Raw genomic sequence first — 102,686 nt, forward strand, 5'->3', positions numbered from 1 at the left:
TTGACACAACTAGACAGTCAGGAACAACAAGACAGAGACACCCCACTACGGGGGAGGGGGCGGGGGCGGGGTCTTAGCAGCATTTCTTCTTGAAAGAAAAGAAAAAAAAAAAACGCACCCTGAATGACACTGCTTTTTTTTTCTGAGCCTGTCTCCCGGGCTGTGGGGCCCTCAGAGGCCTGAGCGCCCTCTCCACGCTACTCCAAACCCTGGGGAGACACCAAAGAGTAGGGGTGCTGGTGCCCAGCAGGACCGTCGGCCCAGGGCGGGTCCGGCCTGAGTCCGAAGCACCAGGCCAAAAGCTCTGTCTGGGCCCCAGCCCGCACGTTAGCACTTTCTGGAAGTCATATGCTCTCGGTAAAAAAAATAAATATATATATATATGTCTGTCTCTCTATATATGTGCATATATATATATACAGGTATCTGCACGGGGAGGACCGCCAGCCGGCCGAGGGCGGGCCCTGCCTGGCCGCAGCCCACCCAGACTGGCTCCGGGGCGCCGGGTGGCCGGACACTGGGGGCCCCCTGCGGACGGAGTCCAGGCTGGGACCAGTACCGCTGTCTGCCCCTGGCCCCTGAGGTAACCGGTGAGACGGAGGGCTGGGCCCCGCGGCCCTCATCTCTTCCTCTTGCTGGCGGCGTCGGCGGGCTGCAGCTCCCCGGGGGGCCGGGCGGGGCCCCGGGGGTCCTTGCCGTGATCGGCGGCCCAGGAGGGGCTCCGGGCCAGGCCGCCGAGGGGCCCGGGGCCGCGGGGGCGGCCGGTGGGGCCGGCGGCCAGGCTGCTGGTGCTGCTGAACCTCCTGGCGGGCGGCAGCCCCGAGGGCGCGGGCGGCGGGCAGAAGAGCGAGGTGAGCGAGAGGCTGCTGAGCGTCTCCGAGTGCTCGCTGCCCCCGCCCCCGCCGCCCGCGCCCCGGCCCCCCGCGCCCTCCTCGTCCGAGGGGTCCATGGAGTCGTGGTGCGTGCAGCCCGGGCTGGTGGAGCCGCCGCTGCTGTGGCTGCGCTGGTGCAACCCCAGCCCGCGCCGGCCGGCCGGGCCGCGGCCCCGCAGGCTCCCGCGGCCGGAGGCGGGGGACAGGCCGGCCCGCGGGCCCGGGGCGGGGGCGGGCGGCCCCAGGGCGCGCCGGGGGCTGTCGCTCAGCGTCAGGCTGTCCTCCAGCGTGGTCTGCAGGCTGCCCGCCGAGCTGCTGCGGCTGGCCTCCAGCGACGTGTCGCTCCCGGTGGCCTGCGGGAGACGCAGGGGGTGGGGAACCGGCCGGTGTGCCCCCACCCTGCTCCTCCCTCACCTGCTCCTCCAGGCAGGAAGTGCCTTCCCACCCCGCACACCCAGCACCCCCTGCTGCTCCCCTCCCAGCCACTGCCCCCTGGAGCTTCTAGGTGGCTCTCCCCACCCGCTCTCTGGGCCCCAGAGGCTGCCCCATGGCCTGCCTGCTCAGACCCGGTCAGTCTCTGGCCTGAGGGTCCTGCCCGCCCCCCACCCCCCACTCCACTCACGTGCTGCCTGGAAAGCCCATCCAGAGACCCCCGTGCTCCCATCTCCCCACACCCCCCCTTGTGCTCCACCCCTCCACCCCCGCACCCTTGTGCCCCCACCTCAGGGCCCTCCCAGACCCCCACCTGACTCCCAGCCCCTGCTCCCACCACAGACCCCTCTCCTGTGCAACGTCCTCCTCAGTGTGTGTCGCTACCAAACAGACTACAGACGCTTTATCTACTGATCACGGCATTCCGTCTCCTCCCGCCCCTCCCGGCACACACACTGAGCCCCATGTGGGCCCGGGCAGGGACATGCACCGTGGAGCCGCCTCGCCGGCTCCTGAGGGAGCCGATGCCTGGAGGAGCCCCGGACCCAGCCCCGCCTCCACCACACTGCGAGCCCTGGGGGGGCCGCCTTACCTGCCGGAGGAGGGTGCAGTTGACGCTGGGTGACCGCAGGGACGCCCAGGAGCCCTGCAGGGCGATCTTGGGGAGGGCCCCGGCCCCAGCGCCCCTCTCCGGCCCCTTCTGGCCGGAGGACACGGCGGGATGGAAGAACTCGGAGGGCATGGGCAGCAGCGGGCTGGCGGCCTCCGGGGAGAAGGGGCTGGAAGGTGCCGCTGGGGAGGGAGGAGAGGGAGCTGGGGGGCCGGCTCAGGCTGGCGGGCCCCTGAGGGTGTGCGGCTCTGGGCCAATCTCCCTCTCTGAGCCTCAGTGTCCCCACAGTAAGCCTGCCCGTGTGCCTCCTGGGAGGACAGGCACAGGCACGGGCACAGGCACGGGGCCCAGTGGACTCGGCACAAGGACCCTGGATCCTGCCTGAGGGGTGGAGAGGAGGTTGTAAGATCAGAGGCAGCCCAGTCCCAGGGGCACAGCAGAGGTTCTGAGCGCCACCCCCAGGCCCGGCTGGACCCTCTGGGACAGCAGCAGGTGGGCACGGCACTGCACGGGCTGAGCAGACAGAAGCTGCTGGGCCCGCCTGGGCCGCTCCCCTGGAGCTGGAGAGGGGCCAGGCGGGGGGGCGGGAGCATGCGGGCGGGGCGGCGGGGCTGGCAGTGGCCTCTGCCCACAGCCCCCTCCGCCAGTGCCTTCTCGGGCGAGGGGGGTGGGGGTGTGAATGAACTGGGGAGTATGTAACCACGGTGGCCGGGCAGCTTGCACATCCCAGGTGCAGGGACTTCTACGCCATCTTATTATTGAAGGGAAAGACAGGCGAAGGGGTAACTAAAGGGAAGTGAGAATGGCCCTCGGGCACTGTGCCCTGGCTTGTGGTTCAGGAAGTCTGGGGTCTCAGCACCCACGCCGCCACGCCCAGCCCAGAAGCCACTGGTTTTAGGGTGAGACCTCGGGGAAAGCCACTGCTCCCCCAGCTCCTGGGAGACGCTCAGTGCCAGGCCTCCCGGAAGAGCGCTGAGGTGAGCTCGGGGTCTTAGGGGCCCCTCTTCTGCTGGGCGGGTCTCTCTGACCCCCTCCTCATCCCCCGCCGGGAGCCCAGGCTCCTGTCCCCCTCCGAGAGGACTCGAGGTGACAGTGGGCCCCCGTGAGGGACAGGCCAGCTCAGGGCTCTGTCCCGGTGCCCACAGCTGAGCCCGGAGCCCGCAGCACAAACACGGGATGCCAAGGGCAGGGCCGGTGGGTCCATGTCAGGACCTTTGACAAAAGTGCTGCCTCCCGCAGGGGCCTCAGCCAGGAACCGAACCCACAACCTCGCTAGGCACGTGCCCTGACCGGGATCGAACCCGCAACCTTTTGGCGTATGGGGTGACAACACTCCAAGCAACTGAGCCACCTGGCCGGGTCCTGGGTATAATTTCTAACTCATCTCTAAGTAGCAGTTGACCCTCGATCTTTTACTGTTGTCGTATCAGACCTGGGGTTCCTAGCTTTGATGGCCAGTTATTTATCTAGTTCTCTCTCGACTCTATAGAATAGCCTGGGGAGGGGGGGGGGGGACTGAGGGAGGAACTCAGCCAGCTGCCTCGGAGGTGGCCACTGAGACCAGGGCTGCAGGGAGCTGGTGCGGGCCGACCCGTCCCTCACCTTGGCCGCCCTCGTGCTTCAGCCAGGAGCGGACGGGGCCGAAGGGGACGGCCTCCATCTCGCACAGGAGGCTCTCCGGGCCCGCGGAGACGGCCGTGTTGGACAAGGGGAAGAAGCACTCGCCCAGGTCCCCCACGCGGATGGGCTCGGCCGGGTCCGGCTCGCCCTGCGGGGAACGGAGGCAGAGGGTCAGGACGGAGGCAGACGGTTAGGAGGGAGGCAGACGGTCAGGAGGGAGGCAGACGGGTTAGGACGGAGGCAGACGGGTTAGGACGGAGGCAGACGGGTTAGGACGGAGGCAGACGGGTCAGGACGGAGGCAGACGGTTAGGAGGAAGGCAGACCGTTAGGACGGAGGCAGATGGTTAGGACGGAGGCAGACGGGTTAGGAGGGAGGCAGAGGAGTTAGGAGGGAGGCAGAGGGGTTAGGACGGAGGCAGACCGTTAGGACGGAGGCAGATGGTTAGGACGGAGGCAGACGGGTCAGGACGGAGGCAGAGGGTCAGGACAGAGGCAGACAGTTAGGACGGAGGCAGATGGTTAGGAGGGAGGCAGAGGGGTTAGGACGGAGGCAGACGATTAGGACGGAGGCAGACGGTGAGGACGGAGGCAGAGGGTCAGGATGGAGGCAGAGGGGTTAGGAGGGAGGCAGACCCTTAGGACGGAGGCAGACGGTGAGGACGGAGGCAGACGGTGAGGACGGAGGCAGAGGGGTTAGGACGGAGGCAGACGGTTAGGATGGAGGCAGACGGTTAGGAGGGAGGCAGACGGTCAGGACAGAGGCAGAGGGTCAGGACAGAGGCAGACAGGACGGAGGCAGACGGTTAGGATGGAGGCAGATCATTAAGACGGAGGCAGACGGGTCAGGACGGAGGCAGATGGTGAGGACGGAGGCAGAGGGGTTAGGACGGAGCAGACGGTGAGGACGGAGGCAGACGATTAGGACGGAGGCAGACGGTGAGGACGGAGGCAGATGGTGAGGACGGAGGCAGAGGGGTTAGGAGGACGGTGGAGGAGGAGCTGGGCCAGGCCCACGGCACTGCCTTCCTGCCTCAGCCGCGGTGCTCTGCCGGGACCGCTCCCCATGCCTGGTACGGCCTTCTCCGCCCCCTGTCCACCCGGCCGGCCATCCGCACCTTCCAAACCCAGGGGGAAGGGCCCCACCTTTAGGAAGCCTCTCTGATGTCCCAGGCAGGTCACGGCTCGCTCCCCTCCTGACACTGAGGTCCCTAAGGGCAGCCGAGGGTCCCCGGATGCTGTGCGGGGGGCCCTGGCTGAACTTAGCTGCTGTGTGACTTCAGGTGAATCTCTCCACCTCTCTGAGCCCCGCCGCCCTCCTCTGACCAACAAGAGCTGAGAGCCTGGTGCACAAAAGCTGCCCAGGAGCCCACAGGGCTGCTCACCTTGCTGTCCGTAGGGCGGAGCGGGCAGGCTGGGGGGTCCTCGAGACTCAGGTCATCGCCCAGCAGGATGGACAAGGACTTGTCTGAGTTCAGGGAGAAGGCTTCCGTCTCGGCCAGCTGCACCTGCACGGAGAGGTGGCGGCCTCGGGTCACCCATGGGGCGGGGACTGGCATGGCCAGTCCCCCAGAGGGACACAGGATGGTGGTCAGAGAGGCGCAGAGGTCTGGTGAGCATGGATGGCATGCCAACCCAGGGATGGGGAAGGGGATGGCGATGGGGGCGGGGGTGGGAGACACAGTGGCATCACATTCAGTGAAGTGCCAGGCCCGGGCAGGGCCCAGGACGGGGGACTTGCCCGGAGCTGGGAGCTCCTAAGCTGGCCCACTGGCTGGCCCCAGACCAAGTGGCCCTGGAGGCTGGCCAGCGTGCGTCAGGGCAGGGTCCGTGCAGAGCTGCGCTCTCACCTCCTGCCTGTCGTGGCAGCCCCGGCAGCCGGCCGGGGAGGCGTAGTGGTGGAAGACGGACCCCGACAGGTTGTCGATGATGGTCAGCTCCCCCTCCACCGAGTCCTTGATGATTAAAGAGACGCTGTCCAGCCACAGGTTCTCCTAGGCGGACAGGGCGGGTGGGGACGGCGGGATTATCACGGGTGGAGCCTGCGGGGGGCGGGGCACAGCTGCCCTGGTCCCTCTGCGCCTGTGACACCTGAGGCCTGGACCCGGCCCCTCGTCACGGGGTCCCTCAGAGCGGAGCAGGGGGGCCCCAAAGGACGGGAGTCCCTGCCCACCTGGGCCGGAGAGTAGCAGTGCGGGCACAGGGGGCCCTCGGGGTCTCCCCCTCCGCCGGGCGGCCGCGGGCCGGGCCCCAGGCCTTGGGCCATCTCCAGCTCCAGCTCGGCGTCCATCTCGGCGTCCTCCTGGGCCTCCTTGTTGCTGTCGTCCAGGTGCTTCATGAGCACGGCCACCACCACGTTGATGAGCACGAACTGGGCGGTGAGCACGAAGCTGACGAAGTAGAGCGGCGACACGAACTGCAGGCTGCTCAGGCAGCTGCGCTCGTCGTGCGTGCAGTCCCGCAGCGTGTCCTGCGGGCGGGCGGGCGGGCGGCGGCCGTGAGGACCGGGGTCGCGGCTCAGCCCTCCCCTCTGTCTCCCGGAGCCCGCCCCGCCCACCCTGGGCCAGAGCCGGGGCCTCCGTGGGGTGACGGGCAGGGCAGGGAACGCCAGGGCCCGGCATACGGTGGAGCGGTGACCGTGGCCCCTGCCCCGGGCTCTGGGCCCCCGGTCCCCTCTGGCCCTCGGGGAGTCATGTCCCCTAGCATGTGAGCCCGGACCTGCACCTCCCTGTGCTTCTGGGCCCCAGGCAGGTCCCTGGCTGCTTGGGGCCTCGCCCTCACCCCCTCCCGAGAACGATGGGCGCTGGGCAGGCAGAGGGCCGGGAGGCCTGGCCGCCGGGACTGCCAGCAGCACCCTGGCTCTCGCACATGGCCCAGTCTGCCCCAGTACCTTCATGATGCCGTTCCAGTTGTCGCCAGTGGAGACCTGGAAGAGCGTGAGGAAGGCCATGCCGAAGTTCTCGAAGGTGGCGTGCCGGCTCATGCCCTCGCACGGGTTGTCCTCGTTGCAGACTGAAAGGAGAGGCGGTCAGCCGGCCCGCTGCAGAGCCTGCCAGCCTCCCCTCGGAATCCCCACTACAGCCCTGGGGCAGGGGGGTGCCCCTTGCCCTGCCCACATGGGGAGACCAGGGCTCAGGGAGGCGGCACCCAGGCTGGGCTCAGGCTCGGGTGAGCCTGGCTCCTCCCCCATCCCAAGTATCAGTGCCAGAGGGAGAGGATGGGGTGGGCCGGCCCCCGTGGGAGCCCTGCTTTCTGGAGCTGGCCCTGTGTGGCCCTGGCCCGGGATGGGCACTGGCCAGTGGGCTCGGAGGGGACAGCCCCCAAGGTCAGACAGCTTGGGGCTCAGATGGGCACCTGCAGCATAGGCCTGGGGTGTGCAGGAGGCCCCGGACTGGCTCTCCCCAAAGCTCCTCCTCACACGGGAAGGGGTGGGTGTGGATGGCGGAGGGCCTCCGATCCCCCCCCCCCCATGGCCTGCTGTTGGGGCTTCTCCCCAATACAAGACCCTGACGTGCCCGGCTGGCGTGGCTCGGGGGTTGAGTGTTGACCTGTCAACCAGGAGGTCATGGTTCGATTCCTGCTCAGGGCACAAGCTCAGGTTGCAGGCTCAACCCCCAGTGTGGGACGCGCAGGAGGCAGCCGATCCATGACTCTCTCTCATCACTGATGGTTCTCTCTCTCTCACCCTCTCCCTTCTCTATGAAATCAATAAAAATATGTATTTTTTAAAAGACTCTGATGTGACAGTCTCAGGGGCCTCTCAGGCCTCCCCCCAAAGGCCCTCCTCCCCCCTCCCAGGCTGCCCCGCTCACCCAGCTTCCCGAAGAGCTCCACGCCCAGGGCGGCGTAGATGAAGAAGAGCAGCATGAAGAGGAGGCCCAGGTTGCCCACCTGTGGAGACGGCAGGTGGGCTGGACTGGGCCCTGGTGCGGGGCGGGCGCGGGGGGCCGGCGGGGGCGTGGGGGGTTGGTGAGGGTCAGAGGAGGCTGCAAGGCCTGGGAAGGGTTGGGGTGCGGGCCAGCAGGCCCCAGTTAAAGGGCCAGTCTGAGGGTCAGGGCTCTGTGTCCATGGCTGCCACCCCACAGGACCTCCCGGAGGGCAGGCGCCCAGTGCAGGGCACAGACAATGATGATAAAATGCTTGGGCAGCCTCACTGTCAGCAGCCGGATCCAAGCATTTCATATTCATTAGTCCCCGCATCCACCCGCCTGTCCATAAACTCTCTTTTACCCCCATCCTTCAGGTTGAGAAAGAAACAAGCCGAGAGGCGGAATACCTTGCCCAGGGTCACGTCACTAACACAGAGTGGGCTGGAGATGCAAAGCCAGCCCCCGGGGCCCCAGGGTCCATGAACACAATGGCTACTCCCATATACCTGTGTGTGGGGCTAGGGCCATCCCCTGGGCGAATACAGAGAGGAGGAGAAGGGTGTCTCAGCAACAACACCTCCTCCTCCAGGAAGCCTGCCTGGATTTCCTGGGGTGCAGTCTAACAGTGTGAGTGTAACTGGTGTGTCCCTGCCACGGTCTGCCCCCCCGCTCCGGAAAGCTCCTGAGAGCAGGAACATGGCCACGGAGAGGAGTGGGCTTGGGAATCCTGCAGAGCGGTGGGCCCCAGGCGCATCCTGCATGCCCAGCCAGCCCTGTCCCACGGCTCCTGTGGGAGGAACGTGTCCCAGATTCCAAACCTGCTTCAGATCTGCCTGTGTGCTAGCGACCGCTTTTAACTACGGATAAGATGAGGCTCCTGCCTTAAGAATGAACTGACTCCCAGGCCCCTCCGAAGGCCTGCAGGAATAAGTCTGGAGACGTTTGCATTAATTGCTGAAAAGGAAACCGCGTTCATCACGGCCTCCTAATGCTTCTTTGCTCCAGAGGAGGGTTCCCTCCCGCGCTGCTCCACAATCGCCCCAACAGCGTCTGACTAATTAAGCGGCGCTCATTCATTAACCGAACGAGCACCCAGTGAGCACCTGGGAGGCAGCGTGCGCGGCCCTGGCAGCGGGGAGGGTGCGGGAGTGGCCGGGGCCCTGGGCTCAGCTCCCCGCCTCACCCTCTGTCAGTCCTCCCCTCCTCCCTCAGCATCTCCCAGAGCTTGTATGGCTGCAGCTGCCTCTGCACCCGCCTCCCTGCCTCCAGCCTCTCCCTCCATTCCATCTTACTCGGAGTCGCCAGAGCAACCTTCTAAAAGGGTAAGGCCATGCCTGGCCAGTGTGGCTCAGTGGTAGAGTGTCAGCCTATGAACCAGGAGGTCACGGTTCGATTCCCGATCAGGGCACGTGCCCCGCGCAGGGCGGGGGGGGGGGGGGGGGGGGGGGGGGGGGGGGCGAGTGAAGGAGGCACCTGATCGATGATTCGCTGTCATCATTGATGTTTCTCTACTTCTCCCCCTCCTCTCTGAAAGCCATAAAAAATATATATTATAAAAAAAAAAAATAGCGGAGACCGGTTTGGCTCAATGGATAGAGCGTCGGCTTGGGGACTGAAAGGTCCCGGGTTCGATTCCGGTCAAGGGCATGTACCTTGGTTGCAGGCATATCCCCAGTAGGGGGTGTGCAAGAGGCGGCTGATCGATGACTCTCTCTCATCGATGTTTCTAGTTCTCTAGCTCTCTCCCTTCCTCTCTGTACAAAATCAATAAAATATATTTAAAAAAATAATAAAAATAAAATAAAATAAAATAAAAAAATAGCCCTGTCTGGTTTGGCTCAGTGGATAGAGCATCAGCCTGATCAGCCTGGGGACTGAAAGGTCCCGGGTTCGATTCTGGTCAAGGGCATGTACCTTGGTTGCGGGCACATCCCCAGCAGGAGGCAGCTGATCGATGTTTCTCTCTCATTGATGTTTCTAACTCTCAATCCCTCTCCCTTCCTCTCTGTAAAAAATCAATAAAAAAAATTTTTTTTTAATAAAATAGGGGAGGGGAGGGAGGTATGGGGGAGATAAGAGATCAACCAAAGGACTTGTATGCATGCATAAAAGCATAACCAATGGATGCAAAACTCTGGGGAGGGAGGGCATGTATGGGGGTGGGGGGCAATGGTAAGATATGTACACATATAATACCTTAATTTTAAAATGAAAAAAATATATAAAATATATAAAAATAAACAAAAGGGCGAGACTTCCCTCGTCTAGAACCTCCTGTGGTACCCACTGCCCGAGTTTGCTGTCCTGGCATCCAAGGCCCTGCAGACGCCCTCCCAGCCTGACCATCCGCGGGAGACAGACCCGCCTGCACATTCTGTTCCTGCTGCAGGAGTGACCCTCTCTCTGTCGGAGACTGGCAAATGCTTCCTCCCCGCCCCTCAGAGCCCAGCTCACCAGTCACCTCCCCTGAGGAGCCTTCCCTGATGCCTCTTTCCCCTGCGCAGGAGGAAAGGGGCTAAAGTTTAATTCCTACAGCACTTTGCAGAGAACCGAGGCAATGTCCAGGGCCAGCTCACAGATCTGAAGGGTGAGCCGGTGGCCATGCCACGTGGTAGCTGGCACTTGCGTCTCTTAAAGTGCTGATATGACTGTAATTACTATTGAGCCAGGGACCACCTGGGCACCTTCCTGTGCCCTGCGCCAACTCAGGGTTGGTCTGGGGAAGCACCCAAGGTTACCCAGGGGTCAGAAAAGGGGGGAGGGGGAGGGAAGAAGGCCAGTCTAGCTGGGGGCACACACCACCCCTCCCCATTCCTAGCAGACTCTCGTACAGCATGTCTTAGGACCCTGGCCCCATTCCTTTCCCGTTGGCAAGGACACCAAGGCAGGAGACGTTGAGTCGCATGCCCAGGGCTTCACAGGGGACGAAGCTTTGATCTCAGGCGGGGTGATGAGTCTGGACTCCACCCACTTCCCGCCCACCCGCACACCCCGCAAGCCCAGCATGCACCCCGTCTTCCATGTGGCAAGTCTTTGGAAGAGGTTCAGTGTTGGGGAAACACACACATCTCTTTGCGCGAATGCCCCTGCTTTCAACCCAGACCTGGCGAGAGTCGTGCTGCTTTCCCTTTGCAACTGGGCCGCTGGGAAGCTCAGACCAAACTGGAGAACAGAACTCGCTAACGTGCTTAGCCCGGGTCACTGCGGGCATGAGCTGTGCTCCCACCTGCCCTGCGCTGCTCATCTCTCAGCCTCACTGCAGCGTGCTGTGTCTGTGCCTTTATCCACTGAGCTAAACCGGTCAGGACATGTGTCTGTGCCTTTTACTGTAAGATGCCTGGGGTTCCTTACGACTGGATGAGTCATAACGAATAAACGAGTGTGCACGAGGTGCACCTCAGAGCAGGGACCACCCGGCATCGGGCGTGGGGAAAGGGGAGGGAGAAGGGGAGCCATAAGTAGTCAGGGCAGCAGGGGAGGGGAAGACTGGAATCTCAGACTTCCCAGGACGATGAAAGATGACCCCTCTATGGCCCCGACCCCCATCTCCCTCCCACTGGCCAATGGGATCGTTCCCTAGGATCTGTACCCACATCAGGGTCTCATGCTGCCCCCTTCTAGAATCTTAAAAAAGAACCTTCTGTCCACATCACCACCTCTTTCTGCCGAGCCACCCTACAAGGTCAAGCCCAAAGTCCTCTGACCCCTTCCCCAATGTCCAGTCGGTGTCAGGCCCCTTCCTTCTCCCCAGCACAGTGCCAGCCCCTTATCACACCGCCTGCAGCATCCGTCTTCCCCGCCAGCCCGCTGACGCCTCCGGGCAGAATGTGGGTCCCCCAGGGCCAGCTCGGGGCCTGGTAAAGAGGGGGGTTGGCGAGTGCTTGGTGACGTCGGCAAAGAAGAGGCAAGACGCCTGCTCCGTCTCACAGTCCCCGCACACACTGCTTCTTTGGAGACAGGTTCTTGCTGGCTCCGGGCAGGTTCAGGGAGAAGGGGAGTCAGGGCCCGCCCCCCAGGGCCCAGCATGGCACCAGCCGCAGGCTGGAGGGGCCGCCGGAGGCCGAGGCTCTTACCTGGGGCAGAGCCTGCACCACCGTGTCCAGCAGCGCCCGCATGCCCGTGGCCATCTTCAGCAGCTTCAGCACTGTGGGCGAGACCAGCGGCCGCTCAGCCTGGGCCGTGGCCGGGCGTGTGCACGCGTGTAAACGCCACAGCACGTGGCTGAGTGGAGTGTGGCGCCAGGCGTAGACGAGGGCGTGAAAGAGCCCGAGAGGAGGGCCCGCCAGGGGGAGGCCAGGGATAGTGTGTGTGAGGGGAAAGCGTGAGCGGGACTCCCTAGTTCACCGCGATGAGGAGAAATGACCACCAGTGAGTGCCCGCTCTTCCTGAGCTAAAGAGGCCACCCCCTGGGGACCCGGAGCCACAGCGGGCGCAGGGGCGAGTGAGGCGCCGCGCACACGCGGAGGCGGCTCTGAAAGAGTGTGGGGACAGCCTGGGGCGGCCGGGGTCTGGGGAAGAAAGGGGCTTTAAGAAGCTGGTGTTGGAGAACCGGGCCGCATGGGTCGTGGTGCGGTGAGGAGGGGGCGCCGTGTGCTGTACGAAACAGCCCGTGGACGTGGGCACCTGAGTGCATGTTGGCTGTGAGCTCCTCCTGGCTTCTGCTCTCCCTGCTCAGCAGGAAGCCCATCGTGCCCAGTCTCCTCCCCCATCGCCCAGTCCCCTCCCCCATCGCCCAGTCCTCTCCCCTATTGCCCAGTCTTCTTCCCCATCGTGCCCAGTCCCCTCCCCCATCACACAGTCCCCTCCCCCATCGCCCAGTCCTCTCCCCTATTGCCCAGTCTTCTTCCCCATCGTGCCCAGTCCCCTCCCCCATCATGCCCAGTTCCCTCCCCCATCGCCCAGTCCCCTCCCCCATTGTGTCCAGTTCCCCCCCCATGGTGCCCAATCCCCTTCCCCATCGTGCCCAGTCCCCTCCCCCATCGTGCCTAGTTCCCTCCCCCATCGCCCAGTCCCCTCCCCCATTATGCCCAGTCCCCTCCTCCATGGTGCCCAGTCCCCTCCCCCATCACCCAGTCCCCTCCCCATCGTGCCCAGTCCCCTCCCCCATCGTGCTCAGTCTCCTCTCCCATGATGCCCAGTCCCCTCCCCCATGATGCCCAGTCCCCTCCCCCATCGCCCAGTCCCCTCCCCCATGATGCCCAGTCCCCTCCCCCATCATGCCCAGTGCCATCCCCCATGGTGCCCAGTCCCCTCCCCCGCGGCCCCCGCTCTCACCCCGGGCGATGCGCAGAACCCGCATGATGCGGATGATGGTGGGGTTGATGGGCAGGGCTGCGTTGATCTCAATCTCCTCCAGCGTGATGCCCATGACCGACAGCAGCACGATGGCCAGGTCCAGCTGGTTCCACCTGCTCGGGGCACAGGAGGGCAGGAGGGGGAAGCAACGTGAGACTCACTAGTTCAGACACCCTCAGTTCGCAGGAGGTCCCAGCTCTCCGCCCTCCTGCTGTGGCTGGCAGCCACCCTTCCACTTGCCCTCCAGACCCCGCCGGGTCCAGCTCCCTCTCTGCCCTCAGCCTCCAGATCCTCCAGCAAGAGGCTCACCAGGCGAAATAAATACCTTTGGCCTCCTGCAGGGGGGAAGAAATGGACTCTGACTTCTGCCGTAAATCCTGAGCCCCTGCTCCCTCGGTGTGGCCAAGGGCTAGTCTGGCAAGCCCTCCGAACCCTGTTTGCTCCCTGAGAGAGGAGCCCGGGGCTGTGCAGGACCATGGAGCTGTGATGAGGAGACTCGGCACAGGTGGTGCCCTATCGACTTCCTGTTCAGGGCTGCAGGCAGCACCCAGGGGCCCTGGTCATCAGTGCCCAGACACCTATTGGTTCCGCGCCTCTAGCTGCCCCAGGCTTCCCCAGGGATCAGGCCTGCTTCCCGATTCTGCAGCCCCTTCAGTGCTGCTACAGCCTGGCCCAGCTGCTCACCGGTCCTTGAAGAAGCGCCGCAGACCAAATGCCACCAGCTTCAGCACGGCCTCCAGCACAAAGACGGTGGTGAAAAAGTAGTTGCAGTACTTGAGGGCTATCTCCAGGGACTGTGGGGAGGGGGGAGGTCAAAGAGAAGCATGATCCACGCCCCAGAACCTGCCCCTCCCTCCATCTTCCTCTAGTCAGAAAGTCTCCGCCTTTTAAGAGGAGAATTTAATCCATTCACCTTTAGTGCAATGACCTATGTGTCTACTTTTACTCCTTCCATCTTACATAATGCGCACTATTTCTTTCACTGCTTATTTCCTTTTCTTTCTCTCTGCTGGTCTGGTCCAGGTACCCCTCTTTGGAAGCAGTGTTGGTTAATAGTTAGGGGTCATGTTTAAGAACCAGACAGCCTAGATTTGAATCCTGGCTCAGCACTTACTCCTTGTTCACTATGACTTTTGGGCAACTCACTTGACCTCTGGGAGTTAGATTTTCAATCTGTAAACTGGGGATGATAACAGTACCTTACCTCATAAAGTTGCTGTGAAAATTAAATGAGCTAATAGCCCTGTGCCAGGCAGGATTATAAATTTAAATACTTGGTAAATGTGAGCTATTATTACTCCATTTCTTCATGATAATGTGGAAGTTCCTTCCTGCCAATGGTTGCCTTCCTTTCCTCTGAGTGCATAACATTCCTCTGCTATCATCTATACTAATTAAAGGGTAATATGCTAATTAGACTGGGTCCATCGGCCATCTTTTGGACCTCCAACTTCTTTCTGGACAAAGCCATGGTGGTGAGGCCGAGGCAGAGGCAGTTATGGGAGATCAGATAGGCAGGGGAGAACAGTTAGGAGTGAGATCAGGTTGGCAGGGGGTTGGGGGCAATTGGGCTGACAGGGGAGGAGAGTTGGGGGCAATCTAGCCTGCAGGGGAGGGCAGTTGGGGGTGACCAGGCCAGCAGGGGAGGGCAGTTAGGAGCATTAGGCAGGCAGGCAGGTGAGTGGTTAAGATCCAGTGGTCTTGGATTGCGAGAGGGATGTAGAGATTGGGCCTAAACCGGCAGTTGGACATCCCCGAGGGGTTCCGGATTGGAGAGGGTGCATGCCGGGCTGAGGGCCAACATGCCCCACACTGTGTACACGAATTTTGCGCACTGGGCCTCTAGCTTAAAATAAGATACTAACCCCTCACCTGGAGACTGCTCCCCTCTTCTTCCTCCATCTCTGATAAGAAGCTTTTCGGATACACCTGCCCCTACAAGCCCCACACACGCCCCTCATGTACACTGCCTGCAACTAGCTAGGAGCTGGTCACCCTCCCCCACCTCTGTGCTTGCCCCCAACAGCCCTGCTACCTGAAATGCCCCCCTCCCCAGGCTCCATGTGCCCAGGCAGTAGTGGGGGCCACCTGGCCGTCATTGAACACAAATCAAAGTCCTGGCTCCACTGCTTCCTGCTGACTAATTGGGCAACATGTTTTCTCTCCCTGAGCCTCGGTTTGTCCGACTACAAAACCGGGAGGAAGTCCCCTCCCCCACTTTAAGGTTGCTACGAGGATGAGAGTTAAAACCGGCAGCATGCCTTGCAGGAAGTCCTAGGAAACACACCCTGGCCACTGCTACCTGTATTCAAGGTGGGGCCCAGTGTCCCCTTCCCCCCACCAGACATCAGAGACCCTCCCCTCTGGCCCTGCTCTCTCAGTCACCAGTCCTCCCAGGCCGAGAGCTCCCTGGGCACAGGGTCCAGCCTGGGCGACTCCAATCCTGCCCCACCCTGTCCCAGGGCAGGTCCTGCTGAGGGCCTCTCCCCATGAAACCTCAGGCCCCATCGGGGGGCAGGACTGGCACTCACCATCGGCTGGTTGTAGTGTTCCAGGGACATGGTGACCACGTTGAGGCAGATGACGAAGGTGATGAAGATGTCCAGGTAGTGGCTGGTGCACATGGAGTGGATGAGCAGCCGGGTGGGGCAGTAGGTGGCGTAGTAGGGCAGCCTCTGGGCCTCTGCCAGGGGTGGCACAGGGGTGTGGCACAGGCCACAGAGGGTGGCCAAGGCGGGCACAGAACAAGTGGAGGGAGAGGCAGAGGGGGGAGAGGAAGCAAGGAGGAGAGGTGTCAGTCCACCCAGGCCCTGGGAGTCAGGCCTAGGCCCCTCCCCCCAGCCACGGGGCCACAAGGGAAACGGGTCAGATGTGGGGGTACGTGGCAAAGAGAGCAGGACACGGGTCTCTCCGTCCTCCCCCAAAGTGCCCATGGCAGGGGCTCAGCGCCGGGCATCCAGGCTCTGCCTTTGCCCTCTGCCTGGACGGAGACACCTGGCTGGCATGGGTACCACCATCTGATTCCAGGTGGACACAGATGGGGCTCAGGTCACCTGGACAGGCAGACTCTGGGCAAGGGGCCGGGCCAGGGGCGCAGGGGCCGGACCCTCTGTCCCTTCCAGCTCCAAGGCCAGAGGCTGGTGTGGGACTCAGGCCTCAGCCCGCCCAGGAGGACCAGCGGCCGGCGGTGGGGGCAAAGGAGGCCCGGGCGGGGGTCCCCACCCCCGGGAGCCCCCGCTCACTCCGGCGCTTCTTCTCCAGGCGCCGCAGCCGCTTCTCCTCGCGGCGCCGCGCCTCCTCGGCCTCCTGGTGCTGCCGGCACTTGTGGAAGTTCTCCACCACCACGCCCACGAACATGTTGAGCACGAAGAAGCTGACGATGAGCAGGAAGGAGATGAAGTAGAGCAGCATCCAGGGGTTGTGGTTGGGCACGGGCTGCAGGGAGCCAGAGGGGCTGAGGCAGGCTGACCGGGCACCAGGGGCTGCGGTGGGGGAGGGGGCGCCCTACCATGCTGAGCCTCCGTGCAGCTGAGATACAACAGAGCCGGCCTCCCAGGGGGCCGTGCGGTCTGAAGGAGGATGCAGAGGAAGTGCCCACCCTGGCCTGGCACAAGTAAGGTGCTCAGCAAAGACAGCCCCTCCCCTTCCCTGCTCCAGCTGCTGCCTCCTGGACACATGTCCACCCGTCTCCTTCCTTTCACCCACCCACCATCCACCCACTTATTAATCTGTCCACCCACCATCCACCCACCTATTCATCTACCCATCCATCCACTTATTCATTCATCCATCCACACATCCATCTATTCACCCATCCACCCACCCATTCATTCATCCATCCATCCACCCACCCATCCATCCATCCACCCATCCACCCATCCATCCACCCACAACACATCCACCTATTCACCCATCCACCCACCCATCCATCCACCCATCTATTCATTCACCCATCCATCCACTTATTCATCCATCCATCCACACATCCATCTATTCACCCATCCACCCACCCATTCATTCATCCATCCATCCACCCACCCACCCATCCACCCACCCATCCACCCACCCATCCATCTACCCACCCATCCACCCACCCATTCACCCATCCATCCATCCATCCATCCACCCACCCATCCACCCACCCACCCATCCACCTATCCATCCACCTATCCATTTGTCCACCCACCCATCCATCCATCCATCCACCCAATATCCACCTATCCATCCACCCATCCATTTACCCACCCACCTACTCTTCCATCCATCTATTCACTTATTCATCCATCCGTCCACTTATTCATCTGTCTACCCATCATCCATCCACCTATCTATCCATCCAACCATCCATCCACCCACTTATTCATCCTTCCAGAAATAAGGCAGCCAGCAGGGGGGAAACATCCCTTGTGGAGTCCATGTGTGTAGCGGGGTTGGGAGGCGGGGGAGGGGAGTTAGGGTGGTGAATGAATGGAGAAGTACAGGAAGATGCCCCCAAGTGCTCTCATTCCCTACTCTGCCCCTAAAGGGGCCCCTACTCCCGGGGGAAACTCAAGAGCAAGAGCTCAGACTTCCCCTCGGGCCCAGCCTCCTCCCTGATCCCTTCCACCTTCTTCATTCTCAAATCCATCCCCCCAGCAGCCCACAAGAAGCCCCACAGGCAAGCCCGGCGCTGCCACTCCCTGGCTCTAATGCCTTCTCTGGCTCCCACTGCTCCCAGCTGAACGCCGGCCCTGCCATGCCGGACACCCAGTCCTGCTTGCCTCCTCCACACCTCCTGCCATTCTCCCCACACTTCCTACTCCGGAACCTCTTCTCAGGACTCCCTGAATGTGTCACTCTCTTGCCTCAGGCTGCACCTACTGTCCCCTCGGCTGGCTCAGCCCCTCTCCGCCCGCCAGGCCCTGCACCCCTCCAGGCCTGGCCAGCTTGGCGGGCTGTCCCTACAGAGCAAATGGAGCAATGACGTTCACTCCCCAAGGGGTGGCTCTGCTGGGGGAGGATTGAGGCCAGGATGGGGAGGGGTAGGCCTCGCTGACAGGGGGAGACGCTGGGGCTGTGGGTCTTGCTGACACCGATTTCAGATCACTGGGCCCCAAAACCGCCTCGCCCCTGCCCTGCTGCCCCGCTGCCCCGGCCCAGCCACCCCCACCTGCTGGTCCACGGCGACAGCATCCAGACCGTTGTACATGATGTTCACCCAGCCATCCTTGGAGGCCAGGACGAAGAGGGACATCAGGGCCTGGCAGACATGGGGAGGGGAGGGGACAGAGGTGATGGGTCGCAGAGGGTCGCGGACCAGCGGAGACTGCCCGGCAGTCACACACCTCCGGAGCCTCCTCTCCCCAACCCGCCTCCCCCCAACCTGCCTCCCCCCTGCTCCACCCGATGCTTCCGCCACACCGTTCATCTGTCGCAGCCCAGGGCCCGGGCCAAGAAATGAGGTTCTGGGATGGATGGGTCTCCTGCCGGCACCGGCCCTCCTGCTGTCGCTGTCCCTCCACCCCCCAGGGTGACAGGTGGGGGGAGGGGCTCACCTGGCCCAGGTTGTCGAAGTTGTACTTGTGATGGACCCAGCGGTAGTTGGCGGCCATGCAGTCGGAGCGGTTGGTGATGTTGCGGGTGTCCACGCCCAGACAGTGGTAGAACTTGCCCTTGAAGAGCTGCAGGGAGGGGCGCAGGGTGAGCGGCCTCCCATGGTGGGGGGGGGGGGGGTGCCACTCAGAACAGGGGCTGCTCCTCAGGAGACACCTCCTCTGTGCACAGCCCGGCCAAGCACTCAGCCACACCATTGCCCCAAGTCCCCCCCAGGAAGGGGCGCTCTCTCATCCCCTCTCGCAGAGGAGGAGACGGAGGCCCAGGGGCGGCAGGTAATGTCCTCAAAGTCACTGAGGTTTAGGAAGTGGCAGAGTCGAGGTTCACACCCTTGTTTGTCTGCTTCCTGGGCTCTGCACAGGCCCGACACCAGACCCCAGTGCCTGTGCCCAAGATCCAGGCGGGGACCCCACGGGAGAAGATGCCTGCATATCCCCAGGGGAGAGAGACACAAGCCTCCTCCGTGTCGGCGCCACTGTCCACTCCAGCCCCTCCTGCCCAGGTGGCTCCCCTGTGGCTCTCTCAGCAACCCCAAAGAATGCCTGTGCCCAGGCTCCTCGCCGGCTACAGCCCAAAGGCAGGGCCCGGTGAGGAGCGTTCGGGCCTCGGGGCTCAGACACGCAGGAAACAGGAAGGGTCTCAGCAGCCGCTCAGACCCCAGAGGGCCCGGGCCACTGGGGCCACCCCCATCACCCACCTTATGACCAAACCCATTCACGCCCCGAGGCCCATCTCATTCCTGGGCGGGGCTCCAGCCCAAAGCCCACACCAGCTCCAGGCCCTGCTGTGTCATGGCCCCCATGGCCCCGATCCCGGAGACACCAGCCCCGGCTCCTTCACTGCCCTCCCAAGTGCTTCCCGTCTGACCAGCCCACCATCGCTCATCTCTACTCCAGTCATAGCTCCCGGCTCACCTCCACGTGTGCCCATCCTCCCCTGAACCACCCCCAACACACCTGTCCCAATCACCCTTCTTCACGGCCCAGTGCAAAGGGCACCTCCTCAGGGTGCTTCTCCCTCTGTCCCCAGCCCAGCCCCCCGCTCCTGTGTAGCTCGGACCCTGTGATCCAATTTACCCAGCCTGCCTTGCATCAACCACGTCTGTCTCCCTCTGGGACGGGGAACTCACTGCTGACGAGGACGTGCTGCTCCACCAGGGCCCCAAGCCCCCGGGTCGGAGGAGCTGAGCGGGACTGAGGAGCCTGTATGCCCACCTGACAGCTGGCACCCCTCACCTGCACCCCCAGGATGCCGAAGATGATGAAGAAGGCGCAGCAGATGAGGACGATGTTGCCGATGGGCTTAAGGGAGGAGATGAGCGTCTCCACCACCAGCTTCAGGCCCGGGGCCCGGCTGATGACCCTGCAGGCGGGGAGGGACCGGGGCACGGTCAGCCTCAGCCAGGTGGGAGGCGGCCCGGGCCGCCCAGAGTCACCAGATCTGTGAGCACAGCAGGCACTGCGCGGGGGGGCCGCCTTCATCCCCAGTCTTCACACACATACACACACACACACACACACCCATACCCACACACACACACACACACACACACACACACATACACACACTTGCACACACACACACACACACACACATACCCACCCACCCCCCCACACACACATATACACACACTTGCACACGCACACACATATATACACACATGCACACACATATATACACACATACACATACACACACATAGACACACACACACACACACACACGTGCACTCCCTCAGCCTGATGCCTGGCCCTGCTCAGCTAGTGCTGGGCACAGGCCAGCCGAGGACTATGGGTAGGGAGGACTATGGGTAGGGAGGGCAAGAGACCCCAGGCCCGCCCCCGAACACGGGGGGCTCCTCACCGCAGGGGCCGCAGGGTGCGCAAGAGCCGCAGCACCCGGAGGACCCCCAGGATCTTGGCGCCGCCGGCCGAGGCCAGGGATACCACAATGTCGATGATGGACACGAAGACCAGGAAGCCGTCCAGCACGTTCCAGCTGCTGCGCAGGTACGCCTGCTCCCCGAAGTACAGGCCCAGCGAGACCACCTGGCGGGCGACGGGCAGGTCACCTGCCTCGGCCGGAGAGCCGGGCTGAGGGGAGTCAGGGGAGGAGCTGCAGGGGACACACGCTCAGCAGATGGGTGGTGGGCAGGCCCTGGCAGGTCTGGGCGCATGAAGCAGCCCCACAGTCTGTTCTGGTCCACTCCCCCCTCACATCTGCAAACCCAGTTCCAAGCCTCCAGCAGGCACCCCCCTTGCACTGCAGACATCTCCTTGCGTTCGCCTTTCCGGCAGTTGTGACGTCCTGGAGAGCAGGACGTGGCTGGCTCCCCTCTCCCCGCAACCCGGGTCACGCTAGCCCAGCGCTGGTACCAAGGGGGTGGTTCTCTGGGCCCCTAAGGGCTGCTGCTGGCCAGCAGGTGAGTGACCGCCAGGGGAGGGCGGGCCACGGGGTGGGAGGGTCCCAGGTGAGGACGGGGGCTACCTTGAGGGTCATCTCGCCCACGAAGATGGCCGTGAAGATGTAGTTGGACACGGTGAGGAATATGCGTTCCTGGAAGAGCAGGAGACACCATGGGCCTGGGCTCCAGGACTGCCCGGCCCCCCTGCCTCCGGCCAGCGGGCATTCGGGGAGGCCACGCCACAATCCCAGGAGAGGCCCCTCCCGGGGACAAGCTCCCTGCCACACCTTCCTCCGCAGTGTCCATAGCCACCGCGCTGAGGGCTCCTAGTCCCCCCTGGCCCTACCCCCCGCCCCACAGCAGGCCCACGGCCCGCCCCTCAGCCTGGCCCCGGCCCTGCCCGCAGACCCGGCCACTCACAGTGCTGCCGGCCTCGATCTGGGGCCGCTCCAGGGCAATGGTGATGCAGTTGAGAAAGATGAAGGCCAGGACGACGTAGTCGAAGAGCTTGTGGGCGATGATGGTCTGGCACAGGACCCGGAACCTGAGCAGAGAGGGCGGGGCCGTGAGGGTGGGTGCGCCCCTCACCCCCCACGGGAGGCGGGCAAAGGGCTGAGGCCCAGGGATGGCCTAGAGCCGTGGCCGGCAAACTCATCCGTCAACAGAGCCAAATAACAACAGTACAAGATTGACATTGCTTTTGAGAGCCGACGTCTGCGCACGGACCACAAAGTTTCAGTCGCACTGTATGTGCGCACCTGCATGTGGTATTTTGTGGAAGAGCCACACTCCAGGGGCCAAAGAGCTGTATGTGGCTCAAGAGCCGCAGTTTGCCGACCAGGGGCCTATATAGGACACTGACCCTTCTTTTCTCCACCCACCCCACAGGTGGCCATTCACATCTGCTCAGGGCGCCCACTGGGAGCCGCCTCCCAACCACACCCCCACGGCCTCCGGGTGAAGGGCACCCTCCTCGCCCTGCCCTCCGCCACGCGGACACACCTTGCCTGGTGCCCCAAGCTTCTGCCCAGACCTTCCCTTGGGCTGCTCCCTCCTGGTCCAGCCTCCACCTCCTCACAGCCCTGCCCCCTACAGATGCCCCTGCACATCCTCCCCTGCAGGAAGCCCTGATGCCCCTCCCGACGGCAGCGCCGGCTACGTGAGCATCTGCCCCCTCTGGTGCCAGCGCCGGGCTGGCCTGGACGGAAGTCCCCATCCAAACACAGGGCAGAGGCCCTCTGAGGAGCAGGCCCCGCCCTCCATGGCCCTCCCTGCTCTGTGGGACTCTCTCCCTCGACCTTTCACCCCGGCCCATCTCCTGGGCCCAGCGGCCCACCTGTTCTCCGGGGAGAAGAGGAAGACGGACCAGTCCTCCCGCAGCTCGCACCAGTCCGGCTTGTACGCGTCAATCATCTTGCGAACCCGGAAGCACAGGGTCTGGCCGGGAGAGGAGGGCGGGCTGGTCAGCGCTACCCAGAGCTGCCCGTCTCTGCCCTCTCAGCCATTCAGCAGACGGGTGTCTCCGGGCAACCTCTGAACTCTCCCAGGAAGATCAGAGCCCACACCTCGCCCATGGCAGCAGGAGGGCGTCTCTCCCAGGGCTGGGCCCACCTCAGCTTGGCCACCTCCCTGAAGCCCTGCCCCCTGGCCCTGCCCCTGAGGCCCTCCTCCTCCAGCCCTGCCCCCCCCCCCCCCCCCCCCCCCCCCCCCCCCCGTCTCCCCTCTTTCTGTCCCCTGGCCCTGCCCCTGAGGCCCTCCTCCTCCAGCCCTGCCCCCGCCCCCGTCCCCCCTCTTTCTGTCCCCTGGCCCTGCCCCTGAGGCCCTCCTCCTCCAGCCCTGCCCCCCCCCCCGTCCCCCCTCTTTCTGTCCCCTGGCCCTGCCCCTGAGGCCCTCCTCCTCCAGCCCTGCCCCCCCCCCCCGTCCCCCCTCTTTCTGTCCCCTGGCCCTGCCCCTGAGGCCCTCCTCCTCCAGCCCTGCCCCTCTCCCTGTCCCCCCTCTTTCTGTCCCCTGGCCTTGCCCGTGAGGCCCTCCTCCTCCAGCCCTGCCCCCTCCGGGTCCCCCCTCTTTCTGTCCCCTGGCCCTGCCCCTTAGGCCCTCCAGCCCGGGCCCCTACTTTTTCTGTCCGGGGACCTTCTCCCGGCCCCCGGCCCCGCCAACTCACGTAGTCCACCTCCTCTTCATCTTCCCCGTGGTCCCGGCGGCCCCCCATCTGCGTGAAGACCTCCTTGGCGAGGTGGGGCATCCTGCCATTGCAGTCCTCGTGCCCGGGGCCCAGGCCGGCCGCCCTCCAGGCCGCCCGGGGGCGGGGGCCCACCGGGGGCCCCAGCTCGGCCAGGTCCAGCGAGCCCCGGGTGTCCAGGGACAGCGTCCGGCGGTGGCGGCGGTGGTGGTGGTGCAGGTGGTGGCGGGGGGCCGGGCGGGGGCCGGGGTGGGCGTGGCAGACGTGCGGGGTGTGCGGGGGCGCGGGCCGCGGCGGCCCCTCGTCCCGGACGCCCTCGCCGGCCCGGGCCCCGCGCTCGGCAGCCAGCAGGGCTTCGTGCTCCGCGGACGGCGGCCTGTGCTTGAGGCTGTTCCAGCTGGAGCGGCGGCTGGCCCAGGCCCCACTGCGGCCCCAGGGCCCGTAGCAGGAGCTCCGGGAGCTGGACTGGGAGGAGCCGGGCGCCCGTCAGCCCCGCGGCCCTGGCGGGGGCCCTAAAGGGGCCGTGGGCCTGGCCAGGGGGTGGCAGAACCAGCGGGACTCCGGGGGCCCTCTCCCCGCCCGGCCTCGCACCCCCTGCACCCGTGGCCAGGCGGCCGTGCCCACAGTGTGCCCTCGTCTCCTCCTGCCAGCTCGTTCCTTTGAAAAGGGCCATTTTCCTCTTTACAGGCAAGGAAACTGAGGCCCAGAGAGGCTGTACCTTCCTGGTGGGGTCTGCCTGCCCCCGAGCTCAGCTCTTTACCCTACACATCCCATTCTCCACACCAGACCCACTGGCCCCACCCCATTCATTCATTCACTCATTCATTCGTTCCTTGCTGTCAGGTCCCACTCTGGCACCTGGAACCCACAAATGCAAGAGGGATCATCCCTGCCTAGTCTGGCTGACCACCCGGTGCCCCAGGCCTGGGCACCAGTTTGAAGGCCCTTCTCCCCAGGGCCCCTCGGCACACCCCGCGGGAGTAGCCATCATAGACACTCCCCCCCTCCCCGCCAGGACTCACCAGGGAGCGCTGGTCGTAGCTCACCCTGCCCAGCGACATGACGCTGCTCTTGCGGGAGCCCAGGGCCACCAGCATGGGGTCCGGCTGCAGCGACAGGCGGGCAGGGGCCGCGGGCCCGGCGGGGCCCAGGTGGCCACACAGAGGGAGGCTGAGGTCCAGGTGCCCGTTGGGTGTCAGAGGAATCGGGCACAGCTTGGGGTCTGGAGCGGGGAGAGGGACACAGAGGGAAGGGCAGACAGAAAGCCGGAACAGGAGCAGAAGAAGATATGAGACAAAGAAGCAGACATGGACGACAAACAGAAACAGGGAGCTGTTCTGGGGAGACCCACTCCACCAGGAAGCCACCACAGGTGCCTCCGCTCTGCCCAGCCTACAGGCTCTCAGCTTATGTTTGTTTGTGTTTATTTTCTCAGCTTATTTTTGGGTGCGTGAAACCCTTGCCTTCCGGGTTCAGGGAAACCACTGAGCTTCACCCAGCATGAGCCCGCCCTGCCATGCCCGCTGTGGAAAGCAAGGCAGAGGCCATCCAGCCCGTTAGTGACCCAGGACATGGCGTGGGCTGGCAGGATTGCCCAACAGGACCAAACCCCGGGCATCCCGAGCCCAAAGCTCTTCTCAACAGGCCACTGACTTTTTAAAAATATATATTTTTGCCAAAACCGGTTTGGCTCTGTGGATTGAGCATCAGCCTGCGGACTGAAAGGTCCCAGGTTCGATTCCGGTCAAGGGCATGTACCTTGGTTGCGGGCACGTCCCCGGTGGGGGTGTGCAAGATGGATGATTCTCTCTCAACGATGTTTCTAACTCTCTATCCCTCTCTCTTCCTCTCTGTGAAAAATCAATAAAACATATTAAATATATATACATATATATATATTATTGATTTCAGAGAGGAAGGGAGAGAGAGAGACAGAGAGAAACATCAATGATGAGAGAGAATCATTGATCGGCTGCCTCCTGCATGACCCCCACTGGGGATCAAACCCACAACCGGGGCATGGGCCCTCATCCATAATTGAACCCAGGACCCTTCAGTCCGCAGGCCGACACTCTATCCCCTGAGCCAAACCGGCTAGGGCTGGCCTCCGACTTTTTGAGACGTAGCATTTCTTTCCGTTATGAATGTAAACAACAAAAGGCAGAGATTGGCAGTCCCAGAGCCTGGGTTTGAGGGGAGACCTGGAGAGGCTGTGCCCCGGGCCCACCGGCGTCTCTGGGGAGGGTTCCCGGCCCCCCAGGGGACAGGAGAGGCCCGTGTACCTCCGAGGCTGTCCAGGCCCTCCTGCAGCTTGTCAAACTCGTCAGGGCTGGACGAACTCTGGTCCTCGTCCGAGTAGGAGCGATTGGCGTCACCCTGGGAGGCGGGCCCCCACATTAGATCACATGTCATCTCAACCCTCCCCTCCTGCAACCTTTTTAATGGGTGCCCCCCCCCCAGCCCAACCCCGTTTTACAAATGCAGAAACTGAGGCTCAGGAAAGGAGAGTGAGAACCAACGAGGGCCCAGCCCACAAACCCACGTCTGCCTGACTCTGAGTTCCCCAAAGCCTCGGAGGATGACGGAGGTGGGATCCAGAACCCGGGTCCTGGAGACTTTAATCTCAGAGATGGAGAGGGAGGCCTAGTCTTACCCCCGGGGGAGACGCGGGGACCCTAGATGCTGCCTCCATGTGCCTGCTTCCTGGGATGGGAGGCTCACTCCCTCACTGGCTTCCCCCTCTTCTGGAGACTCGCCTGCTAGGTGTCTGAATTGCAGCCCTCCCCCGTCCGGACCCCCTCTCCTCCCCCCGTCTCCCCAGGCCCCAGGAGGCGCTTCCTCCCCAGGGTCCCAGTCACCTCCGCCTGGAAGCCCTCCACCAGGATGGCCACCAGCAGGTTGAAGAGCACGTAGTTGCCGAAGGTCATGAGGGCCACGAAGTAGAGGGAGGCCCAGGGTGAGGTGGAGGCCATGCCGTTGTAGAGGACGACGTTCCAGTCCTCCTGGGTGAGGATCTGGGGGTGGGGGGGGCCGCGGCTCAGCCCCAGCCCAGCCCAGCCCAGCCTAAGGGCAGGGGGGCCTGTTGGGTGGGGTAGCTGCAGGCACCTGGCAGCCCGTGCCCCCTGCAGCCTCCTCTCACAGGAGCTGGGCACCCAGGGACCTGGACGATCACCGCGCTAGCTGGGGTGTGCCCACCTGGCAGAGCCTCAGACACCCCCCCACATACACACACCCCGCTTGCCTGTGCTCCCAGCGTGCCCACGCCCGAAAGCCTGTATCGCACACCCCTGCCCTGACACCCACTCCCCACTGAGCGGGGCTCCCTCCCAGCTGCTCCCACAGCCCCCTCCTCCATCCCGCTCAGGCGATCCGCCTGCCCGCCCCCCAGCACAAGGCCACCCCCATCTCCCTGCTCCTCCGCCCCTGAGCTGTGTACACACACGTCCATGCCACGTCTCCTGAGGGGAGACGCCTAACGGGCCCCACGTCTCAGGGTGGGAGCGGAGGGGGCAGGGAGGGCACTGGGCGGGCAGCCCGTCTGGCCACGCCCCCCATGCGGGCCCACGAAGCCGGAGTGGAGGGACCTCCCTGTCAGGCCCCCTCTCCTCTGGATTCCCCGAGGCTGGCTGGCGGCACCAACAGGAAGCGATCCCGATCCCGGTGAAGCCTCGCGCCCGCCCCCTCCCCATCACACAGGGGCACGAGCTCGCCTGGAACACCGTGACGATGGCCCACAGCAGGGAGTCGAAGTTCTTCCTGTCCGGGATGGTGTCTCCCGTGTCCGTGCGGAGGCTGAACTTGCAGCCAAAGATGTGCATCCCGAGAATGCTGGGGGAGGGGCAGAGGGAGGGAGGCGGCTCAGGGACACCCGGCTCCGGCCCATCCTCCTGTGTCTTCCCCTAACACAGCCCAGTAAGACGGGAGGGAGCCACGCGGGTCCCATTTCACAGACGTGAACACTGAGACCCCGAGGGGACATGCCGGCCCAGAGCCACGGGGGACTGAGGGGGGGTGGCAGGACTGACACCCGGGCCCGGGGTGTGGCCCGAGAGCTCCGCCAGCCCCCGCCTCCCTCAGCCCGGGCCGGGGCAGGGGCGGCCGGGGGCGGGCCCACCTGAAGATGAAGATGAAGAGCATGAGCAGCATGCAGAAGGTGGCCACGTTGTCCATGGTCTTCATGAGCACCACCAGCTGGCGCCGCAGCGCAGGCATGAAGCGCACCAGCTTCAGCACCCGCAGCAGCCGGAAGGTGCGCAGCACGGACAGCCCGCCGTCCGCCTGCCCCACGATCTCCCAGATGCTGCCCGGAGGCCGCACGCCGTCACGCCGTCACGCCATCACGCCGGGGCGGGGGTGGGGGGTGGCGGGGAGGGAGGGGGGAGGAGAGAGGGCAAAGGGAGAGACGGAGAGCTCCATTCATTCATTTGTTCGTCCAACCAACAGTAGGTCAAGGTCACTGCTGCTCCAGGCACCCTAAGGTGGGGGTCTGTTAACCTGGATTCCACCGACCCTCCTCCGAGGAGTCTAGGGACGGAATTCAGGGATTTCTGAATTCAGAATCCAGAATCCACAAAGGTCGCCGGGCTGTTTCTCAGATTTTACTTTCTTTCCAGTGCGAACGGAGGCAACGAAATACAGAGAATCGGCGGCTCCCGTGGCCTCGCGGTGAGTGGGAGTCGCCGTTGTGAAGTCCCACGGCGGTGGGTGCGGACATTTCCGAGCAGAGTGTATGCTGCTCCCTCCCCCGGGGCGGTGGGAGTCACAGACCCGCTGCTCGGCCTCACCACTCAGTGCATTAACCCAGGAGCACGTATGTGGCCGAATCACACATTTGTTAGGATCTGTGTCCAGTGCACTGCAGTGTCATCGGCTTCCTTCACCGGCTGGGCCACCCCCTCTTTCCCCCTGACCCCCCTCCCAAGGGCCCACCGCCGGGCGGAGGGGGCACCTGATGATGACGATGATGCTGTCGAAGATGTTGTAGGGGTTGCGCAGGTAGTCGAAGAGCCCGAAGGCCGCCAGCTTCAGCAGCATCTCCAGGGCGAACATGCTGGTGAAGACCACGTTGCAGATCTCCAGGACGTTGGTCAGCTCCTCGGGCTGTGGGCGTCGGGAGGGGAAAGGGGCCCTGTCAGGCAGAAGGCGGCCACGGGTCCCCTGTGGAAGCCCCCTGGCTCTCGGACTGCCCCCCCCGGCCCCCCAGGAGGGGGCAAGGCCTGGCTCTGCCACCCGGCTGCAAGGCCTGGAAGGGCAGTATCCTCGCTGGTGCTCCATCTCCCTTTACCCCGAGGCCTTGAGGACTTCGCAGTCCTGCTGCCTGGATCCCGAGAGGCCCACCGAGAGGCTGGGACCCCTCGGGGCTGACCTGCCACAGATTTGGAAATGGTGTTCTAGCCACACGCAGAGAGAGGCATCACGATGCCTGCTGCACAGAGGAAGGCACGGGCTCAGATGCCGGTCTGAGGCCGCACAGTGCAGAGCGGAAAGTGGAAGGCAGCTCGTTTGCAGAGAGGAAGCAGGCGGAGAGCAGGCCTGTGTCTGCTCCCACCTGAACCACAGACAAGGGGAGGACCTGCACCCCCAGCACAACCGCCGATGCCGATGCCCCAGGCGACCGGGAGGCCCCGGGAGGCAGCTCCATGGCACAGGGGAGGAGATGGAAGCTCGGAGAAGTGATGGGACTTGCTCAGCGTCACCCAGCAGGGATGTGGCCGAGCCGGGCACTGCACCCAGTTGGACTCCAAACTGCTCTCCTGCGACACACGGACCCCACCTCGCTCGTCCGTCCCCTCCTCCACGCATCCCTCCTGCACTGGCGCACGCACGCGCGCATTCCACAGTCCGCAGGCCGCCCCGCTGCCGGCCGGTGCCCCCGGCGGCCAGTGGGTGAGCCGGGACACGCTTCCTGCCCTGGGCAGTGCAGGTTCTGGTGGCAAAGCCCCGCCAGGCACGTTAACTAACCAGCCAGCCAGCAGGGGTAACTGGGAGCGTGAGGGTGGCTTGGGGAAGGGTGACCCTGGAATCAGGAGCAGCTTCCTGGAGGGAGGGACACTCAGCGGAGGCTCAGAGCTGAGAGGAGCAAGTGGCAGGGACAAGAGAAGGTGTCCAGGCCGAAGGACCAGCCAGGGTCAGGACGGTGTGTGTGTGTGTGTGTGTGTGTGTGTGTGCCCCTCCCTGGCAACCGGACACCTAAGAGGCCTGACTTTAATTCCGTTCGGGTTAAAGGGAGAAGGGACAGAAGAAAAACCAGCCTCCGCTTCCCGCCTGCTGCCTGGGAAATACAGTAAAACTGCCAGCTCCCTCCAGCCCCGATGGAAGGAGAGAGCCCCATCCCGTCTGTGATTACATGCGACTCGCAAAGCGGTCCCGGGAGGGGGGCCGAACCTGCGCTGGGCCCTCGGCGGGGAGGGCTGGGCCCGGCATCGGGGCTGAGTCGGGGCCCAGATGCTGCTCTGAGCCACCAATTCCCCCGCAGGCCACACGCCACTCGGCACTCGGAGATGAAAAATGTGGACGCTGACAGCCCGTAATTGCCCATCACCCGCTCCGAGCCCCTCGCGCTGCACGCCGCTCCGCCTGCAACTGATGGCAGAGACGCGGCTCCCCAAAAGGTCACCCCCTCGCTCCCCGGCTCCCTGGCAACAGCTGTTTCTCCAGGCAAGTGCACACCTGTTAATCTGTCCCCAATGGCCCATCCATCACTCCTGCAAACCCTCCTCCGGGGGAGACAGTGAGCGGGGGAGACAGGCAGAGCCAAATATCTACAGCACAACAATTGGAATTTCTTTTGAGAGCCGAAAACCGACTTCTGCGCATGGGCCACGAAGTCTCCATCGCACTGTACGTGCGCGCCCGCACGTCGTATTTTGTGGGGCCAAAAAGCCGCATGTGCTCGCGAGCCACAGTTTGCCGACCACTGGCCTATGGTGCCCCCATTTTACAGACAGGAAACCTGAGGCTCAGAGAGGAGAGGTGGTGGCTCAGGGCCAAGGCCAGGCAGGAGTGGGATCAGATCTCAAACCCGGGTCTCTCCCCTGGGCCCACACCCCTTCACCTGCCCCACGCTCCTGACTTGAGGGACCAGCTCAGCGCAGACTTGTCACTGCCCTGCTTACAAGCCTTCCACGCCCCCCACCACCTACGGGTACAGCCAGCCTCAAAGCCCTCCGGGCGGGCGGGCAGCTCCCCGCCTCCCAGGCTGCCTGCCTCTCCGTGTGGGCATCCTCCCGGGGACACTGGGCTCTTTGGGGGAGCCTGTGCCCGGTCCCTGCTCCTGCTCCTCTTCGGCCTCGCTGGTGGCCCCTTCTCACCCCCAGACTCCATCTCCAGCATCACTGGCCCCGAGAAGCCTGCCCTGACTGGGCCCTGCGGGTGCCGCCCTCTCCCAGCCACAGAGCCAGGCTGCTGGGCACTGAGCACCCCACCCTCACTTCCCAGGGTCACCCCGCACCTGGGTCGGCAGTGACGTGGGGGCTGCTGACGGGAGAATGAAACCTGCTTTGACCCTCCCGCTGAGCTGGAGGCCTCGCAGGCAATCCCCCAGGGGCTGGGGCCAGCGGACACCCCCAGGCTGGGTCACCCCTGCCCAGGAGGCTCCCCATACTCCTGTCGTGCTGCCCATTCAGCCTCACCCTCTGTGTCCTGTTTCCAGCTTGCCGACTGTCCTCCAGCCCCAGGACAGCCTAGCCCAGCTCCGGAGGGGTCCCCGGCCCAGACAGGTGACTGCCAGGGGAGGGAGAAGCAGGTGTCTCCCCATACCCGTCTGTCCCCTCAGTGGAATCTCCAATGCAAGCTGAGAACCCCACGCCAGCTCTCACAGCTGCTCACCGTCACCTGGGCAAGCATCCCCCCCTCTCTGAGCCTCAGTTTCCCCATCTGCCCAGTGGGGATAAGACGCCTCCTCTGCCTGCCACCCAGGCCTGCCGTGAGGGCCACCCGGGGGAGAGATATAACCAACCCTGACAGCGGGTGACGATGGAGGCTCTGGTGCCCACGCGGACCCCACACACATGCTGTCACCCAGCCTCCGCTATGGAGAGTCTGGGCCCACCCTCCTCCCAGGACGGAGGGGGAGGGAAGGGTAGACTTCGGGGTCACAAGGGCCCCCTGCCTGGCTGGCCCTCCCGTTCCCCGGTCCCTCTCCCAGGCTGGTCTGTGGCCAGGAGGAACCTGGGACGCGCCTGAAGGCCGTGGTACCTGTGGTCCCACCTCTCATTTCAGTGCTGTGACCAGATGGGGAGCAGCCCCCCACTTCACCGATGGGGCAGGGGAGGAGTGCCCAGGCCCTCCATGGTGGCCACACCAAGGTCCCTGCCAGCAGAGGGGGCGGCCGCAGTGTGGCCGCACCCCAAGGATGCTTCCCCTCAAGGTCACGCCCTGCAGGAGAGGGGCAGTGTTCACCGGCCTTCCCCCCTCCCCTCCCGCCCTGCCCCCTCAGCCCTGGGCCCCGCCCTCTGCAGGCGCTGCTCAGACGGGGCAGCTCAAAATAAACAGGGCAGACCGCTCCCCACCGAGCTGCGAGCTGCGTCTGGGAGTCAGGGAGGAGGGAGCAAAAATACGCACGCGCGGAGCTCTGCCGAACAATGGCTGCCACGCGGAGCGGCTTTAAAAAGAGGGTTTTAAAAATCTTCCCTCTCCCCCCCCCCCCCCCCCCCCCCCCCCACTTCTCCTTTCATTCATTTCTGAGGTTCCAGACAGCAGGTGGTAACGCCACTCCAAAAGTGGTGTGTGAGGCTCCAGGGAAAGATCCAGAAACCATTCCCAACTCGCGAGCACCTACTATGTGCCAGGCTTCCTACTATGTGCAGTTCTCCCTCCTGCCACTCTGTGCAGAGGCCGTGAGGACTGCACCGCGCAGGCTCCCACCTGCCACGTGCTAAGTGCTCAGTGAATGGGAGCTGATCCCCGTGAGGGGAAGGGGAGAAACCGAGGTAGACCCTTGGGAGGGGCAGTGTGAGAGCAGCTTTTCCAGGCCTGATGGGGGCCCACGGGGTGCCTTCAGGGCCAGGAAGAAGAGGCCCCACCGTATCCGAGGCTAGAAAGCTTGCCCAGGCAGAGATCCGGGCAGGGGCCCTGGCCCGGCCGGAGGCTGGCGCCTGACAGGTAGAGGGAGGGATTGAACCCAGAGCACAGAGCGGCCCCAGCTGCTGTGCCGCCCTGGAGGGGACCCCTGGGAAGACAGGGGCCAGCATTATCCTGGCAAGGAGGCCCCAGAGGAACAGCCCTGACGGTAGCAGACGCCAATGCAGACGCCAATCTCCGTGGTGTAAACACTTCCTCCGTGGCCAGTCTCAAGCAACCAGCTGTCTCTAACAGTGGCCTTGCAACATGCCTGCGGTAGGAAATTGCTCTTGCAAGTCAGTTCCAGCAAGCCACTGGGTGCCGGGCCCCTGGGTGCCGCCCCACCAGCACCAGCACCCTGTGCTCCTGTCCCCTGAGGGGCCTCCCCCAGAAATGCTGCCTCCCCCCCCCCCCTGCCCGGCAGGCCTGAGCCGGGCAAAGGCCACCAGGCTGGACCCCAGGCCCGGGGTCCGGCTGCCCTCTCCCCAGCTCTCCCCTGCAGAGCCTCCCCCGGCCTCCCGAGGCCTCTCTGACGGAGCCGGAGCGGCTGGCAGCCCAGCGGCTCTGCACTGCGTGTCCCGACAGCCCCGGCGGCCGCGTTTAAGCAAATGGAACGGGGCCTGCGCTGGGCAGACTAGTGCAGAGGGAAATGAGAGTGTGGCCCACCGCGCGGTGCAGCGGGCGGGTGGGCGGGGCCTCCGCAGAGGGAAGCTACGGAGGCATCCAGGCTCTAACCCTGCAGGACTGGCAGGGGGCCTGCAGCCAGCGGCATCCCTCCCTGGGCCCAGCTGTCAGATGCCCTCCCAGGGTGGAGTCACCTATGGGCTGGGGGTCACTGGGAGCCAGAAATAGACGCTTTTCCAAATGGAGCCGGGGCTGGAGCGGTCACCCACTGGCACTATGGACCAGGGACATATAGGCTAACCACTCCCACCCCATTCCTCCCTCCTGTGTCCCTACACGGTCTCCTCAAGCTCCCCGTGTCCCTGCCACCTCGTGGGGACCCCTCCTCTGAGCTCCTCTCTCAACCCCAGCTGTCCCCGATGGCCTGGGACACACCATGTGGCCGAGGAGGGAGAAGGGTGACAGCCGGCCCAGGGCAAGCACAGGCCACCCTCAGGGCTGGGGGCTGGGGGGCCGGTGAGTGGGGCACCAGGCACAGGAGGGCGCCGTCAGCTGCGCGTATGTGTGGGCGATGGTGACTGCCAGGGACAGGTCTGTGCTCGGTGCCAGGGCGATGGGAGCGGCAGACGGTGTGGGCAGGGGAGAGCCTGGCCTCCAAAACCTCACCCCAGCTGCCCCGGGAAGATGACAGGAGGGTGCGCATGGAGAAGTGGGAGTCAGGTTAGCAGGGACGAACAGGGGGTATGGCCCTATCTGTGGATAGAACGTCGGCCTGCAGACTGAAGGGTCCTGGGTTCAAGTCCAGTCAAGGGCACATGCCTGCGTTGTGGGCTCAATCCCCAGTAGGGGGCATGCAGGAGGCAGCCGATCAATGATTCCCTCTCATCATTGGTGTTTCTATCTCTCCCCGTCTCCCTTCCAATATGAAATCAATAAAAATGTTTTTTTAAAAAAAAACAGGGGGAGTGCTGAGGGTGTCTTGGCGTCCTGCTGAGCCGCTGAAGAGGAGGGGACCGGATCCCGCTTTCTCCTCCCAAGCAGGTGAGCCCCCAAACTGCTGCACTCGGGCGCTCATGCACCCACTCACACGCTGAGCTCCTGCCTCTGGGCTGGGCCCCCAGGCCACGTATCTGAACAGGACCCAGCCCTGGTCAGCGGGGAGACGGACACACGTGGGTGTTGGACACACCCAGCGGCACGGGGCTGGCCTGAGGGGCCCGCCCCTCACCCACACAGCACCCAGCCCGGCCCCGGCGCCCCCCACTGGCCTGCTCGTGGTGCTCGATGCCCATGCTGACGGTGTTGACCAGGATGGCCATCATGATGCCCCGGTTGAAGTACTTGCTGTCCACGATGCCTCGCAGCCTGGCGCGCATCTCCCGCCACACGGCCCCGCAGAGCCAGCCGGCCCCCTCGGCCCGCTCCTCCTCGTCCTCCTTCCCCAGCCCCGAGGAGGCCCCGTCCCCGTCGGCCTCGTCCTCTCCCCCGCCGGAGCCCCCCAGGCCCCAGCCCTCCTGGCCCGAGTCGGTGCTGCCCAGGCCCGGGGGCCGGTGACCCGCGCTGTGCTGGCAGCGGGGGCCTCCGGAGGGGTCGGAGGCCAGCATGGCAGAGATGGGCTGCATCAGCATGGGGGGCGCCGGGCGCGGGGGGCTGTGTCCCGGGCACGGCTCTGAAAAGCAAACAGAAGGCAGGGTGGGCGCCTGCGGCCACACTCCACGCTCTCAGAGGAGGCAGCACTGAGCTCACCAGCCCCCCGCCCCCCTGACCCCGGACATAGCGACCCCTGCGAGTGAGCTGAGGCTCCTGTGCCCGCGGGGTCTGCCTGGAGCGGGCCAGCCCCGGAGCCAGGCGGCCTGTGGCTCCTGAGGAAACGGTTTCGCCTTCTGGGCTTTGCGGGTCAAAAGCTTAAGCCGGAGCACCCACCGCCTGGGGCTGCGGGTTCTCGGCCGGCTAGTTTGCGTGGTGTGCCTAGAACAGTGCCTGGGGCACAGGGACGTGTGTGCTGTCCTGGGCGTCACTCCCTGGCCTGCGGCCGTGCGCCGAGCAGGCCCTCCCGCCACCCTGGCTGCTGGCACTGTGGTGTGGGAAACGGCCGGGGCTTCTCAGGGAGGCAGCGGGGGGCCGGGGCCGGCAGGGGTGGCCCTCGGAGGAAGCGGGCGGCCTCGGCATTCCTCGGGCTTCCTGTCTGCACAGGGGAGGGAAGGAGGCAGGGGCCCCGGGCGGGGGGGCAGGCCTTCAGGCCCCAGGACCTCCCTCCACACAAGCCAGGAGCCAGGCTGCCTCCTCGGAAGGAGGGAAGGAGGCGGGACAGGCAGCCGGTCCCGGGTGAGGGTGGGAGCTGCCCGGGCAGGGGCGGGCCCTGGGTCGTGTGATGATCTGTAAAGCGTCTCTAAGAGGAGCCCGGGAGCCTCTCTGGGTGGTTTGATTTCTTCCTCATGTTTGTCTATATTTTCCTAAAACAAACACGCTTTGCTTGTTTATTTTAGAAAAACATACAACATACAGGGAAAGAAAAACATGGAATGCCTACTTTCACTCCTACACTTGCCTCAAATATCTCCCCAGGCCCCAGACAAGGGTCTGCCCGGAAGCCGGGCCAGGTGTCCGAAGCCCAGGGCTCGTCCCCCCTCAGCGGGCGGACAGGGCAGAGCCCTCCCCTCCCCCATCTCCCTCCCCACACGGACTCTGGCTGGGCCCCTGACACTGTGCCCGGGGAGGGACGGGCAGAGGCCCAGGGCAGAGCGCCTCTCCCCAGAGTCCCCGGGACTCCCCTCTGCACAGTCTCCTGGAGAGGGGCATGGGCAGTAGCAGGAGCCCCCTGGCAGCAAACACCCTGCCCCAGGTCACCCGAGAATGCTGGTGCCAGCCTCGCCCAGACCCCAGCTCCTCCTCATCCGAGTGCTGGGCCCGCCCACAGCCCCCTGGAGCCCCCAAGGCCACACCTGGACGTGTGGGGGCCAGGCTGGTGGCTCCGAGCATGAATTCCCCGCCCACCTCCTAAGAATCGATGTCCGGAACGAGAGACCCAGTGCACATGGTCTCACCCTCCCTTTTGGGGGATGGGGGGAGGGAGGGGAAGGATACCTAGGCCCACAGAGGGGCCAGGGTGTCCCAGTCACACACCTGCGCCTGCTCTGGGCACGGTCCTGACACCTGCTGACTCCCATCTTGGCACCAGCTGGGGCGGGCCTGGGCCTGGGCCTAGGCCTGGGCCTGGGGAGGGCCCCCCTGCTGTGGCACCTTTGCCTCCTGCCGGGGCCCATCTCTCCACGGAGCCAAAACTCTGACATCCCTGGCCCTGAGTTCTGGTCACTGACATCCTGTGTGACCTGAAGGAGCCCCCTTCACCCTCGCTGGGCACAATGCCGCTCGCTCTGCCTGTGATGGTCAGGCCAGCAAAGAAATGGGCCTGAGGCAGACCCCGGAGCGGCCGGTGGTCCCACCTGCAGGGCGGCCCGGCCCCTTTACCCCTGGCGGCCAGGCGTCACTGCTCACATGTGCTCGTAAGCACGGTGGCAGCGGGAACCCACACAGTGGGCAGGTTTTAGGGTTTCACAGACTCGGGACAGAAAGTCATTCCCGCCTCTCTAGTGTGGACCCCAGGGGCGGAGCCTGAGTCCACATGCGGACCAGACCGGGGAGGGACTTCCTCCAGGGCGGGGCTGCGTCCCCTGAGCCCAGGGCCAGCGCCGGCCGGGCACTGGCAGGCAGTCAGGAAAGGGGGAGAGGGAATGAGGGTGGGGCTGGATCCCCGGGGGGAAACCTGGGTTCTCCACCTGCTGGTCTGGCCGGCTCTGCTTGTGCTGGGCCGATAGGGTGTTATAGGAATAGTAATAAGGATCATTACAATATTGAATGAGTTTTAAAGTGTGGGACTGAAGTGCGATATCTGAAAGTGTGGAATGGAATGTAAACAAACTGATAAGCAGCCTTGAGTGGCCTGTGTGTAGGAAATAGATAAAGTGACCTGTACCCCGTATGGAAGACCGGATCGCAGGACTCCTGGGACCCGCCGATAAGACACACTGAAGACACATAAAAAGAGGGAACTCCACAGAAGAGATGTCCTTCTGCTCCTCCACAGAGGGCCACTCTCCGCACCCCCTGCCTGCACCAGCCAAAAGCTCTGCCTGAGCCCTGAGCCCTGGACGCTGAGCCCCGGGCCGTCGTGAGGGGCCTCACTAAGCCGAGCTGCAGCTGCAAAGTCCTGCGTGACCGTGTGTGTGTGTGTGTGTGTGTGTGTGTGTATGTGTCTGTCAGTGCGGATCCCCGGGGGGCCTGCCTAGGATTCTGGAACCCACCAGGACTCTGGTAAACAAACCGTGAGTGATTCGTGCCTTGCATGCTTGTCTCCTGTGTGATTTGTGCTCGGTGGATTATTAATTAAGTACCTAGGGTCGTACGTGTCAGATTTCTGGCTGAGGCACCCCAGGCCACCTGTGCATACGTCCCTCATGGAATTATTGGGACACAGGGAGACACGTCTGTGAACTGTGCCGTGTGGGGGCGCCCGAGGGAGGCCCCCGGGGCCCATGGGGGGCCACAGAGGCCGCGGGAGGCAGGCCACTTACTGAGGTGCCTGGGCTCCGTGGCGTGGGGCGCGGGCGGGGCGGCGGGGCCCCCCGGGCCCGGGGCCCGCCGGCGCTGCAGGCCCTGGTAGAGGCCCAGGGCGCGGCGCTTGGCCTTGCGCAGGATGTGGCACACGTACTGGAAGATCTCCTCGTAGCAGTCGCCCGGCTCGGCGTAGCTGGCCACCGTGCTGGAGGACAGGTAACGCTGCCGCTGCTCCAGCATCAGCCGGTGCTCCCGCTGCTTGGTCTCCGAGAACTGGGTCGCTATGACAACGAGGCACAGGTTGATCATGAAGAAGGAGCCCACCTGTGACCAACGGGAGGAGAGGACGGGGACAGAGGGGACAGAGGGTGGGGAGAGGCAGAAGTGAGGGCGGGGCAGAGATGGAGGCAGAGATGGAGGCAGAGATGGAGACAGAGATGGAGGCAGAGATGGAGACAGAGATGGAGGCAGACAGGGACCCAGAGGTGGAGGCGAGTGAGGAGGCAGGACAAGAGCAGACAGGGAGACAGGAAGAGGGGCAGATACGGGACAGAACCGGGAAAGGACAGGGTGGGGGACAGCAGGTGCACAGAGAGCAAGAACAAGGAGAGATATCGAGAGGGAGGGAGAGACAGAGGGGGGTCGGGAGAGGACGGGGACAGACGGCACAGGAGACGCAGACGCAGTGGCGGCAGCGGAGCAGGGACACGGAGGGGGGGTGGAGGGCCCGGAGAGACGGAGAGGCACAGCACAGGCGGGGACAGGAAAAGAGCGCTGAGGCCTGGCTCCAAGGGGACATCCGGGCCGCAGGCGGCCGTGGCCAGGCAGCTCCCCAGGCTCCACTGGGACCCCAGCTCTGGCCTCGCTGCCCGCCCACCGGGCACTCAGCACTGAGGCCCCGCCCAGGCCTCTGGGCCCTGAGGCCCACGGCAGCCCTGCCCTCTCTGACCTTGCCTTTGCCCCCCGCTGGGCACCCGGACAAGAGCAGAGAAGCATTCCTGGGGTTCCGCTGGTGTGGCTTTCTCTGGGCTTGGAGGGGGGCGGGGGGAGCTGCCCAGGTGGCACTAGGAATCCTTGCCGCCTCGAGTTCCTGCACGCTGAACCCATCACCGATTCACCCTTCCCGCCTCTCCCCTCCAGCGTGGCTGGGGAGCTGGGGTTCTGGGGCCGAGGACTCTGGGAAATTCCCACTCGTTCACATTTCCTGGGGACCTGCTTCGTGCCAGCCCGTGGGCGGAGTTCAGATCCTGCCCTCTGGAGCTCACACCTGCCCGCCTTCTACCCAGTACCCAGCCTGCCCCTGCAGCTGCTGCTCCGGGACCTCCCTCTCCCCATCTGTGAAATGGGAGGCTCAGCAAGACCAGCTCGGAACCTTTTAATTAGAAGGAGCCCCGGGACCTGGGTCTGAGGACCCCTCACGGGCACGGCGGGCACCTCGCCTCTCGGGGTGCCGGCTCCTCCCTGCGGAGCAGGCAGGCGGCACTGCATGGCCAGGGTTGAGGGAATAAGTGACCACAGACCCTCAGGCTCTGCCTGGCCTGGCACTGCTCCCCATCTCACTGTGAGCTCTGGAGTGAGGGGGCCTGCTCGGGGTCACTCTGGAATTCGGGGCTGCTCTAGCAATCCCAGTGGGTCACTGTCCTTCCCACCCCCCACCCCCCCGCCCCGCAGGAGGGTCTGCCTGCCTCAGGGCCTCTGAACGCCCCCGCCCAGAAAGCTGTCCCTCTGGTCGTCATCTCACCCCCCATGTCCCAAGCGTTTAGGCTCAATTCTGGTATCACCTCCTCCCCCACCCTCCCCTGAGCTGGCTGGAAGGCTCCTCCATCATGGCTCCCTAGATGCTGTCTGCTGTGCCCACCTTCCCCCTGGCACAGGGAGCTCCTCCGGGCAGGGCCTGTCTGACCCCCAGCTCAGCCCCCCGCCCTCCGCCCGGGGCCGCGGGCAGTGCAGGCGTCCCCCAGTGTGCCGGGGAGAGACCGAACCAACCAGGGCAGTGGTCGGCAAACTCATCAGTCCACAGAGCCAAACATCAACAACACAACGATTGGCATTTCTCTGGAGGGCCACATGTTTCAAACGTAAACTTCTTCTAACGCCACTTCAACATAGACTCGCCCAGGCCGTGGTATTTTGTGTAGGAGCCACACTCACGGGGCCAAAGAGCCGCGTGTGGCTCTCGAGACGCAGTTTGCCGACCAAGGAACCAGGGGATGAACCGCGGCTCTGGACAATGCCGGCTCCTGCCTCCTTCCCCCCTGGGGGCCCCTATGATCCAAGGCCCTGACCTCCCCAGGTAGGCACGGAGCACAGCCAGCAGCAGGTGTGTCTCGGGTCACCTGTCAGCTTGTCCTGAACCCCCAGGTCGAGGTCCCAGCAGCCCAGGATGGGGTGCTGCCCCAGAGGGTCAGTGTGCCCTCTCTCTCCCACCCCAGGAGGCCAGAGAACCCAGCTCCCAGCAGAGGGAGCCGGCAGCCACTCCCCCAGCAGTGAGTCACCTTGACATTTGGGGTTGTGTGGGGACGGTGGCGGTGGCTGTGGCTGCAGTCAGACACGACACGAAGGATGAGCTTCTTTGGGGAGACTGGGGGCGGGGAGGGGCAGGCAGGGCTGGCCTGGAAGAGGGGGGAGGCGATGGGGTGCCTCCTCCGTCTCCAGGTCCCCCCATAAAGCAGGGCTGCCTGCGGGGGGAGGGGGGGGGAGGGCCCTCCCGGAGTCTCGGGGAGCTCCCCCAGGTCGCGCAGGCTCGGTCTCCTCTCCGGAGCCTGCCTGGGAAGCAGCCGGGACCGGAGGGATAAGCTGGAGCCAGAGAGCTCCATCCTGGGCCTCAGCCGGCTCAGGCCGACGGAAAGCACGCGATCCCGGGGATGAGGAGGAGGCAGAGAGCAGGAGCGGGAGCAGGGGGTGGACCCGGGTGCCAGAGTGAGCGATGAAGACAATCGGAGGTGACGCCCCTGACAGCTCCCTTCCATCACCCGGGGCTGAGCTGCCATTAACAGAGTGCTCCCCCTCCCCCGCTCCCGCCCGCCCGGCCGGCCTTTCCGGCTCCGAGGAGCTCCCTGGGGACCCGCAAAGCCCCCGGCCTGGCCCCTGGTGTGCGGGTCCTCAGGCTTGCCCGGAGAGCCCCGGCCCCTCCGACACTTACTATGATGAGCAGGATGAAATAGATGAAGTTGTAGAAGGAGTGGGCATCCATCACGTAGTACATGATCTCCACCCAGCCCTCCAGAGTGATCACCTGCAGCCGGGACAGGGCGGAGGGGAGGGCGGGCCTGAGCCAGGCTGGTTCTCAGGAAGAGCGGGCAGCAGAGGCAGCGCCCCGGACAGAGGCCCTACTGTGCGCCCCGGACAGAGGCCCCACTGTGCGCCCCGGACAGAGGCCCCACTGTGTGCCAGGATGCCTGACACACATTACCTCTCCTACAGGCTACTGTCAGCTTGTCCTGAACCCCCAGGACACTTTGTGCTACCCTTCCTAGCCTGGACAGAGGCCCTACTGTGTGCCAGGACGCCTGACACACGTTATCTGTCCTACAGGGCCGCCATTGTCATCCTCATGAGACAGGTGAGAAGCTGAGGTTCAGAGAGGTTAGGGCACTCGCTCAAGATCACACGGCCAAGAAGTAGAACAGACAGTTGGTCCTATCCCTGTGGCTCCAGACCCCACCCCTTTCCGGTCTACCACACCCTGGAAGTCAGGGTCTCTAGTCTCTGGCTCCCGCTCTCTCTAAACCTCAGCTTCTTCTCCCCAGTGTGTGAGGCTGACAGAGCCCACCCAGCAGGCGGCCTGCCGCTCCGCAGAGCCTTGGGGTGTGGCAGGGATGAGGCTGGTGCAAGTCTGTCCCCACACACTCCGTCCGTCTGTCCGTCCGGGAGAGGGGCGCGAGACACACCCAGGGTCCTCCTCCCCAGCTCTGTTGGCAAATGCCCCTGGGCAGCCCGCACGCCCTCTGCAGCTGGAGGGGCCCAGCGCCTGGCTGGGGTCCCATCACCCCTGGAAGCTCTGAGTTCTGAGGTCCTGCCACTCCCCAGAGCAAAGTGAGCAGAGCAGCCCCTCCCCCCAGGAAGACCCACCCCCTCCTCCGGGGCTTCATGACACCGCTCCTGCGCCTGCCCCTTCTTCCCTCTGAGGACAGCGGGAAGGTGACCTTGCCAAAACCGGTTTGGCTCAGTGGATAGAGGGTCAGCCTGGGACTGAAAGGTCCCAGGTTCGATTCCAGTCAAGGGCATGTACCTTGGTTGGGGGCACATCCCCAGTAGAGGGTGTGCAAGAGGCAGCTGATCAATGTTTCTCTCTCATCGATGTTTCTAACTCTATCCCTCTCTCTTCCCCTCTGTAAAAAATCAATAAAATATATTGGGGGGAAGGGGGGAAGAAGGTGGCTTACTGAGCACTCCCCACATGTGGGGCTGACCACTCTGCTCACATCCCCCTGGCCCATCTTTCTCAGCCACTCTAGGTGGAGGAGTTGTTACCCACTTTAGAGATGTGAATACTGAGGCAGAGACATCAAGCCATTGACCCAAGGTCCTACCGCCCTTTCTTTGAACCTCCGTTGCTCTGTCTGTAATGTGGGCAGGACAGAGCCTATTGTGCCAGCAAGCCGGGAGGATTTCAATGAAACGAGTGGCAAATGCCTAGTACAGAGACCTCGCTGCCAGGTGAAGCCGCTCAATCCACCCCATCTCCAGCCCCCAGCCCATCCCCACCCACCCAGCCCCACCCAGCCCCCACCCAGCCCCACCCCACCCAGGCCCACCCCACACAGCCCCCAGGCCCCAGCCCCCAGGCCCCAGCTCCCAGCCCCAGCCCCTAGCCCCCAGCCCCTAGGCACCAGCCCCCGGCCCCGGCCCCTGGCCCCCGGCCACCAGCCCCAGCCCCCAGCCCCCGGCCCCCGGCCCCCGGGCCCCAGCCCACAGCCCCCAGCCCCAGCCCCCGGGCCCCCGGGCCCAGGGCCCCGGGCCCCAGCCCCCAGCCCCGGCCCCGGCCCCCGGCCCCCGGGCCCCAGCCCCCAGCCCCAGCCCCAGCCCCCGGTCCCCGGCCCCCGGCCCCCGGCCCCCGGCCCCGGCCCCCGGCCCCCGGCCCCCGGCCCCCGGCCCCCAGCCCCCGCCCCCGGCCCCCAGCCCCAGCCCCAGCCCCCGGCCCCAGCCCCAGCCCCAGCCCCAGCCCCCAGCCCCCAGCCCCACCCCCAGCCCTCAGCCCCCAGCCCCCAGCCCCCAGCCCCACCCCCAGCCCCAGCCCCCAGCCCCCCGCCCCCACCCCCACCCCCAGCCCCCAGCCCCCGGCCCCAGCCCCAGCCCCACCCCCAGCCCCCAGCCCCCGGCCCCAGCCCCAGCCCCAGCCCCAGCCCCAGCCCCAGCCCCCAGCCCCAGCCCAGCCCCAGCCCCAGCCCCAGCCCCCAGCCCCAGCCCCAGCCCCAGCCCCGGCACCGGGCCGGCTCTCGCCTGGAAGATGACGATCCAGGCGTAGCCGATGTTGTCGAAGTTGATGGCGCCCTTGTGGGGGTTGGCGCTGCCCGTGCGGCACACGTTGTAGTAGCGGTTCCAGTTGACGCAGAGCCCGCTGGCGTTGAGGTCCGGGCGCGCGGCCCCGGGGTCGTAGACGTCGTCCTTGGACAGGCAGCACTCGCGGCCCCGCTCCCGCAGCGGCGGGATCTCGTGGCAGCCCACAATGCCGTTGTCCCCCGAGAGCGAGCAGATGAAGGGCATCTCGTCGTCCTCCTCCGGCTGGTAGTAGGGGGGCAGGGCCACGTCCCCTTGTCTGTCCACGGGCAATGGTGGGCCAGGGAGGAGGAGGGGAGGGGTCACGGCCATGTCCTCAGGCCTTCCACATGCTGGTCCGTCCGCCTGGGAAACCTCCCCACCTCTGCCGCGGCCACAAAGCACACACACACACACACACACACACACACACCCACCCCTTCGCAACCGCTGTGGTCAGTTCCAGGCACCCACCCCGAGGGAGCCTTCCCAGGATCAAGCAGGACTGGTCCTGGACCCCCTGTGGCCAGACTGTACCCTGCACACGCCTCCACCATTGCTCCTGGGCACATACCCTCAACTCCCCTGGGAGCCAAGACTGGGTCTCAGGACCCCTAGGCCCCACGCACGGTTTGCTCAGCACAGAGCAGGTGCTCCGTAAACAGATGCTGAGGTGTACTGACCCACCCACCCTCCCAGGGTATGGGCCTTGGCCTGGTCCCTTCCCCTCCCCGGATTCCCAGGTCCTTCTCTGTGAAACAGAGATAACCTGGGGACCGGAAGGACAGAACAATAAACGGCGTCAGGACAGTTGCTATCCATTAGGAAAATCATAAAGATAGATCCCTACCTCACACCATAGACACAATAAAGCAAACGGGAGAAATCCCGCCCTGGCTGGCGTGGCTCCGTTGGTAGGAGTGTCATCCCGTATACACCGCAGGTACATGGGTTCCATTCCCAGTCAGAGCACACACCCCAGCAGTCGTGGGTTCAATCCCAGGTCGGGGCAAATGCGGGAGGCAACCGATTAATGTTTCTCTCGCCCTTTGGCGTTTCTCTCTCTCTCCCTCTCCCTTCCTCTCTCTCTCTCAAATAGGTCTGGAAATTTCTTTTTCAAACAAAAGAAAATCCTACTGTTCATGTGCAAGATTTTTCATGTTGTCACAAATCTGCAAAGAATTTCCAATGTATTTCTCAAAAACCACCTGTGTGTAAGCAGTTCACACCCGTGTGGTTCAAGGGTCGACTACCATTTGCTGCTTCCACTCTGTTCTCCCTGATGCCCAATGACCAGGGGAAAACTGTGAAGTAAGCGTCACCAGGAGCTGAACGAGTCTCTCGGGGCCTAGTGTAGGCGGGGACTCGGAGCTCAGAGGCCTTCGCTGCTCACGTTAGCATCCAGCCCTTCCGAGGCAGCCCACCGCCGACTCACCGCTGCCTCTCTGCACCCCGGGAGTGAGGATGGGGAGCAGGCGCTCCGTGGGGGGACCTCCCTGGCCCTAAAACGCTCAGCCCCGCGGCGGGGGCCCCGGGGAAGCCGCACTCACACGGTGAAGTTCTCCTCCAGGAAGCAGCGGTTGCGCAGCAGGCCGGCCCACAGCTGCACGCCGATGATGCCGAAGATGAAGAAGACGAAGAAGCAGAGCAGCAGCACGTTCCCCAGCATGGGCAGCGTGTCCAGCAGCAGGTTCACCAGGATGCGCATGCCTGCAGGGCAGGAGGGGCGGTCAGACGGGGAGAGGGCAGCTCGGGACGCACTCCTGGAGGGCGGACACGCGCTGGCCCTCCACCAGGCTGGAGCTCGGGGCACAGGCACGGAGCGTGACCATCGGAGCACCCAGGTCGTGTGGGGAGGGGGGGGGTCTCAGGAGCGGGGGGCTCTGTGCCCGGTGACCGGTGGGGGAGGCCAGTCGGCAGATCTCGGAGCCCCGGATGGGCTCCAGGGTTAGACAAGAGGAGGCAATCCCAGAGGCCAGGAAGAGGCGGGAGGCGAGCGCAGAGGGCCGGGCAGCGGCTGCCAGGCGGGGCCGGATCAGAAACGCCTCTGGAAAGCAGCTCAGGACAATCCCTGCCCGGCGGCTCCCCCGGGCCCGGCCTTTTTGCTCAATTAATTACATTTGCCTCGTCCTCCAGGATATTAACATTCCGAACAGCTCCTGAAAACCTGGCCGGCTGCCTTCCCCGAACGGCATCCGGATCCCTCCTCCCCTCCCCACCTCCCTCGACGGTGCTGGGCCCCAGCTCACTGTCCTCCCGGGGGCCCGGGGAGTCCCAGGGCCGCGCAGCCAAGGCATAATTAGCTAATTAGGGACCCAGAACAAATCCATCATTTCCGTGTGAGGGACAGCGAGGAGGACCCGAGAGACCCCGGCTAATCCTCCTCTTCTGCCCACAGCCAAGGAATTAGCCAAGGCGCTGGGCACAGGAGAAGGAGGCAGAGAGAGGAGAAACACAAAGACAGAGAAAAATGAAGTGGAACAGAGACAGAGAAGCATGGAGACAGAACAGAGATAGAGAAAAAGAGACACAGGGCCAGAAACACAGAGGCTGCCTTCAAGACCTGCCACCATCTGCTCCAGACCACTCATGTCCCTCCACATCTTCCCCAGCCATGTTCTCCTCCTCCAGGCAGTCTTCCATGATTCCCTCCCCCAGTTAGCCATGATGCCCTCCTGGAGCTTATTGTTTCTGCTCTCCTAGTGACTTTCCTGGCCTTTAGCCTAGCATAGGAGCCGGGGGTGGGGGCGGGGGGTCCAGATTGGGGAGGAAGAGGAGAGGACAGTCTGCAGGCAACCCCATGAGTGTGGCTGAGGGCTCTGCTCCCTCTAGCCAAGAAGGGAGACAGTATGGAGTGTCATGTGAGTGGCACCAGGGTAAAGACCGTCTCTGGATGACATTTATTTTACTTTTAAATATTTTTTATTGATTTCAGAGAGGAAGGGAGAGGGAGAAAGGAATAGAAGCATCAGTGATGAGAGGGAATCATTGATCAGCTGCCTCCTGCCCACCCCCACACTGGGGATCGAGCCTGCATCCTGGGCATGTGCCCTGGTCGGGAATTGAACCGTGGCCTCCTCGTTCATAGGTTGACACTCAACCGCTGAGCCACGCCAGCCGGGCTGGATGGCATTTGAAGTCAGGAGCTAGGAGGATCCGGATGACAGATGGGCAGACTGCCTGAGCCGCTCAACCCCTTCACCCTTCCCACCCGGGACCCCGAGCCAGGCCCCTCTGTTCTAAGGGCAGCTGGGCAGCAGCCAGGCAGGGGGACCCTCTGGGGCAGATGGGGACCTGGGAGGAGATGGGGGGTGTGCTTCCTGCTGGCACGGCCCCTGGAGGTCCCGGTGCTCCCCGCAGGTCGGCACGGCCCCCCTGCCAGGCCCACTCATGCCGGAGCAGCTGGACTCGCAGCAGCCTTTCCGGCGGCACCGCCCGCAGCCAAGAGGGGGGCAGTCAGGCCGAGGGCAAGGCAGCCAAGCTTTCAGCCTGACCTCGGGGCTCCCCTCCCGCTCTGCAGCCAGCGTGGAAGGTGCTGAGTGACTAGAGAAGGCCGAATGTTGCTCCTGCCGCTGCCAGCGCCAACCAGTGGTGGGTGCCCAGGAGGTCAGGTCAGGCGGCATACAGCCCAGCCTGAGCTGCTGGCCCGGCCCAGTGGGGGCAACGATGAGCTGATGGGGGGGCCTCAGAGCCCACACCCCAGGCAGGACGTGTGCACCTTGCACCCTCCCCCCAGGAGAGGCCTTGGGCTCCTTCCCGAGTGATCACGCTCAGGCCCTGGGGTGTGGGTCTGGCCCCATCCCACTGAGGTCCTCACAGTCACTGCGGCACAAACATCTATTGGTTCTTCAAACGCCCTACCCCCATGGTCAGCAAACCGCAGCTCGCAAGCCACATGCGGCTCTTTGGCCCCTTGAGTGTGGCTCTTCCACAAAATACCACGGCCTGGGCGAGTCTGTTTCGAAGAAGTGGCGTTAGAAGAAGTTTAAGTTTAAAAAATTCGGCTCTCCAAAGAAATTTCAATCGTTGTGCTGTTTGGCTCTGTTGACTAATGAGTTTGCCGACCACTGCCCTACCCCACCCCAAGTACCTGTGGCCCTCCGCCTGCACCCCCGCTGCCTCCCTTAGAACACGTGTCCCGCTGGCCCCCAGCTCCTGCTCACACGTCTGCCCGCGGAGAAGGGCGGGGGCCGACATGCTAAAAGGAGAGAAAGGGGGTCATGAAGAGGAGCAGCACACTCCGGGTTATACAAGCACGGGCTCCAGGCCTGGTGCTGCTCCTGGCCAGCTGTGGGGCCTCAGTTTCCCCATCTGTAAAATGGGCCAATGTCCCAGGGCTGTCATGACGATGAAATAAGCTCACTTACATGAAGCCCCACAGCCGTTTCTTGTAAGCACCCGATACATTTCATTTTATTATATTTTTAAAATATATTTTATTGATTTTTTTTTTTTTTTTTTACAGAGAGGAAGGAAGAGGGATAGAGAGCTAGAAACGTCGATGAGAGAGAAACATCGACCAGCTGCCTTCTGCACAGTCCCTACAGGGGATGTGCCTGCAACCAATGTACATGCCCTTGACCGGAATCGAACCTGGGACCACTGAGCCAAACCGGTTTCGGCAGACCCGATACATGTTAGCCACGTGTCGTTAGCAGTACTTTTCCGGAAGATGCAGGAAGTCACTCCCGCTCTGCCCGCCTGCAGTCCCTCTGCCAGGGCCACGCAGCCCGCCAGCCGGCTCCTCCTCTGCCTGAGTTGTGGGGTGTCTGCCAGGAGCAGCTTCTACCCGCTGTGCCTGGGGAGCGTCCCCCAGAACCCGGTTCCACAGAGACGCCCCGAGTCCGTCCGCCGCCTCCCCCTCAATGCTCCCAGCTCTTCCTAACAACGGCCCTGGTGAACACTCACTGCAAGGCTCCCACTGCATGCAACTCCCCACTAGCTCTGTGCACACCTGTGGCCTCCCACCATTCCAAACCCACGTGGAGACTGGTGTCACCAACCCCATTGTATCATGGGAGACACGAGGGAGGCCCAGAGAGGAGCGTGGCTTGCCTGCAGCCAGTGGAGGGTCTGTCAGTGCCGAGCACACCTCCAGCTTCTGGGCCTGCAGCTGGGGCCAGACAGCAGCCTTCCCCCCACCCCTTTACTCCGGCTTGTCAGCTCCGCCGCCCTGCCCCAGGGCCTGCCCTGGGACTCACTCTCCACCCCTGCACCGCCCCAGGCTCATCCCCGAGGCCTCTGCATGGAGGTGAGTTGTTGCTGATCCAGGGATTGTGGCCGGATGGGAACCCTGGGGGGCAGTAATCCAGGCCAGGCTCAGCATCCCCCCAGCTGCCCCTGAGCTCCCCAGACCTCTGTACCCCGCAGCCTGGGCCGGGTGTGCTGGGCCAGGTGCACATGCGGGCCAGCAGCCCAGACTCAGCTGGCTCAGGCCTTCGTAGTGACTGCCCTACTTTCTCACGGGAGGAAAAAAAAGCCTTTCATTGTTAAATGGCGTGGCCGGGGGCTTTGGGAGGCACTGCACGGGCTTACGGGGTGTGTGGGCCAGGCAAGGCAGGAGTCACCGGTGCCAGAGGGGGCACTTTTATATATATATATAATTTCAGAGAGGAAGGGAGAGGGAAAGATAGAAACATCAATGATGAGAGAGAATCATTGATCGGCTGCCTTCTGCACACCCCACACTGGGCATGTGCCCAGATCGGGAATCAAACCGTGGCCTCCTGGTTCAGAGGTCGATGCTCAACCACTGGGCCACACCGGCCGGACAAAGGGGGCACTTTTAGAGACAATCCAGCCCCATCGTGCCAAGGCCCAGAGAGGGCGAGTGACTTATGAAAGGTCACACAGCAAGGAAACCAGAACCCAGCCTCTTGGCTCAGAGACTCGTGCTTCCTTCTCTCCTCCCGTCTCCTTTCCTTTGCCCACCCATGGGTGCGTGGCCGGGACAGAGGCCTCCAGGGTGGGTGGGAGGAACACACTTTGCAGGGTTCCATAAAGAGCACCGGGACTTCCAGCTCCCCGACCCCTCCTAGACAACGTTTAAAACCATGCACCGAGTCGAATCCTTCCCCCTGCTCTGTGCAAGGGGGGGAAACTGAGGCCCAGGGACGCTCGGGGGCTTCCCGGGCCACACAGCACGCTCCCGGCAGAGCTGAAAGCCACACCTTGCGTTCTTGACAGCCTTCCCGGTGGGTCTTGTTCTTCAGCCACTTTGCAAACGGCAGGCAGCCGCCCCTGCTCTCCGCAGCTCTGTAACTAATAACCTATCATTTGACTTTGCCTTTTCCCTGCTCTCCGGCCTGCCACCTAGTGGCGGACGTGAACGCTATGGGCTGTTGCTGGGAAGATGAGTCCCGAGGTGAATCAGGCCTCTCAGGAAGCACTGAGGGAGCCTGTGTCCCCGCCACACGTCCTCCGGTGACTGGCAGCGGGCACACAGCTGCCCTCCTGCACACGGGAGCTGGATCCTGGACCTGCTCCAGCCGCCTGAGGCTCCTGTCAGTTAAGTTCCTCAAGAATATGGCTTGACCTCAAGTCCCCTTTCCAGGGAGCCGCTGGGTCAGGGGAAGGAGTGCACTGGTTATACTGTGGGTCCCAGAGTGTCTGGGCTCCCAGCACGCCCCACACCAGTTCATTTGTGAATCGGCTGCAGCGGAGCCAGCTCAGGGCGGACACAGGCTCTCCCATCTCTCCGCCTGAGCCTCCAGGGCCCTGCTAGCAGGAGGGAGGCCCCTGAGGAAGGAGCGAGCCCTCTGCAGGCCTGGCCCCTGCAGCCTCCAGCACAGGAGCCTCCGGGGAGGTGCCCACCCTCCCTGCCCTTCTCGAGGGAACCAAGAAGGCGGGAGGGACTGGAAGGTGACCTCCCGCCTAAGCCAGTTTGGTCAGTGGATAGAGCGTCGGTCAGCCTGCAGACAGACGGGTCCCAGGTTTGATTCTGGCCAAGGGCACATGACCAGATGGTGGGCTTCATCCTCAGTAGGGGGCATGCAGGAGGCAGCTGATCAATGATTCTCTCTCATCATTGATGTTTCTATCTCTCTCTCCCGCTCCCTTCCTCTCTGAAATCAATAAAAATATATATATTTTTAAAAACGTGACCTCCACAGCCAGGAGCCATCTAATGAGCGCCCACACAGTGGGAGAGAGAGGGAGAGGAACACACGTGCCCATGTGCCCCATGTGTGCTCATGTACGTGTGCACACACCCCTATGAGCACATCCCTCACTTGTGCACACTCACATTTGCATACTCCACACACATGCACACACCTTTATCTCTACATACCCCTCACGTGTGCAAATATGCCTTTACATGTATTGCACACCCACGTGTGCACACTCCTCACGTGTGCGTGCACGCCCACATGTGTGCATAGCCTCACATCTATACACGCACCCACATGCGCAAACACACTCTCACACGTGCACACACCCCTCGCGTGTACACACACATGTGCACACCCTTCACAGGTGGGTGGGTGATAAAGCTTAAGTTCAAAGTCACTTAGCACACGTGCGGGAGCCTGGGTTCCTCTCCGTGGTGAGAAGCTGCAGAAGGCCCTCCCTCATACCACCAGCTCCTTCCACACGTGGCCCCCGTGGCCGCCCGCTCCCCGAGGAACCTGCTCCTGAAGCTAGGCTCCCCCACGGTCCACGTGGTCTTGGCTCAGGATCGAGGCCACCCCCCAGCGTCTTCAGGCCCAATCCTGGCCCCTGGGCCCCGCGGGAGCAGGACCGACCTCTGTCCGGCCCCGGAGGGGCCCGGCCCAGCACACGCCCAGCACACGCCTGGCACTGGAAGGGTGGCTGGGGCTCCGTGGGCCGGGCGGGGGAGGGCGCAGACTCACTGGGCACGCGGTTGATGGCTTTGAGGGGCCTCAGGACGCGCACGGTGCGGATGGCCGACAGGTTGATGTTCTGCAGGTCCAGCGAGTACTCCACCATCCTGCGGAGAGAGGGGAGGGTGAGGGCGGCGCAGGAGGCCAGGCAGGGCCACGGGCCAGACCACAGAGGCGCCTGGCCACCCCCGCCTGCCCACGTGTGCCCCCGCCTGCCCGGGAGGGTGTGCCCAGTCCAGTGGGTGGCCCCAAGCTGTCCCTCCTCTGAGAGGGGGCTGGGGCCAGTGACACCACCCTCCAGGCTGCCCTGGGATCAGGAGCTGTCGTTTGGGACAGAGGGATGGAAGGGCCGAGACCTGAGTCCCCGCTGGGGGCCGGTCAGTACACCCTCAGAGGGAGGACCGAGGCGCAGCGGCCCGGGGCTGGCCCGATGGCAGCTGGACGTCAGTCCTCATCTCCGTGCAGCGGCTCCGGCGTCCACGCTGAGCCCGGCCTGTGCAGGGGGCCGTGCCCCCAGAATGGCTCAGGCCCGGCCCTGCCCTCAGCAGCTCCCACTCGGCAGGGGAGGGACTCGAACCGGAGCCCTCCCTCGGCCCTGGTGTTCCTCCTCTGGGCCTCACCACACAGGCCGGCCGCCCGCAGCTCCGTGGCCGCAGACCTCGGCCCCTCTGTGGTTCCCTGCCTCCCACCAGCTCCTACCTGCCCCCCCCCCCCCCCCCCCGTGCTGCACCCCAGCCTGACCCGGAGGCCCCATGCACCAAAGCCTCCCCCGCCCCCGGGCTCTGGCACGGCTGCCGCTGCACCTGTCAGCACCGTCATCAGCAGGAAATGAAGGCTTTTCCACGCACCACGCAAACCTGTCCGCCTGTTGTACAGCCGCCTCCCCTCCCTCCCGCTGCTGGAGGAGTAACTGAGTGAAAGCTTCCTTTGCCTGGAATGCCTCATCCATCCCCGGCTTTCTAGGGCACAGGCTCCGGCTCGGCACGCGCTCGCTCGCTCTCTCGCTCGCTCTCTCTCTCTCCCCCCGCCTCGCTCCCTCCCTGCCTCCCTCCTTCTGTCTCCCCCATATGCACACACACACAATCACACACCTGCACACACCCGCTCGTGCACACACACCCTCACCCCTCACACACCCTCATTCGCACACATGCCTTCCAGAGCCCCAGTTCAGGGGGCGCGACCGCAACAAGGTGACAGCGGCCTGGAACTGGAGACAGGGACCTGAGGGAGCAGAGGAGAAGGGAGGCAGAGAGGGAGGGGTGCCAAGGGCAGCAGCCCTGCAAGAGGGGGAGGGGGAGGAGGAGGGGGAGGAGGAGGGGGAGGAGGAGAGGGAAAAGGAGGGGGAGGAGGAGAGGGAAAAGGAGGGGGAGGAGGAGGGGGAGGAGGAGGGGGAGGGGAGAGGGAGAGGGGAGGAAGGGGAGGAGGGAGGGGAGGGGGAGGGGGAGGGGAGAGGGAGGGGGAGGGGGAGGGGGAGGAGGAGGGAGAGGGGGAGGGGGAGGGGGAGGGAGAGGGGGAGGGAGAGGAGGAGGGGGAGGGACGGGGAGGGGCCCGGAACGAGGGCAGAGGATGAGCGGAGAGGGGGCCTGAGCGCGGAGCTGTGTGAGGATTCCGCGCGTGGGTGAGCCAAACTGTCGTCCTCACATTTTGAGGAGAGAGCTCTCCAGGCAGCCGGGGAGATGTGTGACGGAGGCGCTGCGGGGGTGGCACACACAGGCACACACACAGGCGCGCGCACACACACACACACACACACACACACATGCGCACACACACGCGCACAGGCTTAGGAGAGCCACCCCATCACCCATCGCAGGCTCAGCTCCTGCCAGCCCCTCCCCCTCCCCCCCAGGAATGCAGCTCTGCCTCCCTCCCAGGCTCTCCCCTGCTGCCCAGGGGGCAGTGCCAGGCCCTGGGAGTGGGGGAGGGGCCAGGTCGTGGGGGCCTCGCTGGGTGTGCAGAAGGTGGGGGTCCCCAGCCCCTGCCAGGTGGAAGCCACCTGGCTCTGTGTTCCAGGAGCCCGGAGCCCACCTGTGAGGTCCAGCGGGTGCCAGACCAGGATGGGTGCCATCCCGGGAAGTCTCACGGGGGAGTAGATAGCTGCCTCGCCGCGGACAGGGAGCAGGAAAAGCAAACGGCTCTGGAAGGCTGCTGCCTGCCAAGCCCCGCTCACATCCCGCCCCGCGGGCACCTGTGTGTGCTCACACCTCCTGGGTCCACTTCCACCCTCTGCTGCTCCCTGGACCCGGCGGGCCAGGGCCACAGCCACCGGGACCGGCTGAGGAGCCCTCGGGACAACGCTGCCCGGTCTGACTCCCCGTCCCTCCTCACAGAGCCCGGGCCCATGGCCACTCAAGAAGGACCCTCCCTCACCCCCACCTGACACCCCAGATTGTCCAGGTGGGAGCACACCTTCTGCAAAAGCCCCAGACCTCAGCAGGGTCCCCACAGAAAAGCTCCCAAGAGAAATTTCTTGTAGAATTTAGTGTCAAGATCTTAGCTCTGTTTGAGCTTCCTGGCTGTCAAGTCAAAAAGGGACATGTGGCCCTGACCGGTGTGGCTCAGTGGATAGAGCATCGGTCTGCGGACTCAAGGGCTACAGGTTCGATTCCGGTCAAGGGCATGTACCTTGGTTGCAGGCACATCCCCAGTAGGGGGTGTGCAAGAGGCAGCTGATTGATGTTTCTCTCTCATCCATGTTTCTAACTCTCCCTCTCCCTTCCTCTCTCTAAAATTCAATTATATATATATACATATATATATATATATATATATATTTTTTTTTTTAAGGTACATGTGATGAGTTACTGAGTTCTGAGCAGCACGAGAGATCTTATGGATTCATCCAGGGACTGACTCTATTAGCCTAAACATGTCTCCCAGGTCCTAATGCTCTCCTTTTGTGTGCTGCCGCTGCCTCCCCTGCCTGGGGAGATGAGACTAGGTGCACACGACTTCAGTGATAGAGGGCACATAGTAGGTGCACAATGGAAAGTCTCCTTCTCCGAGAGGAAGAGGACGGGGGGGAGTGGGGGGAAACGTGCAGCTGGGCGGTGAGGCTGTGGGTGTTACTCTCTGCCCGGGGAAGCACACTGTCCTGATGAGACTCCGCTCACCAACATGGCACAGGGTGCCCCCAGCTCCACCGCCCTGCCCGAGCTGGCAGCCCCCCTTTCCCGGCAGCCGCAGCGCCTCCCGGCTGCCTCCACCTCCTGCCTCCTCTCCACAGCCCGCCTTCCTTCCCCAGGAGAAACCCCCTAAAACTGAAACCCGGACGTGCCACTCCCCAAGTCAAACCTCCAACGTCTCCCCACTGCTCTCGGGCCAAAGACCCAGCCCGGCCTCCGCCTTCAAGGCCCTCTAGTCTGCTAGTCCCCTTCCCCAGGCCCGCTCCGGCCCCAGGCACCCAGGTGCCCTGCCAGGCCCGGGAGCTCCCAGACACACCCTCCCTCCCCAGTCCTCTGCACAGGGCCCTTTCTCCTCCCTCATCCGTCCTTTCAGGCCTCCTCCTCCTGTGTACGCCCTCCCTGCACCCAGGCTGAACCCGCCCCTCTCTGCTCCGGCTCCTTCCCACCCTGGCCAGTCTGGTCCCCAAGCAGACCGAGTCAAGGACTGGAGGGCAGCGGTTACCCGGGAGGGGAGCCAGGAAGCACAGTGAGGGAGGGGGAGGAGGGAAGCCAGATGGGAGCTGTTCACCAGCAGAGGACCGCTGAGGGCAGTGAGGGTGCCATCCCAGTGACACCCCTCCCCTCCGCGCCCCCCCCCTCCAGAGACCACGTGGTCTCGGGGCGGGGGGGTGGGGGGGGGCAGGGGCTGCAGGGTTATCCGAAAACTGGCTGAGTCCTGGCCGCGCCCTCTGTGCTCCTCAGACACAGCACCCACACCAGCCCCGCTGAGGACCGAGGAGCATGAGTCCCACCTGTGACAGGTGCTCTCCCACCCTCCCCTACCGCCGGCCTCCTCCCCCCACCCCGAGTGACAGCTGTGGGGGTGCCCAGCCCCAAAAGCAGCAGCGACAGCGAAGGGGCCGCGGTGGGTGCAGAAGCACCAGCACCGGGCCGGCTGCCCTCAGGCCCCAAGTTAAGACATCTCTTGCAGGAGAGAGAAATTAGTTCCTAATTGCACGGTTACATTATCACACAGCTTCGTGCTAAAAGTCTAAAAAAACAACAAACCCCCCTCCGCCAGTGCCGGCTCCCAGCGCCTAATTAGGTGAGTAATTTTGCTGTAAAGTGAGTCCTTCTGTCCTGACATCGCCCTGGGGGCGGGGGGGGGTGGCTCCAGGTGTCATCCGGGCAGAGGGACTCTGTGCAGCCAGGCTGGTGGGGCTGCAGGCGGACAGTGACTCCTGGGGCACAGTGAGCCCCACTTAGTCCCGCCCAGGAGCCTCCTTCTCCGACTCCCCGTCCCCCTGGGTCCCAGGAGAGGCCCAGAGACCCCGGCAGGCAAGCCAACCCGGACGCCATCCTCGGCCAGCAGGACTGACGTGGGATGGGCATGGGACCCCAGGCAGACCCAGCCCTGGAGCCAGCACCGAAGGGAGAGGTGCCCTCCCCTGCTAAGCCACCGCCCGGACGCCCAGGGGCGCTGATGGCCATCTTGCCTCTGCGGTGGCCGGAGGATCTGGCCAACACAAAGGAAGGCCAGGGCCAGCGCGGCCGAGCGGCCGGATGCTGGCCATATGGTCCGGCCACTCCCCACAGCTGTACCCGAACCCTGGCTCCGCCCTCGGTACTGCCCGTCTGTCCTGTGTGCCAGTCATTCCCCGGGGCCGTGGGGCCGTGTGCCCAGGCTTTCTGTCGCAGCGATCGGAGTCCTGGCTGGTTCCCAGGCCTCTGAACTCGCTCTGCGCCCGCTCCCCGTGGTGGGACCAGGAGCCCCTGTGATGAGGACGCCGAGGCTCGGAGAGCACCCAGGTCACACGCCAGGGAGTGGGGGCCCAGGGACTCGGTGTGACACCCCCCAGCACACACCTCCTCAGCCATCAGGCCAGGCCGCCTCTGGCTCCTGAGCACCCCTTCCCCCCAGATGGCCGGTAAGCACAGCACAGATGGCAGCACACGGGATGGGGCCAGCACGGGGCAGTGTGTCCCAGTGGTTAGAGCCTGGGTTCCCATCCCAGCTCCTGCTGCGAGTGCCCCGCATGACCTCAGGCAAGTCACCAAACTGGCCTCACGGGGGTGCGGGGAGGACCAGTGTTCCTTTATGGATTCAGCGCTCAGAACCGAGCCTGACACAAACCAGAGCCAAAGAGTGTCATCTAGTAGAAGCCACAGCCTCCTCTGCGGCCTTGGGTCCCGCCGGCCCACCAATCACAGGACGCCCGCCTCCACCCCTCCCTGGACCCCCCTCCTGCCAGAGAGAGCCAGAGCAGGAAGCAGGCCTCCGGAAGCTCCCTGGCACAATCCCGGCCCTGCCCACCCTAGCCCTGCCCTGCATCCAGGGACACCCAAGCATCTCCGACTCCCAGAGTTTCCAGTCTACACGCCTTGGCATCTACCTGGAGTGCCCTCCCCAGACTTCCAGACCCCATCCCATCTGGAAAAGGTTCCTTTCCAGCTCTCCCCGGGTGCCCCCCGTACCTCTATCCTGGACCCCTGGCTCTGAGGCCTGCTCTGTCACCGCCCCGTTCCACAGAGCCGGCCAGCTCCCTGTCCCCAGGGGTCCCCTCTCCCTGTCCCCGGGGTCCCCTCTCCCTGTCCCCGGGGATCCCCAGCTCCCTGTCCCCGGGGGTCCCCAGCTCCCTGTCCCTGCGGAGTCCCCAGCTCCCTGTCCCCGGGGGTCCCCTCTCCCTGTCCCCGGGGGTCCCCTCTCCCTGTCCCCGGGGGTCCCAGCTCCCTGTCCCCACGGGTTCCCCAGCTCCCTGTCCCCAGGGGTCCCCAGCTCCCTGTCCCCGGGGGCCCCAGCTCCCTGTCCCCGGGGGTCCCCTCTCCCTGTCCCCGGGGGTCCCCAGCTCCCTGTCCCGGGGGGCCCCCAGCTCCCTGTCCCCAGGGGTCCCCAGCTCCCTGTCCCCGGGGGCCCCAGCTCCCTGTCCCCGGGGGTCCCCTCTCCCTGTCCCCGGGGGTCCCCTCTCCCTGTCCCCGGGGTCCCCTCTCCCTGTCCCCGGGGGTCCCCAGCTCCCTGTCCCCGGGGGCCCCCAGATCCCTGTCCCCGGGGGTCCCCAGCCTCGCCCAGGGCCCCCCACGCCAGCTTGTCAAACAGACGACGTGAAGGCCTGGGTTGGGGAGAATGCTTGGCACTGACAAGAAACATCCATGACTGAGATTTAACGTCTTTCCAGGAAACACCCCTCCCGGGAGAGGATCCTGTGCGTTGCTGATAAAAATAGGGTGTTTCCTCAATCTTTCCAAGGGGCCCATGGGGGCTTTCTTAAAATGGAGCTTAAGATGTAGCCCGTGGAGGGGAAGCTGAGATGCTGGAAACGGCGGATCGTGTGTCCGGAGGCAGCTCGGTGCTGACTCAGGCCCGTAACCAGACCCCCAGCCCGCGCCCCCTCCCCGCCCCTTGCACTCAGGGGGTGATTCGTGGAGGGAAGGCATACGGAGAGTGAACGTCAGAGGGCAGCACCGTTCACGTTGGCCAGTACTTATTTATCGATCAATTTCACCCATCTATCCTCACACGAGAACAGGGGTTAGTGACTGATAAAGAAAATGGGGATAAAAGGGAGAGATCAGCCGAAACCGGTTTGGCTCAGTGGATAGAGCGTCGGCCTGCGGACTGAAGGGTCCCGGGTTCCATTCCGGTCAAGGACATGTACCTTGGTTGCGGGCACATCCCCAGTGCGGGGTGTGCAAGAGGCAGCTGATGCATGACTCTCTCTCATCGATGTTTCTAGCTCTCTATCCCTCTCCCTTCCTCTCTGTACAAAGTCAATAAAATATATTTAAAAAAAAAAGGGAGAGATCAACCAAAAAATTTATGTGCATACATATGAGCCTAACCAGTGGTCAAGGACAACAGGGGGTTGGGGGCATGAGTGGGGAGGGGTGGGGGATTGGAATGGCGGGGTTGAGGACAAATATGTGATACTATAAAGAATTTTTTTTTTAATGATGCTGAAACCACCTCAGGTCAGGTTCAGAGGAAAGGGGGAGTTGGGGGTTACAAGTGGAAGGAAGGGCTGCGAGCTGGCGGGGACCTCAGCAGCAGGAGACCCTGGACCCTCTGGGAAGGCTCCCCCCATCGCGCCCCCCCCCCCCCCCCCCCCGTGGCCGTGCTCCAGGGCCCGCACCTCTGGGCGGAGCTGCCAGATAAAACACGGCTGATCAGTTAGGTTTGAACTTCCGATAAGGACAAGCTATGATGTTTGAGACTGTAAGTCCCCGATACTGGTGTACCTCCTGTCCACCGCCCATACAGCTTAGCTTCGTTCGGTCGGAGGAGACTTGGCACCAGCACAGGACAGAGAGCCCCTGAGCTCTGTCTACCAAGCTGGGGAAATGCCCCTCTCCGGGACCCTGTCCTTCCTCCAGGGCAGATCGAGAGGACTAGTTTGGCCTCTGAACTAGCCAAACCCCTCCCGCTGTGAGGCAGCTTGGGCTCTGGGGCCGTCGTACCTGAGCACATGGGAGATCTGCCTCCTGCAGGCGCTGTGACCTGGGCAGGCTGCCCACCTCTCAGAGGCTCCGAGTCCTCTCCGCCAAATGGGCTCACCCACCCCACATCCTCAGCACGGGGAGGGTGTAAGAGGGCCCGCCCCGCCAGCAAACACCAGTGGTTTCCGCCTGCCGAGGCCCTTTCTCTGCTCTCAGGGTAAGAGCCCTGGACTTGCCAGGACGACCCTCCCCACGCCCAGGCCACGTGGAGTGGATGCGCCTGACCTCCGACCCACTGGCCCACTGACCCACAGGTGCTGCTGGGGGCCTGGATGTAGGTCTGGCCAACCAAAGTGCTGCCTCCGGCTGCGGTGATTGGCTCAGAGATGAGCAATGACCCACACCAGCCGCTCCAAGCCAAGCAGGGTCAATGCCGCACCCGCTGGGCATGGCTGGGGACGGAGAGGGGGTTTGGGGTTAAGCCTGAGGCAGTGGGCTGTGAACCCCACGGAGAAAGCTGCCGGCGGTGGAGGTGGGCGCAGAGGAATGAGCAGCCGTGGGAAGGGAGGACACTGTCCGGTGATGCATTTCAGGAGCCTGGGTCGAGCAGGCCCTGAAGTCAGAGACGCCTCGGCTTTCGGTGTGCCGGGTTCCCATCCGGTAGAACCGAGAGAGCCCTGCCTGATCGGTGAGTGACTGGCGGCTGGCATGTCAGCCTGTGGCCTGAGAATGTCTGGTGACTACGCCCCCTCCCTCATGGCATCTAGTATCCTGTTCCCATAGAAACGGACCTGAGCAGTGATCACCACTCTCTCTCCCACTCAACTTCATACGCAAATGAAGAATCCTCTACACCAAGGTCCACACCCACCCCCTGGCCAGCTCAGCTCCAAGACAACGGCCCCAGATACCCTCCCCCCAGCTCTGCGAGGCCTGGACACCACGGATATGAAGCACACACGTCATGGTGTTTCCTCCTTCTCCAGGCTGGCCAGGGCGAGGCTGTGGGGAGTCCAGGAGGGTGCCTCAGCCTCGGCCCTGCCCGCAGAGCACCCGGGCCTTGGAGCAGACAAGCCTGTAGAACCCAGGATAAGTGAGCGTGTGAAGTCAGGGTCGTGAACGGAAGGGCGCCTGGGCCTGCTGACACACGAATGCTCCCTGACCCACAGGGCAACACACAGAAGGGAGGCCGGCTGCAGCGGCTTCTGGAAACAGCCCCCGTGATGGCCCTATGATGCCCATCACCACAGCCAGGTCTGCCGGCAGACACAGCCCTCTGTGGAGCTGGCACCAGTCAGGATTTGACTTTAGATTTCTCCACAGATCACACACCCTGCTTGGTCAGAGCGCTGAAGGTTCGGACCAGAGAGCTCGGAGACAGGGGAGGGCCACAGCGTTGGTCTGAAGCAGACAAAGAAACGAAGGCCCAGGGAGAAGACTTAGCCGACTCAGAGTTGCCCACCCAACGTGCATTCTCTTCTTCTCCTCTGGCCTGGCCCCAGAGAACAACTCTTGGTTGATTTGGCCAAATTCAGTGATTTTTTCCCAGCTTCCCTTGCAGCTAAGGATGGCCACAAGAGCCAATTATGGACAAGTGTGTTGGGATGGGGGAAAGATCTAGGAAAGAAAACATCATTTTCCCGATCCAGCTGGACAGGTGCGGCTGGCAGATCCCTATCTCCCTGTCTCCCTGCCTCCGATGCGGACATGATGCCCACTGCTTCAGCAGCCACCTTGTGACCAGGAAGAAAGACCTAAAAAAATCACAGGAACATCCCAGAGCCATCGCCAGTAACCACTGACCTCCAAACTTCCTGTTCTATCAGAGAAAACACTCCAGAATTTGCTCGGGCCACTGTTGGTTGGACGTTGTGGTTACTTGCAGCCACATGCACCCTGGGAGTTTACCCAGAACCAGGACACGATGCCAGCCCGTGGAGCCAAGCTCTCTGCCTTCAGCTCCTGCTGTGCCCCTCACCAGCCCGTGACCTTGAGCAAGCCACTCCGTGTCCCCGTGCCTCTGTGAGATGGAACTTCCCCGAGTCCCTCCCACACAGAGGTAGCTGAGAGATTAGACAGATAATGCACAGCCTCGGTGCACAGTAAGTACTCGGCACTCCGCAGATGCCCTTCCTTTCATCACGCCCCTAAGAGGATTCAATTCCCTTTGCTTTTTAAAGTCCCACTGATGGGGCACTTCGGACCAAAGGAACTCCCAGCAAGCAACCGCGGCGGGGTCGTGCCCGCCGGTCTTTTTAGAAAGCTCTAGTGTGGGGCCGGGGAAGAAGGCTTATTGACGTTTTATTTCCCAAGGGCCTGGGAGAGTCAGGGTGGGAACCTGCACGCTTAGGAGGAGATGTTCGCAGACTGTGACAAAGCCCGACCCAGCCTTCCCCTCCCACTCCCCGGCCAGGTGCTGCGTGACTGACGTTACTGCTATCGGTGCCATTTTTTTTTTTTTTTAACCATCTGGGTCTCTTTTTCTTTCTTTATGATTTTTCTTTTCTTTTCTTTCTTTTATTTTTTAAATATATTTTATTGATTTTTTACAGAGAGGAAGAGAGAGGGATAAAGAGTTAGAAACATCAATGAAAGAGAATCATCGATCAGCTGCCTCTTGCACACCCCCTACTGGGGATGTGCCCGCAACCAAGGTACATGCCCTTGACCGGAATCGAACCTGGGACCTTTCAGTCCTCAGGCCGACGCTCTATCCACTGAGCCAAACCGGTCTCGGCTGTGCCAATTTTATTAATGATAGAAATCCTCACGAGGAATCCCGCTGTTCTGTTCACAAAGTGCATCTACTCGTCGGGAAGATTAATCTAGATCCTGGATGCTGATCAGGAAAGGAGCCCTCCACACGCCTCTCCTCCTCCCTGAGCGCCACCCACTGTGCTTCCGGGGAGGGGCTCTGGGTGGTCAGACGAGTTAGACCAGTGGTCAGCAAACTCATGAGCCAAATATCAACAGGACAACGATTGAAATTTCTTTGGAGAGCCACATTTTTTAAACGTAAACTTCTTCTAACGCCACTTCTTCAACATAGACTCGTCCAGCCGTGGTATTTTGTGGAAGAGCCACACTCAAGGGGCCAAAGAGCCGCAGGTGGCTAGAGAGCCGCAGTTTGCCGACCATGGAGCTGCCATGGTTCCCAGGTCCTGCTGTGTCTGCCGGGTCTGGACCCCTGGGTGAGGCCCAGGAATCTGTCTTTTAGCATGGGCCCCAGGATGTCTGTTGTCCCTTGAGTTTTGAGGAGCACTGAGTTGGGGTGTAAGGCTATGCACATGCTTGAGGATTGGGGTTGGGGTCACCCCATCCCAGGCCGCTTCCACGTGTCCCTCAGCTGCTCCACTCCGTGCTTTCACTGTCACAGTCGGACGCTCTAAAAGGCTCTTCCACACAGGGCAGCTCCTGGTCCCTCCCTCACCTAAGGTGGGGTTCTGCCTCGGCCTCATTCTGGAGAGGTCCCTGCAGCTGGCCCACCAGTCCTGGCTCACCCTACAACAGTGTTTCCCAAAGTGCGGTCCGCGTACCCCCAGGGGTCTGGGAAGAGTTTGGTGGGGGTACGCGTTGCACCGGAGTTTGGTGGGGATATGCACTGCGCCTAATTCTACGTTCTCATGAGTACGAGGGGTACTCAGCGTTACGGAAATTATAGAAGGGGTACACATATGTCAAAAGTTTGGGGAACATTGCTAGAGGCTCAGCAGTGGAATTCTCGGGGAAGTTTTTACTATGCAGGTGCCCAGGCCCCTCCCACCACTGGTGATGGCCATTTGCTGGTTCTGTCAGGGTAGGGGGTAGAATTGGCAGCAGGACGCACCAAAGGAGAGAGGCAGGTAAAGAATATCTCAAGTTCAGCCGAAACCGGTTTGGCTCAGTGGTAGAGCGTCGGTCTGCGGACTGAAAGGTCCCAGGTTCGATTCCGGTCAGGGGCATGTACGTTGGTTGTGGGCACATCCTCGGCAGGAGGTGTGCAAGAGGAAGCTGGTCGATGTTTCTCTCTCATTGACTTTTCTAGCTCTCTATCTCTCTCCCTTCCTCTCTGTAAAAAATCAATAAAATATATTTTAAAAAAAAAAAGAATATCTCAAGTTCAACAAGAAGGTCATTGAATATTTCATGGCCTCCTAATGGACAGAGACGGAAAGGCATAGCTCAGAGAAGGCCGTGAGGTGGGCTCAGCTGTTAACCGTTGCTCCATGGTTTCCGGGGCCTTGTCACACACAGGGAGGCCCCAGGCTGCTGTCCTGGGCCCACCATGCACAGGAAGTACAGGCAATGAGTCAGGTCTCCCAGTGATCGTTGTACGATGAGTTTAACAGCAATAAGGGCTCCGTCTGACATTTGGCTTTTTAAACCACCAGCTGTATTTCGTTAGCTCCAGGTGGGAGAGACCTGGCTTGGAGATTGGCCACCACCTGGTCCCCACACTCCCACCTGACCCTGGGGCAAAGTCACTGCCTTGGTCACTGGAACTGAGTCTGGCCGGTGAGGCTTCCCCCGTCCTGTGACCGGCAGGGGAGGTGCTGGGGACAGTTCACGTGGAGAAGGGGAGACTCAGGGAAGAAGGGAGCTGCCTTCCTAATGCTGAAGGACTGTCATCGGTCTGCCAGGGACACCCCTGCCCGCAGGCTGCAAGCCTCCCTGTAGGACCAGGCCCCTGCCCTCTTCTCTGGCTTCATTCCTCAGCACCCACCTACCCCTGGGACCCTGGGCTCCAACCCTGTGCCTCTGTTCTCCTTCCTCTTCCTCAACAGGCCCTCCGGCCCTCTGCATTGTCCCCTCTGCCCGAAAGGCCCGCCCTGCCCTCTGCCTGCCCAGCTCTCCTCACCCCAGGCCTCCCTTCCCCCTGAGAGAGGATGGCTCACACCCCTGCGTACATCAGGTCCCCGATCCAAGCCCTCACAGCCTCTGCACTCCCATGGGACGGCATTGATCCCGATTTAGAATTCATTTAGAGTTTTATTATCTGTTTTATATCCATTTTCTTTTTTAAAAATATTTTTTTATTGATTTTTAGAGAAAAAAAAGAAGGGAGAGGGAGGGAGGGTGGAGGAGAGAGAGAGAGACAGAACAGAGAGAGAGAGAGAGAGAGAGAGAGAGAGAAGCATCGATGTGATGGCCAGACATCGATCAGCTGCCTCCTGCATGCCACCTACCCGGGGATCGAGTCAGCAACCCAGATATATGCCCTGACCCGGGATGAAACAGGCAGCCTCTCGCTGCACGGGAGGTGCCCAGCCCAATGAGCCACACCAGCCAGGCTCCGAGCATTCTCTGAGCTCCAGGAGACCATGGCGGCCTCATCTTGTCCCCACTGCCCAACTCGAGGCCCGGTTCAATAAGCGCTGGCTTTGCCTTGAATGCACGAATGAATGGTTCCATCGGGCGGGAGCTACAGGAAGACAACGCTGAGCTCAGTGAAAAACCACTTTCTAACGCTCCCGCTGTCCCAGGCTGGCAGCGGCTGCGTTGAGGTAGTTCCCGCAGGGAAGCAGGGCCTTCTGGACGGGGGATGGAGGCCCTGTCCTCTAAGGGACCTTCTCGTGCGAAGGTTCTGTCTCCTCCACAAAGGAGCCAGTAATTTGGGGATGGGGCGGAGCAGGAAGGGAGAAAACAACCTCCGGGCGTCAGGCCTGTTACTCGGGGGAACATTTATAGCTCGGAGCTTGCCTGGGACTGCGGGGAGATGGAGGGTGGGTGGGCAGCTCCGGGGACAGGTCTGAGTGGGAGCAGAACTGGGGGGCTGGACTCTGGAGCCCGGGGTTGCTGGCTTCTCATCTCGCCCCTTCATCCACGCACAAAGGACGGGGAGGACCTTGAGGACAGGGCTAGGCCAGAGTCCTCTGAATCCCCAGCATCCCACACATGGGTCTTCGCTATTCCTGTCCCCAGCCAGGGCCCCCCACGTAATGTGTGGGGCCTGGTGCTAAGTAAAAATGCAGCCCCCTCTGCTCGAAATGCACAGAGAACCTTTACAGTAGGGGTGTCGAACTCAATCAGAGAAGGGGCCAAAATCTAAAATCCAGCCTAAATTGCGGGCCGAATGGTTTACTGAACAGTCATAAACTGTCATTGTGATGGAAACGCAGCGGAGTACAGTGATGACAGCGCGGTGCGGGCCACATTGCAAGGCCTGGCGGGACGGATTTGGCCCGCGGGCCTTGTGTTTGACACATGTGCTTTTCAGCATCGCACTACACCGAGCACAGCCCCCTCTGCAACCCCACATGCACCCGCTCTCCCTCGCCCCCAGGAGGATGCCGGGCTGGGGACCCCGCCCGAGGACCAAGAGAAGATACCAAACAGGGACCTCACCGCAGTGCTGAGGCCAGGCCGGCTCTCACGCTGCTCAGCCAGGTCTCCGTTTATAAATGTGGGCAGGCACGGGGTCACTAAGCAATCGAGAGGTCAGAAGGGCGGGCGTGGGAGGCAGGGCGTGGAGCCAGCGAGACAGATGACTTCCTTAGAGCCGGAGCTTAAAAAATCCCCCTAAACCTCAGGAATGAGGCGAAGGGAAGGCCGTATCTCCCGCACGCAACGCCGTTTCGGAGCATCAGCAGGCTCCTCCGAGGGTTCCGTTCGGGGAGCATACGTCTGATTCCCCGTTTGCTGTTAATTAAAGGTCTGGCTGCCGAGGATTTCCATACTAACGTGTGCGTGTTTAGCGGTGATTTCTTCCCAACAGAAGCGAGAACTCCGAAGGCCACGGTTTTACGACCCGGACCTGGTTATTAAGCAGCACATCCCCGCCTGCTCTCCCCGGTGCCCGTCTGTCTCCCGGACTCCGCTGCTTCCCACCCTGCTGGCTCCCCAGCCGTGAGCGGAATAAGCCCTGGATGCATCTTCCTTCGGAGACTGGAGTGGGGGTTGCTGCTCAAAACTGTTTGGAAATTCCGCCCTGACTTTCGGGACCAGGAAAGGATTTCCAAGGAGATTCGAGGGAACGTTGCATCCATAAAACAAGAGCAGGCCCGAGCTGCCCTGGATAGCAATGAGCGCAGGGCGGGAAGCGGTCTCGGGAATCAACAAGACGCAGAGGAGAGAACCGGGGACCGGGCGGGCGGTGGGGGAATGGGGGGAGGACATGGCCAGTGACGGGGAAGATCGAGCCCAGGAATCCCCTCCTCGCACAGAAGGAGTCTGTGAGGGGAAGGGGGGCCGATGTGGCCAACACACAGAGGAGGGAATTTCGTGAGAATTTCAGAGAGACCAGAAAGAAGAGAGAGGACCATAATGAAGGAGAAATCAGAGGGTTTCCCCTCCCCTGGAGTTCTGCAAGTTCCACAGGGAGCGTTCAGACTCCGAGTGAACGGTGTGAACTCCGAAGGGGAAGCAAGGCCCTTCGAGCCCCCAGCAAGACAGAGCCGCAGTCTGCCCGGAAAGAAGAGCCAGGCCCGGGGCGCCCCCCGCCCCCTGGGGCGTGAACAACGCAGTGTGCCGGGTTCTGAGGGACAGAGTGTGGCTCCAGAGCCACGCAGACAAAAGCTACCCTCACTCACCGAGGTCAAAGGAGAGCCGTTTGCAGAGGCAAGACTGAAAATGGCACTACTCACATGCCTTTCTTTAAGAAAAGAGGACACACACACACACACACACACACACAGACGGGCGCCCTCAGCCACACCAGAATGGGGATGAGAGAGGAACTCAGCAAACGGGGTGTGGCTCGCAGGGAACCCTGGGAACCCGTGTGAGCCGTGGCGAGGTCTGCATGGCTGCTGCCACGTGGCTGTGCACCGAGCCCGGGGAGGGAGCCCGAGGAGGGCGCCTCGAAGAGGGGTGACATTTCTCTGCACACCAGTGGACATGTCATTTCGCTCCAGAACTCTTCTGTGGAATTTCTCACAGACTGCGGCACCAACACCCCCCTGGCCACATGCCTGTCTCCCTCCCCGCCCCTTCTCACCAGCATCGCGCACACGCATGTACACACACACACACACACACACACACACACACGCTCTCACACGCGATGACACCCACGCAGGCCTCCAGCCTTTTCCCCTCCCCCTTGCCACGTCTGCCGCACGGCCCCCTTGCTGGGCATGGCTCCCGCCTGCCTGTCCTTCAGCTCCAGAGCCACTTCCCCGGGAAAGTCCTCGAGCCCCAGCCCCGAGCCTGGCTCGGAGGTGCCCTCGGAGACCGCAGCTCCTGCCCGGCCAGCGGCACCACCTACCCCGCCATGACGATGAAGAAGTCCAGGCGGTTCCACGTGTCCCCCAGGTAGCACTTCTTGCCGAAGATGCCCAGGGCCACCATCTTGAGCACCATCTCCATGGCGAAGAAGATGAAGATGAAGTCGTCGAAGACCTGCCGGGCGGAGGGAGGCGAGAAGCGGGGGGCAGAGTGAGGTCACTGCGAGACCAGGAGGAGGGAGAGAGGTGGGGCTGGACCTGGGCAAAGGCCCGGAGAGGAGGATGGTGACGGAGAACGGTGAAGCCAGCTGGGCGTGAGGAGGAGGAGGACAGGTGAGGGGGATGGCTTGGCTGTGCTTGGCTGTGCCTAGTGCTACTGGAGGGGGTGCGGGGGGAGGAGGGGGAAAGGCACAGGGCATTGTGGGCAAGTGGGTGGAGCATTGTGTGTAGGTAGGTGCTGGGTGGGGAGGGGGCATCATGGGTAGGTGGGCGCAGGATGGGGAGGGGTGGGGCATCATGGGTAGGTGGGTACAGGGTGGGGAAGGGTGGGGTATCATGGGTAGGTGGGTGCAGGTGGGGAGGAGTAGAGCATCATGGGTAGGTGGGTGCGGAGTGGGGAGGAGTAGAGCATCATGGGTAGGTGGGTGCGGGGTGGGGAGGAGTAGAGCATTGTGTGTAGGTGGGTGCGGGGTGGGGAGGAGTAGAGCATTGTGGGTAGGTGGGTGCGGGGTTGGGAGGAGTAGAGCATCATGGGTAGGTGGGTGCGGGGTGGGGAGGAGTAGAGCATTGTGGGTAGGTGGTGCAGGTGGGGAGGAGTAGAGCATTGTGGGTAGGTGGGTGCGGGGTGGGAGGAGTAGAGCATCATGGGTAGGTGGGTGCGGGGTGGGGAGGAGTAGAGCATTGTGGGTAGGTGGTGCAGGTGGGAGGGCACGGTGGTGGGCAGGGCGGGCCGGGCGCTCACCTGCAGGATCTTGCAGCGCTCCGACAGGCAGTCCATGTCGTCGCACGGCTGGTACATGCCGAGCGTCACGCAGTTGAGCAGGATGACCAGCATGCTGACGCATTCAAACCACGTGCTCAGAGTCAAGGACAAGTCAGTGGGACCGAGTGCACCCCGGAACGTAATCCCCCCATCGCCTCACAGGCACGCCCATTCCTGTTCTTCTGAGTTCTCAAAAGACCTTGGAGTCAGCCCACCCCCTCAGCACAGGCCTGGCCACACGTGCCAGAACTCCCCGAACCACGCCTGCCCTGCGGACCCCACCCACCTCCCGCCCAGCCCGAGCTCCCTTCGGACCCAGGAAGGAGGGGCCCCTCGGCCTGGCTGGCAGCCATCTCTGAGCTATGAGGGCATCCCCACCTCTGACCACCTCCCTCTGACTGCCACTGCCTCCCCCCGCCCCCCACCCCGCACCCTTCCACCCCTCCCCCACCTCTCCCCTCCCCTGACCCATGCCCCCTCCACCTCTGCCCAAGGCCTGATCTGGAGCCTGCAGAGGCCGGTCCGGTGTGCCTGGGACTGGCCGATACCCCAGTCCCCCTCTCCTCACCTGTGGTTGGATTACAGCTCATCTCCAGGCCCCGGGTATCCGTACCAGGCCTCCCGCCCCAGCCCCAAGCCCAGCAAGGTGGGCCAGCCCAGGCAGAAAGCCTCCTGCGGCCCAGGGGGCAGAGAGCATCCCCCTGGGCAGGCCGCCCCCGGGGCCAGGGGCTTGGCGTTCACGGCTGGCAGGGACGGGCACCTAGGAATGTCTGTTGCATAAGTAAGTCCATCTCCCTGGGCCCTGCCCACGCGGACCCTGGGAGCCGTCGGTGTGTCCAGACGAGAACCTTCACTCCTCAATCTCACAGCCTCGCTCTGAGCTCCAAGGCGGCCACACCAGCCTGACCCTCAGCCGGATCCCACCCGAGGGGCGCTGAGCACCTCCTGCCTGATGGGAAACTGGCTTGGTTTCCTTGGTAACAGCCTCCCTCCCATCCCGGGGGTCCCTGGCTCACCTTGGGATGCTGCCTGCCCTCCGCCTCCCGCTCAGACCCTCCTTGCCCCAGCCCTGCTCCTTCCTGCCCGCCCCACCCCGCTGCCACTCTCCCGCCACAGCCTGTAATTAATCTCCGTCGCTGCCAGGGCCCCCTTCTTGCCGGAGAAGCGCTCTGGCGGCAGCCTCATCATTAATTAACTTTTTTAAAGTTCAAACGTTCTAATTACCCATCCCCCCAGCTCTCCCCCCTGCCTGTCGTGCTCTCCCGCCTTCAGACTCCTCCTCGGCTACCTCTGCCCTTCCTGCCGGTTTCAAGTTCAAGGTGCACTTCACAGGGGTCTCTCCCAGGAGCCTGGTGCCCCCACTTCTCCCTTAGGACCCCTGAGCCCATTTTACAGATGAGAAAAACTGAGGCTCAGAGGACCCAGGGGCCTCTCCTGCGTCACACAGCTGGGCAGTATGAGAGCGGAGAGTCACACAGGCCTGCTGGGCTCCACGGCAGGGTCTTCTCCAGGACGCATGGCCTGTCCCTGCCTGAAGCCACCCTCTGTCCCCTGAGTCTTTGGCCCGTCCATCCTCGGCGGCTCTCACCGGGACCCCGCACAGCCTCCCTCTGCCCTCTGATCTCCCCACACGATAACCAGGCACACTGTGTGCCCACACTGTCAGAGCGCTGTGCAGTGCTGACTCCTTTAAGCCTGGCAGCACTATTTTTACAAACGAGGAAATGGAGACAAAAGGGGGTGTGATTTGCCCAAGGTCACCAGCTGGGAAAGGGCAGGGCTGGAACACCAACCGGAGCCTGCTTTTCTTGTCCCCGCGCGGTTCTGCCAGATTAATCTGCCTGAGCAACGCCGAGTGCCTCTCCCTGTTCAGAAACCTGCCATGTTCCCAGCACCCCCCTCAGCTTGACACCAAGGCCCCTAGACCGGTCTTAGTGAATTCCTGCGACCTCACCTCCCTCTGGCCTTGGCATGCACTGGACTATCTATTCTATACTAATAAAAGGGTGATGTGCAGATTGGTCACGACGCCCTCACAGTAACAACAGAACAGCAGGCTTCGTGGGGCAACCAGGACGGCAGGGGGGTTAGCCAGGGACAACCAAATGACTGGCCAGCAGACTGCGTGGGGTGACCAGGCCAGCAGGGGGGTCACTAAGGGGCAACCAGGCTGGCAGAGGGGGGCAGTTGGGGGTGACCAGGCTGGCAGGGGGGGAGGGGGCAGTTAGGGGTGATCAGGCTGGCAGGGGGGGGCAGTTAGGGGCGATCAGGCTGGTAGGCAGGTAAGAAGTTAGGAGCTAGCGGTCCCAGATTGTGAGGGGGGTGTCCGACTGCCAGGACCAAGCAGAAACCAGCAGTCAGACATCCCTCAAGGAGTCCAGGATTGGTGAGGTGCCAGGCTGGGCTGAGGGGGACCCCCCCCCCCGTGCACAAATTTCATGCACCAGGCCTCTAGTATATACACATACACACACATACATATACATATACACATGCATATACACATACATATACATATACACATACATATACACATACATATACACATACATATACACATACATATACGTGTGTGTGTGTGGTTTATTAATTTCAGAGAGAGGAAGGGAGAGGGAGAGAGAGATAGAAACATTGATGATCAAAGCAAATCATCGATTGGCTGCCTCCTGCACACCCCACAGTGGGGATCAAGCCCACAACTCAGGCATGTGCCCTAACTGGGAATCGAACCATGACCTCCTGTTTCATAGGTCTACACTCAACCACTGAGCCACACTGGCCAGGCGGCACGGAACTCCATGCTGTCCCCAAGCACAGCCTGCATGCACTTCCCCTTCCCTCTACCACGTCCCCAGGCAAACTCTGCCTCACCCTTCACAGCCAGGTCACTGCTCGCCTCTTCCCAAAGCTTCCCTGGAAGCTCCTCTCACCACTCCCAGGCCGCAGTCCCGCCTCCTCTCTGGGAATGCTCCCTGCTCGCCTGGTCTAGCTGGTATCACAGTCATGAACTTGGCAATAGCCCCTCGGGACACGGCCCCAGACGTCACCACCTCCCGCTGGGTGCAGACGAGGAAGCAGGCCTGGCCAGCTGGAGTGACTTGCCCAAGGTCACCCAGTCCGTGAGCAGCCCAAACGGTCTGACGAGGTGGTGCCCACAGCGGCTGCCTCCGTGGCGCTGCCTCCGTGGTTTGGGCAGCTCGCCCTCGACAGCGAGTCCCTCGAGGGGCCAGACGGATCGGCTTTCACCTCTAGATTGCTCAGCGGTGGACACGCGGGGATGGACAGCCTCAGCCCGGCCCCGAGGCGCTCGGGGAAATCCCAGATGGCAGAGCCCGGGCCCTTGCCAAGAGCCGGTGCGGCTCAGAAGTCAGGCCAGAGCTGGCATCGCTGCCCGAGGTTCCTGACACGCTCCCCACTGGCCCGGGGATCAAAGGCAGCAGCCCCGGGAGCCGGGCCAGATCACCGTGGGGAGGGAGGCTGGCAGGGGGCGAGGTCCCGGCCAGTGGGCTCCAGGCCTGGCCCGGCGCCTGACGGTCCATGAGTCACTGGAGAGGCAGCGGGCAGGCGCCGGTGCGCTGGGACCATGTGAGGGAGGACAGAGGCCCCAGGAGGGTGATGGGGAGGCAGGGCCTTGGGTGCCAGCTCCTCACTGCCTCACACAGTAAGGCCCCCGCCTGGCATGTGAGGCCGTGCAGGTGCCACCCTGTCACCGTGCCCACTCATCGCTCAGGCCTCACTCCTGTCGGGGTGACCTTGTCACAGAACAACCCCACCCAGTCCTCAGAGCCTCTGGTCCGGGCGCCCACTGTGCATGGGAGACGGAGGGCAGAGAGCCAGCAAGGAGACACGGTGAGCCGAAGCGAAGGGACCTTCAGACTCCTCACCCAGGGGTCCCCGAGCCAGGCTGGATTCCACACCCACTGACACCCCAGGTCTCCCCAGCGCCCAGGCTCCGTGCACGTGCCATCGGCTCAGCGCGGCCGCGTTTGGGCGTTTGAAGCCGATCAGATCCCTGGCGGGCAGGTGCTGTGAGGAACCCGGATGGGGAAACATCAATGGCGATCTAACGCGCAGCTCCCTTGGCAGGAAAGCCTTCCCAGCACCCTTCTGACTGGGGAGGGAACCACCACAGTGGCCCTGGGGCTGCTCTGAACCCCCAACCCACTCCCACCCACACCCACACCCACACCCACACCCCGGCTCAGCCCCACCTCCAGCCAGCCTCCACCTGTGGCCAAGGCCCTAACCCCCCACTTCATTCCCCCACCCCACCCCCACTCCCACCCACACCCACACCCTCAGCTCAGCCCCACCTCCAGCCAGCCCCCACCTGTGGCCAAGGCCCTAACCCCCCATCTCATTTCCCTGCCCTGCCTCCCTCTCCTGCCCAGGTCCTCAGGTCCTCGGAACTGGGGCCAAGGAGCCTGGCAGTGAATCAATGGGCAGGAATTGAGTGGCCCCTGTGTGCCAGGCACCGGATTAACAGCAGTGAAGATGGCAAACATTTCTCAAGTGTTCTTGAGCGTTTGTATGTCAAGGAGCTTTCTAACCACACTGCATGCATTATCTCATTTAACCTCGCCGCAAACAATGAGGCCGGGAGCCCAGAGGCCCGGACACAGGCCCTGGCAGAAACAGCCCCTCTCTCTGCCAGCCACGCCTGCAACCGGCCCGGGGTCTCTTATCCTTTGGCCTTTGGGGAAAATAACAAAACAAACTCGGCAGCAGAGGACTGGGAGCCCGTGCTGGGCCTGGCTGCCCGTTACGTAACACGGCCTTGGACAGCAATGAGACGCTAGGCCGGCCCCTCAGGTGGACATCCGCCTCGCAGCGAGCTCACTCTTCACGCACAGCCTTTCCAAATCCCGGTTCCCTCAGGCCTGGCAACGAGGAAAGTCGCCCCGGAACTTCGGCAAACTCCCCTAAAACTGGCAGGTACTACTGCTACCCCGCCCCCACCCCCATTTTACAGATAAGGAAACTGAGGCGCGGAGAGCTGGTCCCCGAGCTCCCGTCACACACGGCCGCCCCGGCTCACACCGCTGTCACGTGGCAGGGGCAGGATGGGAACCTGCCTCTTGCTGACTCCATATCCCACACTCTCAGCCACGTGCCCTGTGGACCCGGGCACGGGGCCTGGAGCGTGCGGGCCCCTGGATGGCACACGTTGGGTGAGCCACTCGCTCGCTTTTCCTTTCTCGCCCACGCTGGTGCCGCCCGAGCAGGCCTGAGTCCGCCGTGAGCTCAGCAGCAGCCCATCTGCCAGCGCCTCGTGGGGTCCAGAAGGGGCTATTCCACCCCTGCTTGGTGGGGAAGGAGGCCCTGTCTGCAGGAGACGGAGGGAGCGGTGCTGGACTCAGCTGAGCTGGACCAGAACCCTAACTCCAACCCGGGTCCTGGCTGCTGAGTCTTAGGAAGGCCGGGATGTGAGTTAGGGAGACAGAGTCACCGGGAAGGCACCACGCCAGGGGTCCCCTCAAAACTCCCACTCCCCGGGGAGAAGAGTGAGACCACACGGAGGGGCAGTGCCTGACACCCCAGCAGGCCCCTCGGGCCAGCCTCCTCTCCGGGAGCCCGAGCCAGAGACCTACACGGTCACCATGGCAACCACCCCCCTCCATCCTGTGGGCCCAGCTGACAGTCACGGTTTCTGTAATTGGGGGGTGGGGGTGAGAGGTGGGGGAGTGGACGGGTTTGGCTGGGGCGGCCACGTTTGTTATTATTTCTATCAAATCTGAAATCTAATCCATTTCCCAGGGTGGGCCTCCCTTGCCTAAATGAATCAAGTAGAGAATGGAGGCTGGGGGCTGCGTCCTGCTGGACCAGGGAGGCAGGGAAGCGGGGCCAGCCTCTGCAGGGGAGTCCCTCCCCGCCGGTCCCCAGGGCTCCGAGGATGGGAGCTCATCCTGGGCCTTCCCTGGCTGGGTCTGCGGCTGGTCTCCGGGTCTCGGCCCAGCTGCGTGCCCCTCGGGCCAGGGGCACAAGCACTGCGTCCGTGTTCCGAGAGCGTGTCCTGACCCAGGGCCCCGAGTGTGAGGCCGTACAGCCTCGTGGTGGTGACAGCGGCTACCATTTTGAATGTGCTCCAGACCCTGGGCTTTAAAGAGGATATCCACTTACTCACTCATTCATTCATTCATTCATTCAATCAATTTATCTTTATGAGCAATGACCACTGGACAGCTTCTTGGCAGCTCCTATTAAAGCAGAACAGAGGCCCTTGCTAGGACCCAGCGGTGCCACTCCTGGGTCCACACTCCAGCCAAATGCCCACGTAAGTCCGCCAAAAGGCATCCGTTATTCCTAAGGGGACAGCTCAAGGGCCCCCCAGCAGGAGAGTGAGTCAGGCAGCAGGTTTTAAAGAGGGGTGATTTTGACCTCAAGAACACGTGGCCATGTCTGGAGGCGTTTTGATTGTCACGCCCAGGGAGGTGGAGCACTAGCATGGAGTGAGCAGAAAACAGGGATGATCTCAACCCCCCAGCAATGCACAGAACAGTCCCCCACAAAGAAGTCCCCGGCCCCTAATGTCAGCAGTGCCAAGGCTGAGAGCCCATGGGGTCCACCCATTGAATGGAATACTACACAGCAAGGAAAAAGAACCAACTACCAGTACGTGCAACAGCATGGAGAGCGTCGGAGAGCAAACAGCGGTGAACCCCAGTACGTAAAGGGAAAGATCGGGCAGAGTTAACCTGCATCCGTGGTCGGCAAACTCATCAGTCCACAGAGCCAAATATCCCAAATATCAACAGTACAGCGACTGAAATTTCTCTGGAGAGCCACGTTTTTTAAACTTAAACTTCTTCTAACGCCACCTCTTCAACGTAGACTCGCCCAGGCCGTGGCATTTTGTGGAAGAGCCACATGCAAGGGGCCGAAGAGTTGTTGCATGTGGCTCGCGAGCCGCAGTTTGCCGACCACGCACCTAGATGAAGGAGGTCCTTACAACAGTGGTTTCCAGGGAGCGGCTATAAGGGGTGGGAGGGGGAGGGTGCTTCCCGGGCTGCAGACATCCTTCTTGGTCTGAGCGGAGTCAGGAGTGTGTGTGTGTGTGTGTGGAAGGACGCCTTGAGCTGGGCATTACGACTGGAGAGCTCTGCCGCATGCAGGCTTGACCTCAATAAAAAGTGCAACGAAAAACAACGAAGCGCAGCTGCCGTGAGGAACAATAAAAACGCAACGATTAAAGGAAGCACAAGCACCTGCTGGGGCGCCGGCTGCCGCAGCCCCCCCCCCGGCGCCTTCACCGCCACCCGCGAGGGAGGAGTGTCACCCCCGTTCCACCAGCTTGTCCGAGGCCCCCTGAGGGACAGAGCCGGGATGTGCCCGCACCGTCTCCCCTGCGTGTAAGGACTTGTTCTGCCCATGCCCTCGGCGGCCTGGGGGACAGGCCTGGCAGCCCATCGCACCCACTTTGCAGATGAGAAAATGAAGGCCCGGGATGGTGGGACTTGCCCACGGCGACACAGCAGCCGAGCTGGACAGAAAGCAGCCTCTCAGAGTGGGCAGACCTGCTGGGCAGGTGGTCCTCAGCCTCTGTCCCATGCCATGTCTCCAGCGACCAGGAGCCCCCCACAGGCCACGCAGCCCTGCCCAGGCTGGCCGGCTCCACTTATAAGCCACGGGCCCCCTCGGTGGGCTGAGATCCCTTAGGGGGAGGGGACAGGGAGTGTGCTCTCCCTTCCCCGTCCCTGCGCCTCCCCCGCACCCGCACCCCGTGTCTTTAATCGCCCATAATTTGAAAACTCGTTGAATCTGGCCAGAGTGTCTGGTTCCCAGATGTCCGCAGGCCGCAGTGCCCAGCGCGACAGCCGGCGTGGGGGAGTGGATGACGCGGGACCAGGGCTGCCAGCAGCGGAGGAAGCCGGGGCGGATGGTCCGGGGAGGAAGCTCCAGCCAGGAGCCGCTCCAGACGCCACCGCGTCGGCCTCTGTGAGAACGGCGGCCCCGTCCCACCAGAGTCCCGGGCGGGGGTGGCAGGCGCCTCCCGGGACCCACAGCCCGTGGGCGAGCCGGTCTCAGGAGCCGCCACCCACAGGAAGAGGTGCCCGCAGGCAGGCCCCCAGAGTCCTGGGCAGGAGGGGGGAGGTAGGCGCCTCCCCGGGGCCCACAGCACCTTGGACGCCCCCCTTACAGCAGCTCTGAGCTGAGTGTGGTCTGTCCTGGCCTCTCGCTCCCCCCTCCCCCCCCAGGCTGAGCTCCCGTGGGCAGCTTGGCCACCCTCCTCTGGGCACATGCTCAGGCTGCAGCCTCAGAGGAGAGACCTGTCCCGCGGAGGCACCAGGGAGGCTGAGGTGGGACTTCTGCGCTGGAGGGCTGTGCAGCCTCCTCCCACCCTGCACGCCCCCCCCTCCCCTCTTTAACGTGGGCTCTGCATGCATTTAGTCAGCACCCCCACTGGGCGAGGCCTGCACCGGCTCTGGGGACCCCAAAGAAGAAGACAAGGCCCCTGCCCCCCAGAAACCATGAGCACACACTCAGCAGGGACACAGAGAGGTCCCGGGCTGGATGCAGGGTAATAACAGCCTCCCTCGGCCTCCTGGGTGCCTGTCCCTGCCACATGTCTCCCCTGCCTGCCCCGACCACATACATGTACGCATGCACACGGCCATCCCTTCCTGCACCTACACACCACCACACGTGACACCCACCTGGACCTCGGGGCCAGCAGCAGTGGGCACGGCCCACCCGCTCCCCACAATGGTGCCTCTCACCCCCCTGTGCCCCTGGGAAGCTCAGGAGCCCCTTGCCGGAGTGATGTTTGACGTGCAGGGTTTTTAACGCTCAGGGTTAGAAAGGAGGGAAGCCAGTGATGTTAAAATAGTTGTCAAAGAATTTTTTTCAAAACACAAATTTGCGAGAGAACTATACGTGCTCCATTGTCACCGCAGTGAGGAGGCGGAGCCTGCGGTGGGCGGGCCGGGTGGCTGGGGAGCGCGCGGACAGCTGGGACAGTCCCGGGAGCTGCCACCATCCCTCTGTGGTTTGTGACGCCGTTAGCCATACTCCCCCAGACCACCAAGTTGTTCCCCTGCCCCTCCCACCCCCGTGAGTAAACCCCAACCACCACCAGTCCCGGAAACTGTCCAGACTAGAACCCTCTCCCTCCTGCCACATCCATCCCAGAGCTCTGTCCATTTCAGCACCTAATCTCTGCCTCCAGCTGCTCCTCAGCATCCCCACTGCCCAGGCAGACGGCACTCTCACTCAGGAGTCTCCTCCTCCCCGTGCCTCCTGAGACACATCCACGCAGCAGCCAGGGCTCCTCCAGAGCCAACGGCTTCCATGGCTCCCTGTGGCTTCCAGGGCATTTCCCAACTCCTGGGCATGGCTCTCCAGGCCTTTGGATAAGGGTTCTTGGCTGGACCATGGGCAAGGTGGGTGGATGAGTGCATGAGTGTAAGGTGGGGTAGATGGGTGGGGCAGGTGAATGGAGAAGAGCTAGGAAGATGGATGGATGGATGGATGGATGGATGGATGGATGGATGGGTGGGTGGATGGGTAGATAGGTGGATGGGTGGGTGGATGGATGGATGGATGGATGGGTAGATGGGTGGGTGGATGGATGGATGGATGGATGGATGCAGGGGTAGATGGGTGGGTGGATGGATGGGTGGATGGATGGGTGGATGGGTGGAGGGGTAGATAGGTGAATGGGTGGATGGACGGATGGATGGATGGATGGATAGATGGGTAGATGGGTGGGTGGATGGATGGATGGATGGATGGATGGGTAGATGGGTGGGTGGATGGATGGATGGATGGATGGGTGGGTGGATGGGTGGGTGGATGGACGGGTTAAGTAGGTGGGTGGGTAAATGGATGGGTGAGTGGGAGCCTTCTCTCCTCTCTCCTGGAGAAGCCAGGCACAGCCTGTGGGCACACTGCTCTGTCCACCTCCCCGCCCCTCCAGCCCTCTTCCCCCCAGTCCCTCACATTCACACAGCACCTCAGTCAGCCAAGCCTCCTCCTGCCTTCCAATCGAGATGGAAACCGGTGCCCAGAGAGGCCTAGTTGTTTTCCTGGGGTCCCACAGCAGTAAGCTGAGCAGCAGGCCTCCTGCGTGTCAGGATTTGAACTTGGGGAGCAAAGAGGGAGTCCGGAGGAGCAGAGCAGAGCTCCACAGGATGGAGGGGGACAGAATGTGGAAGGCGGCCCCACAGCAGAGCTGGAGCCAGGTTCGCGGGAAGACATTGCGGCTGATTAAGAAGACATATTGATTTCTCTCCGAGGGACACAAATGGGGCTGTTTTTCTCCCAACAGGATGGCGACGCGGTCTGAGGGCGGCCGCGGGTCAGAGCCGGCTCCTCACACAGAAACCAGAGCCCAGGCCCGACGAACGAGTGAAAATCCAATCATGTTTTAAACGCCCCAGGAGGGGCGAACTCCTCATTACCAGCCAGCCCTCCTCCTAATTCTCTGCTCTATATCAATTACTACAAGCTTCCCGGCCGGCCTCGGGGGCTCCGGGGGCAGCGAGGGCCAGGGCTCCGGCCAAGCCGCACTCCGTCATCGCCAGGCTGGGCGGCCTGCCCAAGCCCCGCACCTCTCTGGGCCTCGTCTGCCCCATGGACCATCTCCAGTGCCAGCATGAATGGCACCCAGCGCACAGTAGGTCCTTAACAGCTGCCAGTGGGTGACCGTCTTGTCCTGATCAAAGTTCATAACCCTTGTCTCCCAGACACAGTCTTCCCCTTTGCCTTCCAGAATCTGGACACCGAATGTCCTTCCAGACTCAGCCCACACTCCGGGTTATCAAAGTGACTTCCGGTGACTTCGGCTCAGCTCAGAAGTCAGTTCTGAGGCAGTTCCACTCAAGTCAGGAACAGTGGCCAGCACAGAGCTCTCGTCCATAAACACTTGTTAGATGAGTGAATGCATCAATCAATCAACCAACCAACCAACCAGTATCTGTTGCAAGAGGCTCTTGCCTGGTCTCCTGGCCTCCTGCTCTCTCCCTGAAGCAGCCTGCATGTCACTCTAGAAGCAACCATTCCAGTAAATGAACCTTCCCACACCCCAGCCCTGCTGGACACCCATCAATGGCTTCCCTGTGCCCATACCATCAAGCAGAAGCTCTACCAGCCTGCTTCACGCTGTTCCAGCCACACTAACCTCCTGTCTGTGCTCGGCACTATTCCTCCTGCCTAGAACCCCATCCCTGCCCTGGCCTCCTGGAAAACTCCTACTCATGCAGCAAAACCCAGGCCACTTGCCCGCCGGCCGGTCAGGGGCAGCTCCTGCACCTGCAGCTCTCGTTACACAGACATTTCCACGTGACAGGTCCCGTGAGCGCCCTGAGGGCAGGCTCTCTCTGGCCACCCGGCCGCCCTGCAGCCTCCGCCCGCCGCCATGCGCACCCCGGGCACAGCGTGAGGCTGACGCGCCTTCTCTGCGCCAGATGGCGGGAGACGGACAGCTTCCCAGGCATGTGTTGCTCCTTCCAGCAGCGCTCGTCGCCGTCTGGGTGTTCCCGTTAGGCCAGGGCTGGAGGAGGAGGGGACACCTCCCCCAGAGAACCCCTTCCCCGGCCACAACCCGGCTGGTGGACACTGCTCCGGCCGGAGAATCCGGAGTCCCGAGCTCCAGCCCACCCTGGCACTGCCCACGGCTTAATTCGGGTAAGGCATGCTCCCTTCCTGGGCCTCAGTCTCCCCAGCTGTACAATGAGGAGCTGGCATCCCCCACCCCCGGGCCTGCCACCTCTCGGGAGGTGCTGGGAGGATCTAAGAGGACAGCAGAGGGAGCCTGGGAGGCCTCGGTCCAGGTGAGGGGAGACTGATCTGGGGGTGACCGGGAGCCCCTGAAGCCTCTGAGTGGGGAAAGAATAAACAAAGGAAAGACGGCAGGCAGGAGGGGAAAGAAGAAACAAAGAAAAGAGGGCAGGGCCGGGGACACGGCCCCTCCTGGCACACTGTACTGGACAGCGTCCACTCAGAGCAGGAAGGCAGGTCTGGAGGAAAGGGTGAGTCCAGCAGAGAAGTGACCCCCCAAAGTGACGCAGCTCTGGGCTCCTGGCCAGGGGTTCTGTCCCCCATGCAGGGGAAGAGCGGGAGGGCGACACCAGCCGTCACGTGGGACAGGAGGAGTGAGACCCCGGGAGCTGCCCGTTTATATGGAAGGGATGGACGGACTCGGCCCCAGATGCTCCGATGGCCACACCACAGGGAGAGGACTCAGGAAAGGGGGATGGGGGGGAGGCAAGGGGGGGCTTCCTGCGAGTCAGGAGCCCTCGGGAAGGTCCCCGAGGCTTGATCCGGGGCCCGAGGCCCGCGCGGTGCAGCAGGCTGAGAGGCGGCCTGCAGAGGTCACGGGCGGCCGGGCCTCCAGACCAGCAGCAAGGACATGGGGCCCAGCGGCCCAGCGGCCCACCGGCCTGCAGGACCCCAGGCGGCTCCCGCCAGCTCCCTGTCGGCCCCCGTGCGCAGACGGCTGCCCCTCGGCACTCAACGATCAATACTGGCCCTGGCTTCTCACCTGACCCTTTGATGTGGCCAACCAGAGTCCCTGTGATCCCCATTTCACAGATGAGCAAACGGAGGCTAAGCAAAGGCCAGAGACTGGTCCCAGGCCCCTGGGCCACGAAGCCAGCACAGGTTCACGCAGCGACCAAGCCACAGACCCTGGGCCACCTCTGAGTCTCTCCTCCCCACACCAACCCCCCAGCAGGCACACCTCCACGCGGACCCTCCTCTGGAGGCCCGGCCACCACCTGGGCCGCCATCACTGCCCCGTCCCACAGGCGCCCCCTCGTGAAGGTCTCCCGGGAGCCAGCGTGACCTTCCCCGCACGGAACGCGCTCAGTAAAGCTTGTTGGACGCTCTCCTGAGTGGGCGAGTGAACGGTGGGTGAACGGGAGCCTTCACCCCTCAGTAACACTGAACCCCCAGCGAACGGCACAAGGATGAGACCATGGCCCCGCCCTCTTTCTGTTCCAGGACGGGCCAGGTCAGAGGGTCCCAGCGGCAGGAATCTAGGTCAGGTTGATTGGCAGTGAGAGGACCCACAGAGCCCGCCCTAGCAAGCAGCGGGCCGGAGCCAGGCAGGGGCCGAAGCAGGCAGAAGTGGGCAGAGGGGCAGACGAAAAGCAGGAGCCCAGTGGCAAAGGCACAGGCCTTGCATCCTACAGACAGGAAGACTGAGGGCTAGCGAGGGCGGGGTTGGGGGGGGGGGCGGCATGGCTTGTCCAAAGTCACTGGCAGCTGGCGCCTCTGCCTCCCCACCCAGACTGGCGCCCTCCCGCTGCCCAGCAGAGCGGCAGCCTTCACAGATGACTGGCTTCCCATGGATGATTCGTGCATGGGCGATTTGCAAGCAGCAGAAGTGCTGGCTCAGCCCTGGCAGGAGGGGGAGGCAGCCCAAGCATGCTGGGCGGGAAGGGGCTGCAAACTCCGCGAGGGAGTGGCCCGGCAGGCCACTGCACGGTGGCTGCAGAATGTCGATGCCGGGAGCCAGGGGGACTGCCTGGCACCGGGAAGCCAACCGCCCTGCCCCACGGGGTGTGCAGAACCCGTAGCTGCCCCCGGCTCTGCCCGGCCTAGGTGAAAGCTGAAGCTGGGGGTGCAGAGCGATGGAGCCTCCATCCCAGCTCTGCCACTTCCTGGCTGTGTAACCCTGGAAAGAGGGACTGCACTACTCTGTGCCTTGTTGTTGTTATTTGTTTGTTTGTTTGTTTGTTTGTTTTACAGAGAGGAAGAGAGAGGGATAGAGAGTTAGAAACATCAATGAGAGAGAATCGTCGACCAGCTGCCTCCTGCACACCCCCTTTCTGGGGATGTGCCTGCAACCAAGGTACATGCCCCTGTCTGGAATCGAACCTGGGACCCTTCAGTCCACAGGCCGACGTTCTATTCACTGAGCCAAACCGGTTTCGGCTGTGCCTCACTTTCCGCCTGTGCAAAACGGGGCCACCTCTGGGTGGTTAGAGGGGTTCAGGGGGATGATGCAGGCAGCGCAGTGTGTGCCAGCTCTCCTGGCCGCCATGCCAGAGCTCCTCCTCTGTGCTGGGTGCCGCAGGATCCGTCTCACCGTCTAACCCTCCCATTACACAGATGAGAAAACTCGGGCTCGGGGTGGGGGAACCAGAGCGAGGACACGCACCGCTGTGCCTCCCGCGACGCCAGGAAAGGCTCTCCCCGTCTGATCGAGGTGGAAAATAGGTTTCCAACTGATTGGTTCTGCGGCAGAGGCGCCCGCTGGAGGATGCTGTGATGGATTAGCCATGTCTGCACGGATGAGGGCATGGCGACCAGCGGCATAACCAGCACAAATCTGCCTAAATAACGGAGACTGAACCTGATTTTCGCTGGAAACAATGTCCTCTGGAAGCATTATGTCCTATCGGAAGGCTTGGTGCCGTGTCTCACCGAATCTACCCCTAGCAGAGTGTGCTCGGACACACAGGGCCCTGTTCACCTCTGGGCACAGAAGCTGAGAGGGAAGCCGCACTGAGGCGCTTTTTCTGGTCTGCACGGCTCCATTTTCACCTGGTGCTTATGCAGCTGCTCTGGCCTTCGTTGCCATCCTGGGAAGGGGGTTGATCACCCTTGCTTGTCAATTGGGGAAACGAGGGCTCAGAGCGATTAACAAACTGGCCCGCCCTGGTCAGTTTTTCTCAGTGGTTAGACACATGTGTCAAACACAAGGCCCGCGGGCCAAATCCGTCCCGCCAGGCCTTGCAATGTGGCCCGCACCGCGCTGTCATCACTGCACTCCGCTGCGTTTCCATCACAATGACAGTTTATGACTGTTCAGTAAACCATTCGGCCCGCGATTTAGGCTGGATTTTAGATTTTGGCCCCTTCTCTGATTGAGTTCGACACCCCTAGGTTAGAGTCAGCGCTTGGACTGCAGGGTCACGGGTTCGATTCCGGTCAAGGGCATGTACCTCAGTTGCAGGCTGAATCCCCAGCCCCGGTTCGGGTGCATGTGGGAGGTAACCCATCGATGTGTCTCTCTCACATTGATGTTTCTCTCTCTCTCTCTCTCTCTCTCTCTCTCTCTCTCTCTCTCTCTCTCTCTCTCTCTCTCTTTATTCCCACCCCCTTCCCTTCCACTCTCTCTGGAAATCAATGGGGGAAATTATCCTCGGGTGAGGATCAACAAAACAGAAACAAAAAGAGAAACGGGCCCATGGTCACACAGCAAATCGGAGGCAGAACCAGCCCCTGGGGTCTGCCTGACTCAAGTCCACACAGCAAACCGCTCCCCCCGGAGACCAACAGCGCAGCCAAGCCTCCGACATCTCAGACCAGAGGCCCCCCAGCTGCTGCCCCCGCTGCCGACGACGCAGCACTCTGCGGCCATGTGGGTGAGCGTGCCTCTCCCCGCGGCAGCCCAGGGCTCTCAGTGAGTCAGGTGGTGACTCAGGTCTGGCCTGGCTGGCTGAGGAGCTGAGTCAGGGAGCACGGAGCCTCCAAGGGCCGCTGGCTCCCAGCCAGAGCCCCTCAGCACCAGGGACCGACCTCCCACGCTGCCCTGGGCCTGCTGGCCACGAGAGCTGCTCCCGCTGGGCTGACCCCGCGTTCCTCGGCGCTCTCGATGGGGAGCAGACTCCTGCAGAGTCTGGGGAGGTGAAGGGTCACTCCTGGTTGTCACAGTGATGGAGGAGCACTGCCTACTAATATCACCAAAAGTCCCGAAATGGACAAGACAGCCAGGCCCACAGAGCAGGAGCACACCCCATGTGCCAACAGCGCCCACTGGGGGGCACCAGGTGAGCCCCGCCCCTCTCTGAGCGCCCTCGCAGGGAAGCGTCCTGGAGCCCTCAGCACCTGATCGAGACACCCACACACATGCCCAGGCCCCCTAAAACCCAGCCTGAGCGCCCCGCGGTCAGTCTCTGCTGCAGGAGCCCCTGCGGACACCAAGGTCTGCTGGTAGACACTCACTCAGGCTGTGAGATCTCGGTATTGCGTTCACGGGGCCCAGAAACACGAGGCCTCCGCCTCCCGAACAAGCACCATGACCGTGAACTTGACAGCTTGGGGACCACAGAAACCTAGGACCTGAGTGTCCCCGGACTTCCAATGTGAACGGTGAGCCTTAGACCAGTGCTCTCAACCTCTCTACTGCCGCAGCCCTTTAATCCAGCTCCTCGTGTTGTGGTGACCCCCGACCATAACATTATTTTCGTTGCTACTTCATAACTCTGACGTTGCTGCTGTTATGAATCGTAATGTAAGTATCTGTGTTTTCCAATGGTCTTAGGCGACCCTGCTAGAGGATCTCAACCTGTGGGTAGCAAAATGTTATGGTTGGGGGGTCACCACAGCATGAGGAGCTGGGTTAAAGGGCCGTGGCAGTAGAGAGGTTGAGAACCGCTGCCTTAGACTCAGCCATGGAAGCCTGGAACCTGAGCGCCCCAGACCTGGACGCCACTCAGGCTGCTCCAAGCTGGTGCCGTCCGCTCCCGGGCCCAGAAGGCGGCTCAGCGGTTAGGGGGCCGCTTCAACCCGAGACCCCCATCCCTCGCACCGGCCTCGGCTGCCTCTGGCTGTGGGCCCTGGGGAGCCCGAAGGTGCATGAGCAGGTCCCCGGGCTGGGCTGTCCTCTAAAGAGGGGCCCACAGCTCTGCCCTCCACCCCCTCCAGCAGAGACCCTCTGGTCTCCCAGGTCTGGGGCGGGAGGGTGGGGCCCGGCCTCCATGCCTGACTCCTGCCCCCAGGCCCTCCACTGAGCTCTCTCCTCACCAACCAGGCCCAGCGGCTCAGACCGCCCAGGGACCATCATCACCCCAACACCCGACTCGGCAGGGAGGCCAGCAGACGTGGGCTCAGCATGTGCCTCCCCCAGCCTTTCTGGGGTGAGCCTCATCACCCCCGCCTGCACCCCCGCATCCCAGGCGTCTAAGACCGGGCTCAGGCCCTATGCTGTGTGGCCTCAAGCACCAGTAAGGACTCGGTCCTGCTGGGTGGACCCCGAACACCATAAGGCCACCGAGTCTGGGTCCCAAAGCCGCCTCCTCAGCAGTCCCTAGCTGCAGGCTCACCTCTACAACCCGTCCCATGTCATAGCTCAGTGGTCCTTCTGAAACACAGGTCTCCGCACACCGCATCCCTGCCTAACCTTCGCCCAAAGGACACAGGCCGGCTCTCATCAGCCCGTGAAGTCTACAACGTCTCCCACTACCCGCCAGCCTCATCTCGCCACACTGCCCCTCACCCACCCACTCCAGCCCTCCTCTCCGGGCCTCTGCTCCTGCCATTCCCCTGCCCCACTGCCCTCCCCACCGGACACCACTCATTCCTGGAGACTCAGCTCAGACACTGCCGATGTGTGCCCAGCGACCCCCCGAATTCGCTGGGGTCCAGCAGCAAACATGACAAGCTCAGTCCGTGTCCTGGTTACGAGGTGGCAGCCCCCGGAGGAGGCCAATGTTAGATTCAGGTGGTGACAACAGACTGAGTGGCTGAGGGGAAATCACAGCGGGCTGCCCTGAGAAGGCGACACGAGCTGTGATTTGAAGGATGCAGCAAAGGACTTGCCCGGGTGAAGGGAGAAGGGAAGATCATTTCCGGCGAAGGGAAGAGCGGTGGGATGGGCCTGAGGCCTAGCAGAGCACAGGGGAGGCGGCGTGAAGAGGCTGGGTGAGGGGCACACCGGGTCTGGGGGGCTGGGGCAGGACTTGGCTGAGGGCAGAGGGAAATGGTTTCGGGTCTTAAGCAGGGGGGTGACATGAGCAGACTAGAGGCAACAGTGAAGGCAGGCAGATTTGTGAGGGGCTGCTTGCCGCTGCCTCGGGCCCCAAACAGATGCCTGACCAGGAGAGTGGGGGGGGGGGGGGAGAGGGCTCGGTCCCTTCTAAAATGCACATCAGTGACCCTTGGGCCCTCAGTGGTGGGATCAGCTGCCTGGGGCCCATGCCCAGGGGTCCCCGTCTCAGCTCTCATCACCCCCGTGGGCATCATCCTCCAAATGGTTCAGCCACTGGGGGCTGGGCCACGGGCCAGGGTCTCACTTAACTCCGTCCCCAGTTCCAGCGCGGAGCTGGAGTTCACACCTGAGGGTTCACATCTGAGAGTTCACACCCGAAGATTCACACCTGAGGGCTCACACCTGAGGACTCCGGGGCCAGCTGGCCACTGGCAGTCGGCAGCTTCTAGAACGTTCACATCAGCAGGTCCTCATCAGCCCAACCTCCGTGCCTGACGCCTCCCCCCAGATCCCCCACTGAGCTCTCTCCCCACCAACCAGGCCCAGCGGCCTCAGGCCTCCCAGCCGCGGCCAGCAGGCTCCTCGGGGAAGGGGGCACCCAGGCCGGGCCCCACACACCCAGGCCACTCGAAGGATATGGGTTACACACCATCTTGATGCACCAGTTCCGGGGGCTGGTGGTCTGACGCAGGCAGAAGAAGGCCACGGGCGCCAGGTCCGGGTGGGGGACATCAGCGCTGGCTCCCTCCTGGGGCTCCTCCAGGCCCGGAGGGGAGGGAGGGGGGCTCCCGGGCCCCGGCTGCTCCGTGGCTCCCGGCTCGGGGGCCAGGGCCACAGCGGAAGAGGCGGGCGGCGAGCAGCTCTCGGCCATGTCGGCGCTGAGCAGGGAGCCTGGGGGAGAAAAAGAAGTGACACATGGCGGGGGGAGGCCCGGGACACGCTCCCCAACCAGCTCCCCCAGCCCCAGGCTGCAGGCCCCACACCTCGCCCCCTGGGCCCTCCGTCCTTTCCTAGCCCCTGGCCATGAGAGGGGAAAGGACTGCGGGCCCAGATGCCTCCGAGATGGAATCCACTTCCAGGCTGGGTGGTCCCAGGGCAAGGCTGGCCAACCGCAGTTTGAGGAGGTGAAGAGTGAGGAGAGTAAAGCCTTAGATTGTGCCCTAGGTGGTGTGGCTCAGTGGATAGAGCATTGGCCTGTGGACCAAAGGGTCGCAGGTTCGATTCCAGTCAAGGGCGGGTACCTCAGTTGTAGGCTCCTCCCCGGCCCGGCCCAGGCTCATGCAGGAGGCAACCAATCGGTGTGTTTCTCTCACATCGATATCACTCTCTGTCTTCCCTTCTCTCTTACACTCTCTCTAAAAAATCAATGGGAAAATATCCTCAGGTGAGGATTAAAAATAATAAATTTTTTAAAAAAACTTAGATTGTAGTTGTCATATTAGTTGTGTGCATTTTTTGAGTCTGGAGTTGTGTATTCATTGTATCATCAAACGTAAGAAAAATTCTCAATAAAAAGGGGAGAGTTACTATTCAGACAGACATTACTGCCAGGATAACACGTGTTACGAAGGAGAAGTTGGGGTGCTGTGGGACCAGAAACTGGGGGACCTGGGCAAGCAGAGAGGAACTGAGGGCAGGCTCCCTGAGGAGGGACCCACCACCACTGCCTCACAGAGCCGAGAGAACCTTATGCACCGACCTCTGGTTTACAGGTGGGGAAACTGAGGCCCAGAGAAGGGACAGGACAGACACACAGCCAGGTAACAGCAGAGACAGACTCCCTCGGGGCCAGCTTCCAGGTGTCTGACCTGTGCAGCCCATGAGCCCGGGGCCCGTGCTTGCTCTAATGCTCTGCTATCCCCAGCCTGAAACGTAATGACGTTTGACGCAGGCCCTGCCGATCAGATAGCCGGTCCTGACTCCACCTCCAGGGTGCTTGTCTTGTCCTGGTCTTGTCTGAAGCTCACAACAGCCCCAGCAGGGTTATTGTGCCCATTTAGCAGACAGAGAAGCTGAGGCCCAGAGAAGGGAGTGCCGTGCCAAGTCCACACCCAGGGGGCATGGGCAGAGGCCAGATTCCCCGCCCCAGCCCAGCAGATGCAGTGATGGCTGACGGTGCTTCAAGAGGCTACTAATCCCCGAGTCCTTATCCCCGGGGCTCCCCTAAACCCCAGAACCCGGACAGTGCCAGGCTGGGCCGTGGGAGCTGGAGAGGAGGCCCGAATGCTTTGCGCCCGCCCAGCTGCCACCCGTGGCCGCGGAGCTGTCTGCTGAGCTGATGCATTTGGACGTGCCCCTGGCTCTCAGGGACAACGGGCGGGAGCTGGCACCGCCTGTCACTTCGCCCGGCTGGTCAGGGAGGCCGTTTCCTCTCGGGCTTCAGGCTTCGCTCTCGGTTCCAGAAAAACAACCACAGGCCTTACATAAGCTCCCGAGCACCTCGGCCCGCCACGTGCCAACCCCTGGGCTGAGAACTTCCTCCCCGGGGCGGCTCCCGGTCTGCCCACTCTGTGCCAGCCCGGGAGCCCACAGGTCCCTCACGCCAGCCAAACGGCACCTCCTCGGGGCCCGGAGCACTGGCCGCCTCCTCCGGGCCTCTCCCCGGAGCGCTCGCTCCGTCAATCCCACGCCCTGTTCTCCCAGGCCCTGGAGATCCCTTCGTTCACTTGTCCAACGATATTTCCTGAGCACCTACTATGTGCAGGCGCCGTGCGGGCTCTGGGGCTCTGCCGGTGAGTGAGCCGGACTTGGCACCAGCCCTCATTCACCGCGCCAACACGCCCGCCAGGGGAAAGACGCGAGTCAATTAATCTCTCTCCCTGGGTTTCCACAGCTCTTATCACCACCGCGCATAGCGTCTTCTTTATGGATTTCCATCTTGATGATTGAGCGTCCGTCTCCTCGCCTGAGAGAAGGCTGTAAGGAAGCAGGGCCGGTGGTCTGTTTTGTTCACTGCTGTACGCCCCCCGTGCCTGGAACACACTAGGTGCTCAAGAAATACGTGTTGACTAAAGTAATAAAAAGTGCTGGGGAATAAACAAACAAGAGAGAAAGGTGGAAGTGGGGGAAAACCACCTCGTCCTCTCTAAAGAAAGAGACATTTAAGATAAAAACAGGAATCAGACGCCTCGCCGGTGTGGCTCAGTGGTTGAGCGCCAACCCACGACTCCTCATCAGAGCACATCCCTGGGTCACATTACAGGCTCGATCCCCAACAGGGGGGCGTGCAGGAGGCAGCCGATCCATGAGTATCCCTCATCACTGATGTTTCTATCTCTCTCTCCCTCTCCCTTCCTCTCTCTGAAATCAATAAAAACATATTTAATACAAAACAAGGATCATAAGGCATCATCTTGGGGATCTGTGGGAAGATGCTCCAAGTAGAAGGAATCGCATATGCAAAGTCTGGGGAGCCAGAGTGACCTCCGTGCAAGGAACAGAAATGAGTGCAGCAGGAAGCCATGGGAGGGGTTATGTAAGGAGGGGTGTGCTGAGGTCTGTGCCTGTAGGCCTCCCCTCTGAGGGTGGGAGGGAGGTGGGCGGAGGGGCAGGGCTGGAGCAGGGAGGGCCACAGGAGGCTGGGGAAATGGGCTGGCCGAGGCTGGGATGTGGTGGAGGTGAGAAGGGAGGGAATACACTGTAGAGGCCAGAGAAGCCAGGCTTCCTATTGGCCCAAGGCCCCCGCACCTAGTATGGCCAAACCCTTCTGCACCCACACAGGGGGAAAGCTGCCCTGGCCTCGGAGGTCACGTGTGATCACCCCCTCTCCAACTCCCTGTTTAGCTGTCACCATGGGTTCTTGTCCTTTATCTCTCATCTCTCACTGTGGGGCTGCTCCTGACCACGACTGCCAAGGTCACCCCCAGCACACACCCTCCTCCCCCCTCTGGCCTGTTCCTCAGTGACCACCCTCCTCCCCCTCTGCCCTGTTCCCCAATGACCACCCTCCTCCCCGCTCTGCCCTGTTCCCCAGTGACCACCCTCCTCCACCTTCTGACCTGTTCCCCAATGACCACTCTCCTCCACCCTCTGACCTGTTCCCCAGAGACCACCCTCCTCCACCCTCTGCCCTGTTCCCCAGTGACCACCCTCCTCCCCGCTCTGCCCTGCTCCCCAATGACCACCCTCCTCCACCTTCTGACCTGTTCCCCAATGACCACTCTCCTCCACCCTCTGACCTGTTCCCCAGTGACCACCCTCCTCCCCCTCTGCCCTGTTCCCCAATGACCACCCTCCTCCCCCCTCTGCCCTGCTCCCCAATGACCACCCTTCTCCCCCCTCTGCCCTGCTCCCCAATGACCACCCTCCTCCACCTTCTGACCTGTTCCCCAATGACCACCCTCCTCCACCCTCTGACCTGTTCCCCAGAGACCACCTCCTGCACCCTCTGACCTGTTCCCCAGAGACCACCTCCTCCACCCTCTGACCTGTTCCCCAGAGACCACCCTCCTCCACCCTCTGACCTGTTCCCCAGAGACCACCCTCCTCCACCCTCTGACCTGTTTCCCAGGGATCACCTCCTCCACCCTCTGACCTGTTCCCCAGGGACCACCCTGTTCCCAACTCCCTTTGCCCTGTGCCTATAGCCAAGCGCCTGTCCCCAGCTGCCCGGGTGCCTATGGCTGGAAGCTTTTGGGGGCTGGCAGCTGGGCCCACCTGGGCACCATCCTGTGGGCAGATGGAGCCTCAGAGTGGAGTGGACCTGCACTAAGTGGCAGCACTAGAAGGTTCAAACTAAGGTCCATCTGGCCTCAGGGTCACAGCCGCCTCCACACGCAGTGTCCTTCCTCTGGAGGCTCCGGGGAGGGCCACCAGGCAGTGGTGTGGTAACTGGGCTGGCGCCATCAGCAGGGGCTGAGCAGAGCAGCACCCACTGTGTCTGGGGCATACACCCACCCCTGACTCCATCAGCCTCTTGGAGTCTCAGCTGTCCTCTCGGTAAAGCTCAGCTCCCTTCCTGCTGGCCCCATGGGCCCCTGTGAATACAAGATGTGGATGGGAAGGCTCTCTAGGACCCATGAAGGTGGAGGTCCCAGCATGCATGGAGTCAGCTAAGCCACCCCCAGGGGCTACCACCCCATCCCCTCTGCCATCACTACCATCTCTACCACCATCATCACCACCACAATCACCACCACCATCACTACCATCACCATCACCACCACTATTACCATCATCTGCATTACAACTATCACCATCACCAAGATCATCTCCATCACCAAACCTCCATTGAGACCATCACCATCACATACATCAACACCACACCACCACCATCACCTCCATCACCATCACCACTATCACCATTATCACCATCACAATCACCACCATCACCACCATCACCATTACCACCATCACAATCACCACCATCACCACCATCACAATCACCTCCATCACCATCACCACCATCATCATCACCACCATCATCATCACCACCACCATCACCACCATCATTACCACCATCACAATCACTACCATCACCACCACCATTTTTATCACCATCACCACTGTCACCACCACTATTACCATCACCTCCATTACCACTATTATCATCAACACCACTATTATCTCCATCACCATCACTTCCATCAACACCATCACCATCACCTCTATCACCACCACTATTACCATCACCTCCATTACCACTATCATCATCACCACCATTATCTCCAGCACCAGCACCACCATAATCTCCATCACCATCACCTCCATCAACACCATCACCATCATGTCCATCAACACCATCACCATCACCTCCATCACCATCACTACTATCATCACCATCACCACCATCACCACCACTATCATCACCATCACCTCTATCACCACCATCACCATCATTTGCATTATCATCATCTCCATCACCTCCATCACCATTATCATGACCACCATCACTTCCATTACCATCACCACCATCATCACAGCATCATGAAGGCTCTCTGTCTGACTGCGCCAGGCAACGGGCAAAGGGCTTTCTCTGCATTGTCTATGTTGATTCCCACACAGCCGCAGGATGTACAGGCCATTGCCATTCCTCCTTATGGGGAAGGAGACTGGCCCAGGGAAGTCCATCAGTGCCCAAAGTCACCCTGTGGTGCAGGGCAGAGTCTGGTTCCCAGCTCAGGTCACTGAGCCCGGGCACTGAACCATTGCAGGCACCAGCTGGGACAGGGACAGGTGCCCTGAAACAGCCTTTCCTCCCAGCTGAGTCACAGGCAGTGGGGTTATAGCTGCTCGTCGAGCTAAGATCCCCAGTGTGGGCAGAGAGACCCCAAGTGTCCCAGCTGTAGGGAACCTCCTGGAATCCTCCAGCTGGCACTATGAAGACCTAGGGATGAGGTGTAGGGAGGCCTGAGCCTACACAGCTTGAGGTCTTGGTGGAGAAAGACCTGAAGCCTGGCCTGCTCACCCCAGACATTGCGCGCGCGCGTGTGTGTGTGTGTGTGTTCACAGGCACACACAGGCAGCAACTTGCTTATTTAACAGCCACACATCAGCTAATGTCACAGCTAGAAAAACAAGCAACAAATTCATTCTGAGAACATGAAAACCCAGGACTCTCAGAATCGTAATATCTTAGACTCTTCCAGAACATCAGAGGCCCCAGATATTAACGACAATAACCTTAGACTCTATAGCGTGGCGTTTCAGAGCCTGGGCGCCGGAAGCCGAGACCTGTGCTGAGGGTCCAGCGGACACCAATCCACCTGGCACACCACTCAGCCTGGCAGGGTCCTCGTGCCCTGTCTATACACTGAGGGTGACAATTGCTCTGCAGAAGGGCCGCGTGAGGATGAGCCTGGGTTACACACAGGAAGTCCTGGCCACACACCAGACCCTGGGCCAGCACAGTGAGCCCATGCGTTCATCCTGCGTGTGGGCGCCATCAGCCGTGGAACCCCAGAATCCTGGAGAGTGGGTCCCCAGAACACAGGGTCTGCTGTCAGACTCCTGTGCTCCTGACCTTCATACAGGGAATTTCTGAAAAGATGGGCCCCAAAGTGGCCAGATCTGTCAGCACACAGATACACAGACGCACACTGTCACACAGACACACGTATGCTCTCTTACACACATAGACACACATCTCACACACTCACTATCATACCCAGATATACACTCACTCACAAATACACACACTCTCATATGACACAGTCAAACACACAACACACAGATGCATACTATCACACAGACACAAATAGACACACATTTCACACACTCACTAACATACACAATCAGATATGCACTCATACAGATACACCACTCTCATACTGACACCGTCACAACACACAGACGCACACTATCTCACGTATGCTCTCTTACACACATAGACATGCATCTCACACACTCACTATCATACACAATCAGATACACACTCACACACAGAAGAACACACTCTCCCACTGACCCAGTCACTCACACACACACACACACACACACACACACACACACACACACCTACCCACACAGACGCGCACACCTCCCTCCCGCACACACACGCCAGGGCAGAGGCTGCCTCTGGGGCCCGTAGGAAAGTCTTTATGAGGCTGCAGGAACCTGCCTCCCGGAATCTTCCAGATGCTGCCCCAGAGCCCCTGGAACCCGCTGTCTGCTCCCTCTGCCACATGACAGCGCCGCAGATGCTTGATGACAGCCCGCCCGCCCGCCCCCAGCCTCCTCGGCACAGCCCCCTGTCACCAGCTCCCTCACCCATTCCCTGGGTGACAATCTCCAGGCCATCTACCCCTTGGGGCCTCACCCCCAGCCACAGCCTCCTTTGCCTACTTTCCTCCTCCACACAGGCTGGGCTGGGTTTGCACCGGGCCGCCCAGAGTGGAGCAGAAAGACGCCTCCCTGGTGCTGCAGGGGGCCCTCTCCTGACGCAGCCTGGGAGCCCCAGAGCCTGGCTTGTAATCCAGTCAGGCTGCCGCCCCCGTGGGGCCTGTGGTCCACTGGTCTCCTCAGATCTTCTCCAGAGGAACGGCAGCAAAGACAAGGCTCCTCTGGAGTGCAGGCGAATGCCCGCAGACTGGCCCCCAGGTGCGTGACCTGACAGGAGACGGGAGCCCGCCCCCCGCACTGCAGCCACTTGGGTCCTGTCACCGCGATCCACGGCGAGCCCTCCCAGCCCTCCAGGGCTCGGTGAGGTGGGCTAGCAGCCCCTCCCACGATGGCCAACAGGAGTGTGGACAGCGTTCTCTGCCCGGCCCTGACTATGTGCCAGGCACCCCGTGACAACCCGGTGAGGAAGCGATTTTCCTCCCTCCACCTTACAGAGGAGGAGACGGAGGCACAGAGAGGTGCAGGAGTGTTCCCAAGGTCAAGAAGTACTTGGTGAGGGAGCTGGGCTCTGGATCTGGGAGCCCCAAACCCAGGTCACCAGCTCAAGGGCAGGCCACGGCCAGCAAGCTGCAGCCCACCGCCCAGGGCTCGGACCCAAGACCCCGGCTGCGTTGGACACGTGGGGGTGCGGGCCGTGGAAGGCTGTGGGAGCACGAGGTGGTCGGATGCCCTTGAGCAGGTGCTGGGTGCCTGTGGGGTTCTGAACACACGGCTCCCCGGCCACACGTCTGTCACAGGCGCTGCCGTGTGTTTGTCAGCTCTCAGCCTTATAACAAGTGCCAGTGAGCGCCACTGCTTGCGTCTCCACCAGACTGTTTGAGCACTTCCCAGCAGGTGACTCTGCTGATCAGTTTTCACTCGCTCGGCAGTAATGAGGGCCTCGGGTCTGAGTTCAGCCACCAAGCAGGGGGAGCCTGGTCCCTGGTGGGAGGAAGGGTGTCCTAGCAGGAAGAGCACTGTGTCTGGAGTCCAGGGCCCAGGTTCGAGTCCCAGCTCCGCCCTCACCGCATCATATAGCCTCATCAAGCTTTGTTGGCTCTTGCATAAAATGCAAACCTGTTTCTCTATCTCACAAAAAGGATAGCAAGCTAGAACAGAGATCCGGAAAGTACCTTCATGGAAGAAAAGCCGTTTCGTCGCACCGGGCCCGGGCTGGGCGCTGTAGAGACATTTGCAGGCCTTACAACACCCTCTGAGGCGGAAGGCACGTCTCAGTTTCACAGGAAGCGGACGCTCCGCGATGCTAAGTGCCTGGGCCCTCAGGGCTGTTCAAGCCTCTCCGGCCGGGACGAGGGCTGAGTGGTCCAGGGAGGAGGCTACGGCCCTGGACCTCCTGAGAGTGGCAGGTGGCCCTCGCTGCCTGCCCAGTGGTCAGCGGTGGGGAGAGGGAAACCCTGGTGCTCTTCTCATAACGCATCATGAGACACAAGAGCAAGAGCCCCAGACAGGCCTCTGAGATGAAGGCAGAAGGTTGGTGAGGCAGGGCCAGGCCTGTGCTGACCTCCACCCTGGAGAATCCACTTCCTGTTCATCCTCTCCTGCTCAAGGGCGGCCAAACACCGTGTGCTTTCACAGCCTTCCCTGGCCTGCACCCCCATGGGTCAAACACAGCCGAGGTCTCCCCTCTGAGAGCCCAAGAGGAACCCAGGCCCTGTGCCCACATGGCCCCTGGCACAGGGGTGGCCCCAGGCCCCTCCCAAGGGCACAGAAGCTCCAAGAGGGCAGATTTTTGTCTGTTCCCTTCTGTTCACTGTAATGCCCACCAGTGATGAGAACAGGGCTTGGCGCATAGTAGGTGCTTAACAAATACAAGAGAGGAAGGGAGACACGGAAATTGGGGAGTCAGATTTGTTTTCTCCCTTACCCTGGCAGCCATGAGGGGGGCAGGGGGAGACTCAGCCCACATCTTTCTGAACATCTGCATCCACGGGCCCACAGACCTGTGGACCCACAGACATGGAGCCACCCTCCACAGGTGCGCAGACACCCACAGCCCTGCAGACCCACGGGCCCTGGACCGTAAGGTCCCCAGACCCTGCCTGCTCACACACCCACAGAGGCCCACAGACCACAGAACCCACAGGCCAGGCGCCCCCCGGCCACACACCCACAGCTCCCCGGGCCATCTCCGACCCCTCAGCCTCGCCCAGGACCCCTGGGGGCACGAGGGTGGAGGGCACAGGGCAAGAGCCATCCTGGGAATATGTGGGAAGAAAACATTCCGCAGGGAAAAACAGGAGGGAGGGAAGAGGTCAGAAGGGAGCGGAGGCTGGGAAGGAGGACGAGAAGGGAAAAGGAGGGGGGTCGGAGACAGAAGGAGGACCCTGCAGCCTGATGGGGGGGGGGGTCTCCCTGGAGCCTGCACACAGCCCAGCCTCCCCTCTTCCCAGACGCAGCGTTTGAGCACCTGGGGCGGAGGGAGGGCGCTCAGAGAACAAGGCAGCCGAGGGAGAGACAGGGGGATCGAGGAGCCCTAAGAGCCTGTTTCTTACCTTGGACAGCGCTGGAAGGTGTTGGGGGGCGGGCAGCTCCTGGGGGGTAGGGGGGACAGAGTGGTGCCTAGAAACAGACTCCCCTAGGAGGGCTGAGGTCCAGGGGAGCCCCATGAGGGCTCAGGGTGAGGGTGGAGGAGATGGCGCTGGAGGGGGTCTAGGGGAGGGGAGCTGGAGGTGGCCCCTATAGGTTCGGGGTGTGGATGTGGGTTCAGAACCAGAGAGAGGCTATAGCCACACTGGTCGCTGAAGCTGCCTCCCGCTGGGCTGCAGGCTCACGAGGGACAGGCCGTCTGGAGCCGGGGTGGAGGGTGGGAGAGGCGGGTTCTCCCAGCAGCCTCAGCCTCTCCCGCCCCATCCAAGGTCAAGGGGAGTCGGGGAGCAGGGACAGGGAAACAACTGCTGCTTGGGAAGCCCTGGGGGGTCTGGAGATGCCCTCTCAGGGGCAGCTGGGAAGGGGCATGGGAGAAGGGTGCAAAGAGTCCCTCCTCCATGCTGGCCATGACGGTCCCCAGGGGCAAGCCGGACAGCTCTGAGCCGCCAGGAAGGGAGCTCCAGGCGGCTGGTGCCGGGCCCCGCAGTGGTTTGCGTTTGGTGCTCTTTCAGCCCCACTCCCACCATCCCATGTGACCTCCCCTTTCCTCCCTCCCCCCACTGCAGCCCCAGAACTGCCCCCTCCAGGTCGCCCTGCATGCCACCCACTGGCACCCCCCCACCTCTGCTCCGAGTGGACGGTGGAGGTGGGAAGGGGACAGGGGGGCTCCAGACGCCCCTCCATCCCCATCCCAGCGCCTTCCCGGAGCCTGAACAGGAAGTGTGTCCCGCAGGGTGGACAAGGGTGCCCACAGCCAGCACAGGAGCCGAGGGGAGACACTGGTCCCAGCCGTGTGGTGTGGGCAGGGCCTGAGCACTGCAGCCCTGGCTCCTCCACCAGACCTTCCCACAGGCGAGGCCACGGACCCTCACCCCCATCTCCACAGCCTTCTTCCTGCGCCCCGGTGCCTGCTGGGGAGTCTCAGCGGCTGGAGACAGGACAGGCTGGCTCCCTGCTCAGCCAGCCTGACCACGCCAGCCCCTAGGACGCTCCTCACATGCGTGTCAGACCCTATCACACCACCCGGCACAGACGCAAGCGCCCTCTCTCTCTCTCTCTCTCTCTCTCTCTCTCTCTCTCTCTCTCTCTCTCTGACACACACACACACACACACACACACACACACACACACCTGGCCCAGCACACAGACACCCAGAATCAGAATGTATATATACATATACATATATATATAGCTCAGGGGTCTCCCACAGCCAATCTCCCCCACAGTGCAGGCCCCGGGACCCTGAGAGGGAGAGAGACACAGCAGAGCAGGGACTGGTGCCTTCGCGTGGGCCATCCCAGAGCCCCCTCCTCCAGGCAGCACGAGCACCCCCAGGCCTCTCACCCCCAGGCCTTCTCACCCCCTCCCCCACAACCCCCTACATGCCACCCAGGACACAATTAAAACCCAATCATCACAGACACTCATTATGTAACCGCCCCAACCTGCTGAGGATTCTCTCACCCCTGAAGTCTCCGCTCTGCCGGCCTGGCTGCGTGCAGGAGGCCTCGGGCACCCCCTGGTGCTGCCAGGGGAGGGTCGCAGCGCCGGGGCCTCGGAAAGTTAACCGTCGCCGGGATTCCCCGCTTCCATCCGCTCCCTTCCCCGGCGCCCCGGCTCGGCCCTGCCAGGTCCGCCGGCCGCAGAGCCGCAGCGGCGGGCGCGGGGCGCGGGGCGGACGGACGCACGGACAGACGGACAGCCGGCCGCCCGGCCTGACTTGTTGAATAAATCCCAATCCCCGCAGCGCCGTCTCCGCGGCTTCAGCCTCGGCACCGGGAGAACTTTCGTGGCCTTGGCGCGGGCACCGGTCAAAGTTTCCGGTCCTCCCTCCCCAGCACCGGCCCCGGAGGCGCGGCGGGGGGCGGCCTGGCGGGCACGCGCGGGTAGGGTGCCCGGGTGGGGTGCCCGGGTGGGGTGCCCGGGTGGGGGTGCCGGTCCCCAGGAACACACGAACGCCTCCACCGAGAAAGAACCGACGCGCCAAGAAACCTGCCTGGGGATCTGCGCTCTCCCTTCCCGTCTCCCCCACCCCCACCCGCACCCTTACCCCCACCCCTACCTTCCCCCTACCCCACCCCCTCCCCCCACCTACCGGGCGCGGGCTCGGCGGGCGGCGGGGTCCAGGCTGCAGACGCGGGGGCGGTGCGGTCCCCCAGCCCGGGATCGGGGACCCCAGCCGCGCCGCCCGCCCCGCGGCGGCTCAGGATCAGCTGCGCCCCCGGGGCGCCCGGGGCGGCGGGCGCGGGGCGGCGGGCGCGGGGGCGCCGGCCATGGCGCGGGGAGCGGCGGCGGAGCGAACCCGCGCGGACGCGGACGGAGCGGAGTTGGAGCGCGGGGAGCGGGCGGCGGGCGGCGGGCGGCGGGCGGAGCGGCGGCAGGTGCCGGGCGGGCGGCGGGCGGCGGGCGGGCGCGGGCCGGTCCCCCCGGATGGGTGGATGGGTGCCTCGGGCCGCGGGCTGGCGGCGGGGCTGCGCGGGGCTGGCGGCGGGGGCTGCGGAGGCGCGGAGCGCCGGGTGCGGGCCGTGCGGCGGCGGCAGCGCCGTCCCTATACTGACACCACATGTCTTCGGGGGAAGCTGCAGGCGCGGCGCGGAGGGGGGGGCGGCGGCGACAGACCGACCGCCGCGGCCGGGGAGCCCCCCTCCTCCGGAGGGCAAGGAGTCCCCGGCTGGTGGCCACCCCTGGACACTCAGGGCCCCATTACCGACCACCCCCATGTCCAAGGCGCCTGCTGGCCACCTGACACCTGGATTCTCGTGGAGATGCTGTGAAAGGCGGGGTGGGGCCCCCACTGCCTAGTGAGGGGCTGCCTGCCCAGGGCCACCGGCTCTGACGTGGTGGAGCCGGGCTGCCTGGACTCCAGTGGTTTCTCCAGGGCCCAGGCAGCCTCCCCCTTCTCACCCTCATTCATGTTTCTTCTCCGCCTTCAAGGCTTGGCGGAAAGACCACCTCCTCCAGGAAGGCTTCCGAGAGGGCTCCCTAGTGGAACAGACGCCTTTTACTCCCACTGCGAAGTCCCCTGGGCAGGCAGTCTGGGCTGCAGGGGCCTGTGAGACCAGGGACCTCAGCCCAGCCCTCCCCCTCCTCACCCCACCCCTGCTTCGTCTCATCTCCTGGGAGAGTGCACAGCAGAGGCAGGAACTGGGCTGGAGTGGGGGGGAGGGGGATGCTGAGGCCTGCCCTGGGGCCCCTCCGTCAGGAAGATGGGCGGAGTTTGGGAGGAAGGTGCCCTGAGGTTTGACCCCAGCTCTCCCCATTCCCAGCTGAGTGCCTTGGGCCGGCCCCTGACGGTCTCTGAGCCCCTCCCCACCCCCCGTTTCCTATCCGTGCGATGGAGGTGAAAGCTCACACGTTGCAGAATGAAACCAGTCTTAAAAAATGCTGAGCGCTAAGCCTGGCACATAGTAGGTGCTCAGCAAACATGTATCCCGTCCCACCTTTTATAACCTGTCCAGGGAGCCCAGGCAAACCTCTGTCGCCAGCCCACCGGGCCAGTTCCTGTGAGCACACAGGCGGCTCCCGGTATCTCACAGGTGTGCGAGGAGCAGGCCAGGGGCGCCCACAGGTGGGATGGGCTTGTTCCAGCCAGACCGGGCTTCGAACCGGACTGGAGTCTTCAGGGAAGACCCACCTCCTCACAGGCCAGAGGCCTGCACTGTGCCTTTAAGACTTGTGTGGGGTTGAGAAAGGAGGGGGGGTTGGGGGTGCATCCACTCGGAGGGAGAAAGGACATCAGCAAAGGCACGGAAGTAGGAATACGGTGACATGGGCAGGGACTCCGTATCCTGACCAGCTGCGTGCCCGCTAGAGAGACTGGGCCTGGGCGCCGGAAAGCACGCGGGCAGCAGGGCAGAGAGAGGATGGAGACCATGGCTCTCTCTCCGCTCTCCTCAGGCGACGTTTTCATGAAGTTTGAAAGGCTGGACGAGACTCTGAGAAGCCACCGGACGGAGAATTCTCAGGACGGGAGGGGTCCTGCCAGCCACAGCCTCTCCGGGTGGCCACCCAGCCCCCTGCTTGCATACCTGGGGTGACGCAGACCTCACTGCTGATGGGGACAGCTCCTCTGTTCTCTGGGCATCTCTGATCACTCAACATTCTTTTATCATTCCTATTATTTAAGGAGAAGTCCGCCCCCTCCATGATCCTGGTCCCTTCCCTGTCCTGGCAGGACTGACACCCCCTCCCCAGCCTTCTTCGAGCATCCGCACCGGCAGGAAGTCCTGCTACGTGTCCAACCTAAGTGCCGTATGCTTCACTTAAAGCCTTCCTTGTCTGCTACTGCACTCTTATGCCCACCACACCCTCAGCCAGGGGTGGGCTCGGTGGACGTGGAGGGTCCAGCAGGTTCAAGGTCATGAGGGAAGTGGGGTGAGAGATGATCCTCACACTCGCGGGGGGATGGGGTGCAGCTCGAGGTCTCGGCAAGAAGCGAGGCTGCAGCCGTCCCTCCCAGAGGCCCTTGCTGGCGGCCGGAGCTTCATTTATTCATTATTGCTATTTATATTGGGCCTGGTATTTGCAGAAGGCTGCAGCCACCACACACACTCATTAGGCTCCGTCATGCCCTAGGAGCTGGGGGCCTGCCAGGCGGTGGGCGATGGGCCCTGTCCTGGAACTCCCTACTGCCCCCACCTGGCCCCTGAGCCAGGCTCCTGACCCCCTTTCCCAGAATCCCCTACTGCCCCCAGCTGGCCCCTGAGCCAGGCTCCTCACCCCCTCTCCCAGAATCCCCTACTGCCCCCAGCTGGTCCCTGAGCCAGGCTCCTGACCCCCTCTCCCAGAATCCCCTACTGCCCCCAGCTGGCCCCTGAGCCAGGCTCCTGACCCCCTTTCCCAGAATCCCCTACTGCATCCAGCTGGGCCCTCAGTCAACACTTCAGTGGCGGCTGGGCGGAGCAGCCCCGGCCCACCTCAGTCCAGAGAACTTTCTAGCAATGGTAGTGCCAAGAGGGATAAGCAGGCTGGGACCAATGATTCCTGCCCCAGGACAGGAGCTGGGGTCCCCCTTAGGCCTAAAGACCCTAAGATGGCGGAGACAGAGTCTAGCACCCTCAGCACCCAAGCTGATTTCTTTCTCAAACACAAGATGTGTATCTGCCCCTGGACAAATATTAACAACATTTCATTGTTTTCACAATCTTGTAAATCTCTTCTCCAGGTGAGGAGCCACCGGCACAGAGAAGTTGGTAAGCTGCTCCGAGTCACACAGCTACTAAACGGCAGAGCTGGGACTTGAATCCAGGGGGCCTAGCTTCAGAGTCTGTGCCCTTCAATAGAATTCTGGGTTTTAAGATTCAAAACTCTAAGAGCCACGATTTCCAGGATGCCAAACTGGCAGAGTGGCCCCCCACTGGCCTGAGATACCCTCCCGTGGGCCACTCCTGCCCGGTGAGAGCACGTTCCCCCAGGAGCAGGACTGCTCTCAGCCCCAAGCAGCACCCTGGATGCCTAAGAGCAGGCCCTGGAGCAGTCCGTTGAGACGGGAAGTAAGGAGAGGAGAAAATCGCCGAGACCAGTTTGGCTCAATGACTAGAGCGTCGGCTTGGGGACTGAAGGGTTCCCGGTTCGATTCCGGTCAAGGGCATGTACCTTGGTTGCGGGCATATACCCAGTAGGGGGTGTGCAAGAGGCAGCTGATCGGTGACTCTCTCTCATCGATGTTTCTAACTCTCTATCTCTCTCCCTTCCTCTCTGTACAAAATCAATAAAATATATTTAAAAAACAAACAACAACAAAAAGGAGAGGAGAAAATGAATGGCAGAAACCAACTCCAGCATTCCGAAAGCTTTCATTAAGCATCTACCAGGTATGAGGCATGGCCAGATCGAGGGAACATCGCCAGATGGGAAGGTACGGAAGTGCTGATGGCGGTTGGAGCTGGGAAGGATCTAGGTCCGATCAGAGGGAGGGCGGGCCGGATCCTGGGCGAGCCAGCCAGTCCATCCGCCAACCGGATTAAGCAGGCAGAAGCAAAGGGCAGAGCCAGAGGGGCCTCCGGGGACACTGGCATTCCTCCAGAGCGCCTGTGGCTACAGGAACCTGGCCCAGGCAGGAGAGGGGGGGTGCCGCGGCTCACCTAGCTGAGCAGCAGGGAGCCCCCCTCCCCCCGCCAGGTGCCCTGTCACTCCATCAGCCCACCTCACCCTGGCAGAGTCCTAGGTGAGAGGGAGCGTGAAGCTCATTTCGCAGACGGGAGAGCCAGAATCCAGAGAAATTAAGTAAATTGCCCAGGGTCACACAGCTAATGAGAGGAGAAACAGAATTCTATGGGGGGGGGGGGGGTGGGGGGAAGAGAAGGAGAGAGAGAGAGAGAGAGAGAGAGAGAGAGAGAGAGAGAGAGAGAGAGAGAGAGAAACTGGGAAAGGAAGCTGGACATAGATAGAGGGAGAAGGGACAGACCTCAGGACCCCCAGGTTCCCGCCAGGAGGGAGGCCCAGACTCTCAGCCAAAAGAAGCAGTGGATGCCCCGGAAGCTCCCTTAGATGGAGATGAGACCGTCCAGTCTGGGGCATCTGGACAGGGCTGCTAGGGGGCCAACAGGCTGCCCGTGGCGAGGGTGGCAGGTTTATTCCAGCGTGGGCATCAGCGAGGGGACCGGCCGGCAGGGGAACAGACACCAGAGCTTGGCAGTTGGCACGTCGCCGCCTTTGTGCCTCACAGCATGCCCTGTCCAGGTGCACAGATTGGTATGCAGCAGGCACTCAGTATTTGCTGAGTGCACTTCTCTCTTTTTTTTAAATATATTTCTTATTGATTTCAGAAAGGAAGGGAGAGGAAGAGAAATAGAAACGTCAGCAAAGAGAATCATTGATTGGCTGCCTCCCGCACACCCCCTCCTGGGGATCAAGCCCACAACTTGGGCATGTGCCCTGATGGGGGTTATGGAATCACGACCTCCTGGTTCATAAGTTGATGTGCAACCACTGAGCCACCCTGGCCGGTCCTGAGTGTATTTCCTAACGTCAGGGCTCCAAGCAGTCATGTCCGGGTCCCTTTTACGGATGAGGAGGTGATGTGACATGCCAGTAGTCACCCTAGGTGGTCACTCAGGGACACACATGGACCACCTACTATGTGCCGGCATTGGATACACAGAGATGAAGGGGACTCCGTCCAGCTGGGACACAGCCATGGTTAGACAACCTAGCTAAGCACAGCAGAGAGAAGCGAGGGTCCCAGGCAGGGGCCAGACAAGGAAGGCTCCACACACAGGGACCGAGGGGAAGCTTGGAGGGCCCTGGGCCGATGACACCTCTCCCGCCAGACCATGGAAGGAAGGTCACCCCGGGAGAGGCCCCAGCAGGCAGAGGCCCGGGGTATGAAGGAGCAAGGCTTGTGGTGGGAACGACAGGAAGTCCCGTGTGGCTTGGAAGGCCACGCTCAGGGAAGTGTGCATGGGGCGGGCAGCAAGGTCCGGTCTGCTGAAGAGGCCCTACTGGGTGCAGCCCGAGAGCCACTGCAGAGGGCAGCGTGCTGCCCTGAGGCCTGAGCCAGCCCG

The 102,686-nt window shown here is 62.6% G+C and overlaps 1 protein-coding gene across 3 annotated transcripts; it reads right to left on the reverse strand.

Moving 5' to 3' along the window:
- Positions 1-476: 476 nt before the first annotated feature.
- CACNA1I (calcium voltage-gated channel subunit alpha1 I) lies at positions 477-97,422 on the reverse strand. 3 transcript variants are annotated; one of them, XM_045587468.1, is made up of 37 exons: positions 97,277-97,422; positions 85,394-85,646; positions 67,076-67,187; positions 66,156-66,289; positions 50,442-50,539; positions 44,139-44,298; positions 42,553-42,868; positions 40,253-40,345; positions 37,128-37,434; positions 33,825-34,225; positions 27,821-27,972; positions 26,987-27,172; positions 26,583-26,700; positions 25,731-25,886; positions 25,155-25,248; positions 23,895-24,094; positions 22,855-23,337; positions 22,030-22,130; positions 21,114-21,237; positions 20,777-20,845; positions 20,153-20,337; positions 19,525-19,651; positions 18,232-18,357; positions 17,847-17,936; positions 15,940-16,132; positions 15,229-15,380; positions 13,382-13,491; positions 12,677-12,810; positions 11,476-11,546; positions 7,346-7,424; positions 6,424-6,545; positions 5,707-6,003; positions 5,384-5,527; positions 4,919-5,041; positions 3,517-3,682; positions 1,897-2,096; positions 477-1,225 (listed from the first exon to the last, which is right to left on the reverse strand). In XM_045587468.1, exons 2-37 carry the CDS (start codon positions 85,624-85,626, stop codon positions 620-622), a joined length of 6,462 nt encoding a protein of 2,153 aa, XP_045443424.1. In that variant the 5' UTR covers positions 85,627-85,646; positions 97,277-97,422; the 3' UTR covers positions 477-619. The 3 variants fall into 3 exon arrangements, with proteins under 3 accessions (XP_045443424.1, XP_036313716.1, XP_045443423.1); XM_036457823.2 differs by lacking the exons at positions 85,394-85,646; positions 97,277-97,422 and having other exon boundaries at positions 37,128-37,391; positions 67,076-67,239; XM_045587467.1 differs by lacking the exons at positions 85,394-85,646; positions 97,277-97,422 and having other exon boundaries at positions 5,384-5,488; positions 67,076-67,239.
- Between the last annotated feature and the right edge of the window lie 5,264 nt (positions 97,423-102,686).

Source organism: Pipistrellus kuhlii, unplaced genomic scaffold (assembly GCF_014108245.1).
Source record: "Pipistrellus kuhlii isolate mPipKuh1 unplaced genomic scaffold, mPipKuh1.p scaffold_m20_p_3, whole genome shotgun sequence".
Classification (NCBI taxonomy): domain Eukaryota; kingdom Metazoa; phylum Chordata; class Mammalia; order Chiroptera; family Vespertilionidae; genus Pipistrellus; species Pipistrellus kuhlii.

Coding starts and splice junctions, on each gene's coding strand:
- CACNA1I (XM_045587468.1), bottom strand. CDS start 85,626: ATGGCCGAGAGCTGCTCGCCGCCCGCCTCTTCCGCTGTGGCCCTGGCC. Junction 23,338..23,894: donor GCTACGACCAGCGCTCCCTG/GTGAGTCCTGGC, acceptor GGCTCCTCCCAG/TCCAGCTCCCGGAGCTCCTG. Junction 20,846..21,113: donor AGATCGAGGCCGGCAGCACT/GTGAGTGGCCGG, acceptor CTGCTCTTCCAG/GAACGCATATTCCTCACCGT.